The 144,179-nt window shown below is 43.5% G+C and overlaps 1 protein-coding gene across 1 annotated transcript; it reads left to right on the forward strand.

The window, feature by feature from the left end:
* The first annotated feature begins 35,330 nt into the window (after nt 1-35,330).
* Nucleotides 35,331-79,014, forward strand: JCAD (junctional cadherin 5 associated). The gene is given in 6 exon segments (XM_033106019.1): nt 35,331-35,449; nt 38,381-38,447; nt 49,961-50,293; nt 66,329-68,226; nt 68,229-70,100; nt 76,295-79,014. Coding segments are annotated over 4 exon segments (4,080 nt in total). The 5' UTR covers nt 35,331-35,449; nt 38,381-38,447; nt 49,961-50,018; the 3' UTR covers nt 76,330-79,014.
* The last annotated feature ends 65,165 nt before the right edge of the window (nt 79,015-144,179 follow it).

Consider the following 144,179-nt stretch of genomic DNA (forward strand, 5'->3'; position numbering starts at 1 on the left):
GGTTGAAATAATACGACTACCATTCCTGAGAGTTCATTCTACATCAGGTACTAAGCTAAGCACTTTGCAATCATCTCATTTTATTCTCTCAACAAACTCATTTTGCATCTGGGGAAATAGCAGCTTAGAAAGGGGCTAAGTGTCCAGCATCACGCAGCTGATGAGTGGGAGACTCAGTGCTCAAACCTCCCGTCTGGGGCCAGTGCGCGTGCTCTGGCAGGCATTAGAAAATGCACCCCAGAAGAAGTAGTCTCTGGGCTGGGACCTGAAGCATTGTTTGGCATCCAAATGGCCAGAAGAAGAGTTGTGTGGGTGATGGGCAGGGTGGAAGGGGACAGTGCAGCAATGCGTGCCCTGATGAGAAGCAGGAAGGGAGGGGCTGGGCTGAGAGAGGCAGAGGAGTTGGATGCAGAGGAGCCATTTGTGTTTCTGGGCTGAGGAGTGAAATGAGGACAGTGGAGTCAGGTCATGCTGAATACTGCTCAGAGCGAGCTGTGTGCTTTGTTTCCCCCAGCTGGAAGGCTTTCTGCCTGGCTAATTACAAGGCTCAGACCCTCCTGCCTCAGGTCTCTGCCCAAATCTCCCCTCATCTCTGAAGCTTCCTTGACCCTCCTATTCAAGGAGCAACCCCTGAACTCCCCCGCCCCCCGCATTCACTGTTTTCATTGTAAAATACACATAACATAAAATTTACCTTTTGAACCATTTTTAAAGTGCGCACAATTAAGTGGTATTTAGTGTACTTACAATGCTGTGCAACTATCACTACCATGTAGGTGCCAGAATATTTTCATCATTCCAGAAGGAAACCCTATATCCATTAAGCAGTTGTTCCCCATTCCCTCGTCCCCCCGAGCCCTGACCACCATCGGTAGGCTTTCTGTCTCTATGGGTTGGCCTATTCGCAACATTGCATGTAAATGGAATCATACGATTTATGGCCTTTTGTATCTGGCTTCTTTTACTTAGCGTAATATTTTTAAGGTTCATCCATGATGTAGCATGAATCAGTACTCCATTCCTTTTTCACGGCTGAATGATATGTCATTGTATTTACTCTACATTTTGTTTATCCATTCATCACTTGATGGACATTTGAGCTGTTCCGACCTTTTGCCTATTGTGAATGATGCTGTTTTGAACATTTATGTACAAGTTTTTGTGTGAACGCAATTCTCTTGGGTGAATATGTAGGAGTGGAATTGCTGGGTCATATGTAACTCTATGTTTAACTTTTTGAAGAACTGCCAAACTGTTTTCCAGAGCAGCTGCACCATTTCACATTCCCTTTAGCAATGTATGAGAGTTTCAGTTTCTCCACATCCTCGCCAACATTTATTTCTTTTTTTAAAATTATAGCCATCCTAGTGGGTGTGAAGTGGTATGTCATTGTGATTTTGATTTGCATTTCCCTAATGACATGGAGCATTTCTTCCTGTGTTTGTCGGCCATTGGTCCCATTCACATTTTATTCTCTTTATTTGGTTCTATTTTTCTTTACATATAAGTTTTACGATTTATTACTTCCTGTCACATTGCATCTTTACTTATCAGCAACTTCTCTTGTGACCTGATTAGTTCCATGAGGACAGGGACTCTGTCTGCTTTGTTCATTTTTGTATCTCAATACCTAGGACAGGGTTTGTTATGTTAGGGACTCAATATATATTTGCAGAATAATTGAAAATCACATTATCGTTATGCCTCCAGCCTGGGCCCAGGGCCCCCCTCCCTGAAGGTGGATGAACAGAGGGACAGCATTGTGAGGGGAAAGCCTCAGCTGGTCCTTACAATAGTCCAGACTGCACTTCCCACTCTCCCTACCCCTAGCCCATTTTGCTAAGGCAACTGGATTGTGGTGCCCTCTGCCATCCTTCTACCCCTGGATTGTAGGGAGAAAGGTGGTAGGTAATGCGAGCTGGCTAAGGCAGCAGCAAGGAGAGCAGAGTAGGAGGAATAGATATGAGGGAGATATTTAGGGAAAAATCAACTAGACTAGGTGACTGACTGAGGTGTCAATCAAGGTAATTTCAAATTTGAAATTTGGAAGGTTGGGAAAGTGGTGGCATAATTAACTATAAAATGAAGTTGGGAGAAAGAGTCTATGTGGGAGCAAAGAAAAGGGGAGGCCTATTTTATACTGAGTTTGAGAAAACGAGATCTGAGTATACACAACTAAAATAAGGAGATGTTGGAGCACAAGCGAGGACAGGAGGTGACGTATGACACAAACAAGAGAGAGAACAAAGAAGGAAAGGAGAAGACAGTGAGAAGAGGGAGAGATGGGCATAGAAAGAGAGTAAAGCAGGAAGAGGTTGTTGTCGCAGAATGCTTTCCACCTGTTCAGTAGCGAGCATGAGAGAGAGGTAGGGAACAGAGAACAAGTGAGCGCGAGAGAGATTTGGCAATTGACTTGCTGGCCTACCTTCTCTCTCTGCCTGCTCTGCCCCCTGAAACACCATAAAACTAGCTATACTCTGACTACGGATCACCCAGGACTTGCCAAGAAAAAGGCCATTAATGAATGAAGTTCAGACTTTCATTCCAGAGAGACTGTAATGATTGCTCCTAACACGGGGCGCTTCTGAAGACTAACACGGCTCCTTTTTCCCATTGCGTGAAGTTCGGTTCTGCCCATCGGTACTCTCCCCACTTTGGGGAGCCACGTTGGAGAATGACCTCCATGAATACAGGTGGGAAGTGCATAAAAATAGCTGAGTACCGGGACCTGTGAGAGAGGCAGCCTTAGGAGGAGTGCAGATGCTCAGCCCCAGAGACAGTCAATAAATAAAGATGCATTGTAGACAGCCCAGGGCTCTGTCTATAGCTGTGGCGCATGTATTTCTACTAGGCAAATTGGGCCAAGGATTCCAAGCTCTGCCACACCAAGATTCAGGATGGAAAAACATCTACAGTAGTTCCCATCTTATCCATGGTTTTACTTTCCATAGTTTCAGTAACCCGCGGTCAACCATAGTCTGAAAATATTAAATGGAACATTCCAGAAATAAACTATTTGTGTTTTAAATTGCATGCCATTCTAAGTACCTCACTTCATGTCATTCATATAGGCATTGTAACATCTCACATCATCACAAGAAGGGTGAATACAGTACAATAAGAGATTTTGAGAGAGAGAGACCATATTCACATAACGTTTATTACAGTATATTGTTATAAATGATCAATTTTTAATTAGTTGTTGTTATCTCTCACTGCGCCTAATTTATAAATTAAACTTTATCTTAGGTATGTGTATATTTAGGAAAACACATAGTATTTATAGAGTTCGGTACTATTCATGTTTTCAGGGATCTATTAGGGGATCTTGGAATGAATCCTCTGTGGAGAAGGGGGGACTACTTCTAAAATGTTCAGTGTGGAACATACTTATGGGAACTTGCCAAATGTGTGGTGAGAGTTACTTTTTTTCTTTTTTAATGCTGAGTGCATGAAGCCCTTATACTTCACTGGGAATTTTCTCTTTTATCGAAATGTAGACTGAAATGTGTTTGTGAAAAAGGCGCTTATTACCTCGGGTGAAAATCTTTGACTTGCAGCAGAGAATTTAGTGGCAGAGACCTCCTCCCACTGCCTCCAAGAAAAGTCTGGTGAGGGGATTCTTGCTGCTGTCCTTCCCTCTGGTTGAAAACGCCGAATAGGTGCTCATGTGTGCAGAACAGAATGCGGTGACGATCGGGAACCTTCTCCCAATGAACCTCTCACTTTGAGTGTATAATATTTTTCAATGCTTGAAGTATTTATCTCTGACAGCATTTTCACTGCTTTACTGCAAAGCAGTGCTCGCCAATCATAAGGCTGGAAGCCTGTACTTGTCCAGCCCTGAGCCTGAAGGAAGAGAAAACTAATGAGAGCCAAGTACACTGTACTGACACTCCCTGACACTTACCCCTGCAGGGCCACTCTTATCACAAGGTACAGCTCTTGACATTTTTCTGGAACATGACCCACTGACTAAGGTGTCCTAGGCAGAAGAAGGACATACCAAGATAGGGGACATGTTTTATTAAACCTTATGGCCAAAATTGTTTTCAAGCAGTTGTCCCTTATGCAATTAAAAAGCAAGTAAGAGTTTTGTCTTCATTCTGAAATTACGAAGTTTCAGGACTGAGTTCATTGGATGATGTGTTTTCTAATTTCATTCAATTAATGTATATATGTATTCATCTAACAAATATCTGTGTATACTCATTGTAAGCTCAGTGAGAGTCCCACTGGGAGAGAGTCACAACACCCTGTCTCTATTTTCTAGTCTTAATAAAGAATCAGGACTGCCATGGGGATGAAAAGTGATCACAGAAGAGAAGTGCACAGCAACCAGGTGCTGTGAGGACAGGTACGTGGGGCTCCTGTACACAGCTGTGGCCTCCCTACATTTGAGCTGGTGGCCACCTCTGTAGCATGGCCAGCCAGGAGGATAATAGCAGAGGCTTCAGCAGGGGCACCTTACAAGCATTCAGGCTCAAAGGTCTACAGCCCACTGTGTTCATTCACATACACCTTTCATGCTACCGTAGGCTTCGCGGTGACAAAATCCTAAGGATGCATTTGCTTTTTCATGATGCACTCGTCCCTATTGTAAAACATCTCTTCAAAATGATAGATAATGTTTAAAGCATCGTCTACAACAATGATGCTGTTGCTCTGGAATTGTGTTGGAGCTGAGGTACTGGTTGGGGTCTTAGTGCCATATGACATTTTGTCCTGAAGGGAGTGAGTGGTGAGTCCCTTCCTAGGTTTTGCCACTAGGAAACAAGTGATTGGAAGTGTTAGCATAGTTAGGTTGATGCTGGATCTGAACATTTCAGGATATAGGATACAAAATAACCACTCTGATTTCTTGCATATAAATTGTCAAATCACCCTTCGATCTTTTGTATTTAGCCAAAGCAGTAATGTCAATTAATGCCAAAGTAATTTACAATGACAGATAACAAAATGGAACAACGACCCCACTGGCGTTAGGCTTTGAGAAGTATTACACAGATTATTTTACAATAGCCTTACCCTCCTGATTCTTAATTTTCTTAAATCAACGTTGAAGTTGTACTGCACAATTTCAGCACAAACGAAGGGAAGGTGAGGAATTAATTGGGCCAGAAAATTGGCAGAAGGAGCCCATCCAGGGCCTAATTTCACTCACAATGCAGGGCTGGTGACAAGCACGGCCAAGCTCAGCTTTTGTCTTCTTCTCATCCTTTTAAATACCAGCCACAATAGGGGTGTCTAAAAATTATTTTCACCTCTCCCCTGTGTACTTTTGTAACAAAATCATTGCCAACCAGAGTTAGCAATCCAGGGCAATATAGCACTACAGGTAAGAGGGTGGGTTTAGGAATAAAATTAACCTGGTTGGTTCTCCAATCTGATTCTTTCTAGCACATAACTTCTCTAAGCTTCAGTTTCCTGATTGGTGAACTCAAAACATTAAAAGCTCCTAGCTCACAGAAATGTTATGACAATTAAGTGAGCTAATGTGTGCAAAACTTTTAGCAAATTGTCGTGCGGGAGACCCTGATCGCTGCGCCATTTGTTGTGCGGGGCGGCCTGTGGGGTCTCTGCTCCCACTCCCCACACAAGAACACAGGACACAGTGAGGCCAAAAAGGAACTCCCACGGAGCCATAGGTAGGGGAGTCATACCCCTATAGTCTCGCCGGCAGCTGGGTTGGATACACAGGAAGCAGGAGCCACACTATCTGCAACCTGCCGTCTACTTCTCTGCAATCCGCAACCCGCCGTGCAAACTGCAGTCCGATCTTGCTCGCTCAGCCACCATCTCCTTGCTAGCCCCCATTTTGTTGTTAGCATAGCCACGGCAGTTATATTAGTGGCCAAGGGCTCACTGGTTACAGCTGACAGCCAACTAGTCACAGCTGATGGCCATGCAATCACAGTTGATGGCCATTTACTACCCAAATGAGCACCTGTGCACGTGAAGCTGAGAGCCTGGAAACTGCACTCCTGGCTCTGTCCCCACACACATTCAATCAATGTTAACTGTTAGTATCCCAGGTAACATGTGAATAACAGAACTGAGCTGCCATTTTCAGGCAACCACCAACCTGCCTCTCTTCTTCCTCCTGTGAGTTTAGTCATAAAGCAGAGTTTGAATGAAAAGTCTGGTGAGGGGATTCTTGCTGATGTCCTTCCCTCTGGCTGAGAACACCAAGTAGGTGCTCATGTGTGCAGAACGGAGTGCTGGGGACAAATCAAGTCCACAGTCCTTCGGCATGGTGTGTGAAGCCCCTCAGAAAGGGGCATGTCCACCTCCAGCCCCTGTGAGGCTCCGGACAGGAAAATCATGTCCCGTTTCCTGAGTGAGCCCTATGCCCACGGCCTCTGTGCATTAGCCTCTGAGTCCCTCGTGCCCAGTGCCCTTTCCTCCCGTCTCTGCCTGCAGGCCAGTTCCCATCAGAACTAATCAAGCCGGGGGAAATTTCTTTGGGTACATTTCCATTTTTTTGCCTTTACATAGCACTTAACCACCCTCGCTTTAAATTCTTTCTCTTGTGTTATACAGCAAACTCATTGAAAGTTGGAACAAGATTTTGTTCATTTTTATCCCTCCTATAGTACCTTACAAGCTATTTTGCACATAACCAAACAAAAGAAAAGGTTGGTTGAATTGAATTGAAAAGTTGACTCTGTTTATTTTCAATAGGTCATTACAGTAACAATAGAGAAAAGGCTTGTTTGGGATCAACGGAACAGGATGTTTGCGTAAATATATGTGTGCATATGTATATGTATATGTGTGCCTATGTATATGTGTGCGTAACATGTATATACCATCATGTGCCATTTGACAATGAGGATACAGTCTAAGAAATGCGTTGTCAGGTGATTTCGTTGTTGTGGGAACATCACAGAGTACACTTACACACACCTTGATGGTGTAGCTTACCACCACCCAGGCTCTATGGTACAGCCTACTGCTCCGATAGTCTGTACAGCATGTTACTCTACCAAATGACGCGAGATTAAATCAAGCACAAGAGAAAATGACGCAATCAAGACACACAGTAAACACAGGACCATGCGGCTGCGAGAGGTGTACTGTGCCATACTGTTTTACAGCAAACTTTCTTTATAAGTAGGAAGAGTCCACTCTAAAATAACAATAAAAAGTGTAGTATAATAAATACATAAACCAGTAACATAGATGTTTATTACATTATCAAGTATTATGTGCTGTATATAACTGCATGTGCTATACTTTTGTATGACTGGCGGCACAGGAGATTTGTTTACCCAGCGTCACCACAAACACGTGAGTCATGCATTGTGTTATGACATTATGTTGGCTACAATGCCATAGTATTTCCCAGCTTTATTATAACCATCTGGGACCACCATCATATATGCGGTACGTTGCTGACCCAAAAGTCGTTATGCGGTGCATAACTGTATATATTTCACTCATCTGTGAAATAGACATATGACATATGAAGTTACTTTCAACTCTAAGTCTATTAACCTGGGTTATGGGCCTTCCTCTTCTATTATATACGTTTAAATGTTATGGTAAAAGAACAACCAGGGCGCTGCCATCCAGAACCATGGGAAGTTGACTTGGTTGGAAGTGAGTCACCAAGAGTGGTCTGAGGGTAGTGACCCAATAACCCTGTCCTGATTGGCCTTTTCCTAGGCAAAGGCCACATCTAATGAGGTGGCTCATTATTTCAGCCCTGCTTTTGAAGTCAGAATGTCACTGGCATACTGTTCTTCTTTGTAGCACTTAGCTTCTTAGCTTGTGTGTTAGTACCTTGTCCACAGTAGACATCCCATAAACATCTCTTGAATGAATGATTGGGGAATCTTCCCTTTCATTAAATAAATAATAATAATAATTCTTAATATATTTATGACAGGACTCTGCTTAAAAAACAGTCAAAATTTCCATCAAAAATAATGAACCCTCCTCTATACATTATGCATACATTAGCTCATTAATTGTCACAACATTCCTGTGAGTTAAGAGCTTTAAATTCACATTATTTCCATTGTATTTAGCATAACATATCCTATAACATTATTTGTAGAGCTTAGCACTATCTAAAATTACATGTGTTAATATGTTTATTATACCTCTTCCTGTAAAATGTAATCTCCACAAGGACAGGAATTTTTTTCATCTTATTCTGCTGTTTCCCTAGCACAGTATCTGGCACATAGTAGGTGCTCAATGAATACTTGCTAAAGAGACTTGTAATGTATATTCGAGAATTTGAGTCTATTAGACCCAAACTAAATAAGGTCTATTAGAAAGGGAAAATAAAGGAGTGAAGAAAGCTCATTCTGAAAACGAGAATGAAGCCTCAGGCATAAAAACTTGATTTGGCTTAGGGAAGAGAGGATTGGATTAATGGGAGTTTTTTACCCCTGATTTGTTTAGAAAAAAAAATGGAATGAGATGGAAAATGGGAAGTTGAGAATCCCCTGAAGGTTTGGAAAGAATTAACTGAGAACTTTCTTTTGTAAAGTTGTTATGTTTCAAAGGTAGGGGGTAAGAAGAATTAGGTATAAGCGTAGGTTTCATTTCCCACACTTTAAAACACTTGTTTTAAAGGAAAGAATAATAAATAGATTGAAAATTTAGAGGAAGTCTATAGAGGAGATAATAGAAGAAGACTGGGTGGAGGATAAACTAAAAAAAAAATATCAAGAAAATTGCATCGTTAAGGAAAGAACCACAGATGCAATTCAGCTTGCCAACATGAGAGCCAATGGTTTAAAGGAAGCAGGAAGTTTTGGGGGCAAAGATAGCAAGTAGAGCAAATAAGAGAGAAGTGGGTGGAATTTTAAGATTGAAGATTTCAGGACAAAGAGTTATTGGACAGTAGAACTTTGGAATGGCACTTAAAGAGAAGATGCATCATCCCTGAGGCTAACAAGACTTTATGAAAAGGTGTGAAAAGTGTTAGGAATTGGAAGATACTTGTCATACTGAAAATCTTAGGAACAAACCATTCATTCTCTCATTTAGCATTTATTTAGCATCAACCAGCTACTGGGGATACAAAGGTGAATGAGTCAGGCCAAACATAATCCCTGCTCTTTTATAGTTTACAAATGAATACATCAGATAATCTCATTTATGAATATCTATGTTCAAGCAGGTGTTCTGGGTGAGGGAGTTCAGATGCAGGAGTGAATAACGAAGGAGCGAGGCCTGGCTCGGGTAGGGAGGGGTGCAGGTATAAGCAGACATTCCAACGAGTAGCCTTTGACCTGGGGTCTGGAGCTGGAGAGGGATGAGTTGGGTGGAAGAATCCTTCTAGATAGAGGGAACAGCACGTGCAAACCCTATGGAGGAAGCATCATGGTACCTTCAGGAAACAGAAGGAAGTCTAGCGTAACTGGATAACAAAGAAGTGGATGAACTGAGGCACGAGTTGTGGGCAAAGCTACATCAGGCAGCCCCCAGGGTCATGGTAATTATTTGAGATTTCAGCCCAAGGGCAGGAGAACATCATAGGGAAGTATAATTTCTTGCTTATGTGAGGAATGAGATGTGCCCAGTAGCTAAACTCTCCAGATAACCCAAAGCCACCCATTTGTGTGCCAAAACTGTCTATATTTGTACCACTTCTGATGGACAGAGGGCTGAATGAGTCTCGCTCATTTTCTCTCTCTCCTTCCTGAAGCTTATGTCTCTGAACTCCACATTGTCTCTATGGTCCAAGGCATCAAATGCTATATTTTTGAGGTATAAAGGCTGTGTGTCCTTGTGCTGAGTAATCCTAGACTGTGTTTCTCTTTTGAGTCCTGGTCTGTTTCCAGTGTTTGTTTCATTTCCAGTTGCTGCCATTCTGTCTGCCTCTCTCTCCAACTGGATGTTCCCAGTCTGTTGTGGAACAAAAAATCAAAGAACCGAATCGAGAGGTTTCAGTCGAGCTTGAGTACTTGGGTTCGTGGCTCTCTGGGTGCCTGTTGGGTGTTGGTGTGCCAATAGCAGGGCAGCTGGAGTAGGTTCCAGCTGATGCTTTAGAGCTCCACAGTCCAGTACGGTGCCACTAGCCACATGCAGCTATTTAAATTTAATTAGAAACATTAAATAAAGTTAAACATTCAGTCCTTAGTCTCACTAGCTGCATTTCAAGTGCCTGATGACCGCATGTGGCTAGTTGCCACCATGTGAGATAACACAAGTCCGAACACTTCTGTTATAACAGAAAGTTCAGTTGGACGGTACTGGCTTAGAGGATTAGTGGAGAGCGAGAACCAATTCATCTGCCTCGTTGTTATTAACATTTTTAAACGTCTATCTGACAGTAGCTCTAGGCATGTACCCAATGCAGAAGTGTATGTTGCCTTTCTTGTTCCTCTAAGTTAACATAAATATATCCTGTGAATTATTCCTTTCAGAATTGTTATAATTAATGCAATGCTATTAAAGAAATGCTTAGAGATCTGCTATTTCTAGCCGAGACATGGACTCAAAGCTAATTAAAATTCCACAGTTGCTCCCTGGAAAATCTGAGCTCTTGCGTGATTCACCTTCCCACAGTGTCTTCAAATAGATACACGTCGCATACATGTCATGCAGCCTCATGTACATGAGAAATTCCGTGACACCACCTGAGCTTCATCAGTTCATACCTCAACTTCAGGAAACCAGGTACATTCAGGCACCTGAGACATTAGCACAAACAGATGTTCTTAAAAAAAAAAATCAGCTCATTGAACTGATGAGCCAGTTATCCTATGTTCTGAGCTCAGAATAGCAAATGAAGAAGGATCAGATCGAATATATTCCAGCTGAATGTTATATAAAAGTCATGTCAAGGTGTGATGAATAATGCATTAGATAGTCCCTGATTTTCATTATGTGCCAGCTTGAGAATGTGGTCTGTGCCTAGAGGTTTCCAAAATAATCACAATAATAAATTATCCATTATCACTAACCCCTGTAACAACTCTGTAAGGTAGGTAGCATTTTTCACATCTCACAGATGAAGAAAATGAGGCCCAGGGAGATGGGGTTAGTGGCAGAGCAGGAGCCCAGCTCTAGGCTGATGTGTTTGTGTGTCCCCAGGCTCAGCCTCTCACCACTCTGCTCCCACATGCACACTCCCCTGTTTCCTGGCACCTCTAGTGATGGAAAGACCGGGGAGGTAGGTTAGGAAGACGCAATAAGACAGTGACAGAGAGGAGGGCTTTGTGGTCCAGGCTGATTGCATATTTCTGGAAGCTTCTCTGCACTATAGCTCCTGTGGTGATAATGTGGCTCGTGTGCACTGAACCTTGGCTTCTACTGTCAATGGAAAAAAAAAAAGTGGAATACAGCATTTTTTTTTCTGACTGTTATGGTCAGCTGATTCAACATGACATGAGTTTCAGCGAGAAGTTCCACTATATTTAAAAACGAACAAATAGGCAAATAGAAACAAACAAACAAAACTGCAAAAATTTCTCTCCGATGAATGGGAATAGACCGTCTTTTGCTAATTTGGTCATTTTATTATTAACCGGGATAAAGGACTGTCCATGGTGAGGCTCGGGATTTAGGATTTTGTAAGGTCTCTCGCCTAGAGAACCTCACCTGTTAACCTGAGTGGTTCATAAATATTTTCTGAGCTTCTGTTGTGTGTCAGGTATTCATAATCCAGAGATGAGTGAGATGGTCCTTGCCCAGGAGAAGTTTGTAGTCTGGCCTGGGAGACCAACGGGTAACCAAATATTAAAACACAGCAGGATAAATGCTATAATACGAGGATGTATGAAGTACAAATGAGTAGATAACTAAATGCTTACTTCCATCCAAAAATTCCAAATCATGGCAGGTTGGATGGGCATGCAAACTTGACATGGGACAAAATGGGGCGCTGGCTATTGGCTATGGATAGAACTGAGGCAAAACAGATAAGGTGCCTGGGACACTGGCACCCATCGTTGAGGCCACAGGATCACTGGTAAGGCTGGCCCAGGACTTAATTTAGAACAAAAGTTTTAAAAGCCATGATTCACCCCGGGGTAGAATCCGCCTTAATAATTGACTAGGTAATAGCTATCAGCAATACTGGACTAGAAGTGAAGGAATGGGTCTGGGATCAGAAAATAACTCAAGAGATGAGAGCTATGGACTAATTCTTCAGGGGCAAAATTGGGAACTTCTGGTTCAAAGCAGGAGAGGAAAATTGGGGCCATGGACCGTGGAAGGACCCCGAGTTCTAGGGCACAGAGAATGGCCGTAAAGTTTATTCCAGGGTCCAGGGGAATATGAGGGAAAAGTATGAAATGATCAAAGGGGCTCAGAGTCACACCGTAGTTTATGGTGCATCAGCCCGAACCCATCTGGACGGAAATCTAAATCACTGGGTCCAACATCCTCCTCAGACAATCTGAGGGGACCTAACCTCTGGCGAGAACTAGATGTTCTCCTTTGCACTCCAGAACGGGGCACTTTGTATGCTTGTTTCAGAGAGTGTGGGAGGAAGAAAAGATGGGGAACTACCCCACACCTCAGGGAGTTCAGGGAGAGAGACATTCAGGCAGCAGATACGGTAATGAGAATGACAGAGAACCGGTAGGCTAAATCTGTGATGTGTGTGGGCAAGAAGAAACAAGGTAGGAGTGGGCGGCTGACCTTTCCAAAGGCAAGAATGGTGCTGCAGTTTAGAGCCGTAAGAGAACCGATTTCTTTTCATAACAACACCACCCACCTCCCCACGACTGTGTCATGGAGAACGCAGGCAGTGGGGAAGCTCCTCTGCCTTCGACAAAAAGGTGACCCTTCTCCACAGCCCCTCTGGCAGTGACGGTGACCCCACAGCACCTGGGATGCTGACTTGTTCCTTTGGATCTCCCGTATTTCACAGTTGCCTTCCAGTTCACAGGCCAGGAATTTTCATCTTGACTTCATTACGAGTAATGACAAAGCAGGAAAGCAAGGACCAAGTGACTTCCCACTCAGTAAATCCTTATGGACTTGGCAAAGTGTCATGCAAGGCAGACAAAATCTTACAAAGTACCCACTCTAGAACAGGATGCTCAAGCTCTCAGGTGAGCACCTGATTATTGAAAGCAATACTCAAGAAACCAATATTCTATACAAGCAAAGAGTTTAGAGTTGGCTTTGGAGATGCTTATTAAAGAACCTTGACCTCCAAATACCTGCTGAATCTCTAAGCTCTACTTTCTCCCCGGGCTTCCCTTGGCTTGGTGTTGCCCACTAGAGTTAAGGCTTGGACGTCAGACTGCTGCCCTGATAATACTACAGGGCTGTGCACAAGGGGCCAGAGTTCAAGAGGTCTTCGCAGGAACTCAGGGTGGCAAGGCACCGAGCAATCCCATACGCAGACATTCATCACTGGCTCAGCAAACCGCCCAGCCTCTTTCTCGGTTCCACAGCCCTGACGGGGCCAGCTGCGGCCTTATGTCTGTCTCACACTTCTCCACAGGCAGCTTTCATGCACCAACAATTTCACTGAAATGTCATTTCCAAATTATCCAAACTGACATGGGTGGCCAAATATGGAAAGCAATGGGACTATAAGTAATACTAATATGTGGACACCAAAAAGTTGTCATACAATGAGCATGTCATTGGGATCTATGTGGAAAAACTGGAATATTATCAGTAGGTGTTATCAACATGTAAACCATGCCCAGCGTAAGTCATACCGTATTTCTGGCTGAAGGTAGATCCCTTTTAGTATTTGGTCTCAGAGTCTACATGGAGAACATAGCTCTGTCACATGTCAAATCAGCAAGTACAAGTAGTAGACTCAACACCCACAACTTTGGCATATCTGCAGACTTTGATCCTTCTATAGTATATCCTTTCCATTATTATTACTGGTTTTTTAAATTTAATTTTTTAATTCTTTTTCAATTACAGTTGACTTTCAATATTACAGTGATTTCAGGTGTACAGCATAGTGGTTAGACATTTACATAATTTATGAAGTGATGCCCCCGATAAGTCCAGTACACACCTGATACCATATATAGCATTATTTTTTAAATTTATCAAAAATTTCTCTTTTCTGGCTAACACTCATGGCTTACTCAGAGCATTTTGCATTCTTTTCACGTTAAAAATCAGCATGCATGGTTGGCTTTCTTTATGGACCTTTTCCACAATAGAACATTTTATTTTTCAATCGCACCTTGCAAGAGTTGCTGAGCAGAAAATGGCAAAACCTGAGTTGAAACACAGCTGCTAAGCAGTAAGCCAAGCTCATTCACTAGCTATATGGTTCGCTCTCACCCCCGACACTGCTGTCACCATTGTAGTCTGTGCCTCATCAGAAGAACATGTCGCAGCCTTTGGGGCTTCTTCACAAGTAGTCAGAACCAGGAACATTCAAGCTGCAAATGCCCAGTGTCCGATGTGCGGGCCTGGGTACTGCTGTTAATCCTGTCCTCCACAAGAAAAATGCTTCTTTCCGGAAGCTTTGAAGCCACTCCCTGTGGGAGGCCGTGGGACATGCGGCACTGGGCTGTGTGCTGATGCTCAGCATGTGTTGTCCACAAGAGCCCAGGTTTGTTAAGCTGAAGACACTTGGACCTGCTGGCTCCCATTTGCAGCGCCTGGGGGTAGATGGGCGAATGACGGTGGTTGTGATGGTTTTGACAACTATAGAAGCTACCAGCTGCTCTGTTTCGCCTGCCACCATATGCCAGGAGCTGTGGCTCAGCACCTCCACGCAAATGTGTCTTTGGCCCTCCCTGCCGCTATGGTCCTACTTGGAACCCCCTATATGACTCTCTCCAGCCCTCTGTTTCCATTCTCCACTCTTCTTTCTCCTTTCAAAAGATCCCTACGCGTTGTAGAAAATGTACTTTTTTATTTTAGACCTAAAGTAGATTGATGTTAAAGAACTTGAATAGAGTTTGAAATACAGCTATTGTCATCATGAGGAAATTCAAATAGTTGGTAAAGTCATCTTTTCACATCTTTCTACCTTCTTAACTCCTACATCTCTCTGAGAAAATCTGACGTCAGTTACCATGTGTTAGTACCGACTTCTTTATGTCTCAGCCCTGCTTTTGACAGAGACTTCCTTTAAAGATAAATTTAAAGAGAAATTCCATTACGGTATTAAAATCTCATCCGGAATCTTCTCTATTTTTGAAAAATCTTTTCTTAGTTCAGCTTAGTGATCTTTTAATTATACCAAACAACTGTCAGAAATCATATTGTAGAGTTTCTCACAGATGTACCCATCAGTCGTCTGTAAGTCACCATATTGTTACTCCTCCAGAGTTTTCATGGTCTTATTTAGCCATGAAGATGGAGCCCGGCCTCTGCACCTGTGGTCTGAATTAGTCAGTAGGCCAGAAAGGAGACTAATGAGTGTGGCCTGGGCTTGCTGTGCGAGCAACGGCCGGTGCTCTGCGTCGTCGAAGGCTGTGTCTGCATCCAGCTGCCATGTCTAATCTTGCCGTGCGGGTTGGCTTCCATTCCCTCCCTGGCCAACCCCCCATCTTATTTATCAATAGCATGTGAATTAGAGCGGAAACTAACAGGCAATGAGATGATCGTGGCCCATCGTTTTGCCTTGTGCCTTGTGAGGACCACCGTGTCCCCAAGGCCTGGATGCACCACATCCCCTACAGTGACTCGATTATATTAGCATGTTCTAAGGTCCTGCTTGCTTCTCATGGTCTGACAGGACCTTTGCTTGAATATGGAAAGGGATTTAGGCTAGGTAAGGATAAGGTCTAGCATGTTCACATTTGTCTTCTCTTCGCTACCTCTTCTACCCACCCTGTGGCTACCTATCACTTGTGCAAATATGTGTCCTACAAAGTTCCTCAAGGAATCAGCAAGTTAAGTGAGTGTTGGACCTTAGTGTCCTCTTACGGTATTTTTAGTGTCACTAGCTTTGGAAACAAAGGAATATACAGAACACCATGAGTCACATTGCTGGGCTCAGCAGCTCTGAGTGATAAACCCTCCATTAAAGACGATAATACCTAGTTAAATAAGCACCCAGTAGGTTGAGAAAAAAACTGTCAACACAAGTCTCTAGCCGTTGGTGAAAGTTAACCAGGTTATAGATCACGGGTGTTGACTACTGGGACACAGGCATTCTTTTGACCATTTTCATAAACATAATTGGGAACAAAACAAGCCATTTTGAATTGAGTTTGAAACAACTGTGTTTTCATGTATTGTAAATAACTTTTACACAGCAGAATTGATGTGTGTGTGTGTGTGTGTGTGTGTGTGAGTGTGTGTACTGTAAAAGCCTCAAAATACAGAAAAGCCTTGCTGTTCGCTAGACAGCTGGCATCTGCTGCCCTATTCCAAGTGATTAATTCACCTACAATGACTTCTCACCCCTTTGGATAGATCAGACAGTGTCACGGGCCACAAGGATGGGGGTGGCCATCCTGTACACTATGAAGCAATTATTTGGTGAACTCTAGACATTTTTAATATTTCAGAAGACACTTTCAAAAAGGCGTCTAATATTTCTGTTTCCGAACAGCCATTAGCAGCAACTACAAAAATATGGAAGAAGCATTCACGTTTCACACCCCTCCTCACTGATGTTCCACTGGTATCCAACAGATGGAAGCCCAGCAGTAGTTCTGTAAGTGGCTGCCAAATAGGGCAGCCAGACAAAACAGGGAGAGAAGAGGTACTATTCAAGAGGCTGAGAGACGATGCTTGTCTCCGGGCCCCTGCTTTCTCCTAGGTAGCCATCGCACTTTGGTTGCTCTAGCCAGATAGAGGCAACCGGAGCCAGGAGGCCCACCTATACCCCCATGGAAGAAAGCCACCCAGCCCTTTATTTCATGGATGGGGAAACCTTGATGCAGAGAGGGAAAGTAACTTATCAATGACATGGAAAGTAGTCTCCTGACTCCCAGCCCAGTGGTCAGCCTATCACACCCTAATGTATGGTTTCCATCATGGAACCTAAAAGGGAGTTGAGGGACAAAACTTCTCCTGTCACCAATGACTTCTAAAATTTCCCCTGAAGGGGGGGAAAAAAAACAAAGCCTTCTCCATCTTGGTTAATGAGCATTACATTTTGTACATTGCCTACCTCCTTGGATAGAGACAATTGTCTGTGCGATGTCTTCTTTTCTTCCCATATCAAGGCCTGGAAACCAAATGGACTTTATCCAATTCCTCCTTTTGGATCGTTGTGTTTCTGAACCTTATTATTTTTAAAAGAAAGAAATTGAAATTGAATCAGAGTCTTTATCCTGCTACCTCCCATACTGTTCAATTTAAAACCTGAACACTGAAGTTGGCAGATTTCTCTACTTGCTCTAAGTAAGCAAAAGAACCAGGAGGCCTGCAGGGAGGATCCCTCCAGCTTTGGGGGAGACCAGCAGACTTTGAGAACAGTGGTGTGTTTTGGAACTCCAAGAGTGACCATTTATCCTGAGTTTTCCATGGGGAGAAATATTGCTGTTTTCTATTCTAATACTAATGATCTATATTTGGAAGTTTGAAGCTGGATCAACTTCTTCAAACTGTCTTCCTATTTATAATTTTCACACTCAGCCTACTTTGCTGTTTTCCACCAGATTCACTCTCTCCACCTTCATTAATTTTAAGCAAAAATTTACTAGACTCCAGTAAGTTTCCAGGTACCATTGCAAATCTTTTTGCACAGCAATGAATAAATAATACACACATACATCCCTTTTTCCTTCCTACATTCAGAATCAGTTGAGTCAGGTATTACCGATAATGTGATATTGGAGAATGTGATTTTGGTCTATTGGCCAAGTGGGCTTCGTATCATGTCCCTAAATTAGATATACTTTCCCAGTGTCACTGCTGAAGAAACACAGGCCACCCCACTTGAGGACTGACTGAGAGTGTGTGCTGAATAGTAGCTTCCGCGGGAGGAAAGAGGAAGGTGCTGGGATGAGTGTGTTCAGCTCTTCCCAAACTTGACAATGAGATACCACCTCACCTCCAGCCTGGAGTAGACTGTGTATACCACCGTGTGTGTGGTGTGTCATCAGTGTGGAATAGGGCTTCCTCCATCATACAGGTGTTTCTATTCGGAAGAGTCAGGATTCCCACTCAAAGCTCTGGGCCCCTATCCCACTGTTTCTCTGACAGGTACCAGAAGGAATTCTTTAGCAAGGAATAAAACTACCAAAACTAAGAAATTTGCTGTATACTTTTTAAAAAGAGAGGAATATATCAATATACCTTTTAAAGATTATTTTGGACTTCTCAAGGTGATCTAATTTCTTTGTTTATAAGAAGTATATGAACGTTTTCAAATCATGTGCCTCAGATTGCAAAGAGTTCAGATCTCCTGGCTGGAAACAGCTAGGTGGACATCCCCTATTTCTTCATCCAGTGTGGGAGCTATGGAAAGTACGATGGTTATAAAAGTGAAGATGCTTTTTGTCAGTTGGAGTAAATAAAGCATTGAACAACTCTTTTCAATAGTGGGATTGGATTTCCATGCAGGCAAGGTAGCAATTAATGATTTGGATTTGTAACATGGCTCTTAGCATGCAGAATTCACTGTTGAAAGTCCAAAGCTAAGATAACTAGCGAGGTCCAAACACAGACAGAACTTCCTACCTTGGGTCTACTGACATCATTCTGCAGGCAAACAAAAAGAAGTGAACTCTTGATTGAATTGTCGAATGTAGCTCATTTAAACTCAGTAGTGGATTCTATTTTCTACCCTGTCAGTAAAATGCACCATTTGGGTTAATGCCTTACACAACTGACACAGTTTACACTGATTTGTCTGCCAAAGGACAAAGCGATCCTTTGTGGAGGGGAGAAGGTCAATGCCCCAAAAGAGGCAAACAAGGCATAAGCTTTGTTTCTAATTGTTTTTCTAAGTAGTCAATCTTTGGTACACTTGGTACATGTTCATTTTTCCTTGAGAAAAATCTTTTTAAAAATAATTTAATGTACTGTTTTGTCGTTTGGTGTAATGCTAAAAAAAATTCCAAATTTCTCATTCTTCAAAAGAGTCAGTAGAGATACAGAGTTTTATAATTTTTCTCTGTACAATCCCATCCAATTTGTCATGTAATGTTGATGTTTAGCATTTCAAAGGAGTTCATTTGAACAAATAGACTTTGTAGAAAGAACTAGGTTGGTGTTAGAATTGGCTAAACTAAATTCTCTCTGATGGCATAGATTCCTGCTCTGCAGATGAGTAGGCCATGCAGTTAGAACCTCATGGATTGGACAACATCACTTTAAATCCATGGGCACTGTTAACTAGAACAGGTAAACTGAGTCATTGGTGATGCTAGAGATGAGGGCTCTTGTCCTCGTTGCCAAGTGACTGGAGGGCATGTTCAAGGTCAACCCATCACTCCCCACACAGACACACAATTTTGAACATAGAGGTAGGACAATTAAGTTTGCGAACTCATCCTAGAAAAAGTGCTACACACCTCATTGCTGAATACCGCTACAGTGACCTTCGAAATACTCCCCTTGGGAAGCTATGCACTGAGCCTAGTCCACCCTTCAAAGCAGTTTTGGAACTCTTTTCCTGGAATGGCCATCGGAGCTGTCATCATATTACCCTCGATGTCCTGAATATCATCAAACTGTCTTCATTTCAATCTTTCCTTTATCTTCAGGTAAAGAAAGAAGTCACTGGGGGCCAGACCAGGTGAGTAGGGAGGGTGTTTCAATACAGTTATTTGTTTACTGGCTAAAACTCCCTCACAGACAGTGCTGTGTGAGCTGGTGTATTGTCATGATGCAAGACATGAATTGTTGGCAAAAAGTTCAGGTCGTCTAACTTTTTCACACTGCCTGTTCAGCACTTCCAAATAGTAAACTTGGTTAACTGTTTGTCTATTTGGTACAAATTCATAATGAATCATCCCTCTGATATCAAAAAAAGTTAGCAACATCGTTGCAACAAATTCGTGAACTTAATTATCAGATCTCGTAGATCTTTGGTTCCTAAAACTAGTTCTCGCTTCTGTGGCTCATACCTCATATTGTACCTCACTTTGAAGCTCTTCCTTATTCCTTATCCCCATCCTGTAAAGGATTTAATCCCCTTCAAGTAGCCTTTTGTGATTGCACACACAGCAGGTCTCTGTCTTCTCAGACCTTTTGCAAAATCTGTGTCCTATATTACAGTCTAGCACATCTTCTCTCGAAGTTAATGGTTAATTTATTGAAAGCAAAAACCATGGCTTCTATTCATTGCAAATTTTTGAGCTAGAAGGAGTCCTAATGGACAAATGTGGAAGTGCTATTGAAATGTAAAGACCAATACCAGGTCATATAAAAATATTGGCAAATACAGCAGATGGTCACATAAAAATATTGGCAAATACAGAATAGGGCCTCAGTATGTGCTCATTTTATAGCAGATCATTTTATCTAAGCTTTGCTTTCCCCCTGATTTCACAATTTAAGGGACTGACTCTTTAACCCCAAGTATATATGTTATACAAAAAAGACAATCAAATGACTCCTCTGAAATATTGAAAATGTAAACACCGAATTTGAGTTCAAAAAGAAACCAAAAGATTAAAACAAAAAAGGTTATACAGCTGGAAGTAAGGATGCCAGTGAATAGTAGAATACCTGCTAGTATTCTAGAATCAAGATTCTAATATACTGGGTGTAGTACCAGGATTGTTACTTTATTTGACTCAAAGCTGTGAGCCCCAGGAACTGAGACAAGAGGGCCATTATTGCAACTATTTGAAAGTGGGAAGGAAACAGGAGAAAGAGAGAACAACACTGAATCTTCAAGGAGAAAGATGCAAGTGATGCTTTGAAACCTGGTGGTTTTTCTAAAACGAGAATTCCAGAAAGAAGGAAGAATTTTTTTTCAATTCAATGACTATTAGAAGAAACCATTGGACAGTAAGAGAATTAATTCCGTGTGCACTTACTCTAGGAAACAGCTAAACTACTTATTTAGGTAACTCATTAAGGAAATCCTCTTATAGATATATATTTTTTCTGCCAAGAGATTTATATGGTTATTTTTTTTCATTCATGTTCTTCTTTCTTTGGGAGGGAGGGGTTGTTTGAAAAATTAAATAAATGATGAATAATGATTAGAAATAACTGTGAAAGTAAGACCGGAGCTAAATTCTTTTTATAATTTATTCTTAGAATCTACAGAGACTGTTCTAAGTTTTAAACAAGGGAGACAAATGTGTAGTTCTAGTGTCCGGTTTTTTAAAGTGCAGAGTTAGGTATGAATGTATGAGACTCATCAACCAGAGGTGTGACTCATGGTCTCTGACTCCAGAACCTCTTTTGCCCACTGACCTCTAGTCTTGGAATAGGAGTGGCCATGTTGTGTATTATGTGACCCAACCCTCCAGCCACAGCTGATTGGCTCCTGATCAGTGAGCTGACCCAAGGGCAGCCAATTCATGGCCAGAAGACAAGGAGAAGGCTTGTCAAAAGAGCTTTGCCCAGACATAATTGTGATGAAGTAGACTAATCAGATTCTTTCTCTTGGAAAGTTTGCTCCTTAGAAACTCAAAGAACTCATCTCAAACAGTAATCTCTTCATCACTCCAAAGTTCGATTGAACCTTTCTGTACCCTGCTGCCGTGAGCCAGAAAACTCCTATAATTACTACTCTTCTTGACCCACTAACAAAGCAAGGCAGAGCACCATCGTTTCCCACAGAGGTGAGTTCCACTGATGTTGACCGGAAGAGCCTAACAAGAGTCTGACAACTAGAGTCCAGGCCCAGATTTGTGGGCCTCTTACCTCCATCTTTACGACATCAAATAGAGTTTCTCATTACAAGGACACACAAAAGAAGATAGCGATGACATCGGACCATCCATTACCAAGATTTATACAAGAACTCCAGCCACACCCCTTCTGTCCTGAATGTTGCCAGCATCTGTCCCTATATCAGGGGCTCCATCCTCCTAACTGTCACCAAGGAGAAAGGCCTGCAGCAGCCCTCATATATCTGGTTCCAAAGGGGAACATACTATTGTCCTGTGGCCTTTTTATATAGTGGTAAGTATAAAGAGCTTGCTTAGGCCAGTCACTGGAGCAGCGACTTCTCTGATTGATCATTCCAGATCCAGTTCTTTCCAATTATCAAGGGCTTAATTTACTGGTCTTGCTATCAGGTCAGAGCCATCAGCTCTTCCATCAAAAACAGCAAGCCCTGCAATGGTCGCCTTTGTCGAGGCTTCAGCTATTAGAGCATCTATTTCTACCATCTTCACAGGTTAGGTGGGTGAATTGCGTAGTTTGCACTAAATGACAGCCCTCTGACGTTACTATATTAAAAGAAAAGGAAAAGGTAAAAGAAAAGAAAAGAAAGCCTTCATATAGCCCGCTGGGAGAGCAAAGTGCCCTTCTTGATCCAGATGTTTGCCTTCCTACAGTTCCTATACAGTCTCTCTGTCTCTGCACTATGTGGTTGTGACAGTTACAAGGTGGAATCCCTGCAGAGTGGCTCTGAGATTTGTCGGGAAACAGGCTTCACAGTCACTCACACGGTTTGGTGGACCAGGGGGAGCTGCTGTGATTTCAAAGAAAAAGCCGTACCTGTTCTAGGGACTGAATTATTAAAAGTATGGAATGCAAGTGAAAAGCACCATGAGCTAGCAGTACGCACGCATTAGGATGGCTGTTTTGAAAAAGAAAATTGAAAATAACAAATGTGGGTGAATGTGTGGAGAAATGAGAAGCCTCCTTTATTGTTAGTGGGAATGTAAAATGGTGCAGCCAATGTGGAAAACAGTTTGACAGCGTCTCATAAAGTTAAACGTGGAATTACCATATGATCTGCATTTCCACTCATCGGTGTATGTGTAATCAAAAGTATTGAAAACAGAGATTCAAGCTGATATTTCTGCAGCATTATTCACAAATGCCAAAAAGTGGGAACAAGCCAAGTATCCACCGATAGACAAATGGATAAATAAAATGTGGTGTATACATACAGTGGAATATTCTTCAGCCTTAATGAAGAAGGCTATTCTGATACATGCTGGGACACGGATGAACCTTGAAGACATTATGCTGAGTGAAATAAGCCGGTCACAAAAGGACAAATATACGATTCTACCTCTAGGAGGTATCTTGGTAAATTTGTAGACAGAAAATAGAATAGAGGTGACCAGCAGCTGAAGGGAGCGAGGAATGGGGAGTGATTATTTGATGGCTACAGAGTTTCTGTTAGGGACGGTGAAAAAGTTCTGGAAATGGATAGTGGTGGTGGTTGCACAACATTGTGAACGTATACTTAACACCACTGAACTGTGCACTTAAAAGTGGTTTAAAAAAGTATGGAAAAGTAAATTCCTTTTGTTTAATTCCTTGCCAAGGGCGTAGGCAACTCAGTTCGGGATACCAGAGTTTGTGAAAGAAATGCACACCAGTGTGTTACCTTACCACAGAGAAGACTAGAAGGTCTGACTCTGGGAGGCAGGTTTCACTGGCCCACTCTGCTGGCTTGCAGCACTATAGTTAATATTCTCTTCAGTTCCAAATGTTGTCTTATATTTTTCCAAGTTCAATCAAATATATGTCCATTTTTCTGTCTGACATTCTGGGCAAGCGAGTTCTGCTGGGAAATGAGCCTTCTCTTCTCCCCAAGAAACCCTTTTAAAATGAATAAAACATGGGCCTGAGCAATTCAGCCTTCACAGTGGGTTCTCACCAGCTTATAGTATGTCTTTGTTTTCCTCTACCCTTGGCAAGCATGATGGCTTTGCTCTCATACTGACTTATTCCTGTGAAGTGGAGGACGACAGGCCGTCTGGTGGTCCCATCACACCAGAGTTTAATTTAGACTCTATCCAGGACTACACACGTGTCCTTATGTTGTCCTAGCTGCACATAGGTGGCCCTTCACCATTTCACCACAAAATGACGAGAGATCACCAGATAGCGCTGGGACGCGGTCCCTTGCTGAAACAAGCAGTCCTGTTTCTACATCTGGCTGAGCAAGACCCACAGTCTTGGAGGGCAAGGACTTTGAAGCTCAGCCCCAGCTGTGGTTTCTACAATCCACAAACACCTATACAGTGTAACTATTTTAATAAAATAAAAACATTGGCAGCCTAACTCTAGAAAGAAATAACTGTCAGATTTCTGGGTCAGAGCCAAATGGTCCAAAAGTCCTTGTTTGGACCATATTTATGAATTAGAAGTGAAAACCCATGTGCCTCAGGAAGCATCAGGCTAACTCTATTTGTCACCTCAAATGAGAAGATTCAGAACAGACAACAATGCTTGGAAATAAGTATTATAGTAAAATGAGGATACAGTAGTGGCAGGCGGTGGAAAACAGCAGACACAGCGGCATGACAGCTTCTTACCCTAATTCTTCCCAGGGACTTCTCCCTTTAGCAGATATGTTAGTAAAGCCCAACAAACTGCCCTGATTTTGAGTGCATTTTCCCCTTGCTACTCACTTCAGACGTTTCCACTGTGCTGCTCCATAATCTGATGGCATGATTCTGACAGGTTGGCATCTGCCGTTGTTTGGTGTTTGGCATTTCTGATGTGACATCAGCTTCATTTCATGCAAGAAATTTTAGCTGGAATGAACCTAATTTTTTAGAGTGGGTTAAGAGTATAGCTTCACTTCAAAATGCAACTAAATCAGAGGAAACCTTGGCCAGTCTATCTCCTTTGCTGGCCACTGGTTCATTTACTATATACCATTACTTAGTGCCATCCATACTGACAGGAATGTTAAATCAATTAGGCCATTCCATGGAGTTGGGCTAAAGCAATGTGAAATGTCACCAGACTAACGGGTTTAATGAAAAGAGCATGTTGTTCCGAAAGAATCCTACTAAAAACACACTGAAAGCCATGTGTATCAGAGTCTTGCTACGTAAGCTTTTTTGAAGTATCGGAGGGAGCTAGGATTGCATTGGATCCTCCGTTACCAAAGCACATTTGTTCCCTTCAGAGATTAGGACAACCTGGCCCCCTCCATTTTGGCTTCTAAAGCCTTTGTTCCCCACGGAAGAGTAAGATGTTTCCTTGAAGTTGATATAGATTTCCTATCTGTGAAATCAGAATTTAAATAAAATAATTGAAGCCTTTAAACGCTTGTTTGAATTGGGAAGGAGGGGCACTGCTGTGTAAGACTAAGACTAAGCAGAATTGCCGCTTGCAGGAGAAAGCATCCTGTGTTGGGATGGAGAGGATACAGGAAAGGGAACGGTGGGTGCGCCATGGGTGACTTCTGCTCTGTGATCTTCTCCACCACCCCCCGCTCTGAGGATTGTGTCATCATGACTTCTCCACCCTTTGGGGTTCCTCTTCCACGTGGGGATCACTGGCAGCTGGAGGTGAGCCCAGTTGCAGATCCTGTTGTCGCTCCCTGCAAATCATTGCCGTTGTGTGTTTGGGTAGAAGCAGAGCTGGGTACATCAGCACTACCCCAGCTCTGACCTACCCATACATGAGGTGAGATATTCTCTACCTGGGAATGTATAGAAGCCAGGCCCTGATAGCCAGGCTGGCTCTTCTGAGTGTTCAGGCCAGAGCATTTGGCTCAAGATATATAAAGAATATTTAAATGTAAAATCACTGAAACTTGCAGGGAGTTTTAATATGGTCACATTACTTTTACCTTGGCCACTTGCCTGCTTGGCGCCCTCCCATTAACTTTGGAAGAAAAGGGTAAAAGGCAGTGAGGTAATGTCCTAACCACAGGTACAATGTGTGTTAACATGCAAAGGAAGAGTCATGCAAATTTATCCTGCTCATGTATGCTTCAAAGCATATCCTTGATTTAGTGTCAGATGGCTATTTGGTCCACACTATTTTTGTTAAGAGTTCTAACACATTTTTCATCCTCTTGTTACTGGGCCAAAACTACTCTTCTAAATCCTGAAAGCTATTTCTTTTGCTACCTTCTTCACACACACACACACACCACATACACCACACACCACACACACATACCCAGGTACGTGCTCAGATTAAGTTCTGAGACGTCACATCTCACATTAAATAAGAGTCCTCTAATTGAAGTGTTCTCTTGGAATCTTGTGATATCTGGACTCCGTAGAAAAATGAGGGTATCTTTACATAGCCTGCCTGACACAGTATCTTAACTAAACCCTTTATGATATTTCAATAGCTTTAAGGAACTCTAACACTTTATTTTAATCTGAAAACGCACATGCTCTTTACAATGCCATTCTCTTGTCTGGAAAGAAGGAAGCAAAAAAGAAAGGAAGGAGAAGGGGAAGAAAGGGAGAAAAGAATGAAGGGATGAAGGAAACCACAATCTTACTTTCCAATTAAAAAGCTAAGTCGAACAGTCCTTCTTAAAATTTAAGTAGTATCTAATATCTCTGTAACATTTTTTCCTACAAAAAGCAAATGGATATAGAAATAGTTTCCTCCCTTGGTTCTCAACAAATGAGGGAACTGTGCTCATAAGTTATATTTAGACCCCAGAAATTGAAGATACTAATCGCTGTGGTTTGCAGAGTGCTGTGATGTGCCAAGTGCTTTGCATTTCTCTTGTGCATTCTCACATGAACCCCGTGGAGGGTGCAGTGTGAGAACAGCTAACCTCTATGGAATGTTGACTCTGTACTGAATGCTTTCACAAGATATCTCATTTAATCCTCATAATCAGACTGTGGCTTGTTATCAATAAGGAAACTGAGGCTCAGAGAACTGAAGTATTTGCCTAACGACACTCAATTAATCAATACCAGCATGGAGATCCAACCCAAATCTGCCTGACTCCAGAACCTAAGTGTTTCTTCCTTTAGGTTATGTTACTTCTTGACAAGCAGGGGGATTGGGAAGCACTCTGCTATGAAGGCATCAGCTCCCCAAACAGGGCAGCCAATTGCTTTGTGGTTAACGAGATCTATGGAGCCAGCAAGGAGGTATTACTGAGAGCCTGGCAGTAGCAAGCTGATACTAGGATAGGCCACGAGCTATGGCTCTTAAACTTTGGTGCTCATTAGAATTAGGGAACTTATTTGAAATGCAGATTTCTGAGCCCTCCTCTGGGTTCCTAGCTAATGACAGCAAACCACTAATTTTTTTCAAATGGTCCATAAAATTTACGATTTCTACTTTAACAGATTCAGATGATGCCATTTCTGGTCTTAATGGTTGATGATGTGAACGGCAGTTGTCATCGGGTAGCTTGCCATTGAGAAACGTATAGTCTGACGTGATGACTAAGGACTTTGTGCATGTAGGAATGCGACAGGAAGGGCTGCGCTTACTTTGAAATTAGTAGAAATAGTGTCCACTGTAGCGTGGAACACAAAATATAGCACGGAACCTAAAACATGGGAATGTTAAATAAATATACTTTACTGAGTAGCAGTGGGAGTTAACTGAATTAAAGACATTTCATGGCCTTGACTTTAATTTGATTGGCCTTTAATTTAATTTAAACTTTTGCTTTAAAAGTTTTTGTGATACTAATCTCTGGTTACCCATCTTTATGAGGAAGAGGAGAATATTTTGTTTTCCCAAAGCAATGATATATCAATGTCTGTGGGGTTCCTTCTATTATCTTTATGCCAGTGTTTCAAATCTACATCTAAGAAAATTTGCCTGTCTTTTAACTTTTAAATATATTCCCTTAAACAAACGTATCAAGACCTTAACATTTTATATCAAATGGCTGAAAATGAGATTTACCATCTTGCAATTTCTTCAACATTAGGATATTTTATCCTCACATTCCTTGGTCTGTCACCATCTCTGTTTCCCCTGTGCTAGTGCGCCGTTCCCAGGGACGCTGAGAAAAATAGAAACAACAACAACAATAATAGTATTGGAACAATCTATTGTGAGATAGCAGTCAAGAATTAATAACTAGGAAATGTTCTTTTACATTTTCAACTAATCCTTTAACATATAAAATGCATCCTAACCTCCGATGTACATTTGCCTACCGATAAACATGTGGCCCCTGATAAAATAAACTGGTGGCCCCAACCACGAATAAAGCAGTGTTCTCTGGAAAAGATATTCGTTTTGTTTATGAATAGCATCTGTTCCAAGAATGTGTAATATTATGGCTCCAGTGTATGCTGTATAGGGAGGGGAAAAACTCGGGGTGGATTTAATACTACATCTGTGACTCGTTAGGTATGGTAACTTTCAGGTATTTGGTGGTTTCAGCAAAAGTTCTACTACACATTCCAGGCATCAAGAACCATAGAGAAGACTGTACAAATATTTAGACAAAGAATTAATACATTCACTGGTTTGAGAAAATGACAAAGTACATGAAGTTTCCTGCTGACTTGAAAACTGCTCTCAATTCATCCTTTTAGGACGGAAGTTTCCCCATACACGGACAGAGGTGGTAGTGATGGCACGTGCGGAAATGGGGAGTCCTGCTGGGCCTTATCAGCTGTGACTGGGAAAACTAGACTAACTTATGGTGGGTGGGTGGGGGAATGACAAACATAGCAGCAGTTATGCAGGAACTTACTAGCCAATTGTTCCAGCTGAATGAGACACCGGATTTAGACCTTTATGGTTATTTTTTAACTACTGCTAGTGAAAAGCTAACTTTCACTAATCATTTCTTTGTGCAGACTTCTGTTTCATGTCTTAGTACAAATCACTAATAATTCTCTTTGGCCTCTCTTATATGTATTTTTAAAAATATTATTTGCTTTTAGAAAGGTTAGTTTTTGTTGGATTAAACCAAACAAATAGCACTCAATCTGTTTGAGATATATATATATATATATGTAATCACCCAGCTACTTAAGATGCTAATAAACAGAGTTTGAGGACAGTAATCTAGATTTAAGTTGGAATACGGAAAAAGCAAAAGTAAAACTCAAAACAAATTTAAAACAAAGAGATTAAAAATTTGAGAAAACCTAAACATGTTCTAAAAGCACAGGCCATTTTTCCTTTGGTAACCCTCAGCCCTCACCTAACATTTTGACCCTGTTCATATATAATAAGAATTTATAACTCAGGATTTGTACAATGTGAATTTAAATGAACATTTTTTTATTTTGAGATATTCACCAATTCAACAGACAGCTTTTCATCTATCTGTCCACAGGTATGGTGCTAGGTTGTGGTAAACAGAGGGATTGATTTGTACCTAGGTCTTAATTTATAAAGGTGACTGAGTGACAACGTGGAGAGGTCAATGTCATTGAAAGAAAACTTTGAAGTTACAGTTTCCCTAGAAACAAGAGGCATGGCATGCCATACACAGGGCCACAGGGAAGCACCAGTGTCCATCAGGAGGTAGAAAGGAATAACGGGAAAACAGAGACCACAACCTTTATTGGGGTCTCTGTGAAAAAGGCAGGGCAGGGCTGGGCTGGGAAAACAGCTTAGGACAGGCTGGTTTGAATAACTCTAGTGGGCTTGGGGCATAGGGGCTGTTCCTAGTTGTCTGGATCTTAGGGCATGGAAAATATTGGCTTGGTGTGGCAGTTAGATAAAAAGGTGATTCAGAGTTATAGGCTCTAGATCGCAGTAGAGTTGCAAATAGCTGTGGCCCGTAGAGGCCCTGTAATTAATGGGTGTCAAGTAAACAAATATAGAACCTAAGAAAACACAGTTAGGGCAGAATGAACAGTCCCTTCCATGAGGAACTCAGAATCTAGTAGCTGAACTAAATATAAGGTGTGATCAAACAATATGGTGAATGTTTAAATAATAAAAATTTATTATACTAAAAGATGCATTGCCAGCAATCCCCCTCAAAATACTCCCCCTCACTTCAAACGCATTTACCCCATTTTTCTTGCCACTTTCCAAAGCAGTTCTGGAAGTCCTCTTTCGTGAGTGTCTTTAGTTGTGCTGTCATGGCTGCCTTGATATCCTGAATCGATCCAAAACGTTTACCTTTCGTGTTCATTTTGACTTTGGGAAAGAGCCAGAAGTCACACAGTGCCAGTCCGGTGAATAAATGTGGATGAGGTCACACTGTAATGTTTCTATTTGACAGAAATTGCCGTATACCAGAAGCAATGTGTGACACGGAGCCTTTCCGTTGTGATCACAAAATATGGTGAATCCTGCTGCCGAGTGTCACCCAACAAAAAGGCAGGGATTTTCAATACGGGAAATGGTGCGTTGAACTTAATAACAGTGTGTGACAAGTTTAACCTTGTTCGGTGCAGGCAGTTGGGTGTGAGCTACGGTTGAGAGAAGGTGTATTTTAAAGTGTGCCATAAATCATCCTCCATCATGACAATGCTCCATGTCACACATCGCTTCTGGTATATGGCAATTCTGTCAAATAAAAATATTATGGTGTGTCCTCATTCATCTTATTCACCAGATCTGGCACTGGGTGACTTCTGGCTCTTCCCCAAAGTCAAAATGATTCAGGACATGGAGGTATCATGACACTGCAACTAAAGACACTCACGAAAGACGACTTCCAGAACTACTTCACAAAGTGGCAAGAACAATGGGATAAGTATGTTCGAAGATAGAGGGAGTATTTTGAGGGGGATTACTGGCAATGTGTCTTTTACTGTAATAATTTTTTTTTTATTTAGACATTCACCATATTTTCTGATCACACCTCATATGTAGGCTGATAAAGTAGATCCAAGGCATACCATGATCAATGCTGTGCTAGCATCTTAAACAAAATGCTATCAGACTTTTACACAGATAAACAAGCGAAGATATGGAAAGCTTTCTCATATAGGAGATTTTACATTCTCATCCACATTCAACCAAAAGCGCTACTTCAAAATCATGCAGCCCTGGTACTAAATGCTACCCTTTTGTACATGGAAGAACATAAGTCAAGGCCTAGCCAAGAAACATTACACATAAGAAACGTTGGCACATAAGAAACGTTAAATGTAGATGAAAGGTAGTTTTCACCTCTCCATCCCAACCTGGTATCATTTTTGTGTTGCTAGCCATCACTGACTTAATAAAACTCTGATACGTCACTCTCCCAAAATGAAAACTTCTTTTTTTTTTCTTTTCTTTTTTTTTGTACAATTTACGCTAGCAACTAATTTGTTTCAGAGTTGTTCACATATTGCCCGTTATTTAAACAAAAAGTCACACAGGGTTAAAGAAAATACTCATGTTAATTTTGTTATTTTCTTGATTAGCTGGAGAGGCAGCCCCAGGATGCCCATGTCTGGCCACATCAGTGTCTTCCTGAAGCCGCATTTGCATCACCTTTGTACCAGTGGGATACCAGCCAGCCACTGTCATTCCCTGGGGGACAGGAAAACAGGGTTTTCCTTATGAATTTGGCAAAGAATTGTAGATTGCAGGCAGGGGGATGTTTGGAATGTTCTGTCAACCACTAGTAAACAGCAACCCTTTTCTCGGGTGAGTGGTGACAGGGCTGGGGAGACAGGCAGAGAGACTGTTTTCCATTAATGTGTAGCTTTACGGAGGAAAAAGCTGACAAAGAGATAGCAAATAATTACAAATGATTTTTCTCATGCAAAAAACATGCAGATTCAGTCTCCTTAGAGTGAAGGTATATGACTGAAAGATGTTTGTTATTCTTTCCTTAATCCCCAGGGGTGTAAATTTTTCTGTTTGATAAGTGTCAAATCCTCCAAGCCACAGTTAAGAAACGCCTAATGCACTTTATTCCCTAGGGACATGGCTATGCTGTTCTTCATCTTCACCCGGTGATGTTCATGGCTACTAGTTTTTTTGTTTTGTTTTCTTTTTTAATGTTTATTATGTACCAATCCTTCTGTTAAGCTCTTGACACAATATTTCTATTTTTAATGTTGTATCCTCAACATTAGATATTTTATATAATGTTGTTTCTCAAACTTTACCATGTGTAAGAATCATTTGAGCACTTACTTCAAGTTCACACAGTCCAGGGTCTCAACTGTAGGAAGTAGAAGTTAAATTCTGATCGTGCCCCTTTTTGCTGAGGCCCAGGGATCTGGCTTTCAGTCAACTCCCCTCCCCCCACCTCCGGTTGGTCCTGAGGTAAGTGGTCCATGGAGCACACTTTGAGAAACAGAGTTCATGGTTAAAAATAATCATGTGGCATCACCTCTGAATTAATATACAGCATGTTGACATCTAACAACAAATTTTGTTAGTACCCGTTGACATAAAACTCTCTGTATTATATACAAATATAATCATTATTGTCTGACTTTCTAGAACAAGCCAATAAGAAGGACCTCAAGGTTTTATCAGGAACATTAATCTTTTTAAAACAATGAGAACTGGTAGTGTTTTTCAGACTGAGAAAAACATCAAAGACTATGTCAGCTAAAGGAAACCTTCTAGTAGGTCATCACAGAGGGGCCCTCTAGCAGGGAGGGAGGAGGTTCATGCCAGGTCCTTGAAAAGGCAGTAAGTTGAAGAAACAAGGGTTTTGTCTTTTATTTTTTTAAGAAGGCTGTTGAGCATTCTTTCTCTGGTCATTGCACATCTGCCCTGATGACTCAATAGTCCAAGTTCCTTCCTGAGTCTGTGAAATCCCTTCTCCAGGACTCAGAGAAAGGAGGGGACATTTGGGTATCCGGGGCTGGATCCTGGCACATGCTCCCAGACAGCACTAGATTTCTAACAGCATCATGCTAAAAGTTGTTTTAAAGCACATTTTATATTTTATATCACATAAGCAGTAGATATTTCTTTCCTGCGTTTAAATCTCCCCAAATCAAGAAGTAGGAGAAAGGGACTGAAGCTGCACAAAAGTGGGAGTCGGTGGTGATTAGGACAGGGAATGTGATTCTTCTAAAGGTCACGATAAAATTTACGCACGTGCTTTCTGAGTTACAAAGACCTGACTTAGGAAATAATGTCTTTTTATCTGAAAACATAATAAGAATATATGTATATTTGTATATGTGTGTATATAGAAAAAAAATACATAAGATTATATATAGCTGGTTTCTCAGACCTCATGTCCACCAACCCATGTCTATGTACTGGTGAATCATGTGGGAAATTGGCCCCGTGGATTTCCTCATCAACTTTTATCATCATTTGCGGAAGCACCGCACTGCCCCTTGCCTCTGTCTTCTTACATTATAATTCAGACAATCACCCATTCATACTCATGTAGCTTTTCAATTTTGCCCTCCTTCCTCTTCATAATTCTATTTCCATATCTTCAGAAAATCTCCCACCTTTCTTCTTGCTCACCAGCCCTACCACCTTCTTCTATCCTCAGTTTGCATTCTGCTTGTTCACTTGAAATGGCCTTAGCCATGGCTGGAAAGCACTAGAGCAGGGCTAGTGACGTATGAGTGCTAAAGAAAGAAAGAAGCCAAACATTTTGAAATCAGGTCGTCATGATAAAGAGCCAGTGTCAAGAAACCACAAAATAGGTTTAAAATTGTGAAGTTGTTCTTGTCAGAATCTGGTATCTCAATCTTGTTATCTTTGTCTTAATTAAATCTGCCCTTACCAGCCTTTCTGCTAGAACAATTTCTTATTAAGCTTTTTGGGGTTGGTTTAGCTTGTTCCTAGCATTGCTTCAATGTTGTTTTCTACTGCGATTATATAGCATTTCAGTTACATTATGAAACTTCTGTGAGGTTGACCCAGAAACCCAACAATATAACAATGTGCATCTTAATCTCAGTTCCCTGGCTGATTAATGATCTTGCGGAAACATTTGGTTCCATGTGCGTCTGCATCATGCTGGGCACTTGTAGGTATTCCACAACAACAAAAAGTTATTTCATTGAGTTGACAAATTGAGGATAAACAGAAATTGTATGTCATTGAAGCAATCTATCTCCAAATGATGCTTTTATGACAAGAATAATGTCACTACTGTTAATAACTGCATTTTCCAGAAAAGCGGCTGTGTTTCTTTTTCTTCATCCTACTCCTCCAGCTTGGGGATGACATCCTTTGTATTTGCCTAGCCACAACCCACCCGTCCGTCAAGGTGCTCCCCGCCAAGCCTTCCCTGGTGACTCCTGCCCACAGAGCGCTAATAGCAGTGGTAGGAGCTAATGTTTTCTTCATCCTCACAGTGTGCCAGCACTGTGCTGCGTGACAGAAAGGCATTACATCACCAATTCTCATGGCTTTCCTATAAGGTGAGCATCGTCATTATTCCTATTTTGTTAGAGAGGAAATGGAGGCTAACAGAAGAGAAGTAATACATCTAGAAAGCGGCAGAAGCCCGCAAGATCGGACCCAAGCCATTGGCCTTTTGAGCACCTGATCAGGCCCCCCAATCCCATCTCCTCGCCTGGTGTCCTCAAATGAACTATAGATAATGCACAACACAGCACCTGATTTTAGTTATCCTTTCGCAGCTCTAGTGCCTTTGGCTTTTGTGTCCTCTTAGATTGTACATTCCTATGGTTAGGGTTCAGAACAAGAGTCTGGGGCCAGATTCTGCAACTTGCTAACTGTGTGCCTCTCCGAGCTCCAGTTTCCAGTAGCACCCACCTCATTGGACTATGGTGAGGGTTAAAAGAAAATAATGCATAAAAAGTACTCAGACTGGGGCCACGCATGGTGACAGTGCAGACAGCCTTAGGTATTACTGGTGTTATGGCAGTGAGCACAGCCTATATCCATGTATGGCTAAATGGTTTTCTCAAAATTTGTTCTCTAAGGACTCCGGACTACTCTTTTATCCATTTTTTGCCTCTGTGGACTTGACTTAGCCAACATCCTCTCCCTCCCCAACCCATCAACAAAGTTGGACGCTTTATGTCTATGCTCTGCCCTCCAAAGTGCAAGGACTTTTGCACATGAGCAGATCTGGCAGCAGTCTAATCTCTGCTGCAGGAGGAAATTGGAGTGGGGTGGGAGACAGTAAATGCTCATTCTGGTCTGAACTCCCCACCGGTCTCCTACTCTTGGCTTTAGGTAAATCCTACTCCTGGCTTCAGTTTCCTCATCTGTCACAAAAGAAGACAAACCAGCTGACTTCTGAGGTCTCCTCCAACCTATAGCTAAGACTCTTAGATGTCTTCTTTTAAAAGAAGGAAATCCCAAGCACTAAGGTGTTGTCGCCATTGCTATTTTCTGTTCATCCTTTCAATGTGTGTGTGTTTCTGTGTGTGTGTGTGTGTGTGTGTACACAGGTGTTCGTGTGTGTCTGTTTTCTGTCTTTGTGTATGTGTATATGTATGTTTGTATATGAGTGTGTTTGTGTGCATCGATGTGTGACTACATGAGTATTGCTGTGTTTTGTGTATATCTATTCGTATGTATGTGTACATTCGCACAGGGTGAAGCTGCCCAAAGCCAAGTGACAGGGAAGTGTGGTCAGCCCACCTGTGTCTTCCGCACGAGCCATTCAGGCTGCGGTTCCTTGGCCTGGATGCAGCCTTCTCTGAGAGAAGCCAGAGCCTGGAGGCGTCCAGGCGGGCGGGGCGAGGCCGGGCGGTGGGCGGAGCGAGGCCGGGCGGTGGGCGGGGCGAGGGCAGGCGGTGGGCGGGGCGGGCGGTGGCGGTGGCGGCGGCGGCTCCGGGCATGCTCCGCCGCGGCGGGTGCAAGCGGGCTGGTGTCGCTGGTCCCCGGCCGGCCGGAGCGGCGGCGGTGGCGGCGCCGGGTAGCATGAGGGAGCCGATAGGTAAGTCTCGGCGACTCTCCCCACTCCTGACTTCCACTGTGCATTTGGCCCGCTCCCACGGCGCTTCGCGGGCCTCTCCCCCAGCCTCCCGCGCTCTAACCCCAACTTCTCCAGCAGGACGTTGCTCGGGTCCGAGCCTCACCCAGCCTGGGGTCGTCCGCACCCGGCGCGGAGCACCCCGGCGGCGACCATCCCCGCAGCGTCTGGGGGGAGGGGCGGCCCGCTTCTCCAGGAGGGCGAGTCACCACCCCGTAGGTGCCCTGCCCCGGAGCGGGGCACGGGGCTCCCTGGTGTCGCCCAAGGCCGCGGCTGGCGTTAGCGTTCGCGGAGCCCCTCGGCGCGGGGGAGAGCCGGGGAGGACAGGGGTCGCTGTGCCCCTCTCGGCGACGTCCCCGCCACCGTCCGAGTCCAGCCACCCACCTCCCTCGCCCATGCGCCCCAACTTGGACGTCTCCACGCCGGGAGCTGACAGCCGCTGCTCGGAGCCCTCCAAGGTCTCGGTTTCCCACGGTGTCCCCGGCGGCCGGACCTGCCCGCGGGACGTGGGGAGCTGGCGGCCGCGCCCCCGATCCCTGCTCAGGTCCCCGCCCTGCCTGGCGGCCCCCGCTCCACGGGTCAGGACTGGGGATTAGAAGGCTAATCGCCGCTGCTCCCAGAAAGTGCCGCGGTAGCCTGGCCCCCGGCTGCTGGTGGTCAAGCGAAAAAGAAAAGGGGGGTGGAGGTGAGAGAAAGGAAAGAGCCCCGCCTGAGAGTGCTGTAAATCTCGTCAGTTCGCTGGTTTATGGGATCTTGAGCTGCCTTCTCGCCTGGGGTCCTCGCTCTCAGGTCTCTGCGAGCACCCTCCGTTCCCCCAGCCCAGATTGCGGTCGTCACCCCAGAATGCCAGGGTTTTCCTAGATGCCCGGACCGCAAGGAGGCTCGGCACCTACAGCTGAAGGCGCCGCTCTTGCTCCTTGTCGCTGACAATACCGTAGCAGCCAGGCTCCTCGGATTCGTCGGGGGGTTTGAAAACGAAGCTAAGATTTCACTACTAAAGAAAAAAATAAAAACGGGACTTTATGCCCGCGCAACCTGGTGATGCCCTAGTCCTGCTACTCCACCCTCTCTAGGAGCAGAGGACTTTGGGGAATTAGCTTAGATCACCACTACCCGCCCCCGCCCCCCCCACACACACACATCCTATCACCCACTCTTGCATCTCTCATCCCATACATCCCCTCCCCTAACCCCCATGCCTGATTCTCCCTCCCCTGGTCTAGTTGCCTGGCCTGTTTTGGGGAGGAGGGTGAAAGAGTTCTGACCACACAACTCAGATGTTTTTCCCCCACAGCTTCCTTTCTCTGGCTTTTTGTCTCTTCTGCTTTGCAGATATCCCAATGATTTGAGGTGAGGGTTGGAAGGTGGGAGGGGGTTCGTGGGAGGGAGTGGAGCGGGACACGGGATTTGGGCAGCCAGCAGTGTTCTTTTTTAAAACATTTATTTGCTTATTTATTTTAGTTACAATTGACATTCAATATTATTTTATATTAATTTCAGGTGTACAGCATAGTGGTTAGACATGTATATAATTTATGCAGTGATCCCTTGATTAGTCTAGTATCCACCTGGCACTATACATAGTCGGTCCAACATTATTGACTATATTCTCTGTGCTGTACCCTACATCCCCGTGATTATTTTGTAACTACCAATTTGTATATTTTAATCCAGAAATTTTCTTGACAAAAAAGGCAGACTCAATAGTCTAAACTGAGTGGTCACAGGCTGTGAAGTTAAAACTTCGGGAAAATGGTGCCTTATGTCAGGTAGTTTTTGAATTTACCCTGACCAGTTTATGATCATCCAACAACACAAGTGTGTAAAGTTTTTTTGGAAATCACATTCAGATTCTTTTTTATGGGACTTGTGTTGGTTTTCATGTGAAATTGGGAGTTGGGTAAATTCATGTGGTTTTCCATGATATTCTGTGGGTTTGGACTTTATATTTATTTACCTTGATATGAAGTGTCTAATTTTTAGCCACCCACTGAACAAGCTTCCTGAAGATCCCTAAATGTTACTGGGACAGGCAGCATGTAGTGAACTGTTTCACTCCTACTGGAGCGGGTGAGCAAATATTTGTTGAACAGGCCTTAATCTGCTGGGCCTTTCTCCCGCCAAACTTCACCCTCTGCTGCAGAGACTGGAAGATCAGGCCCTTGGCAGGCCTGAGAGATTTAGGGGGATTGGGTGGGTGGAGGGAAGCGTAGGCCAAAAAAAAAAAAAAAAAAAAAAACTGTCTTTCCCCCTCCTTGGAATGTAACCTAAAATGCCTGAGTGTCCACATGCTCTGGAGAGCTTGACAAGCTAATCAGTTATCTAATAACCCATCTGAGTGGTCACAGATTTTAGGGGTTGATGGTATATTGTTCAGTAGCTATAAAATATAACTGGACATGGGAGGTACCACAAGGAGAATAAATAAGGACCATTTTTCAGTTAAAAGGAAGCAAATATGAAAAGATCCTTGGAGTCTGATTTTTAAAGTGCAATTTAAACATAAATCTGAGAAATACTATCAGGAAAGAAAGCCCAGGAGCCTGTGGTTCCGCCAAGTGTTCGGTGTCCTCGCTGGGAGAGCCTGCTAGTTTGGGAGGACAGCAAACGCCAACCGTGCTTAGGAGTCCAGAAGTTTCTCTCTTAATGAGCTTGGCGAGACTCCACGCCAATTATTCTGGAGAGAGTGTAGAACACAGAGGTAGGATGGAAACAATTGTTCTGTTGTGGTTTTTATTTTGATAAGCAAGGACAGTATCTCTGAAATCCTCTGGGCCTATTGCTGAACCCATTCCTGCAGTTTTTTTTGCTTTTTTAACAGATGTTGTTTTTTACCTTTTGAATGGGAAGGGTTATCTCACTCATTAAAACCTTGCTATTGTGCTTTGTTTCAAGGGCCTGCCAACTTAAGGAATGCTGAGGGCCACTCACTTGCCAAGGCCAGCAGCCCAGGGAGGGCGAGGTCAGTCTCCAGTACTTTGATATCTGCTTTAAACACTGAATGTCATTAAAAAAGTACAGAAACTACCCTAATGCTCAGACTTTGTCAATTACCTTGATTTGAATTTGTGGTCCCTTGTATAAAATTTGGATTATCACCTTTACTTTCTTTAATTAAATATGTTTTCCAAAAACTTTTATAGATAAAATAGTTGCGAAAAGCCTGACCAAACTGGCAAAGACGATCAGACCACTAAATATCCTTGTAGTTTACTGCTTATTGTTTATCTCTCTATAGCTAACTTATTAAGCTTGTTTCTTCTATATGTAAATGAAAGAAGTTAGATATTATGAAGAGAAACCAAGATATATTTCAAGGAGAGAGGGGAGAGAGAGAGAGAGAGAGAGAGAGAGAGAGAGAGAGAGAGAGAGAAACTGGACTCGTATGTATAGGAAGAAGAGTTACTGCTGGTTATCTCTCAGTGGGGTTATTGGGAACTTTTACTTTTTGCTTAAACACTGAATTTTGTAGTGTTTACTTCTAGAATAACTTTCTATGACTTTTGTAATTAGAAAATAAGTAAAAATGTAAGAGTTATATGAAATTATGAAATAATTTAACATTTTTATAAAACCTTGGCTCTTTTATTCTAAAGACATTTAAAAACAAAATTACCATGTCATAAACCTAATAGACTATTTTTGGAATCTTTATATGTGGAGTTGAACATACATGATGATAGTGGAATTAAATTCTAACATATTACAAGTTTCACAATTATTTTTGCAAATAGCCAAAAAAATTCCAGAAGATTAAAAAAATCTTATCTAATTTTAGTCCTTTTCTTAATGACTGATAAGCTTTCAGAAATGTTGATGAGATACTTAGGGTCTCAGAAAATGAGGTGAGGTCTCCAAAACATAATGGTGTGACATAATTTAAAGGTGAAAGAGAAGATGAGAGAGACTGAGAGAGAGAGAGAGAGGGAGGAATGTTCACTCAAGTTGAGGGGGAAAAGACAAAAAAGAGCAGTTAGAAGAGAGATATTTAAGAAAAAAATACAGTGCATAATATTTTCTTCTCTTTTCTTTCTCCTTTTGGATCAATGCCTTAACACCGACCCAACCCAGCAAGATTAGAGTTCCAGGATCCTTTTGATCTTAGACTCAAGTTCGTTCTCTCTCTCTCTCTCTCTCTCTCTCTCTCTCTCTCTCTCTTTTTCTCTGTGTGTGTTTGGTCACCTTATAAAAACAACTCAGTGATGGTTATCCTACTAAAATTATTGCTTCACAGATTAAATATGCTTTTTATGATGTAGGAGATTTTCACAAGTTGAGGGCCCTGGCAGAGCTGGCCATTGTACTACGTGGTATGGTCGTGACGTTGTGTGAGAACTTACTGTTCCAGAACTTAAACTGGAACTGTTCGCGGTCTTTATTTAATGATTAAGGCTGAGAAGGGAAATGATAATCCTATTGCTCATAATAAAATACATAGCTCTCTACAAAAACAAAAAAAAAGCTATAGAATGCTGCATTAGAAGTCCATGTATCAATTAGCAACATGCTCCATTCTGGTTTGTTTTATGTCTTAACTGTTTACCTCTTGTTTAAAGAAAGTATTTTGTTATATATTAATCATAACATTAGACAGAAAAATTGTCAGTTGAAGAAATATTTACAGTGAACTGCCAACAATTTGAGGGACTAATTACATCTTAAGTATGGAATGTTTGTGAATACAGCTAAGTTTTAGGTTTTCTAGAGGAGTAAGAATGTCTAATCAAGACCTTTAGAATGCCATTTGTAATCTTGTATTAGATTCTATCAGCAGAACATGTAATTTTAGGCTTACTGCAAATAAGTTAAGAATCTCTGTAGCAGATAAGACACATGCACCATATACTAGACCCTTAGAACCTTTTGTGATTTACTATTCATTTATTCTTAAATGTTTCTTTTATTCTCTTTGAGTCTTACAAATGTGTAATATATTTTCAAAGATGCATTTTCCTAATCCTACCTATGCAACTCCTTGTTTTTAAAAGTGTTTTTTTATGATGATGAAATAATATTAAGTTAAAGTATATGAAAGTGCCAACATTAGACCTTTTTTTTTACCTGCAAAATGGCAACTTCATGTGGTTCCACCTAATAAATTTCATGACAGAACCTCATAAAATACAGTAAAGCATAAATAAGGACATTAAAAACAAAACAAACCTGAGACTCCAATAGCACTGTTGGTATTTTGGTGTTTCTTTTTGGTGTCCTCCCAAATTGTCCTCCCCTCCCCCGATCCATGCATGTGCATATAAACGAAATTGGTATTACCCTGAATGTATGGTTTGGTATCCTGTCTTTATTATTTAACATGGTACCATGAGCATTTCCCTGTGCCCTTATATATTTGAAAACATCATTTTATTCATGTTATACATACTATAGTCTACCATGTGATGCACCAGAATTTTTCTAACCATCCCTTAAATTGACATTTAGTCTAATTTTTTATTTTCATGACTAAAACTTGGATAAATATCCTTGTATAAAATTTTGTGTGTATCTCTGATTATTTCATTAGGATGACTCCTAAGAAGTGAGATGATTAGTCCATAAGGTTTTATACTTTTAAAGATTTTATAACATATTAAGTACTTTTAGGAAAGGAAATACCCATTTACACACAGATACCCCCCCAACACACATTCATACACCCCCAAATAGGTGAACCTCCATAGCTCATCATGCCCTAACCAGCGACATGTAGTGCTTTCTAAAAGCTTCACTAATTTGATAAGTGAATAATGGCATTTTGGTTTAATTTACATGTCTTTAATTATAGGTGAGTGAACATTTGTTTCATATTTTTAAATGGGGTATTTGTGTCTTTCCTTTATTAATTTTCAGTTCATATTCCAGGCAAATTTTGAAAAGGAAGACAAGTTCTGGTTGATTTAATGAGCTTAATACTTGCCTTCATTTAACTGTCTTGGGAGCCTCATAACTGTAAATAGGAGAATAAACTTTTTTTTCAATTAAAGTCGATCGGGGTGACAATGGTTAGTGAAGTTGCATAGGTTTGAAGTGTACAATTCTGTAACGCGTCATCTACAGATCACATTTGGGGACGATGCAGTGGTACCTGTTCAGTGACATTCATTTGCGAGTCTCAGCCTCTGATGATGAGAAGACCCATGATTGAAATAACACCATTTAGACCATGCCACCCACGGGGAGGGTGCTGATGGGTCTTATGTGTCTTTGTGTTCTCTGGCACAGAGCCCAGTGCCTTGCACACTCAGTGCAGAATAAGTGTCTTCACCGATTTAACTGGAATAAGTGTGCAGCTCCTGGGATAGAGAAGTACTAGATGGTGTCCTCCCCTCGGCTGCTCCTCTGCGCCGTGTGTGGCCACGCAGCTCTGCTCTCTTGGTTGCCATTTGTATGGGTGCTGTGAGGCCAAGGTCAGAGGTTCTGTCTTCATGTCTTCTGTATCACGGCCACAAGCCGTGTTCTTTTCCCTGTGGCAGCTGACTTAGAAATGCATGCAGTTCATGACAAGGGAGAACGTGCTGGAGAGAGGGGCAGGTTTCTAGAGCCAGAAGGACCCCAAAGAACCTTTGGTTCAACCTTCTTATTTCACTGGTTTAGGAGAAGACTGAAACCTGAAGAGCTTCTCTCCTTTTCTCTTGCTCAGTGTTTCAGGGTCAGTTCAACACCACAGCAACATAGAGAGATAGAAATTCATCCCTACAGTGAGGATGTGGCTAAGTCGACTCCATGCTTAAATGCTAATGGGTTGTGGACAACACTTTCCTAATTGTATCGTCCCTTCCGTGTGAATATAAACGATATGGCTATTATTTAAAGAACTGAGAAATCTACCACACAATAAGATTAAGTGGCCTCATTCAGGTTCTTTGGAAGCAACAAATAATCTGATGAAAATCTATTTGAAAATGATTTTTGGAAAAAGAAAATTTTGTGCAAATAGGCTGGTTAAACCAAAGTCAAATTGCCTGTCATCTTCTCTAACCAATAGTTGTTTCCAATTTCTGTAATTCTCTTAGTGAAAAGACCATTATCTTAGTCACTAAGACTGAAATCCATTGTATTTCTTCCCTTGAAAATTACTCTTATGATGCCTTTTTGTCTCATCTCCTCTGCTACCACCCCTGCACATTACAATAGGAGGGACTTATAACTACTTGTCCCCACATTTATCCTTGCTCTGGCCACGCTAGTTCTTTGCCTTGCTTGCTGAAACTCTGTGGTCTCCCATTATCTGCTCAAATAAAGTCCATATTCTATCCATGTTGCAGATAAGAGTGAGTATTTCTATGTAGGTAACTTTTTTATAGAATTTACTTTTTTCTGAAAGTTACTCCTTTCCCATTTTTCATAGACATAGTTTGTCTGCTTTTCAGTTTCACACAACGGGTTTTATGATAGCTCTGTGTTACTGACAAAGAGCCTGAAACCCCAAATGATTGAAGAGGTCTGCTGAAGATCACGAAGTGATTGCATGGTGTATTTGTGAATGACTCATATTACTGAGTGTTTAGAAATTCACATTAGTATTGCCATCAAGACATTACAGTCAAATGAGGCATCAACCCTGTGTGTATGGGCATGTGTGCACACACATGCATGTGTGAATAATGTGTGTGTGTGTGGTGTGTATAGGGAAAGAAGCATTTAGAAGAGCCATCCTAATCTCAGAGAATAAAGAGAATTTTTTTCCTTTTAAATGTATAGTTTTTTATTTTACTGTCACCATGCCTTTTATCTTTTCTTGTTTATGCATTATTTTGTAAATCAGCAAACTTTTGTTGCCATTCAAAAAGGAATTATAGATGGATGAGCCTAAAACAGTAGCACAGACTTTGAAGCTAGCCTATGTTGGTTTGAACCTTGTATCTGGACTTACCAGCTGTGTAACCTTGGACTCAGTCTCAGTTTTCTTATCTCTGAAATGGAGACATCAATGTCTACAGCAGGAAGTGTGCTGTCAATGTTACGTAAAACAAAGTGTGCCAAGCAACTAAGAGTATCTGGCACGTTGTAGATCCTCAATGGACGGTTGATGTGCTGCTTCCTCTCTTGAGCTTATAGAGCAGGCTCTTCCCTCTACTTTGTATGTAGAAAGACTATTGGGGCAGAGGGGAATAAATTAACCACAAATTGGAGAGTATTCTTGATGAATTTGTTATGCATCTACTGGAGAGTATCTTGAGCATTTCACCGCCTGTCACAAGCATCCTCAAGGGGGGAAAAGTAATAGAATATAAACCTGTTGGTTTCATGAATCAATCAAAAAACCCAGTGCAGGCAAGCTTGGCTGTTCAGCACTGTTACCCCCGCACCCCATTCCCCCTAAACTGCCTAAATTAGAGACTGCATGCAATAAGCATTTCTTTTAGGGTCTCATCTCATGAATTTAATTTAATTTAAACCAGTCTCATAGAGGTGAACAAGAGAACTGTGGATTGAGTGTCTTCCCACCCAGCTCAGTGTTACTAGATTTTTATTTCCTTCACTGTTTCTTCAATTATGATTCAAAGCTTGTAAGTAGCATTTTAATAACAGAGATAAGAAGCATACGTTTATATTTATCTTATCCTTTTTCGTGTTGTACACTCAGCACAAAATCTTTCTTCTATAAAAAGAGAATTTCTGTAAATCCATTTTTTTTCGTTCTATATATAATTGACCCTTGAACAGCATGGAGGTTACAGGTGCCAACCCCTCATGCAATTGAAAATCCACATATAACTTTTTTCTCTCCCAAAACTTAACTACTAATAGCGTACTGTTGACTGGAAGCCTTACGGATAACATAAACGGTGAATGAAGACATGGTTTGTATGTTATAGGTATTATACGCTGTATTCTTACAGGAAAGTAAGCTATAGACAAAGAAAATGTGATTAAGAAAATCATAAGGAAGAGAAAATACAGTATTGATTGAAAACAGTATGTGTATAAGGGGGGCTGTGAAGTTCAAATCCATGTTGTTCACGGGTCAACCGTACTGTCCTACAAAGTTTGTGTTAATCAAATGGCTTCATTCACTCAACCCTAGTTGTGCAACTGGGTGAGAAGTTCTCTGAGCGGGTGGCTGGGGCTAGCTCTGATTTCTCTTTAGTTAAATCGAGCGATGCCACAACGTCCATAGAAATTACTATCCTAATATCCTAAAGCTCCTAGGAGCCCCATAACCTTGGGATAAAGTGACAGATCCATCTATTTTACACATGAGAAAACTGAGGCTCGGAAATTACATAACCTGAGAAAGGCCGCCTACCAAGGGAAGCCAGGATGGAAACCTAAGTCATTCTGATGTCAAAGCGTGTGCATGTTCTTCTTAATATGCTCTGCCACCCTCTCTACACTTGTGCAGGAGAAAGTCTACAAGCACCTTCCACCCGAGATGAGAAGAAATAGCTGAACCCGTGCTACCCAGAGAACTAGATCCATTAGGATACGTGTCCCTTTGACTAAGCTATTTTACTGTAGTGGTAGAATTTTTAAACGGCTTTGTAGATTTTATTTTTGAAGTGATGGACTTACTCTAGGAATACATGGGCCAGAAAATAGTAGGAGAAAGTGAGAAGAGCAATGGTGAAATCAAAAGAAACAAAAAGCTGTGTCTTGGCTTTCTCATACCAACGAGAGAGAATGAAAGTGGCAGGGGTGCAGAGCTGCCTCGTTTCCAGGGACCCGCGGCTTCCCTCGTTGCCTCTGCAGTGCTGGTTTCTCTGTCCCCAGTGACGGTGTACGCAGACCTCAGGTGCCAAGCCCCTCAAAGGTCACAGGCAGAATGAGGAAGGAAGCAGAAGACAGTACTTTCCCTTAAGGAGATGTGTTTCTTTTTCATTTACTGCCCTTCAGAATAGAAAAGTAGTTTCACTTAGTAGCTACCATGTTTCCCTGGAAAGAAGACCTAACCGGAAAATAAGCCTTAGCCTGATTTTTCAGTGTGACATCCTCTGACCGTAAGCCCTAATGCGTCTTTTGGAGCAAACCTTAATATAAAACCCGGTCTTATTTTGGGGGAAACACGGTATGTCTTTTCTTGGAAAGAACACTTTTGATAGGAGAGAAGAGTTGTATTTGCTGTTGAGAACAGAGCAATGAACTTGTTACACCGAGGGATTTCTCATAGAGTGGTAGGGTCTTTGAACTTGCCGAAATCTCAGAGGTCATTTAGTCCAGCTCCCTGATCAGTGCAGGAATGATTTCAGATTGTAGATTGTGACCTACTAAGGCGCGTGAAATTTAGTGAGCGGTGTGACCTGCATTTTAAAAAAGTGAAATAGAATAGCGCGGTTACAGTACATGTCAGGATGGGAGGGTGCCTATTTTTACTTTAAATATTTGATTGATGTGTGTACGCACACCTTCGGTAGCTGGCTATAAAAAGAAAAAAGTTTCCAAGTAAGTTGTGCTTAAGAACCTCCCCACCAGGAACTCCCAACTTTCAGAGGCAGCGGTGCCTGGATGGACTGTTCGGTTAACATGTTTGTTCTTATGTTAAATGTTCCCTCTGTATGAATGGTATTCAGACATTCATAGAATGAATACAATATTTCTAGTGGGCTCATTTGTCTCGTTATTGTGTCCTGGCTCAGCCAATGCCAGAAGGCCCTTCCTTACCCGAGACTGTACCTAGGCACATGCACTGCCTTGGCCACTCCTCCTACAAGATCCACAATGAGTATTTGAGACACAGCAACAAACAAAAGTAGTAAAGGAAAACACTTCTTAAATGACCTGGCTGGAAAAATCACCCTTCCAGGGAGATCTTAACATGCAGATCTACCCTGAAGTAGAGGATTTGTTTGGCTTAGAAGCAATCTTCCAGAAGCCTTCCTGGCCCCTTGAGATGGGGTAAGGGTCCATTCCGTATCACCATGTCCTTTTCCCTGTCACAGTGCTGTGGCGCTGTGGAGAGGTGGCTAGCTCCTGTCACTAATGCATGCATACGCCATGTTTTGATGGCTTGTTTTCCAGTTGTCTGTACAGCAAGACAGATTCTCAAGGGCAAAGAACGTGTCTTATTCATTATTACAGTTTTAGTGCCTGGTGCATTATAGGCACTCGTAAATTGTGTTACTGCTTATAACGTTTGTAAAATAACGTTGACTGTTCTACAAGAGTGACTTGGATGGGGATTGGAGCAGCCATTCACAAAGCACAAGAGACGTGGGTGCTATAAAGTGGCGAGTGACGTCCCAAATGAGACCAAAGGAATTAGGAAATGGTCTAAACTGCATGATGAACATTAATAACTAATTGAACTATTTCCATAAGGCAAATAACTCTGCCTTCACTGACAAACTAGAGCCATTGTAGCATAAACAGTCCACCATCTTATATTTGTGTGGTGGTTTCCACTTTTACATATTCTTATTTGGCCCTCAGAACAGTCTGGTGAGACAGGAAGATAGTGGCATGGCCATTTTGCAGATCAGAAAACTGAGGTTTGATGCAGTTAATGACTTGCTCTAGGACCAGAGCTGGGGCTGGATATCAGCACGAACGCTGGGATTAAAAGGATCACACCTAATACTGTTTGAACTATTTGAACTGTACCCATAGCTGCCAAGTTGTGAAATCTACTGTTATAATAACTGACATTTATTAGTGTTGGTGTGTGTTTGTCTTTCCAACAACGCTTTGAGTTTAATTAAATGCTGTTGACGTAGAATGCTGACATGTCAGGATTGGAAAGAAACTTTAGAAGGGACAGCTTTAATCCAGCAACTCATTAGATGACTGGCTCCTCCTGGTCCCCTCAGGGTCCCTTCCTGGTGGCCTCTATAATTGATGTGTTAGTGAGACAGCCCTTTCCATCTTAAGTAGATAAGGATGCTGAAGAAAGTAAGCTGAATATGCCAGGGATTAGAGAAACCATGTGACTGTTTAGTCGTGTGTATAAGGGAAGAGGTGATGGTCACTGTGGGTGTGGAGATGACGTAAAGGCCAGAGTCTGAGTTGGGATCAAGAAGGTGACGAGTGTGAGCCTAAGGGAGAGAGGGCCTGCATGGATTGAACAGTGTCTGGGAACACTCGCTTGGCTTACGGGGCCGGTGGGTCATCCCCTCCCCACTTCGCCTCTCCCACCTGGCCCCAAGTCCTGTGTGCCGAAGCTGGCACATTTCATACTCCCGCTTGCCACAAGCTCTGGCCTCAAAAGGTTAGGAATTTCCAGTGATTAATACGCTTTTGACCTCAGACCTACAAGTCAAGTTATGGCTCGTAGAGGTCTGAATCCTTCTGGAAAGATGTTCGTAGCTTGGCCTGGGTTGTGTTGCCACGTAAGGGTTTGCTAAATATAACGACCATGCAGACATAGCCATCATGGCCCAGCGTACCGAACCCCAGGAGGGACGTGAGCCACATACATGCTTGTGAGTGTCGTTTCTTAACACGCCACCAAGGGGCTGCAGCACAGCCGGCTCTGTGGCAGACACTGACCTGTCCCTCTGTGTGGTGGACAGTTGGAGTAAAGTGCACTTTTCTTTTAAAGAGCCTGACATAGTCAGAGAGAGAAACTGCATATCACAAGACCTTAACTCTAGCTTTAAGTGGGGTGCTGACTGGATGTGTGAAATTGAGCCAATGAGTCTGGGGACCCTGGTCTAGGCCACCAGGACTCTGTTGTTATTTTATTTCTTTACTTCTGGGATAATTATACCCCAAATCTATTTTAAATGTTAATTCCCTCTCTCATACACATGCACGTGCAGTTTATCTAGTGAACTCCTAATCATTCTTCAAAACTTAGCTCAAATGTCCCTTTCTCTCGTTGGTTCATTCACACAAGAGCTATTTATTGAGTGCACACTATGTGCTAGTGCTGGGGGTAGAGTGTCAAATAAAACAAAGACCCTGCCTCCTCTTCTTGTCTCTGTGCCCTTGGCCCTGTGTTTCTAATGGAATCGCTTTCCTCTGCAGTCTCCAGTCCAGTGCCTTGCTCAATTGAATCAAAGGACAAATGCTTGCCTCTCTGATCCTTCCATTTCTGTCTAAGCGAAGGACCCAGTTGTACAGCTCCCTCAAAGATACACAGCAGGAGTGTCAGGAATGGCGGAACTGCTATGGAGAGTTTTCTACTAGTGCAGTAACTACCAGAGCTTGTCAACCTCCCATAAAATGTAGGGACCTCAGGGGAAATTATAGCCTTCCAAAGTTTGATGATCTCCATGCTGACAACTGAGACTTTGCTGCTGCCGTAACCTAGCATGTGACGAAGAGGGAGGACATGCGCAGTCAGCAGAATTGTTTGATGGGCCCCAGTAAGAATTCCCACCGACAGGAAGCACATGCGTCTCCCTTTCACCTGCATACGGGCCAGCAGGCATTTCCTGGCCATTGTTCGACGGGGCTGCCACAACGCGGTTTCCGTTCACCAGTGAGGTGGGGCTGGAGCTGGCCGAGCTCTTATAGGCCTGGCTCTGGTGTACTTCTTGCCCAGACGAGCCTCATAACCTCTGGGGAGCCAGATCCATCCGACCAAACTGCCTTCCCCTCTGTTAACAATGGGAAGACAGAGGAAAGAAGATTCTCTTGTGTAAAAATAAACATGGCAGCTCGACCTATTTTCACACATGTGCTCTCTAATAGGTTCCTGTCCATTTTAATTCTTTTTTTGCTGGTATAATGGCTATAGGACAGTTTACTCGGGGAAGTAGCTGCCGGTAAATTAATGTACCGTGGCAGGATTTGGATGTGGACACCCTTGGCCCAAAGAAGTAAAACTTTTCCCCAAGATTTATTGGGAAGAAATGTGATTCTTAAAAGTTTCATATGGAAAAGAGAAGTTTGGGATTGTGTAGTGGGTTGGACATGTATGCTTGATCAGTGTGTCATGTGCTTTCCCATTATGCGCCTGAAAACTTAAGAGCTATTTTCAGCAGCTAGTTAACCTCCCTGGTGGAGGAAAGAAGATTCTTTTCTGCTCTAGCTGCTCTTGCTACGGTATGTCGTGGTGAAGCACATCATGGCTAGGTGTTGATTAAAGATCTCGCTCTGGCCTTTTAGAGCAAAAGGTATGTCTACAAGATGAAAGCAAGGAAGTATAATAAGATGAAGCCAGACACTGGTACTTTCTCTTTTTAGAAACATGAGGTAGTAATTGCAACTTTTGAGCCTGTATTTATTTTCTCCCGTCTCCTTATGCGTTTTATTTTCGGATGACTGGGGCAAGGGGATGGTGGAACTGTCAATCATTTCATTGCTTAAACTCTGTTCTGGACTCTTCTCCAAGAGGCAGCCATCAGAAGGTGGGGTCCCCAGAATTACCACCACACCCTGCAGAGTTCCTGCTGCGTGCATGCTCTCGACTTGCATAAAACAGAGTAATTTCAGGCAGAGCGATCCCCATTTCTTCACTTTCTGTGTAGGCGCCGCGCTGTGCTCGTAAGCAGGGTCTGGCGTGGTCAGGGGGAAGGGACGAGGCAGTATCAGGTAAAGCCGTAGGGAGCACGGGTGAGTCCTCATGAACACTCTCTGTTGTCCCCTCAGTGTGGGTCTTGCCACCACGACGGTCCCAGCGACGGAGCTTTGATGAGGCCAGTGCATTATGTACAGCGTAGAAGACCTCCTGATTTCTCATGGATACAAACTGTCAAGAGATCTCCCGGCACCACACGAGGATCACTCAGAGGGGCGCCAGCCCGTGCGGACGAGAGCCAGAGCGGGCCTGCTGAACGGGTGTGAGGATGGTCCTGCCGCCTTCCCACCCAGTAAGTCATCGCTGGGGACAGGACACGGGAATGACTCGGAAAATGACCGCCGCGCACTGAGAGGCCCCGGAGAGCCCCAGAGAACCTCTGCTGCCAGAACGTCTGAGGCGGGGTAAGCTTCCATGGGAACCCACCATTTTCTTCCGACTTGGGGGCTTGGCAGTGGGTCTGTAAGGAAAATCCCTTGCCGAGGGCCAGGGAGAGAGAGGGGTGAGGGCCAAGAGCGCTGCTTTCCATGGAGCCATTAGCATGTTCCAAGAGCACTGAGCACCGGCCTTGGTAGGCCGTTAGTAAATCGTGGCGAGTAAACAAATTCTCACGCTGAACACGGCGCTTCAGTACTTGGCTTCGGTGTTCCCTTGTCATGTCTTGATACTGCGTCAGCTAGGAATCATTTAAAAACTCTGCGAAAGCTAGTTTATGTCAGGCACACGTTCCTAGTACATTTGGCTCTCTTAATATATGTCGATCTTTGGTACATTACAGAGTTGAAAGAGGTCTGTGTTTCCCTCCATTTGTGAACGACACCTTTCTTCTTGTATATTCGTATAATTCCACTGGCTCCCAACTCGTGTTTCCCTTGTACACACACTGGCCCTGATGGGGGTCCCCATCTGCCTACAGCTGCATCTGTGGGTGTTCTCTTCCAACAGAGCGGGTTGGCTGGGGGAACAGGAGGGTTAAAAAAGAGAGAATTTTGGCAGCTTGCCATAGAGCCAGCATGGGAGAGGAGCCCTGTAACTCTCGTCCAAGCAGTTTTGACCTAGAGGAAACCTTTGTCATCACTTCATAAAATTGTGTTTGTCTTTAATGCTGTGTTGGGACCAGGCTCAGACTGGGGAAGGAGGGCTCTGCTTCTATCGAACATGTTACGAAACTGTGTGTAACCTGCAAAAAATGGACCTGTCCTTAAAGGAAACAAACAAGCAAACAAAAATGGGAGTGAATTAAGTCCAAAGGGAATGAACTAGCCTTTCATAGTTCAAAGTCACCTTTTCACAGGAAGGGGCTTCCTTGTTTGGTTGACAGCATTCAGGCAAAAAGTGGGAGGGATTTTGTTCTTGTAGCTCAGAGTGTCCAATACCTCGGTTTTTGAGTCAAAGCAGAGGTGATCGCCCCTCTTCATGCCCCGTGTAGTAAAAGCAGGTTTGTGTTGCCAAGTCAGAACCACTTCTTTGGAGACGGGCAGAGTCATTCATTGGCAGAGCCAGGTTCAGGGGAGAACGCAGACTGGAAAAGGACTTGAAGCTGCTTTTCTTTGACCTTGCCCCTCACAACGCGCACTGGCGTCCCTTGCTGTCTTGGGCCTCCATGGCTTTTCAGCCATGTTTCCTGAGAAACGCCCACCATAAACTTTGAAAGAAGGTGCTTATGGACAAGTTGGCTAATATTTAGGACACCTTAGTTACTACTACACAAACTTGTGCTTGATTTTATCCTGACTTCTGTTGCTTCTAGTTTTATGCCAAATATATCTGTGCTTTCCATCTTGGACTTCAGGGTCCTGAGGCTGTACCTGGGTTCCTCCTTCTTTTGTATTTCCTAGAGATTGTTACTGTGCTGGGCACAGGGTGTTTACTGTATGTTTATGGACTCGGTTCATTCCTCCCACCCTTGTTGCAGCTGTTGAGAAGCAGGAGGCTGTTTCTAAGCAGTGGCTGTAGAATTCATGCGAACGTACCATGTAGGCTGTGTGGGGTCTCCCTCAGTGTTGATGGTCTGGATCAGAGATGACAGTTGGGTCCATAGAATCCCCTTTAGAATTCCGTATGGGCATTGTGGCTCCCAACCTCTTCCACAACTTGCTGAGGACATTCTCGCCCTGCGTGATAACAGGTTCCTGTGGACCACACGGCCCATCAGCCTGGTCTCTAGGTGGGTGGGCATAATCTGGTCTGCCAGCAGTTGTTCTTTCCACCACAAGTAAAGCACTCAGATAAGCGGCTTTGTGCTACACTGGATGTCTCCGTATTGGATGACAGAGATCTCAAAAGATCTGGCCTCTTTCCCCGTTTCTGAGGTTGGCTGATGACTTGGGAGGTGTATAGTAGCTTTTGGATTGAAGGTTGCCTTGTCAGGTGGAAAGAGAAAATGCATACATGTTTGCAAAAATCTATGCCAGTGCCCAACTCCTCAGAGACCTGCTGCAGGGCTTCCTGGGATGTAATGAAAAGACATCTTTCTTCAATAGCTAATAGTGAACTGAAAACAGGAGGTGAACAGAAAGGTGGGCAGGAGGAGGATTATTTTTCCTCATTACGTATGAGGAAAATTCTTCAAGCCCGGAAAAAAAAAGTGCTGTGGGGGGAAATAAATAGGTGCTAATAGTTAACAGCTTAAAATTTTTTAAAAAGGAAAAGGAAAACCAAGAATGCTTTGGCTTATGTAACTTCTAAATCTGGGTGAATATGTGGCCCTGTGCCAGGTCTCAGCCTTCAGTCCGTCCCTGAGTGCAGCCTGGTCCTGCAGCCTGGCCTGGCCCACAGTGACCCTGCTCGGCTGGCCTCTGGGTCCGGGGGAGGGCAAGGCCCAGGACGATTCTGTGCAGCTCCAAGCCACCCAGTGACTGGGAAGCCTCACGAGGACCCCCTTTTCCTGCAGTTTCTCGGGTGGGGTGAGGTCTGCCCAAGAGTGTGTCCCTCTGCCATGGGGCCACTTAGTTTCTGGGAATGATGGCCATCAGTCACTTGGAAGGCCACAGGGGCCAAACAGGCTGTTTTATTCTTGCGGAATGGCAGAGCTGGAGGCGCGTTGGCAATGCCATTATTTTATCGCTGAGGAGAAAGTCGGCGGCTTGGCAAGGGCCACTGGAAGCCTGGCTTGGGCTACAGGCCCTGGGCTGCCAGGCGGACTGGTGGCCACTGCTCTATAGCAGCGCTGGGCCTGGCGGAGCTCTCCCATGGCCCAGTCTGAAAGCGGTGTTCAAACCTCAGAGCGCCATTTATGGTTGCTGTGTGCTGGGCTGTCCTGTCTCACTTCCTTGTCCTCTGCCCTCCCAGTGGCCCGTGTGGATGTGCTCTCTGAGCCCAGCTGCGTCCCTTTCCTGTCTGGGAGCTGCAAAAGGAATGCATCCTGTCATACTTAAATTAGGGACGTGTTTGTCATGCTGCTTCTCCGTGTACATTGCCGAGGCTCCGTGAATGAAGGTGGTGCTGCGTGGGGCGTGGTGAGAGTGGTCAGGACTCTTTCCCTGTGATACTTAACATCGTCTTAGAATCAAGTTTCTTATGTAAGGGCTGGTTATAGCCAGTAAAACTTAAAAAGAAAAGGATACACACACGGAGTCTTGACTAGACTTCCAGACATTCAGGATAGTGTTTCATAACTTGCTGAAGAGGTTGTGCGTTGAGCTTTTACTGCCGTTAGACCAAGAGGTCCTGCGCACCCACAACGGGACGAGAATGACAGCTCTGATGTGAGGAGAGATGGAAGGCCGAATTTGCTAAAACGCTCTTGTACTCAAGCCACAGACCCAGGCCCAAGAGTCAGTTCTAATTTTACACAGTTTATCCAAATTGATTAGCGAGCACTTGTCTTCCAGAGCTACGTTCAGTGCGTTGCACGGTCCGTCTCAGGGCTGCTAACTTAACGCACAGATGATGGACTCTGAACTGCTCAGGGGCCTTCCTGGACCCCCACTGCCTGTGCTGTCAACCCCCAGCTCTTTTGTGGGCCCTGCAGGCCTTCTTCAAGCCCGAACTGCCTTTCCTGTGCCCTCTCACGTTTCCAGGCTGCCAGCCTGTGTGCTCCCCACTCCCTGGCCCTGCCCGGAAGCCCCAGAACCCTCTCCCCGCAACCTCCCGCCGGAAACCCACCTTATCTGTTCAACTTCTTCAGCTTCCTCCCGTTAGTCTCTCTCGTGTGTTTTTCCAGCACTTTCTCCTAGTCCCCAGGATTGTCAGCTTCCTGAAGGCTCATTCTCATTCCTCTTGGAGTTTGCTAATTCCTATTAAAGAATTTTGCACTTATTAAACATGCAAACTTTTTTTTTTTTTTAAGTAAATTCATTGGATCAAACCTAGTACTTCTATGGCAAGGCAGCTGTGTAAGTGTTGAGTGTTTCAGATCACTGAGCTTGTGTGGGTAAGAGGGGGAGAAGGGTTCGCCAGTGAGAAGACCTGTGTGAGGCCAGTTTGGGGAGGTTCCGTTGTGAAAAGGAGGGGTGTTGGCCTTCGCGGGAGGCACTTAAGGTGGCAGTGCTGACAGCTTCCTCCATGCATGCTACCTCTGGGGGACTAGCAGGGAGGGAGGGCGGAGGAAATAACAGTCAGAGACTGAGAAAAACTCCCAGCAGGCCATCTGGTCCCTCCTCTGTGGCTTCTGTGGGGACAGGAAACTGAGCCCACCTAGGTGAACGGGGAGGTGGTTGTGTGGACGCTCCACAGGGAGGAAAAGAAGACTCGTCGGCCTCACTCGAAAGGGGGTGAGGACGCTGGCGGTCAGGATTGGCCCGTCAGGTGATGTCTGTCTGGGTTGGGGGCTCCCTGGGGGACTCTGGGTCTCTGTCCCATGTTGTCATTGTCTCTGCCTCTCCCTGCACTTCTGTTCCCTCCTCTGCCTACCAACCTCTCCCCTTCACGCACAGTTACTCTTCCCGGAACTTGGGCTCATGGTGACTTTTATTCTCCTCCTGCCTCTACGTGATGCTTTAACTCCAGAGCCCCCCAGGACCACGGCCTGTGTCTCTTAGTTAGATTTTTGAGAGAAAGCACGGATCGTGTTGGGCAGCCAGTGGATGCTGAGGCCGACCCTCTTCCAATCAGTGGGGACAGAGAAATGCGTGGGGGGTGGGAGGGAGGTTGGACGGGAGGGAAGGACCACACAGGGAGGCCTCGCTGTACCTAGTGTGGGGAAAGGGGCTATGGACGAGGGTGCTGCCAGGCCGGAGGGGTGTTGGCCACGCACTCTCAAACATGTTCTCTTCATGGACCACTCACTGGGTAACTCCAGAGACTTGGCATTTCCCCCGGAAGTCATTGACTCTACAGAGAGCTCATCTAGATGCTAACCCACTCTCAAGTGGTCTCAGTTAACAGATTGTGGTGGGGAAACTGGCTGCAGGCTTTACATGAAAGTCCCTCACATGGTACAGAAGAAACTTCACAGCCCATGTCAGGTGTCACCACAGTAATCAGAACTTCATAGCTGGAAAATCACGACTGTCTACGAAACGGCACACAGTCAGCATTCGATATGTCAAGTGATTTAATGCTAAATTTTTATTTTGTCCTAATTGTTGCCATATAACCAAAACAGATACTTACTGAGTGTGTCTTATATGTGGCATGTCTGTCCTCTCTCTGATAATATGAAAAGGATGTTTCTGAAAGCTTCTATTTACATCCGCGTTGAAAGATTATAATGGGAAGTATTCTTTTATCAGTTCATCAGTTTGCACTACGTTTAACTGTTTATGCATATACTGTCTTGTTCCAAAGCTTCCTTGCCAACACACACACACACACACACACACACACACACACACAAAGATTAAAGGGGGAACCCAGGAGACAAAGGAGAAAAGCTAGCTGTTATCTATATGTGGAGGAAACTGCTGCTTAAAATGCAAGTAGCCATAACTAAATAATACTTAGCTACCATTAAACTATGTAAAAGACTGTTATCAGGCATTCACGGTTTCCTTCATGTGTTTCCTTTGAAATATTATAATCAGAGGAAACTGTAAAATAAAGTAACATAGCAGGGCTTTGAATCTGAAAGGCACAACATAATAGGTTCTTCTCGGCTTAGCCCCAGGAATTCTGGTAAAAAATTTTGTTAGTTAACCATGAGAACAACTTGTAATTATCTCTTGTCATCAGCGGCAGTTGTAACTAATTAAAGACTTAACAATCTAAGCGAGTCTCTGATGTGGCGGTGATCTGGGAACTCGTCCTGGGAGGCTTATATTTGATCAGTAAGCATCCATTCTAGATGGTGCTACTGGATATGATAAACAGTTAATTTTCAGAGGCTTTTTAAGCTTCTCTCAAATCATATCCTGCTTATAATGGTTTTCCAAAAAAGGAATGCTTCAATTTTAACATCTGTTTCTATGTAGCTCTTTCTCTTTACAAAACCATACTTCTACAAACAATATTTGTCTATTCGCTGCTTGCTTCATATCCTAAGTGTTAGGTGTTGTTATTTTGACCTCTTCACAGAGAAAAGTCTGAATTGTTTGAGTTGGTGTGCTCATGAACACACATGAAGATTCAGACCCCTTATATTTCCCATTGTCTTTCTATAAACCCTTCTTCTGAGGTGCTTCGTTCTTGTTCAAAAGTCGTGTAACCTTCCAGAAGTGCCTGGATCCCGGTCTTCTCTCCTGTACACGCTCTCATGTTTTTCACTTTCACCAATTTCTCTCAACAAGAACCAGGTTGGACCCTTTGAACGTGAGTCTTCTGGAAGAATGGTGATAAGGAAGCACTTCTAGAATTAATGGGAAGACTTCAGCAGCACGGCCTTGTCATAACCAAGAGGAGAATTGCTAGTGTTGAGTTTCTCCTTTAGTTAGAGAATTGGATTCGTTAGTAAGCTAGGAAATACCCAGGGGAAAGACACTGGATGGTAACAATATGAAACAGAGGTCTAATAAAGACCTGAGTGGGTCCTCAGTTCCAGGCACTTTATTTCAAGGGTGACTACAGTTGACCCTTGAGCAACATGGGCTTGAATCTGCGGGTTCAGCCAAACGTGGATGGAAAGCAGTATATTCGATCTGCAGCTGGAAATATGCAGATGCAGAGGGCTGACTGTATGCATTGTTCTGCCGTTTTACATAGGGGACTTGTGTGTCTGTGGATTTTGGTATCTGTGGGGGGTCCTAGCACCAGTCCCCTGCGGATCCCAAGGGGCAACTGGGGAGTCAAAAGTGATACTCAGATTTTTGACTACACAGAGGTTGGCACCCCAACCTCTGTGTTGTTCAAGGTCAACTCTGAATTCTTGATGAAATACAAAGAGCCTAGACAGACTCTAGCTGAGACACCTCCAGGTACCAGCTGTGGAACCTGAGGGCCTTAGTTAGCTTTCCGAGGGTGCAGAGCCCTTGTCTGTCTATGGAGAGAGTGGACTCGTTCTTCACAGCTTCTCGGGCTCTCTCATTTGCTCGTCCCTGGTGGCTGCCTGCCCTACTCCTCACTGCTCTAAGCTTACCTTCCAAAGAGTAGAGGGTTCGAGGCACAGAGAGTACTCCATAAATGTTCGTTTAGTAAGTGAATGACTGCATAAAAGTGAGGGTGGTGATAGAAATGTGAAAGCTAGGGTTGTTTTTTTTCCCATTGTCCATGATGGCGGCAACGTATGGACTACACTAGTGAAGCTATTTTAACTTGGTAAAAAAATAATATATCCTTATTAAATAGGAAAATGCAGACCTAATCTGCCTTACCTATTGGGTTTATGTCAGAGTAGATGGATTGCAGCTTGCTCTTCCTGCTTTGTTTTCATAAACTAAATATTGGTTTGTTGTACATCATCATTATGGAAACGGGTGTAGCTTCTTCCTTAGAGACCAGCCAGCACCGCGGGGCAGAGTCTTGTTATGACAATCAGCTCTATCACCGTTTCCGGTGATTGTGAAGGCCTATAGAGCACGACTCAGAAAAAGACAATAGATCTAAAGTAATCGTCATGCCAAGGAGGCAAACACTCAGTTCTTCTCCTGTCCTCTGTGCCCTCACCACCTTCCTCGGATGATGTGAGGAAAAGAATTTCAAAATTATGTGCTCCACTGAGAATGTATTTTAATTGGGTTCATAATAGTAATAATAGCTACAAACAAGGGTTATTGTGTGTTAGACACTCTGCTAAACAGTTTAAATGTATTATCTCATTAGTCCCTCCAAAAAAAACTTAAAAAGAAAGGAATTACTACCATCCCCTCAGTATAAATGACGAATCAGAGGCACAGAAGGGTGAAGTATGATGCAAAGGCATCCAGTTAGAAAGTCATGGTGTTGGCATTCAAACCACACCATCTGACGGGTGCCCAGGGCAGATGCCTGCACTCTCCTGGCAGCGTTGCCACACTGCTCCCTGTTGGTGCAGTGAGAAACCCGAAGCCACCCATGGTCTCTTTAGCCCTGTGCAGGCGCCACAAGCTCTGACCACTGTGCTGACCGCTAGTAGGCCTCTTTGGGGGCTGGCTGCAGGTTCACTGGGCTTTCCCATGCCTGACCACAGGGACGGTCTTTTCATTCCACTCTTATCCATTTGAGCCTTTCCTCCCCAAAGCTAGGAGATTCGTCAGAAGGTGATTAGTGACCTGTAGTAAATGCAGGTGCAGCCACCAAGCAGTCAGATGGGGAGGCCCACATCTTGGAGGGAGGGAGGTTAGCCATCTGCCCCGACTTTATTTACCTGGGCTTTACCTGCTGCGAACTGCACATCCGCATAGTCTCCGCTGCTTCCTGCCCCTTGACACGACCCTCCCTGAGGGTCAGCTTCTCTGTAGGCTCGAGTAGGCGCCTGTACTCGCGATGGTACACAGACAGGATGATGTCTGCGATAGAGGGAGCGGGTCATCCATCGCGGGATCCTCGTGTGCCTGGGAATGTTGATGTCTGCCCTGCTAGGGAGGCTGCTGCTGGAATGAAGAGGTGTCTCCCAAGTGGCTTCCTGCCTTTCCATTCAGATTCAGCCGTGTCCCCTGGCCATTTTAATCAGGAAGGCAGGTGATCTCATTTAAATGAGAAACTAATGGAAGTCAGAAATGGGAATTTGTCAAGCAGGCTTTCTTCTCTTGTAAGCTCAGTAGTAGGAAGGCTGTTGTCCGAAGATGGCATTCGCTCTGCGATTCTAGCTCTCTCCACTGAGGGTAACAGTGCACACAGCCGGGGCCGCCCTGCCCGGGGGGGCCTGCCAGCAGTTCCCACCCGCCTGTCGTCCACATTCTTTTTCTCCTTCCAGGCAGGCCTCATGTCCTTCTTCCTTCAGTTGTATTCCTTGACTCCCTCCTACTTCGCTCATCTTTTCCTTCTCTATGTGTGCATTTGGCAGTGGTCCACATGGAGAGTGAACCTCAGAAAGATCCCCTTCATTGAGTGGTTTTCCTGGTCCCTGGATTTTTGCAGACGAGAATTCTCGCCACACTTTCTAAGATGGCTCAGTCTTTCACACCAGCACCCACTGTGCACTTACTAACTTGTAAAATGCAAGCACCACTCCCGGAGGCAGGGTCTCTGACTTACATGGCATGTCTAAAGGTCTTTACTACATTTGCAGAACCAAAGTCCATTGAATTCCTACCCCAAAGAGAATTCAGGAAATTGCTGGCAACCACAAATTAGATGTCCATTTCTAGCCATCTAATTCTTTAAATACTGTGTTTCTCCGAAAATAAGACCAGGTCTTCTCTTAATTTTGGGTCCAAAAGATGCATTAGGGCTTATATGTTCAGGGGGTGTCCTCCTGAAAAATCAGGCTAGGGCTCATTTTCCGGTTAGGTCTTATTTTCGGGGAAACACATTGTCATGGTCCTGTGGCAGAGCAGTTGGCACGGCAGCAGGGATGGCTTCCAAAGTGACTTTTTCCATGCTGAGTTCATCTTTGTGGAACCCAGACCCAAGGTCAGGCATTCAAAGTCAGGAGACTCAGGGGCTTCCATCTGCTGTGTCAGCAGGTGGTTTTCCAGGGGAATCTACTTAGTTACCACTGCGCACCCATACCCTGAGTGCTTTGAAGGTTTTTCCTGTCTTCCCTTGTTCATGTCTAAATTAAGCATCAGTTATATGTCCAACAATTTATTATGCCTCCTCTTCCAGACCCATTATAAAGTGTGTGTATTTTTAAAAAAATAACACAAAAGTTACGCCCGAAATAGTCTACCTGGAACTTTATTTTAACTGAATCTATATTATTTATCATTTATGCTCATTTATTGTGACATTCTGAAAAGCAGGCATAATAGTACATTAACAATCTGACCAGGCATTTGTGTATTTTCTAGTTACAACTGTGCCAATGCGCTTGCAATTCTTGTTCAGATTGAACTTGGCTGAAGAGTGGTATCCATCCATTATGGATCTAGCAGCTTTATCTTTTCTGACTGGTCTTTACTTGATGCTGACCTCTATACCTTAGTCTTAATCTTCTCTTGACCTCATATTTCCCCTTTCTAAAAGTAGTCTCTTTGTTACCCTGTATCAGAGGTTATTTACACAGTGTCATATGTTGAATATACCAAGACATGCTGAGAAATAAAATTACAGGCGTCTAGGCTCAAAGAGCCTTAAGAGCAAGTCCTGTAACAACAGATGGCTGAGCCCATCACAGAAGCATGTCAGACATCTAACACTGGGGCTGGTGAATAGGAGTCACTCGAGAGATGCCTCCACCTCTCTGCCCATCAAAAGGAAGAGAGCTTCTCCTTCGAAGAGTGTGAGGTTCTTTAAGGGACATGTGCTACCTTTGTGCTCAGACTGTGCATCTGGGTGAGACTGACCCATCTGGAGGAGGGAGTGGCTTCTGAAAGAATGGAAAGTGCTGCAGCTGTCCCCGTTCCAAAATGTGACTCCACATCAAGGTTTAAAGGCAGTGGGTAGCTCTGGTAGGTGCTAGGCTGGCAGACCTGCAACTGGAGGAAATCTCTGGGCCAGGGATCGCTTTAGTGGGGCCTCCCACCCTCCATCCCTACCTCACAGGGAAGCACGGCTAACTAGACTTTGGGGGCTGCCCACAGGGACCAGGTGCAGGATTTTGTTCATGGAGGAGGGAGGGCATCTCTCCCATGACCACCGGGTATCAGGCACAAAGCTGGGCTGTGGCATGCCCAGATGATAGCAAGTTGGTTCAGCAACTAAAGACCTGGGAGTCCACTGAGAGGGTAATCCTGGAGCGTGTGAAACCGTGGTTAAAAGCCATTCGAGTACTGCCATTCTAAGTAGGCTTTTACTTTTTAAAAGAAGGGCAGTATTGTGGTTGAAAATGAGCCATGTGAACTACTAACAGAAATGTTTCCTACTTTTTTCATCATTAGCTTTTATATGTTCAGTGACTAGCTTTGCCTGTTTTCCTTTAGACATGTTGTTTTTCACATGTTCGTATTTCAAATATTTTCCAAACAGCTTTTATCAGTTGTTTTGTTGGCATCGTGTCTCTTTTCTGTGATAAGGCATGGAAGCTGTTAGCAAGTGTAACTTCTGTCTCATCTCTGTTCTGTTCTCCCAGGAATTCTGTATAAAGACTCTGCTTGTCTCATTGAACTTGTCACCACAATTTATTTCGGCTATCGCATTCCACTTTGCTTTCCTTATCTTTTTCCCACCCTGTATTAATGTGTTCAGCATGTTTTGTAAAATGTCTCATTGTTAACTTTTTTAAAATGTAAATTATTAGTCTCATTTTTTAAAAAGAAGCAATGATTTCATCTTATTTCTCAACGGTGTTCAAAAATATATTCTTGGCTTTGAAGCCATCTGAGGTAGCACATATTTTAGCTGGTAATGGACGTCATATATCAAAGCCAGTAACTGTCCACACTTGATAACTTGTCTGAAGGAGAACTTTGCCAGAACTATCACCATGTGGGGTCCACTTGTGCTTGTCAGAGCCAGGCTCATACTAGGCACAAAATAGATGTTTGTTCAATAAATGCTTTAGTTTTCTGTGTCATGTGGACTGATTTTTAAATAGACTATTTAAAATTTCCCAGATGATCTATGTTTTCCTTAAATTGGGATTTTGGTGCATTGGGCAAATAGAAAAAAGTTTAATCCAGAATGCTTAGCCATTTTGATTAGTTACCACCGTTTTGACAAAGAGGGTAAGATAATAATGTAACATTTTTGGGTGGGAAGAAAACTGACCACATTACTTGCAGGTAGTTGCAGTCTGTTTATATTCTTATCCTATTTATGTCATTCTTTGTTTGTCTTCTGATTATGCTTGTGGCACACACATCACCTTGGAATCCAAGCATCACCTTGGTATTTCAGTCACTCTTGGCATTTAAGCACACCACATGTTTACCGAGAAACCAGAATATGCATTGAGAAAACGAGCAGAAGCCACACAGTATGGTTTCTTCCATAAAGTCGGGTAGTCCAAGAACATGTTTATAAGGACTAAGAATGGTCCTTATTAAAGCCGTGTGGTGTATAAGGCCCACTCACCATGAGCTCAAGAACAGGCAGGGAAGTAGACTTTGACGCAGGGCATCAACCACAGATTTCCTAATGATTTATTTCACTTTCTCATAATTGGATCTGTGACAATTGAAACTTCTTACTAAGTTGCATTTTTTAAGTCTCACCCTTAGACCTTGCATAGAGTCTAGGATCCTGTAGCCAGAAGGTGCTGAGGACTTCCACAGTGTTTTTCAGGCTATGGGTGGGGCGTCACAGAGGATTTCCTCAGGGAAGGGACTGAGGCTTCCAGAGCTCTGGACTGTGATTGGCTGACTCACCCGGGTGTGCTTTGGGGGCGGAGGTGGCTTCCATAATGACTAAGCCTCCAACCGTGTTCCCCCGAAAATAAGACCTAACTGGAAAATAAGCCCTCGCATGATTTTTCAGGGTGACATCCCCTCGACATAAGGCCTAATGCGTTTTCTGGAGCAAAAATTAATAGAAGACCCGGTCTTATTTTTGGGGCAACACGGTATTAGGTTGGTGCAAAAGTAATTGCGGTTTTTGCAATTATTTTTAACATTTTAAACCGCAATTACTTTTGCATCAACCTAAGAGAACCTGACGCAAGAAGTGCTCTGCTAAGCATTCAGAGCCTAAATGTTGAAAACCTGATTTTGATGACAACAAAAGCAACAAAGAAATTGACCTGCCACCACGCCCCGCGTTAAGACCTCTGGCACTGTGTATGAGCAGCCAGTGCAGAAGAAATTAGGCTGCTCAGAGGCAAATGGTTTACGTCAAATTGATTTTAAATATTTTCTACTTTTTCAACCCATAACTCAGCTTTGTTTTAAGTGGCTGTTTTAAGTTCTTTGAGGTGGGGGTGGAGGCAGGATTTGAAGAGCTAACCTCACTTTTTTTAAGGCAAAGAAGTAATTCCAAAATCATAATAGTAATAATAATAATATAGTAATAGATGTTTACTATTGGTTTACCATCTAGGCTCCTGCAGAACAGCAGCCTTCTGCCAGTGTGTGGGGAATGGTGTTCCTCCAGCCCAATCCCAGCAGTTGCTCCGTTCCCAGGCCTTTACATGCCGTGGTTGCACAGAAATAGGAGCCTAGGAGGCCCTCTCCGTTCTCTGCCATCTACACTCTACCGTGCTATCAGCTGAAACGTGGACTGTATTGTAGAAATCGTTTGAAACCACAAATGACATGTAGGCACATGAAAAAAATTGACCTTACGAGTGATCAAAGAAATGCAAACAAGAAAAAAAAAACTGATTGTAATAACCAGAGATGGGAAAGGTTTAGCAAGACCAGCTCTCTTCTGCACTGCAGCTGGGAGTATAAATTGGAATGGCTGATCTAAAGTCAGGTTTGATAATATGGATAACATAATGCCCCGATCTACTAAGTCCTTTTTCATGGATTTATTCTAAACAGTCTGAGACATGCTTAATGTGTGTGAACAACAGTGTTCCTCAAAGTGGTTTAGAATATAATCTACATAGATGTCCAACAGTGGTATAAATGGTTAAATAAATCATGTACATATGATAGAATACTATTCATCCATTAAAATTATGCACTTGAGGAAATTTTCATTACACTGGAAGAAGTAAAACAGAGTGGCTAACTAAATGGGCTTTATGGTCTCACTACTTGGGTTTGAATTCTTTTCCCACCACTCCTTACAAGCTGTATGACTTGAGAGAGTTGTTTAACCTCTCTGTGCCTCTTTTTTCCTTATCTGTAAAAGTGAGAAATAATGGTGGTTGTAAAGTTAATGAAAGAATTCATTTAGCATGCTTTGCACAGTGCCTTACACAGCATAGCGCCCAGTAAATGTTAGTGTTAAGCAAGTTACTGAGCTTCTGTGCCTCGGTTTTCTGCTTTGTAAAATGGGAATGACAGTAGTTCGTACCTCAGAGAGGTGCTGGTGAAGCTTAAATGAGTTCCTGTATTAAAAGCACTTAGTGTGGACCTAGCACGTGGTAACCACTATGTAAGTGTCAGCTGTTCGTACTACAAGTGTTGGGAAATGTTCATATAAATCCACACTCCTAGCAGAATACTAAGGCTATTTGAAAATACACACACACACACACACATACACACACACACTCACAGAGACTAGAAGATGTATATCAAAATAACTATCTCTGGTTAGAAAAATTATAAGTGATTTTTGATTTCTGTACTTTCCTATATTTTTCTAAATTTTCAATACCAAATACATAATATTTTTATAATTTAAAAAACAAACAATTGTTGTAGAGTTGACACTTTTTCTGTTTGGCGCATGGTTAAGCAGAACAGTTGAGTGCTCCAAGCCTCCTTCCAGTGAGTTAATGGTTTTTCTGTGATAAAGTCCTCACCTCTGGTCATTGGTAGGCAGTCGCTTAACATTTCTGCACAGTGTAAGTGTTGATTAGATTCTTTCTTTAGCAGCATTAGAACAGTGTTTCTAAACTCTGGGTGCAGCTAGACTCATTTGAGGAGATTGAAATCCACTGGTGTTGGGCTCCTCACTAAATGGATTAGATCCAAATATTTGGGGCGGGGATCCCCTGGGCATTGGTATTTTTTAAAGGCTCCCAAGGAACTTCTAAGATGCAGCTAGGTGGTGAACAGCAAGCAGGAATGAGGCCGGCATTTATACTGCTGCCTCCTTCCCGGCAGAGAGTTCTGCCCGTGGACAGTGCTCCCTATTCCTCTGGTCAGTTGCATTCAGCCCTGGAAGTATGTTCCACAGCATCTGTAGATACGATTCCCCTGGAGTGCTTGTTAAAAATACAGCCACCTGGACCCTAACCCACACCTACTGAAGCTGACTTCCAGGGGGAGAGACTTGCTAATACGTGTCTTTAGTGACCCCCTGGTGATTCTTACCATCAGGGAAGTGTGGGAACTCTGCGAGGCTGTGGTTCTGTCTCAGCCACACACTGGGAATTCCTGGGGACCTGGAAAAACTCTGAGGCCTGGTCCACCCCTGCCTCCACGATTCTCACACGGTGGAGCTAGGATACTGGCTGGGCATCGGGAGCTGTGAAGCCCCTCTGGATGCTAATGTGCAGTCAGGCTGGACAACCAGCAGTGATGGTTCTCAAAGTGGGGTGCGGGAACCGGTAGCACCAGCATCACCTGGGGACCTGTTAGAAATGCACATTATATTCCATCCGTGAGCGAAATCATATGGTATTTGTCTTTCTCTGTCTGACTTATTTCACTTAGCACAACACCCTCAAGTTGTATCCACGTTGTCACAAATGGCAAGATTTCATTCTTTTTAGTGGCTGAGTAGTAGTCCACTGTTTAAATGTACAAACAAAACAAAACAAAAACAAACTCATAGATAGAGGGAACAGATTGGTGGTTACCAGAGAGGAAAGGGGTTACCAAAGCGGGGAAAGAAATGAATTGTTTGGTGATAGATAATAATTAGACTTTTGGGGGTGATCACTTTGTAGTGTATACGGATGTCAAATTAGAATGTTGTATACCTGAAACTTACACAATAATGGAAAATGCACATTATGGAGCCCCACCCAGTCCTGCTGAATTAGAACTGGGGGTGGGTCCCCTGTCGTGAGTCCTTCATGCACTAAAGTTAAGGAATCAGTGCTATAGGGTAGGGTCGTGAAGAGCAAGTCCCCACACTCACTCCTGGAGAGCTCAGTGGTCTGCACTAAGCTGGGAATGGACGCCCAGTGTCCCGGGGCTACACTTGAGAAGCATGGCTCTCGGGTTTACCCTTGCTCCCTTGGGCATTCAAAGTTTTGAGCGCCTTGGCATCTCTCACGTATAACTGTGTCCTAATGTTGTTGTGGGCAGCCTGTTGCTGCCACTCCTAGGCCCTTGGATGGCAAAACAGTGGCTGCCTTCCAGCCATAATTAGTGGGATGTGCTTTCTTTAAAGTCGACAAGTACTCTGGTTGAGAATCTGATTTTCAAAAGTACTGACCTACGTTTGACTTGGAACACCAGTCACAGAAGCAGAGAACTGCATGTTTCTTCCGTATGCTTCCTCCCTCGGTGTAATTTCCGTGCCTCTTTGTTTTGTAGGTTTTATCATCAACCCATGCTAGCGTGGTCCTCTCAGCCCCAGAGCGGTCACAATCACGCCTATTGGAGAAGAGGACAGGAGGTCAGTGGCCTGCTGGGTCCAAGGGACCGAGAAGACCTGGAGGTCAGCGGAATGGCCCAAGCCCACAGTCTGCCAGTCTACGCAAGGGAGGGTCCATGGGAAGTTGGAGGAAGGACAGAGAATGTGACGAAGAAGGCAGTTTGGGAAGAAGAGCTAAGAATGGAGGGTCCTGCCAAGTGGCAGAATGTGAGCCTGGAAAGCTGGAACCAGCCAAAGAAATTAGGGAGACAGATGTCTGACGGTGACAGGGAAAAATTGTTTCAAGATTTGTACCCATTCATGCGAGGAGAACATGTGCTGAATTCCCAAAGCAAAGGGAAATCCCGGTCGTTGCCTAGAGTTCTCTCTCCCGAGAGTCTGAGTTGCATGGAAATTCCGTTAAGTGATGGGCGTTTACCAGGTGTCCCTAAAATGCCATTTTACCCTTCAAATGGTGCCCCCAATCTGGAATCCACAAGAAACCCTGAGAAGGGTGGCTCCTCGGTCCCTTTTTCCCGGCCAAAGTTTGGGAGACTTCTCAAGCCTCCCGCCTATGATTCCCACCAACATCCCAGGGGAGGAGTGGAAAACAGCGGCTACCTGGACAGCCAGCAGACAGACCTGAGCATCGTTTGCTTGACCAAAGCGCACGACCCCAGGCAGGAGCTCTGCCTGCCTGACTCGGGCTTGGAGCCTCCAGTGTACGTGCCTCCGCCATCGTACAGGTCGCCACCCCAGCACATCCCGAACCCCTACTTGGAGGATTTGGAGCCCAGGCCTGTGTGTGGTGATCGTCATCATCCAGCGGAAGAGGCCACGGGCAGCTGTCCGCTTCCTTCTGGCTCCCTGGGGAGTGGGAGTGAGTATGGTGCCGGCCCACGCTCTCCCCGAAGTTTCCCTCAACAGCCCCGTCCCACCACTGCTTACGACGGCTCCGTTCTGTATATTCCCTTTGACGACCCACGGATACGACATATTAAACTGGCCCAACCCCAGGGTTTCTGTGAAGAAATAAAGATGGATGAGAAATTGTACAGCTCTGGTTCGGTCTGTGCCCCAGAGCCAGCTCATGGATACATGTACCATGACGGTGCCGTTTTGCACCCACAGAGCATGATGCCCCCATCAGGGAGTGAGAAAGGCCCCGTCCTTGCCAGTCCCAGCCCCCTGTGGCCATGGGGCCAGCTCCCCAGGGATGGAGAAAATCGTGGCTTTCCTGACCAAAGAGACCACTGTGTTACGAGAGGACAGTGGCCTGAGGTGAGCAGCAGCCAGCATGGACAAGCAGAAAGCCAAGTCTCCTCCCCACACCCCCAGGGCGAGAGTACCTGCGAAACCCGAACCCAGCTCAAAAAGTTTGAAACTGGGATTCAGACCAAGAAAAGTTCAAAGAAAAAAATGAACGAGACAATATTTTGCTTGGTTTCCATCCCAGTTAAGTCAGAATCGCATCTGCCAGATACAGATACCAACAACAATGACTTAAAGCAGAGCGCGGATACAAAGCCTGGGGCTGATAAGGGTGCCGCTCTCCAGGAGCAGAGGCTGCTGAGCATGTCTTCCACCGACCTGGAACTGCAAGCCCTCACAGGAAGCATGGCTGGGAGAACAGAGTTCCAAAAACAAGGTCTGGGGGACCCAGGAGAAGGGAAACAAACAGATGACCTCAGATTCATTCACCCTGTGAAACACAGAGAACTCAAGTCCTCTGGCTCGTGGCCAGGGCACCACTACAGAGATCAGCAAACACAGACCACTTTCAGCGAGGAATCCAAAAGCCTGCAGCCCCTCCTTGATGAAACGTCGGGACGGTCACCTAATGCGGTGCTGACTTCACCGTTCTAGATCCTGCTGCCTCAGAAGCTCAGATGCCTATGGCGTTAGCTGCCAGTGACCAAAACCAGAGGCCAAATGCTCATCACCTCAAAGGTCAACTGTCCCTCACCCCTTCCAGCTACAGTGCTTTTTCAAGGACTTCCTCTTCCGTGAACCAGGCCCCTGTGCCAAAGGCGGGCCAGAGTCAGGTGTGTGTGGATGGCCCCGGACAGGGAGGCAGCCCCGTGCCTAGGGGCGAGGTGGTGAAGGGGGCGACCACAGGCCCCTGCAACAGTCAACAGCTGTTTGGTCAGTTTCTTTTAAAACCAGTTAGCCGACGTCCCTGGGATTTGATAAGTCAGTTAGAAAGTTTTAACAAGGAGCTTCAGGAAGAGGAAGAGAGCAGTCATAGCAGCACTCGCAGTGAGGACAGTGAGACAGAATGGCAGCTGCAAGACCCTGCTGACTCCACAGCCAATAATATGGGCTGCAGTGATGCCAGCCGTGAAAGGAGAACGGAGGAACCGCCAAGGCGGCCGGTGCAGGAGGAGCTCGTGTTGAGGTCGGGAAGAGTTCAGAGTAAGTCTGAGAGTTGGAGTGAGGAGCAGAAGCCTGCCATCCACCACCTGGGTGCCCGTCCTCAATCCCCGGGCCCTCCACAGGCAGAAGACAGCAGAGGTGAAGCGTTGCTGTCAGCACATGGAAGCTGGATTACAGAGAAGAGAAACCAGGAGATCAAGAAAAGAATAAAGGAGCTCGCGGTCAGCCCAGGTCCTGTGAAAAGAATGACGTCTTCTAGGTCAGGTGACACAAAACCAGTGTCTGATCCAGCTGAACTGAGGGAGCCCCAGCAAAGGCAGGAACTCCCCAGTGTTTCAAGTTCTATGGAGCTGAGCAAATCAGGAACCCCTGTGAAGGCCGGTGGTGGGCAGGACAGGGACACGGTGGTCCGTCTCTCTCTTGCCAGCAAATCCCGGGGACTCTCGGCACCCGACTTGAGGTCTGTGGGGCTGACCCTGGCACAAGAGCAGAGTGCCAATAAGTTAGATGGGTCTTCAGGTGACGCGAGTGCAATAGAAATCCCCCCAAACGAGTCCCTTCAAGCGAGGGCTGTGAGGATCCTGGGCATCGATGTGGCCGTGGAGTCCTTGCTGCCAGGCACCAGGAGAAAAGGACAGAACCATCACCCCGAGCCTGACGGCAGTGCCCGCAGGCCGGCGTCCCCCAGGGAGGAGCCAGTATCCAATCCAACACGGCCAGATAACCCCACAGTGTGCACTGATGCCTTTTATGGCAGGAGAAAGTGTGGCTGGACTGAAAGCCCTCTCTTTGTAGGGGAAAGGGACAGTGCCCGACGGGCTCCCTGGACTTCTGAGCGCTCAGGTGTGGACGGAGCCATCCCCAGCAAGGCCCCCAACCCCGATCCTCCCGCTAGGGCCCCGGAGTCCACGCCTTTCATTCACAAGGATGTGGAGACAAAACCACCCTTCAGGTCCACTCTGTTCCATTTTATAGAAAGGACTCCAAGTGTGGCAGGCTCACAGAAGCTGAGAAGCACTTCCAAAGTGATTGAAAGTTTACAAGAGAAACTGGCTTCCCCGCCTAGGAGAGCTGACGCTGACCGCTTGATGAGAATGAAAGAGGTGAGCTCTGTGTCTCGGATGAGGCTCCTGAGCTCTCGGAGCGCCGACTCCATGGAGGAAGGCAAGGGAGCCAAGGCTGAGAGGGGGCCTGGGGTGCCACCCGGAGGCCTGGTGTCTCTGACCACTGAGGACCTGGCCTGTCAGGAGGAAAATGGGCTCTCTGTCTCCAAGGGCGCCCTCTCATGGGAAGAAAACAGGCACCTGGCAGCAGGCAGGGAGAAGAGGACCGTGGATCAGGACTTCTGGTGCCCAGGTGAGGAGTCAGGCAAGCAGGCAGATGTTCACTATTAATTTGGTGTCCTTGGGACATAAGAAATACCAGGTTGATGGATAATAAAAATCTGCATATTCAGAATAGATCAGGTTCACTTTGTGAATTATTGTACCAGACAATTCATCATATTACAAGGAATTTTCTAGAAGCTTTCCTTAAAAATCAAGATCTTGTAATGTATTTTAAATGATTATATCTTTATAGAAATGATCTATGTAAACAACTATGTAAAAATACCCATATAAGCAACTTGTTGGCTCCCTTACTGTGAAGAGGTGAATCAATAAAGCATTCCATCTTTGGTGCAGGCACCTTGATAAATCTTGTAGGAGACCATAGCACTTGTGCTCTATACTCTCTCCTAAACTAGCAGGCATTCACCCAAATAACCTTCATTGCTTCTTATTAACCTAGTAATAAGGTTAAATAAACCATCTGCCCCATGATGCTATGTCTTACCTTTTCACCTTCCAAAATCCTTTGTTCCCCACCCCATTTTTATCTGTCTTCACTACCATACCATTTATGAAACTTTAGTATACAAAATTAACTTTTTTGACACCCCACCCCCAAAAAGGTCACTTATTAATTCTGTTTCTTAAAGTTCTCTTAAGTTCGGACTTCAAAATCCCAGGTGAGATGGTTTTGCCAACCGCATCCTGCAGGCCTCTGAACCTCTCCATCCTCCCACCGTAACACGTCGTCAAGATCCTTTTCTGAGTCATAAAGCTACAAGGCAGGTTCCCAATGACAGTAACAGTGAGTTTCCTCAAATGCAATTTCACTATCTTGGCTCTGATACAAACCGGCCAGGAGAACTCTCGGCATGTCTGTTTTAGCCACTTTCTTCAGGGGCTGGGGATTATCAATTATATATATATCATAGACATGGTTAAAAGGAGAGTTGAAGTAGTTACCAAAAGGTACACATCATAAATCACAGACTAAAAGAGACCTTCAATCATTAATTCAGACCTTTTTACAGTGAGGGGAAAACTGTGCCCCCACGAGGTGTTAGAGCACTGCCCTCAGACCCCGGTCTGATCTGAGCCTGGCCGGCTCTTCCATCTTCCTGTGCCATCCCAACAGGGTGGTCCCCCCACCTTGCTGCTCTGTCTCCTATTGTGAAATCCAAGGATGGATTTATTTATTTATCTATTGACTTTTTCCATGAGGACGGAAGTCCTCTAAACATCTCCATTTTCAGAGTTCAGAATGTCAATATTTCTTTCAGCTTCCTCTAACTTGTTTCCAAGTAAGTTTTGAACTTTGTGGTTATTCTTGTTTGTTTATTTATTTCACCCATTCCCATACCCCCGCCCCTTCTGTTTATTCTTTATATCTATGGCTCTGTTTCTGTTTTGTTCTGTTTATTCCTTTTTTTTTTTCCAGCTTCCACATATAAGTGAGATCATATGATATTTGTTTTTCTCTGTCAGACTCGTTTCACTTTGCATAACACCCTTGCGGTTCATCCATGTTGTCACAAGTGACAAGATTTCATTCTTTTTTATTGCTGAATAATATTCTGTGATATATATATATAAAATCACGTGTTCTTTATTCATCTATTAATGGACACCTACGTTGCATCTATATCTATATCATATGTCTGTTGGCTATTGTAAATAATGCTTTACTGAATAGGGGTGCATGTATCTTTTTGAATTAGTGTTTTTGTTTTATTGAGATAAATACCCAGAAGTGGAATTGCTGGGTCATAAGGTAGTTCTGTTTTTAATTTTTTGAGAAGCCTCCATACTGTTTTCCACAGTGCCTGCACCAATTTGCAATCCCACCAATAGTGCAAAGGGTTCGCTTTTCTCCACATCCTCACCCACACTTGTTGTTTGTTGACTTATTGATGATAACCATCCTGACAGGTGTGAGGTGATAGCTCACTGTGGTTTTAATTTGCATTTCTCTGATGATTAGTTGAATTGAGCATCTTTTCATATGTCTGTTGGCCATTTGTATCTTGTCTTTCGAGAAATGTCTATTCAGGTCCTCTGCCCATTTTTTAATTAGATTGTTTGATATCTTTTTTTTGGTTTTTTAAGTTTATATATGAGTTTATATTTAAGTTAAATATATGAGTTTCTTATATATTTTGATATTAACTCCTTATTGAATGTATCATTTGTGGATATCTGCTCCCATTCGTTAGGCTGTCTTTTCCTCTTGTTGATAGTTTCCTTGGCTGTGCAAAAAAAGTTTTAGTTTGATGTAGTCCCATCAAACTGAAAGTCCCCTTTTCTTTTGTTGCCCTTGCTCGAGGAGCCATATCCAAAAGGTGTTTCTAAAACCCATAATGTCAAAGCGTTTACTGCGTATGTTTTCTTCTAGAGTTTTATGGTTTCAGGTTTTTCATTTAAGTCTTTAATTCATTTTGAGTTTATTTTTGTACATGGTGTAAGAAGGTGACCCAGTTTCATTTTTTGCATGTTATCTGTCCAGTTTTCCTAACACCACTGGAAGAGACTGCCTTTACCCCATTGTATATTCCTGCCTCCTTTGTTGTAGATTAATTGACCATATAAGTGAGGATGAAATCCAAGGATTTAAAAGTAGATGGAAAAGATTGCTTGTTTCAGCTAGAAGAATTCAGAAATTTTTGTTAAACAAAAAAAATATACTTAGCACTTTTTAAGTTTTCCCAGAAATGCAGTATGATTCTTAGGAGTGTTAGCCAATGTTGCTCTGTTCCTTATGCAAAATACTACATTATTGAAATAACCAATGTGTCAGGGCCCTCTTGGGGATCATCTCATTTGACAAATGTGGTTTTGCTGACGATGAGCACACTAAGAAGATGGAACCTTTGCCATTATGGTGAAAGAGTGTTACAGCGCCCATGTTTGGAGCTGTGGAGAAGATATATTAGGCTTCAGCAGGATTCCTCTTCCCCTGTCCACCTCCTCCCCCAAATACGCCCTGCTAGTTAAAAAGAAATCATAGGCTTTTAAAGTGAGCTTCTTTATCTATAAAATCAAGATGATTTTATCAGTCCTACCTCATCCTGAGAATTATAAGGACTTTAAAATAAGACAAATCCTGTTAAAATAAAACACCAGTTTGTAAAGAGTTCTGTGTCTCACTCCATGGCCACATATTTTATGCAGTATTTTATAGGATAGAATTTCTAGTTCAATGAAGCAGTCCCTCAGTTATTAGCCTGACATTTGGCGTGTGAATGGGGTGGGATAGGTATCTGAAAACCCGTACATAATTAATTTTAGCCATTAAAAACACCTCCTCCATGACCTTATTATTTTTATTTTTTAAGACCATACTTACAGGGAGAAATTTTTTTCTCCTTTCCTTCTGCTGTGTTTGTTAATACACAATACAATGATCAAAAAGCTGAAGGCAGGGAGCTAGTCATGATGACAGACGGCTCCCTCGGGCATTCTTAAGTTAATGCCCGGTAGGGCGCTGTGAGGGAAGATTTCTTACACATGCAGCGGCCCAGATGAACCTCCACTGGCCTTTCATGTGACCCACCAGACCTTAGTATTCAAACGAGTCCTTTAGAGAGGTCACATGCCTGAGGTAGTAAAACTTCTAACATATGTTAAATTTTCTACTCACTGTTGCTTCACAAATTAGAATAAAGCCTTGTAGCTTTGTTGCTGACATACTTTTGGACTTTGGTTTTCTTTTGATATATTTTACCATTTTAAACACAAAAATCTTCATCTCCATCCCCACCATGATCACTCCTGCTTTTGTCCCCCCAAAGTGCCAGAACCACTTCACTGCTCCTGAATGCACAGCCCACTTAAATTCAGATTTTGTGCTGGAATTTTAAGACAAGAATATACCATGTTTATCTATAACCACTCCCCCCTACCCTTCCATAACTTTATTATCTTTGTTGTTTGGTAGCATCGTATCATAAAGTGTCCTCATTTCAGTTTAAAGATGGGCATTCAAGCTAACATCTTTTCAGGTTCTGGCTAGGAAATCAGCTCAAAAGTAATTCAGGTGACAGAGTCCCATCTCCACTGGATGGATTATGTTCCAGTTCAGAATGTAATCCCAGGCGCTGTCAGTGTTCAGAACCTGCTGGTGCCATCAACTTCCATTGTCCACTCTCGCAATGTGAGTGCAGGAGGAGAACAAGGAGCGACCACAGCCTCAAGGCCACAGTGGGGGAATTCTGGGGAGGTTTCACGATGCCACATAATGCCATTAGAAGGCTAGACATTAGCACATCTTCAAGGGCAGTAGCTTTCGGGGGTATTCATACACGAACTATCCGCCAGAGCAGGCCTTAGTGATTTGTCTTCACCTGAAATGTTGCGCACAGGAGCCAGGATTCCAAATACTCGGTAACTTCTCTGTTCCCTAGACCCAGGCTGGTCAGTGTAGTCGCCCCCTGTCACTTCTTCATGGCTCCTGAGCACTTGAAATGTGGCTCATCCAAATCGAGATAGCTGTAAGTGTAAACTACACACCTGAGTTCAAAGGCTTAGTACAAAAAAATAAAATCCAAAATTTCTCAGTAATTTTGATATTGATTACCTGTTGAAATTATAATATTTTGCGTATATTTGGTGAAATAAAATACATCATTAAAATTAATTTCACCTGTTTCCTTTTATTTGCTTTAACATGGCTACTAGAAAGTTTAAAATAACATTATGTGGCTCATATTATATTTTTATTGGACCTAGACCCCGCCCCCCATGATCTGAAGAAGACCCATTGTTCTACGGGATTCGTTTCCCCGCCCTGTCTCTGGGCCTTCAGCTTCAACAGTGGGGCTCTAGGGTGCAGTCACATTCTGTGGCGGTGTCCCCATGTCCTTGGCTCTGAGGGAGCTGGTCAATGCCCAGTGTCTATGTAACTTGAAGCTTAATAGAAGATAGACCTTTTCCAGGCCTCTCACTAGCCGAAAGTGTGTCCTTTCCGCAGTGTCATCTGTTAGCGACCATCCATCTCATTCTCAGTGGAGAAAAGGACATCTTTGCTCACAGGCAGTCCCTCTCAGAAGCAGCTCGTGGGGAGGCTGATGGAGCACAAAAATGTGGCGCTCAACTGTTAACATCCTGTGTTGTCCCATTGGGTGGTGTTGCTTGTAAGATATCAGAAGGCGCCCACTCATGTGAACTCTTGCTTGCTTTATAGCCAGATGGGCACTTGGGTAGCAAATCACATTTTAGGAGCAGCAGGCTCATTTTCCCAAATATGGAGACTGTCCTATCTGGTTTGTAATGAATGAGTCAGAGTGCTGGAAATCCCATCTTGGTAGTATTGGATTGTAAGTGTATCGTGCCTAAGTTGAGAAGGTGTGAGGAGGACACACTGCTAGAGAAATTTGAATCTGTGTGGCCTTCATGCACGTGCCCAGATGACTTGAGAAGAGATTGTTTGTGATAGTTTTTATAACTATCAAATTGTACCATTCCAGATTTCTTACGTGTTTTGTTTAAAAAGTCCGGAGCTGCTGTTGCAGGCAATTCTGACCACAGGTGGCACATGTGTGAGCTTCAGGTTGGCCTGGAACCAGAGATCTGTGAATCCCTGACTTAGCATCACTAGGCTGCAGCATTAATGGCAGTTTGGGACTGTTGTTCTTTGTATGGTGCCCCATTTGGGAAACGCAGGACATCTGGGCCCAGTTGGGGATTTTCCAGTGTGGGCTATAAAATGGATCTGTGTGGCAACCCTGCCTGCTGGCTGGTGAAGGTGGGAGACAGGGGGCCTCTTATTAAGGCCAAGCAGTCAGGATTTCAGTGTCTTCAAGCCTTCCAGGGACAGCGTTTGATCACAAAGATGCACATTGTAAAGCTGCTTTCATTAGAGTTGAAATTTATAAAAAAAGAATTAAACAGTTCTTAGCATCAGCCACTGCTGGTTAACAAGCACTGCATTTAAAGTTAATTATGTTTCACTATGAACAGCAGGAAGGGACCATCAACATATTAAGCAACTCACATTTTTCCATCTGTCACTTTAAAACAGCCTTTTGATGATAGTTTTTTTACTCCTTAGTGAAAACAAGATTGTTGAAATGTCTAAAAATTATGTAGCTTTCATACACTTGTGGATTTTGCTCCCTAAACATACTTATTTATGGTCTAAGAATTAAACCATTAAAATTATGGTCTAAGAAAGACCAGTTGAATATCCCACTAATTTTCTTTTCTGTCTTTTCTTTGTTACAGATTCCTATGACCCTAGCAGAGTGGAGAGGGTGTGATGAGATGCCAGTGAAGTGTGGGCTAATCGAAGTATTTGCTAATTGACTGTTCTCTGATTTTATCTGCCAGCCAGCTTGCCGGGCGGGCTATCAGCTGGAAACGGCCGGCTTTCAGTGCACTACGACATCCATTACCACTACCACCAGGAAACTCCTCATCCCTACAGAATAGCTTTGTGGAAATAAAGCAGCAGTTCATTGAGACCATCTGTTTTTACAGCATGAAGAGTTAATACCTATATTTAGAAAAGAGTCGCTTAGACTCTCCTGAATGTCGGGGTTAGCCATCATGGTTCAGTTGACAATTTGGACATGGACGATACAGTGAATGGTTTTGAAAGTACTGTGAATGTCATAAATTCCCCTTTGCATTTCCAGGGCCTGCTGTCCGTGCTCATTTTAAGGAGCTTGGGACATAGGCTGTTGCCTAGTGTTTCTGCACTTTGAGTTTAGGGAAATGTGAATGACTATATCTGATCCATTTCTAATCAATTTGGCCTTCTGCAGCTGGAAGGAACTTTACTTACAAGTAACTTGCTATCAGAGAATAAAAGCAATATCTTTTAAGTTCCGAAAAGATTAAAACTCGTACTATGATGTACTAAGAGTATTATTTATCTGGTAATGAAATGCTTTGATCGTTTGCAAACATACCATTGTCTGCTTTGCACTCAGTATTATCTATCTATTTTTATTTCCTGTATGGATGTTTAGAAATTCTTTGTATGAAAAATAATTACTGGTTTAAAATAGACCATTTTAACAAAGTAACTATATTTCTTTTTACAAAAATGCTATTTTTCTATGATGTAAACAGTTGTTAGGCGGCAGATTTTTAAGGAAGTATTATTTTATTTAAGAGTCTGTATCCCTTTGTATGAGAGGGACCCAGATAGAGTTCACGTCTGCTTTAAAGCATCTATCCCTTACCCATTCACACTTCTGCTCCTTCTATTTTATCTTAGAAAGGGATGTCAATGTAGACATTTTACAGGGTTAATCAAACTGTCAGAAATAATTTTTTTACAAATGTAACTGTAGAGTTATTTGTGAAAATAACCCTCTCAAAACCAGCCAATGTCTTTATAGCAATTTTTACTGCCATATCTGTAAGATTTACCAAAAAGTGTAGTTTCATCTTTGTATATCTGTGGGGATCTGCCCTGAGATCATACTTTCCTCCCAACCCCACCCCCTGCCCCTTTGAGAAATATGTATTTTTATCTAGAATGATCCTTAATTGGTCTCTGCATATTTTTAAAAGTGCTAGAGACATTATATATATGCCAGTACAAAAGCATTATGAGGCCTATGTATTCTACTGTGTTTACTATTGCATTAACCTGCACAAAGTTTATGCATTTTTTATGCATTTGTCCCTCCTTTCTAAGTGAGGTATTCTTATTAGCTAACATATTTCCTGAGTGGTTCTTGTCTCCTTCCACCCTTCCTTCTTCCCTCCCTTTCTTTCCTTTCCTTCCTTCCCTATTTCTTTAATTATCTTCCTCTTTTTTTCTTTTTCTTTTCTTTGTTTAAAATTTTTTTGAGAAACCACCTGAGCTATTTTTAGACATTTCAAATTCCTAAAATGTGAACTGTTGGGTGGTCTACAATTTGGTCCCAAAACGACTCTGACCAGGCTTTTATTTTTATCTGCGCCATATGATTTTATTTCATAAGAACTTAATGTATTTGGACTGTAATAAACAACACAGAATCTAAGTAATTCTGAAAAATCTTTTCAGATACACTTATCTACAGTCTTGTTTCTTACCTATAACTCACAGTCACTTCTTTCCAGATTTTGGCTCATGAAAAGTTATAATAGGCGCTCGCTTTCACAACACAATGAGATGGGCCAAGTTTCTGTTAGGAATGGCTGAAACTGTTTTTCCCAGGAAAAATTTAGTGGGAAAGAGGTCGCTTACTCTGTTATAGTTGGTGACTCACTTAAGTCATCTCTCTGGTAGAACTAAACGAGGGTGGTTACCTGGAGGCGTTGTGGGCGTCCTGCTTCCCTATTTAACTGCAAATGAAAGAAGGTGTACGTGTGTATGTATACATACGCAGATACATATATATGCACATATAAGGTAGACACACATATATATAGATATATTTTAACTCTGTTCTGACTCTCTTTGAAATTTTGTTGATCCCGTCTAAAGACTCTTTTCATCAAAAGAATCAAATTTTAGTTTACTCTTCAAGAGAAATAGAAGGATCCTAAAGGGAAAAAAAAAACATTGTATTATACCTTGTGTGTATCACAAAACAAAATATGATAGTCTTCTATTTTGGTTTATTCTAAATTGTTGCATCATAGCTTTCTGAAATGATTCTGAATTTAGTTGAAATTATCAATATTTTAATCTTAATTTCTAGATTTCAGCCTGTACAGGAAGCGTTTGGGGGAGGGGGAACTTTGAAAATTGGACTTTTAAACTTGCATATTCTGAGGTAAATAACAGCCTCTAATCAAAAATAGCTTTCCCAGAGGTTTTGAACTTAATTACTCTTATATTATTTCTATTTCTCATACATACAAAGCTCTTCATTATTATTTTGTGACTGGAAAAAATCTTTTCATATTTTGTGTTTGTCATTGTTTTTCTCATGTGTATGACTTACTTTTGGTATTTAATCATTTGGGGCTTATAAAATTAAAAGTTCTAATTTTGACTATTTGGACCGAAAATTATATGAGCAATCATATGTTAAATGTATTTGTATTTCTTAATTTGCAAAAGAAGGGGGAAATGTTGGTAATATAGCTCTAATGACCTCTTTGAAGAAAATTTCTGAATAATTGAAAACCACATATCTTTATTATGATTTTAAACCTTACATTTCTGCAAACGACAGAAAACTCCTCCCTGAGATGCACAGCCCCTGACTGCATCTTCAGAATTTTTTTGCCTTGTTGTTTGTGACAATTTGGATTTCCTTCTGAAAAGTCCCTTAAAACTGTATCTACTCTCTGAGATCACAGTGTCCATACTAGAATTACAGGTTGAGGTTTTGAATCATGTGGAAATTCTAAGTGGAACTTTTCTTATTCCACTTGACGGTTAGTGAAGTGTTGTTGTTAATGGAAGTTCAAGTGCTTCAATGCCAGTCACTCTGAATCTAGACTCTAACCACTTTTTGCAGCAGCAAAATGACTTACCCTGACAGCAGCTTGGTTTAGGGCTTCTGAGGAAAAGTGATGAGCTCGTCTGCTGTTGACACAGGTACTTCCCAGTTCTGAACAAACAGGACTGATGGAAGCTCGGATTAACCTGCCATTTCACGTGTGACTCCCCAAAGGTTAGGTTTGTGCGCTTGCACTGTTTTTGTTGTTATTTTGTTTAAAACGGTTAAGTAATACACAATTAAATGTCAGGTTAGCATCTCTTAGAAAGTGACCAGTGTAGCAGAATTCTCTGTCTAAATATGTGAGCTTAGAGGAACACTTCCAATTTTCTAAATCCTTGTAAGCAGTTACTTGATAGTGTTTGGGCCATTGTTCTGCCGATCCATCTGTGCAGGGGAGATGCGGCGTAAGGGGTAGAGTGAGGGGTGGGAGCCTTCTTCATCTGAAAAGCCATTATAGCAGGCCTGGGGGAGTTGTGCATTTTCTTTCTGTTTTGTTCTTCACTTCAGATTCTGTACATCTGTGTGGGGGAGGAGAGTTCTACTCAGGACAGGATTTAAGAGACACATTTCAAGTGACCTTTAAGAGTCAGCATGGTGGGAGGTCCTTCCCCCTTCCCGCCCCCCAGTGTGGGTTGGTGTACTCTGGGACCCACAAGGGAAGAAGGGGGAGATGATAAAAGAACATTGAAAACAGAATGGTCCCAAGTCTGCACGTTAAGGGGTGGTTAAGACTGTAATTCGGATTGAGGCCTCTTGGAAAGGTCGGTGTAGTTGAGCAAGCTGCCCGTGGAAACAGTCCTCGGGTTCATCAGCAGTGTGGCGAGGCAGACAGAGCGCCTGCAGATTCCTGCTTTGACTTTTGAGAGCCCCCTGTCACAGCTGTATTCACTACGGAGGACAGGGAGGTCCCTGTGCTGTGGCCACTCACTGCAACGTGAACCCAAAGGCAAGTCCTGCCGTTCATCCCAATCCCCTGATTGGGGGTGAGGAGGAGTCTCCCTAGAAGAGGAGCTCCTTCCCCGTGTGGAAGTCAGGCCCGCTGGGGCTAACAGCTGGACCCGAGGGTCCGCAGTTTGTCTCCTGCTTCCCTTCTCACCGCCCCATGGCAGGGCCGAGATGTGCCTTTCACTGTCACAGAGCAAGAGGGAGGATGACAAAGGCAAGTTCAGGTTGAGAAGTATATGGCAGGAAGTAGAAGTGAAAACCGTCTGTCCTGGCCAGGGGGAAAAGCAGTAACCTACAGATTTTAAAATCCATGAGGTACTTACTCTCCACTTGAGTCAGCTGAAATTGGATCCCTCACACTCAGGCCTGACAGGAAAGCTAAGGTCAAGCAACTCAAAACAACAACAACAACAAACACAAGAACTTCTAAAATCTGGTGAAGACAAAGCCCTGTAACCCCACAGAAACTTCCTGCTCAGCGTTTCTTTGGGCACCATTAATACTTAAGGCAGGTAGAGAGGGTCCCAGGAAAAGACAACTGGTAATGGCCGGTAGCCAGCTGTGGTCATCGCCCCCAGAACAGGCAGTACCTTAAGGTGATGAGAGGTGAAGGTGGGTGAAGACAAATAACACCAGCAAAGCAAAGATGAATGTCATCAAGGAGCTCTTGTATTTCTCTGCACAATGTAAATAAAGACTCTTGCAATTTCAGGATGGCTGACCTGCTCAGTAACACACATGTTCCAAATAAAGATTTTGCATGAAAGTCTGTGTCAACTGTCTTTGGCTGTGGGTGCAAGAGCTGCCCTGTAAGCCTTAAGGCTTGTGCCGGAGGGCAGCAGACTCCACGGGATGCAGCTCAGATGGTGTCAGTAATACAGGGACTGGTGGCCCAAGGAATTCCAGCACCTGTGGTCTCCAGCAAGTGTTTCCTGAGCGGTAAAGCTCCTCTCTGCATTTCCCACAAAGCCTTGCTGATATGGAAAGAGACCTGGGGTCACTTTGGGGAGTAGGCTTGAGTTTGGGCTCCATCACTAACCATGTGGTCTTCCACATGTCTCTTCTCCAGCTTCTGTTTCCCCAGCTGCTTCTCTGACTCCTTGAATATAAGAATCAAATACATAGAAAAGCCCCTGCCACACTGGAAAGTGAATGTCTTTCAGGGAACAGGCAGCTTGTAGGTTTTACTTCCAAGCCTTGGTCTTCGTTTAAAGATTTATCTCTTTTGTTTCTAGTGTCACAGTTCTGGAAGCAGAGGCACATTCGATAGTCATCATGCTCTCAGTGTGTTTCTGGCGGTCCAATAAATGTGTAAGCTGTGGTTCCTGAGTTTTAAAATGTTTGCTCCTTCTTTCCAACTTAAGCTCCTTCTCTTTCCCATTAGCTTTTGCAGACTTGTCCTTGTTCCTTCCTTGGCTCCACATGTGTAGGTGTCAAAGCTCCAGGGTTCTAGGGCCCTCTCAGTAGTCTAGAATTTCAGATCATGTTGAGATGTGGGGTTTACAGTAATAGCTATTCCTGGTTGGTTGATAATTGAATCCACATATTAAACTATAACTGGAAAAGAAGTCCCTTGACCAAATTAATATTGTAAGATGAAATATGCCACCTAGGAATTAGGGGATCCAGTCCTGGGCCTGTCTCTGCATTAATGAGCTGTGACCATGGCCTCCTCCCCTGTTCTCTCTAGACATTTCATAAGTAGAGAAGAAAGATTGAAATAAACTAGCTGGTTTCTTCCAACTCTAAAATTCCATTTTTTTTTTTTTTTTTTGGAAAAAATTGGAAGTCCATAGCGTCTTTTGCCCTGCCAGAAGGGTCCAGGAGAAAAATGATTTGAAAACTCTGGCTGTACGTGGCTGAGTACTGGGTTATCGCAAGGGTAGGGAGCCCTGCCATTATTTCTTTCACCAGGGTGGTCCACTTCCCCATTCCAGTAATTTATCATGCTTTTCTCCCCCTCGTGATAGTTGTGGACCAGCCAAGAGACTGACAGTATTGAATTCTCCCAAACATATTTTCCTTAGGTTAGAGTAGGGCACGGGTGTTCGTGAGCCTGGCAGGCAGCCCAAGGCATTCATCCACACTGTCTCTACACACTGTTTGTCTCACAATTTGGCGGCTTGGGGTCCTTTTAAACGCACTTAGGTTCGAAGATGTTTGGGTCTGGCCAGCTGAGCTTCTACCCCACACATAAATCTTCGCCCAGGTGGTCAACTTGTATTTCACAGGCAGGGAATGCTGTCAGTTACCCCATTGCTCAGCATTTTGGGGACAACACCTCCATGGAAAATAGCGCCAGCCCTCCCAGGCCCAATGGGCCCCTGGTTTGGATTCAACTGGAGAACACAAATCTTTGAGCTATAGGAGATTTGTTCCGGATCACATAGAAGTTCCCTTTACAGTTTTGTTTGTTTGTTTGTTTTTCTCTTGGCTACCTCCCTCTGTCCTATGCTTCCTGCTGTGTTAAGTTGGGGGGGGGTGTTACCCCACTGGTGTATTTCTAAGGTTATGATAGCAGGGTCTGTTTGTGGAGAAATAAACTCAAATGTGCATTTACCTAGAGTTTCTTTGGAGTATTTAAAACAAATGCTCAACACGATGGTGAAGTGAAGATTAGGAAACTAATGTTGTTAGGTCCCTACTATGTGCCAGGTGTGTTATATGCATCGATTAATCTGGTGAACACCATTTTACAAAAGACAAATAGGTATAGAAAAGATAAATAATTGCTTGCAGATGAAGCTGGCAACAGAGCAGGGATTCAAACTTATTTCTACACCCCCAAAGTCCATGCCGTTCATCTTAGCTTGCTGTTCCCCAGAAGGACAAGAGAATGATACTCTGGTGAATCAGGAAAATCAAAGGTAACAGATTACAGTACTAAATGCGTTTGTTAGGATTAGGTTCAGCTGCTTATGTCAGAAAATTGTAAACAATCATGGCTTAAAGAAGATGAAAGAGATGAAAGCTTATTTCTCTCACATTTCAAAGGAATCTAGAGGCAGGAAGTGTAGGGCTAGCATGGTAGCTCTATGGTAATTGGGGGGCTAGGTGCCTAGCATCTTTCTGTTCCAGCATCTTCACATGGTGGCTTCCCTCCTCAAGGTAACCTCATGGTCCAAAATGGCTGCTAGAGCGCCAGCCATCTTGGACACTTTCCAGGTAGCTGACAGGAGGAAGAATTCTTCACTCAGATGAGTTAGTTCCCTTTGAAGAGACTTCCAGGAAGCCCTAAACTCTTCTACTTATATTCCATTTGCTGGAACTTAATCACATGGTCAAATGAAGTGCAAGGGAGGCTGGGAAATGCAGTCTTTTTTTAACTGAGCACCATTGTGGGTCTGAATAAAATAAATACTCAGTTACTAATAAAGAGGGTGACGACAGTTACTGACTAGCAACCAGCAGTCTCTGTCACACTTAAACTACCTCAAGGCATTAGCCCCAGGGTGGATAGATGCTTACTAGCCAGCAATACAGAAAAATTATTGTGCCTCTCAAGTCTCTGTGCAAGGCTTTGTGATGTGAACCTTGTAGGCAGCACTGAAGATTTTGTGTCACCAAAGTCTAAGCATGTTGTCCCAAATGTTTAGAGTTTTTAATAGTGCCTTCCATCCAATGAGGGAGCAACTATGAGGCCGAAAAGGCCAGCTCTAAGCCACCACCTTTGCACACCAATCTTAGGGTCTGTCAAATGCAAACCCTTGCTTTCCTGGGAGATGCACCTTCAGGGGAAGGAAATGATGTTACCACATCGGTGCCCGTGATATTCACAACAGGAAAGTGGGAGGTGATGGCAAACGCAGGAGTCTAGATGCCAAGTTTCTGGATCTTGGGGACAACAGACTTTGTTCAGCCTTCTCCACTCCCCTGTGGACACTCATCACACCTTCTATAGAGGCAGAGGCTGTGGATTCTGGGCTGTCTACATTGAAGGTCCCAACAGTCTTCAGAAGCCCCCAGGGTGGAAGGGGAAAGGGCCACTGGTGGGCGAGACTGGGGCAGAGGGAGGGTAGAGCCAGTGGCCCTGGAGGTGGATGGAGCGGCATCCTTGCTGGAAAAGTCCCCAAGAAGGGCTATGCCAGTGCCTTCTTGTCTGAGACGGACCCCTTCAGCCTTGGAAACCCAGCAGTTTACCAAGGGAACCAGAACTAACTCTGAGCAGTTCAGACAGCAGGTGTTACCACTGAGTGAGTACTGTATTCTGCTTTTCTAATTGTTTCAGTTCATATGGTTGCAGAGTAAAATTTATGAACCTCTTCTCTGGTTATTGAGATTTTTATTTGTTTCTCTAATACAGAAGATGGAGCCTAGAGACACTTTTTTTTTTTTGGTCAGACTTCATGACTAAAGGCAAAAATGAAACAGAAATCACAAGAAAACATTTAAAGATGCCAGGAAAAAATGTGGTGGGCGGCAATGTTCATGCAATATAAATTAGCTTGACATCGGATATTCTGAAGGGTATAGACTATGCCCCCTCGTAGGTCTCTCTCTGAGAGGAAGCAGAAGAGTTCTGTCATGATTGGGTGGTCATGCAGTGCTAAGCAAGGGAGGAGAGGCTGGGGGAAGTGGGGAAAGACAACTACCGTATTTCAATAAACCCAGAAGACACACCATTATTTATTTCATCCTAAAAATGATAGAAAATGCTGTTGATTGAATTATTTCTTGCTTTGGATTACAAGTGCATCCCAATATCAGAGATGCTAAAATATGGAAGAGAGATGCGCCCATATTGCAACCAACCTTTATTCCTCAGTCTGTCAGGCTCTACAGCACACCAATACCCGGTGGGGCCCCTGGTTGGCTGGCTCTGGAAGGACCTGTGAGCCAGGACTTCCCAGCCATCTGCACAGGCAGTGGGATTTCAGTGTGATGGCTTCCATATTTGGGTGTGTACCCCAATGCCTGGAACTTGTTAAAAGAGAAAAGAGGCTGATTTAGTCTGTCTGGCATGGGAACTAAGACACATCTTCTTAAACTAGTACATCATATGATTTTAATGCACTGAGTCCCATAGACATTTGGAGAAACTCTCTGGAGTCTTCAGAAGTGGTTCAACAGACCAGACACCAGAGTTTCTCTCAGTCCATCCTGGCTCGGAGTGCCTGCCTGTGCTCATGTCTGTCACTGGCCGGCCTTAGCTTTCTCTTCTCTTGACAACGGCCATTCAACCTTCACATCTCAGTGTAAACCTTAGGTTCTGCAGCAGCTTCCCTCACCTGCCCAGGTGAGCCTGGAGCTGAGGTCTGAATGTGATCCCCCCAAATTCATGTGTTGAAACTTAATGCTCAAGGTGATGGTATTAAGAGACGACACCTTTGGGAAGTGGTGAGATCAGGACGGTGGAGCACCCATGAATGAGATTAGTGCCCTTATAAAAGACACCCCAGGGAGCTCCCTTGCCCCTTCCACCAGGGGAGGACACAACAAGAAGTCTACAAACCAGAGAGGGCCCTCACCCCACCGTGTTGGCACCCTGACCTCAGACTTCCAGTCTCCAGAACTATGAGAAATCGATTTCTGTGGTTTATAAACCACTCAGTCTGTGGTGTTTTGTTACAGCAGCCCAAATGTACTAAGACACGTCAAGAAGCTCTGAGACGTGCTTCCCCATGCCACGCAGTGACTGCAATGCAGCATATTCTAAGTGTTGATTTTCACTGTCCCCTCCTCCTAAGCAACCAGCATCTTGAGGGTTGTGTCTATCTTATGAATCCATTGGGCCTAACACAGTGCCTGGTACATACTGACATTATAGGTTATCAGTAAACATGTTGTTTTGAAGCACGAGCACAGCTGTTCAGATGTTAAACAAAAGGAGGAAGTAGTGGCCACCAGGTCCTCTATTTTACTTTGGAAGAGCAGGAAATCAGCACCATAGTACAACAAAAATGTCCAAGTCTGGAACTGTTTATACCAAATTGTTAACAATCGTTACCTCTGGAATTAGGATTATGGGTATGTATGTACTGTTTATCTGTATTTTCTATAAGAAACAGCTATCGCACGAAGAAAAGAAAAAAGAAGAAGGAAAGATTAAAAGAGAGAGGAAAAATGGACGGTGAACTGAACTGCGGTGGTAGATGGGATAGTAGTTGCATGGGTTAAGGTGAAGTAGTTGAGGTTCTACCTGGGAAAGGGGTCTGGTGGGGAGGGAGACTCAGGGTTATCTTAGCAAAGCAGACAGAATCCAGTATCCGGTGTTCAGGGATGGTGGTCAGAGGGCTTGAGCAAGCATGGGCAGGAGGAGGGTGGTCCGCACCCTCTGGCATCACGGGGCTGCAGAGGCTCTCCTCCCTCACACGGACTGGGCTGAGCCATCATGGTCTTGACATGTGGGCCGTGTGGACTGATCATAGCAACGACCCCACCACTAAAGGGAGCCAGCAAAGCACACACAGCCTCTTCTATTCATTCTCATAAGGTCCAGTCCAGTTTCACACTTAAATCTGACCTTATGTAGGTCAGCAGGAAGTGAATTCAGGGGTCTCCATTCCTCTTGGCTCATGCCTACCATCCTTTCAGTATGGGACAATGCCTTTTATTACAGCTAGGGATAAAATCCGATGTGACTCTTGACTGAAATTCACTCTGCAAGCTAACCACGCAATGAACCTGCATTTCCTTTTTAATAGGAGACAGGAGTTTCTTTTTAAAAAGTCCTCTGAAAGTGAGCTGGAGGTGTGATGGCCAGCGTCCAAAATGGACCAATAATCCTTGCTAATATATTCATACCTGGGAAATCTCCTCCCATATTAAATAAGCCGAAACTCTGTAACAAACTAGCATACTGCAACAATTATAGCATGTAAATTCTGAAGCTAGGTCATGAAAAACACTGTGGCTTCCAACTTGCTCTCTAGGATTCCTCCCTTTGAGGGAAGCCAACAGCCATGTCAGGAGGATTCTCAAGCAGCCCTGTGGAGAAGTCCACGTGGTGGGGAGCTGAGGTCTCTCACCAACAGCCAGCAGCAGCTTGCCTGCCATGGGAGTGAGCCACCTTGGAAGTGAACCTTCTAGCCCCAGCTAAGCTGCTCCTTCATGCTGACAGAAATGATGTGAAATGATAAATATTTGTTTTACTTTTAAAGGTGTGGTTTGTTTTGCAGAAATAGAAAACTTATAATGAATGTTTGACTTTGACTCTAAGAAAGGAAGTTAGAAAGCAAAAGGTATCTGTGATTGCTATTGGGAGAAGAGGAAGAAATGTAAGACTGGGGGCTGGGAGGATTCATTTTGACAGCTTCATCATTTTGCTACAGGGTCTGCCCTTTTTGTCTTCAACTCTGGAAGAACAAGTGGAAGGTGCCAGGAGAGTTGTTTCTACATTTGGGGAGCCCTACATGCATGAACTTGGACAGAACACGGTGTCTGAGTCATGCCAATGCTGCAGTTTATACCACTATTTTTAAATGACTGTCTTTATTATAAAGGTCTATTACTCTCAGAGGATTTCCTTTGAGAGCTGTAATTGTACTCATATATTATATCTGGTTAGATCCATTCCACATACACAAGACTGTGCCATGAAGAAAAATGAGCTAAAGCTTGTAGAATTTGTTATTTTGTTTACAATATTTCATCTTTATTAAGTTTGGGTATCTCCAATGGATGATGTGAAGGGTATTGCTTTTTTCTGAATCCAGAGAAGTTTCAAGTCACAGAATCTTTGCGTAGATCCTGGTACTACACATAATAAAGAGAAACCATCTTACAAAAATAAAAGTGGTTGCTCAGGGCTTCAGTGTGTCATGATTGTGGCACATTGCAAAAGCTCTGCTGGGTCCCCCATTTCAAAGATCACAAGCTCTGGGATCACAAGGATACGGAGAGTTGCCATTCCCACAAGCAGCCCCCCAGTGACAACACTGGAACCTCCTGCTGGGAGAATTCTCAGCTCCAGGAAACTGGACCATCCTGGAACCTTTGCTAATTTGACCTGCATAGTTTTGTCTGTTCGTGAGGCATCTTTAGGAAAAGTAGCAGTGGTCCTTTTTCTGAGGCATGCACGTAACTCCTTCAGTTTGAAGCTGGGGTGTAGCATCAAGTCGCTCACCAAAGGTAGCACAGCATCTGTCTCCGCATGGCTGTGTGTCCCGTCCATTGAGTAGTCAAAGCCACACTGGGGTCTGGAGGGATGGGATTGGATTACTGTGGACCAAATGTGTATTCTCTGACCCCCCACTCTTTCCTCCCCAGTGCACACACCCTGCTTTTCTATTTGGAGCTTGGCCATGTGGCTCGCGTTGGCCAGTGATATGTTAGTAGATGTGATCTGACCAAAGGCTTGAAATGTGCTCACGTGGATGGGCTTTCCCTCTTGTGTTTCTCCTATTGCCAAAAGAATATGCTCCAGGGAGCCCCTCACTGTGGAAAAGTGGGAGACCCTAAGAGGCGCGCCACCTCAGTCAACCTGAAGAACTGTAGCTTAACGCCTAGGGTGACCCACAGACGTAAGGGGGAAAAAATGCTATAATTCTATGTCCTTGAAATGTTTGTGGTCGCATCTCACAGAGCACCCCACTGATAGCAGCTGTTGACTAGGACATGGGCTAATTACATTTTTAAAATTTATCTGCTATTGTGCTTAGGGGGAGAATTGTGCGCTCTCAAGGTATCTGTGAATGGTATGCCTTGCAAACGCCTCAGGTCAGTGCGTTCAGGAATGTCAAGATTCCCCTGGAAAGGGTATGTGCTCAGGAGAGTGTCTCTCTCTGACCCTGATTCTGTCCAGAAAACATGGGTGCCAGTTTGATCCTGGTGGGTGCACTGGGAGTCTCCCCACTCAGCCCCCCTTTATACCTGAGGGTCAAGTTGAACTCAGATTTCTTTATGCTACATTTCTTCTTCAAGGGCTAAGAATCATTGGAGGGCTCCAGTTTTTTGCACATTCCAACCTTTTTTCTAAAATCCTGACTTGAGGAGTGGTTTTGTTCCTTAGTATACAGATTCACTTCTTTGGAAATGCACCCGTTTTCTAAAAGGGATGGTGACATGGGAGAGACTAGGAAAGATATTTGAGGTTTGTGAAATCCAAGTGGAAAATCCAGTCAAATATCAGCACTTGCCATTAGCCATTGGGATGAATGGCTCCAGGATGACGACTACAGCTAATAATGTACAAACGTCCCTGTCAGAGAAAACAAATCCCCTCGCAAGGTGGAGCCTGCCAAAGGTTGCCGGCAGCCCCACGTGGGGATTTTCAGGCAGGGCCCTTGCGGTCTGTGTGGGAGAGTGGCCCAGAGTGCTGGGAAGTGGCCCATTCTTCAGAGTGGGAAAATGTGGCTCTGTTCTGTCTGCGCTGGAAGAGAAGGGGTGGCATCCTGAGAAAAAGAGCGTCCTGCTGGTGTTTGAACATTAGAGGGCAGTGTACGCTCATGCCAAGGAAAGTGTGGACCAGAACGCACCCGGTCCTGCCTGGTGGCAGCAAGGCTCGCAGTTTTTCCTGCAGACAGAACCCACAGACCTGCTGCTCTGAAGAGCTAGGTTGAGGTATTTTGCTGCAACGGGTTGGCATGAAAGAAAGGCTTTTAAGGGATTCTGCTCATGGACCTCTACTTTATTTGTGAACGTGTGCCGATCACTCACAAGCAAGCATACGTGGGCCTTAGAGCAAGTTGGGCCTTTGAAGAATTAGAGTTTTGTCACTTACTGTGAACGTAAGCCTGTCACTATAGAAATGGTTCTTCTGAGGATTTTATTTAAAAATAAGGTAATGCCTATGAAGAGCTTAGCAAAATGCCCGTTCACATCAATGTTAATCAGCAGTCATACTGGTGGACCAGAAAACAGGCCTACACTGGGCACGAGCCCTGTGCGGAGACAGTGCAGGCCCTGTGGCTCCTGAACAACGTCCCCCACCCCGAAGGGGCACAGCAAGAGCCCCTCCAGGGCAAGAGACCCTCATTGACATTTGCCGAAGCACCAAGAGAGACCTCAGTCCCCAGGCCACACGGCCTCTTGAGCCCGGGCACCTTCATTGCATAGAAAGAAGCCCTGAGATATGGATCCTGTGGAGGAAAGAGCAGCAACAGGCAGATCCCGTGTGAGGGCTGCGGGCTGACCATCGTCACCTGTGTCCGCAGTCCTGCTTGTCCTCTCCTCCCAGGCAGCTCCGGATTCTCCTGCTCCGGAAGCTCCCAACAGCAGACCTTCGGAGGGTCCTGACCGCTCCTGGGCGTCTGTGAGCTCCCTGGTCATCCTCTGACACCCAAGTTGGCAGGTCGGAGCAGCCCCTGGGAGCATTATGACAACCTGGAACAAAGCCTAAGTATTTAACGCCCATATCACCTGTTTGCAAATGTGCTCAGCCTTAGAACCTTCATAAGTTTCTAGAGGCAGTGATTACTGAGTGTTCCTGGGTGTTTCCATTTGTGATTATAGTGGGGATGAATGAAGCTTGAGTGACGTTAGAGATCCTCTTGCCAGTAGCCAGTAGCCTGGAGTCTAGATTTCTCAGTGTTAGACATGGCGAGTCACCAAGTAGCTGGATACCTGTGCCAGGAGGTAACAGTGGCCTCCAGAAGTCCCCTCAGGAAAGTTCTACTTGGCACCCCTCAGCAGGACACTCCCCACTACAGAAACACCTGCAGGCAAGGAGCACTAAGGTCCTCATCACACCTCACATGGCAGGGCCTGAGTCCTGTGGGTGCGGGAAGAGAGAGCGGAGGCCAAGCTCTCCCTGCTACTCAAGAGCGCAGGGCTGCAGCTGCGCGGGTGTGCAGCCGGCTCATCACAGGCGGGATGCAGTGGGAAGAGGCAGCCAGAGGAGGAGCAGAGGGGCCCTCCCTGGCCTTGGCCTCTGCTGGAGCAGGGAGGACAGCGTGGTGGAGCTGCTTCCGAGGGACGTTAGCAAAGTCAGGCGACCCACAGAGCATGCGTGAGAGTCCAGCAATGAAGAAATGCAGGTGAGTCTGATCTCCCTTTCATCCCTGTGTGTTTTGTGTTTTTTAGTAGAAGGGACCTCTGAGGAAACTCTAACTTCAGGTTCCAAGCATTTGTGTGTGTGTGTGATTGTGTATGTATTTGTGCATGTGTGTGTGTGGTTGTGTGTACTTCTCTACATGTGTGTATTTGTGTGTGTGTGTGTGTGTGTCTGTGTGTGTAGAGAAGGATAGAGGGGCCTGAAAAGGCCAAAGCAATGGCTCGCTGGCATTTGGTATTACGGTGAAAACCTTAGGCTTTCGACAGACTCGAATTAATAGTGTGGGGCCAGGGCACCGTATTTGTTGCTTGTCTTTTGTTTCAGGCACGGGTGATGTTTTAACAGCTCCCAGCTGATTCTGACATACTCAAGGTCTCATTCTATGACCACTGGCCCATATGGCAACTGAACCGCTGGAATGTGGCCGGTCCAAACTGAGAAATGCTGTAAACTACACCCCAGATTTGAAGATTTCATAGAAAAAAAATGAATGTACAATAGCTCAGTATTTTACATTACACATTGAAATAGTATTTTAATATACTGGGTTAAATAAAACACTTTATTAAATTAACTTCACCTGTTTCTTTTACGTTTTTAAAAGAGTGCTACTAGAGAATCTAGTCACCAATGTGGCTTCCATTTGCGGCTCACATTATATTTCTATTGCATGATGCCGCTCTCTCAGCCCTTGCATGTTCCAGAAAAGGGACAGAGATTAAGTGGCTTGTCTAACATCACAGGCCTAGTTAGTGGCAGGGTTGGCAACTCCCCTCCCCAAGCCTTGCTGAGTCAGGGAACACACGCTGGCTCTGGATGAAGCCCCGCACATAAGAGATTTGGGAGGAAGCTGAGTCTTCAAGGAGACATTCCTGTTTTCTTTGTTGCTGGCCCCGGAAGCACCTAGCACAACACCTGGCACACAGTAGGCACTTGATGCAAGTTGTAAAGTTAGCGCATCCTTTATGCTTGTTGCCTCTGGAAGCAAAACCCACGTCCTCCAAAGTCTCTGTAGGGCTGTTGTCTGCTGGCTGCTTATTGGAAGTGCTCTGTGAGGCCCCCCAGAAGCTACTTGGGTGCATGTTGTGTGTGTGTTGCATGAGTGTGTTACATGTGCGTGTGTCACATGTGTATGTATATATACTGCCTGTTACATGAGCATGTGTTGCCGGTGCATGCACTGTGCGTCACACGTGTGCATTGTGTGGGTTGTGAGCGAGTGGGTCTTGCTTGTGTGTCGGGGTGGGGATAACACGTGTGCACAACACTTGCTCTTGCTTTAACATTCAATAGCTGAGTGTCCTTTAGCTCTTAGCTTACTTTTCTCCCCATCCCTGTAGCAGCAGTTGTCGGGTCTAAACATCTTCAGGCAATTGTGGGAAGAGTCCATTTTTCACAAATTGGGGTCTTGTTGCAGTGTTGGGTCTTCTTTCTTCAACACAAAATTATTTCCATAATAACACACAGTGTATTCTGAGGGCCACAAGAAATCTCAAGTAGGAAATTCTAGTTCAAGTCTATTTTGTGGTTTAGTACTCTTCTTTGTACTAAATGTTTGTTTTCAGGCCTTGGGGTGATATTTCTTGGGGAAGGTGGCAGTAAAGGGTTGAAGGCACCGGGCAAGAGATGGATTTTCCATGGTGGAGGGGGGCCCTTATCTTGTGCCAGACAAGAAAAAAATGTGACGTGAATGCCTAATGGTTGAGCTTCCTGCAGAGCCCCAAAACATGTAGTACAAATGTTCACACCTTTGAAACACGTGCAAACCAGTGACTGAATGTCCTTACTCTCCAGCATGCAGGCTCACCTGAGTATGAAACATGGACAATGCAGGTGGGGCCCAGGGACTCAGATGGCTTTCCTTCATTCACTTTTGTAACAGTGAATTTAAATCGCATTACCTCTAGAAACCGCACAGACAGGAACAATCTATGACTCCACTCTATAAAATATTCTCTTTTTCCTCCAAGGGGCAATTAAATTGTGGTTTCTGGATAAGAATCCAATGACTAATCTGCTGGTGATCTTAAGCAAATTGTCTCACTTTCAAGACTTTTTTTTAATCCACAACATGTCCCACTTTCCTCAGTGGGATGACTTAGAAGGTTGCTTGTGATCCTGTATGTCTGCGGTTCTCAGTCCTGGTTGCACATTTAGAAACATTGCTGCCTGCATCCCCATCCAGAGACATTATACCAAACTTTCTCGGTGTTTGGATTAGTGATTACATTTTTTACCCAAACTCTCCCAGGTGATTGTGCTGAGTGGCCAGAGCTGCTACACGTGAAAGCCTGTCCTAGAACAGGGCAAACTCTGTTCGCATGAGAAATTCTGCGTATCATTTGCACATGTGAACTGGGTTCTCTGCAGATAAAAACAGCAAAAGACCAAAACCTTCAGACCCAGGGATGCGCTGGCTCTGCCAGGCTTGTGTCTGTCCCATGAAGAACATACCTTTCGTTCTACTGTCCTTGGACACTTCCAACAGCAAGCGATGGGGCTAAGGGATGTCTTTGTGATAATGGTGCACAGGTTGACCTTACCCTGGGCGAGGGAGTCTTGGCTGTGGGTTGAACTGGGACCAGCTCTCCCCATAGGAATACAAGATTCAGGGCTGGGGCATGTAGCTTCAGTTACTCTGACTTTCTAGGCTCTGCTCCCTCTGTTTGCGTCACTTCTGATCTGTTCTCTGTCCCCTCACAGTCCCCTTCCTGCAGTGGCCCAACATGTGAGTAATGGGAGGGCTTGTTTCTGTCCCCTTTTCCAGCCCAGCTGGGCAAAAGGAAGGTCCTTTTGTGTTTTAAATTATTTTCAATGGGCAAGGGAAGGTCCTTTTGTGTTTTAAATTATTTTCAATGGGCCTTTCAGTTACACACAGTTAGCTCTGACTAACTGTCAGAGATGGAAGATACGTTGGGAAGACCATTCCCTCAGCAGAAGAATTCTTCAGGGAAGTAGAACACGTGTCAGTGTGCCCACTGTCAGCATTCCCGCGACCCTAGCTCCATGGTGACTTCAGCAATGTCCCCAGGGTTCCTTAAGCCTACCAACAAGGACAAACGCTCCCCAACTCCTCTCAAGCAACTCATACCTTCAAGTGGCGTACTGTCTCTTCCCTCCAGAATGTGTTTTGGGAAAGGTAGATACCTGTCTTTAAACAGCCTGTGGTGAAAATTCAAGTAACATGTGGAAAATTTGAGGAGAAGAAACGAGAGAGATTACAGAAAACACATTAGTCTTTTTGCGCAGGGAGAGTCACTTCAGAACTTGAACTTGAATTCCTCTTTTGGTAGACACTAGGTCCTGCTCCTTATCCCCACCGCCCACCTGTCCTCCCCTCTTCCTGGGTTCAAGACCAAGTAGCTAAAGTCTTCCTCACAGCCTTCCTCGTATCTGGGTGTGACCACACAACTAGTTCTCGCTGATGGAATGTGAAAAGGAAAGGCATGTGCCCCTCCTGCCTCACTTGCATAAGAAGGAATTTGCTGCCCTGGGCTTTCTTTCTCTTTCCTTTTCAGTGATGTCTCCTGATCTAGCCTCAGCCTTGCAGCCAAGGGCAACACCCTAGGAGATGGCAGGGTCACAAGACCGAAGTCTGGGTCCTGGCCAGTCAGGGTCAAAGCTCTGATTTAGCAGAGCGGGTCCCTAATGTGGGGACTGTGACATACATGAGAAATAAATGTCTAATTTTCTGAAGGCACCAATTTTGGGTCTATTTGTTACAGCAGCTTAGCCTTCACCCAAATGCATCCACTCACAGTATAAGTTCCTCCTGTAGATCATGGTTTCAGTTCAGACCATTAACTCCTATCTTCTCAAGAAAGGCAACTTGCATGACTCTATTTTCAAAATACTTTGACTTCCACCAGCCTCTCTTCTAATCCCAGGAGCGGGAGAGGCTTATTACAGTGGAGTAACATTTTACCTAGAGGTTTGGGTCTACAGTTAGAACGTAAGGTAAAAATCCTACAGAGTCAAAGTGATCTTTGAAAAGTCCTCTAGGATGTCTCCATGGTAAGAACATCTCTCAATAAATCAACGTGGCCAGCTTTTCATCCACCCCAGATAAAATGGTTAGGTTGCATTCACAAGCCACAAAGTATTAATAGAAGACATGCCTTAGAATCATGTTCAGTATGGTAAGATGCTTACAACATGAGAAGGGCTTGGGTTCTGAGCTGGACAGAGCTAAGAGCAAATTCTCCTGTTCAGCTCACTCTAGGGCTCTGCTTCTCAACCAGAGGTCACTGTGCCCCCCAGGGGGACATTGGCAATATATGGAGACTTGTGTGGTGGCTGAAACTGAGAAAGGGGGCTACTAGCATCTGATGGGTAGAGGCAGAAAAGCTACTAAACTTCCTACAGTACACAGAACTGTCCCCACAACAGAATCATCCAGCCCAAAATGTGAATAGTTCTGAGGGTGAAAAACTGTGCTCTAAGGAATAGGCTTGTTGAGAGGAATGGCAGGGCAAATTGTTGTACATGTACCTTCCAGAACTCTCCCCAGCTCCTTCGCTGACTTGCACACGTTTATTTTCATATTAGTTTAAGTTAGATATACTGCTCCTTCTTCTTCTTGGAGCCAGACAGCAAGATCCTTGGAAATTCCTTTATATCCCAGTGTCATAGAGACAAAAGATGTCCTATTTGGGTCAATCCCAGGCTGGTTCAGGAAGTTTCATCAATAATAATTAACAGTGTTTTATCTTGCCTAATTTTTTGTTTTCTAAGTGACATAGGCGCCTATTCTCATGTTGAAAAAAAGATCTGCTGACCTGCTGCTTTTTGTCAGGGATACCCTACAACAACCAGTCCCAAAGCTTCTCAGTTTTATCCTGAAGTGTTTCAAGAAACACCCACCTCACGCCAGTATCACACCACATTAAATAGTTACTCTCTTGGAGACAACTTCTGCTCTTTGTGATCTTCCCTCCAGCCTCACCTTGTAAACCAGCGTGTCAGCTGTAGTTCTTCTCCAGTGAGCCTGTACCATCCTGGGAACCAGATGTGCCAGATGTAAATGGACAGCACCTGGCTTGTCTGGGGGCGTCTTCCTGGCCCTGTTTTTGGGCAGCAGATGGTATAGGGGCAAGAAGGAAGATTTCAGAGAACTTTAGTGTCTGAGAGCGCACATCGATATTTCATTTCACAATTCTGTGGGTGCCTTGATGGTGGACAAACCCAGGCATGCCTCTGGATGGAATGTGAGCCACAGACAAGTCACCTGCCACCATTACACAGTCAGAACAATGAAGACAAAAAAGCTACCATTCCTGAAGTTCTCTTGTGCTTGGGTTACTGTGCCTGCTGCTTTACATACATTATCTTACTTAACCCTACAACCTCAAGAGCCTTACTCCAGGTATCTATTCTAGGCACTGGAGAAACTACAGAGAACAAAACAGACAAATGTTCCTGCTCTCAGAGGGGCTGTGATCTAGTGAAGAAAATAGACAAACCAAATAAGTGAAATATATAGTACTTTTATTCAACATCTATCTGTGATAAATAAAAATTAGGAATAGGAGCTTACTTTTTTAATATGTTGAAGGATTAACTCAAAAAATCCTCCAGAAAACATCCCACTCAATGATCAAATATTGAAGCCTTTCCCTCTGAAATGAGGAAGAAATAAACTTGTATTTATTATGGTATTAGTGGTCCTGGCCTGTGCAATAAGGGAAGAAAAATAAGTTGATAAATAAATAATAAAATTGATAAGAAGTGATGCTGTTATTATTGTCAGGTCTTATGATTTTGAACCTAGAGATTAAAATATTAGAATAAATAAGTGAATTGCTCAAGGTTTCAAAGGTCAATTTTTTAAAAACTTGATTTTATTTAAAGAAACAATTAAAAGATTAAATTCAAAATGCCATTTAGAATAGCATTAAGCAGCCACATATCTAAGAATAAAAAGTGCTCAGTATCTCTACCTTGACAACTACAAAATATTGAGAGAAATTCAAGAAAACCTAAATAAATGGAGGTGTAGCTCCTGCTCATGTTTTGGAAGATTAAATATCATAAACATTTCAATTCTCCCACAGCTTCTCCCGAAATTGAATCTGTAGATTCAATGGAATTCCTTAAACACTATCAGGCATTTTTGTGGAAATTAGCTGATTGTAAATTTTCTAGGGAAGTGCAAAGGGCCAAGAATAGTAAAGACAGTCCTGGAGAATAACAGCTGGGAGGTGCACACCACAAAATGTCAAGGTTTTTAGGTACCTATGCTAGGTAATTAAGAAAATGTGGTATTGGCCCAAGAACAAAATATAGGCCAGAGGAAAAGAATGGAAATTCAGAAACAGATCACTGCATAAATTGTCACTTGATTTATGATGGTGCAGTGGGAAAAGATGTTCTTTACAATCAATGGTGCCTGAGGGTGTTGGAAATTCATGTGAGTGAGAGGTGAACTTTTATCCCTCCTTTGTACTATTAACAAAATTAATTCCAGTTGGCCTTTAGGTTTAATTGTAATAGGAAATTATAAAGTTCTATGAGCTAATATAGTAGAATATCTTCATGACTTTGGGTAGGCCAATTATTCTTACGCCTACACAAAAAACTCACTTAAAAATAAATAAATTGGACCACATTAAAATTGAGAATTCTGTTGATCAAAAGTTACCACTAAGAAAATGAAAAGGCAAGCCACGTGTGATAGAAGATATTTGCAATACAAATCCCCCAAAGAGATCCAGATCTAAAATATATAAAGAATTTTTACAAATCAATAAGAACAAAAGCAGATGGCCCAAAAGAAATACTACAAAAAATCTTGAAACCATAGTAGAAGAAAATATCCAAATGGCCATTAACATATGAAAAAGTGTTCAATCTCATTCGTCATTAAGGAAATGCAAATTAAAACCATAATGTACACACATACCAGAATGACTCAAATTTTTTAAAAAAACTGACAATATGAAACATTGGTGAGATGGGGAGCGGTGGAACAACCTCCATTGTCTGTGGTCGTGGAAATTGGTGCAATCACTTTGAAATACTAGCTGAAGTATCTATTAAAACTGAACATACTTGAATCCCATGATCCAGTAATTCCAATCTTCAGTTTTTACTCAATATATTCAATAAAAGACATGTGCAAGAATAGCCCCAAACTGAAACCAATACAAATGAATAGCTAAATTATGGTATATCCATGCAATGAAATATACATAACAATGAAAAAGAATAAGCATCTACATCCTGTGACAAAATACGAGTAAGTGAATCTCACAAACAATAATATGTGATAAAAGCCAGACACAAAGAGGACATATTTTACAATTCCATTTACATAAATTTCAAAAACAGGCAGTTAATCCACAGTGATAGAAATCAAAATGGTGGTTACTTTGGGGTGAGAGCTAGTAAGTGTGGAAGGCTTCTGGGGTGCTGGCATTGTCCTGTGTCTAGATCTGGTGATGGTTATAGAGCGATCACATATGTAAAATACTTGGAGTTGTGCTCTTAAGCATAGGGCACTTTACATACTTGACTATAAGCATGTAGTCCCTCACTTTTAAGAATTAATCTATTAGGAAATTTATGGGATTAAAAAAAAAGCTCCATTAATTTATTCCTTCTGCAAGTGGCATGTGGGGTGCAGGGGTGTAAAAGTGGGGGGCTGACAGTATGGAGCTAGCACTATGGTCTTCTTTAAACATGCACACAACCTCCTCCTCTACAACCTCCTGGAGAGAAGGGAGAAAAGGCTGGTGATGACTCAAAATTGCTCTGCTAATCAAAAATTCTACAACTGACCACATCCAGAGTTATTTCTGAGGGAAAATTGATATTGTCGTGCACAGCTGGTGAGAGCATTAATTGGAGGACAACTTGGTGGTTATTGATTACAGCTTTTAAGTTGCATAACTTCTGCCAGCAATTACAGTTCTAGGAGTCTGTGTGTGTGCACACAAGCCCTTTACAAGGATGGAGGGTGCTTATTAAAAATCATAAGAGGAAAGAAATCAACAATCTAAATGTTAACAGGAAATGATTAAAAAAATACAGAGCATATACACCATGAAATTTTATGCATTATGCAGCCATTAAAAAGATAAACTAATGAGATAAACTAATACAGATATATGTCTATGAACGACATTTTTGAATTATAAAAGAAAAAAAATAAGTTATAGAACTTTTGTAGTGGGAAAGATGGTCTGACGTGGTTACGAGCAGGAATTTTACAATCAAAAAGCTATGGCTCAAACTCTGTCGCTGCCACTTCCCAGCTACGTGACTTTGGACAAACCACTTAACCTCTGTGTTCTTCAGTTTCTTATCTGTATGAGGATACAAATAATGCTTCAGAGGGTTATTGTGAGACTAAAATGAGTTACTGCATGTTAAAGATTTACAACAGTACCGGTGCCAAACAAACACCCTCAAAATGTTAGCTGTTGCTATAAATACAGTATGATCCCATGTATGAAAATCAAGACAATAGAAAATGATATGTATCCCCATAATTATGTGTGGATACATTTAAAGGGGAGCTATTTAATATTTCACTATATATATATATATATATATATATATATATATATATATATATATGTTTTATTGATGTAATTATTTTTAACGGTGCATTTTAAAGGGCCTTTCTCTCAATTATTCATGCTGTGTAAAGTAAAGGAATAGCTCAAAGGGCTGTCTACCTGGCTTTGGGATACAGTCTACCTTACCCATGGAGTATCTCTCACATTTCTGAAGACACTCCACCCTAGCTCCACGTTCAGCAGCCCCAACTCCAGCTGGTCTGTGATTAGAAAAAAACAGAGGACAATCCATACAGAGTCATCCAAACACAGTGAAGGACCAGCACAATTATGAAGCTGAGTTTTGCCTCCCCCCTTCCTAGCCTCCTCTTCCTGTAGTCTGTCTCTCTCTGTGTCTCATTGCCCTCTGTAAGAAACGTTCCTTCCTTTTCCTCTAGAAAACCTCCCATAGTAAAGTTTTGAATACATTCATCCATAATGAAAACTACATAATTGACAAGTTGCATATTTGTTCTCGAGGAGTGTTTACCTTTTTCCATGAATAAAAGGGAAGACTTAATGACTCCCAAGCAAAGACTCTGTAATTGTAGATCAGCAGAGAGCCACAGTATGAGTCTTTCTCATAAAGGGTGGAAAAACATGCTTCCATGTATAGGTTAATTTCTCCCTCCATCACTAGAGCTGTGTGCTCTATAATGACCAGAGCCTGTTCCAATATTTATGTTACTATATCAAGTGTCTGGTTGTAAGCCCGAAAGTCATGGGATTTGGAAGTGAGGCCTGGATTCTATCTTGATTCTCTCTGGGATATCTGGAAATGCGGTTTTAACTCTAGACCCTAGAAAATGGGGATTATAATAACTCTTACTTATATGGATATATTATAGGAATTTATGACATTTTTATTTAGAAAGTAATTGAACTTAAGGAAAAATCTCAATGTATTAATATCTTCAGTGTTTTCCCTTTCATGTACAATTATTTAATCATTTAATATTTATTGCTCATATAATTCTTTTTCTCTTATTTTTTCTTTCTTCTTTCTACCTCTGATCAAAAAATATTTATTGAATGCTGTGAGAGAGCATCATAAAGAAGCAGAACTGATTTTAAAAATAAAATTATCAGTTCTTAACTAATACAATCAAACAAATGTTATGCTGAAAAGGAACCATGCACTTACTCCAATACTGCTGGAATTTTCTGGAAGTCTTGGGTATTGGAGAGTGTAAACTAATACTGAAGGCATTTTTCAAAGAGGACCATCAAAGTACCTCCCTTAGAGATAAATAATTCTCATTTAAACGTTTATCTTTTGCACATACTTATGGGAACATTCATTACTTGAGTTTTGAATCACTGGTACAAGGCTGTCTTGTAAGAAAGTTGTTAAGGAGCTTAACAATCTGGATGCCCACAAAAACTTTAAATAGGGTACCATGAATATGGCAGGAGATGCTGGCATTTAGATGGACAGAAGAGAGAGCGATTAGGGAAATCCAGGAGAAAATGGTACCTTAGCTTTGTCTTGAAAGATAAATAACATTAGGTAAACAAAAAGCTGTTAAGCAATGTGAGGAAACATGGAAAGAAGAAATGCTCAGTGCCTGTGGGCAGCTGCTCTCCATGGATTGTGTTTCTATTGTCCATGTCCAATGGAATAGCCCATTGGATTACGGGGAGATTTTGGAGCCTAGGTTATGGAAGGAGGATGTGGCCAAAATATGTTGTCATCTAGATACTGTGCTGTGATCTGTTCCCAGTACATCAGGGTTTTATAGTGAAATAGCAAATAGCCACAGGACAATTTTGAACAAATGAAGGACTAGATCAAAGTACCATTTAAAACATACTAGTTCAGCAACAGGAACTCTGATTCATTGCTGGTGGAATGCAAAATGGTACATACACCCACTTTGAAAGATAGTTTAGCAGTTTCTTACAAAACTAAGCATACGCTTCCCATACAATCCAGTCATTTTGCTCCTTGGTATTTGAACTCTTTGGTATTTTCAACACACTTTGTATTTACCCAAATGAGTTGAAAACTTATGTCTACACAAAAACCTGCAAATGAATTCATAATTGCCAATACTTGGAAGCAACCAAGATGTCCTCCAGTTTGCGAATGGACAAACAAACAGTGGTACATTCATACAATGAATACTATTCAGCAATAATAATAAAAAAAGAGCTATCAAGCCAGGAAAAGACATGGAAGAACTTTAAAAGCATATTGCTAAGTGAAAGAAGCCAATCTGAAAGGTTATATAGTGTATGATTCCAACAACATGACATTCTAGAAAAGTCAAAACTATGGAGACAATAAGAAGATCAATGGTCGCCAGGGGTGAAGAGGAGGGAGGGATGAAGAGGTGGAGCACAGAGGATTTTTAGGCAGTAAAACTATTCTGTATGATAATGTAATGGTGGATACCTGCCATTACACATTTGTCAACACCCATAGAATGTAAAATACAAAAAGTGAATCCTAATGTAATGTAAACTATGGACTTGAATGATATATCAATATTGACCCATTAAAAAATGAATATATATATGTATATATGTGTGTGTGTGTGTGTGTGTGTGTGTGTGTGTGTGTGTGTGTGTGATATATCAGATTGGATGGAGGAGAGCAAGAGAGCTTGGAGACAAGGGAGAGCTATGGTACCAGGATATGTTGATGCTTGGCAGTGAGGTTGGCGGGGTTGAAATGGAAGAATGATATAAAAATAATCTCGTGAGCTTTTAGTAGATTGAAATTCTCTTGGGAGTGGGTCATGGGTCCCATGTTTTTATGAAATGATTCCAGATGATTAAATGACCATCCAATGTAGGAGTTCCTGCTCTTGGGGTTCTTAAGATGCCCCTGATTCGTGATACTTGGATTGTGCTATTCAGCTCCAAGATTAATCACTGGATGGGGTAACATTTCTTCTTTTGGACTTTTAAAAGCACTTGCAAGCATTCTCCCATTTCAAGTCGATTTCTCCAATTTTTAGATAAGAAAATTGAGTAGATAAAAAAACTTAACCTAATCACTCTATGAATTCATGGCCAATGGGGTTCACCCTCTTTTCTCACTCAAGTTTCTGCCTCCAGCCTTTTCTTCCTCAGGCTTGGGACCCACAGTGCTCTGTGTTGGGCTATGAGAATATGAAGTTTCTGGCCTGAGGTTGGCAAACACTGTTTCCAATTCTTTTGTTACAGGTGCCTGGGTGTAATGCAGGATCTCTGGTCCCGCTCCCCACACAAGAATGCAGGATATGGTAAGGCCAAAAAGGAACACCCACGGAGCCATGGATAGGGGGTTCATACCACTATACTCTCTCTGATGGTTGGGTTGGAGATACAGGAAGCAGGAGCCGCAATCTGCCATCTGCTTCTCTGCCAACCCACCAACAAACCAACCCTTGCCGGCATAGCCACGACAGTTATATTAGTGGCTAATGGCTAACTGGTTACAGCTGATGGCCAACTAGTCACAGCTGATGGCTATCTACTACCTAAGCCAGCGCCTTTCCATGTGAGGCCGAGAGCCTGGAAACTGCTCTCTGGGACTCTGTCCTTACACTGGGTTTAATGCCAAGACTTATCACCTGTGCCATCTTAACTCTTGCTACCGAAAATGTGGTCTAGTGACCAGCAGTTTCAATGTCTCCTGGGAACTTGGCAGAAACTTTCTCAGCCCCACCCCAGCTCTAACGGATCTGCGTTGTGGCAGCGTTCCCCAGATGATTCATCTGCATTCTAGAACTCTGTGATCTCCCCTCCACTGGCCAGACTCACCTGCCTTTCTTTCCATTCTTTACCTTGGTTTCCCTTCCTGCCCTGGAAAGCCGTTGCTATCTCCCAGGCTTGGCCTGGGCCACTGGACATCCATCTCTGTGACACCAAACCCATCACCATCAGTGTTTTTCTGATTATCTGCCTGTGGAGACCCACATGGTTGGCAAGTTGCTACAGGACAAGAAAAAAGCCAAGAATCATCACAAGAGAGAACAGGTCTGCCATTTGAGGCTTCTGGCTTATTAAATTCTCTCTTTTTCTCTCTCTTCTTTTTTCTTTTTCAGTATTTCTCTAAGGGTGTTCTCTGAACCAGCAGCATCAGCATCATGTGAGAACCTGTTAGAAATGCAAATTCTCAGGCCCCAGCCCAGTCTTACTGAAGCAGAAATTCTGGGGTTGGGGCCCAGCAGTCTGTGTTTCAACCAGCAAATTCTTTTTCCTTGCTCTTCAAGAGCAGCTTCTTATGTGATTCCTTTCATTTAGCAAGGCAAGCCATTGCAGGTGAAGGAAGTCACCAGGTTTCTTAAAGTAGTACAGTCATTATATTGATTCCCATCTGTACCCGTGTATTTATCGATTTGGGAAATAACCTAAAAGATCTATGATTGACTATTAAACCTGCAGATCATAATGTCTCACGTAGACTGTTGGTCCTTTGGTATTAAAATACAGGGGAAGGCATCTTCAACATCTGATTATCGATCTGAGAGGCTGAGGAGCAATTTCAGCCCATTGTACAAACCCAGCTCCCTTTGCCTAAGTAGGAGGCAATTCTGTCCTTTAGATAATTACAGACCCTCTTCCCCACGCAACCCTCACTTCATAGGGTGGGAAAATGATCATCAAGCTGAAAATTTTAAAGAAAAGAAGTATCACGTTCAGAAGCAATCTTTATGTGCAAAAAAATTTCAGTTTCAAAAAAATGCATTTCTTTCTAATAGCCAAAGGCATCATTTTTGTAAGTCAGAGATGAGTAATGAATGAAAGGGTTTAAAAAGTGACAGTACTTAAATTACATAAAACGAAGCAGGGGTTCAAAGATTCAAAGCATAGATGCAATTGTAAATGTATTTCAAAAACTTACTTTTCACCTTGGTAGTGCAGTCCAAGTTCATTGTCATGTGTCACGGGGAGACAGGGTAGGGCCTCTGAAGTGAATCCCAGCCCTCAGGGATAGTGAAGACCTCCTTTTGCAGATAGAAATCTGTGCCTATGTTCTGGGTCCTGGAGGTCGGGCTCTTTCCTCTGAAACCAGGGAGCCCCCGTGGCTCCACCTGCCTCACACCCTATGGCCGTTAAATCACTTGATCTATCTCTGGGCCCCGTAGCGCTTGTCACCCCAATATGCTTTCCTCCATCCGGAGGCTAATTCCTACTCATCCTTCAAGCTTCAGTTTACATGTCACCTCATAGAACTCTGACCACTACACCAGTTTCTATTCCTTTGCTTGGCTTCCCCAGTACCCTGTTCCCCATTTCCTAATAAGAGCATATTGCAGGGTCAGTGATGTACTTCAAAATCCAGCAGCAGAGACAGTGTGAAATTATTTGTGTCAGTTACTTGGAAGGTTGCCACCTAAGCAGGTATGCCAATCTAACATATCAGAAATAAATAACCCAATTGAAAAATGGGCAAAAGGCTCGAATAGATATTTTATTTCCAAAGAAGACATACAAATGTCCAAAAGTCCAGGAAAAGGTACTCAACATCACTAATAATCAGGGAAATGCAACTCAAAACCACAATAAGACATCATCTCACACCTGTTAGAATGACTATTATGAAAAAGATAAGAGACAAATGCTGGTGAGGACATGGAGAAAACAGACCCCTTGTGCACTGTTGGTGGGAATGTAAATTGGTGCAGCCACTATGGAAACCAGTATGGAGGTTCCTCTAAAAATTAAAACTAGAACTACCATATGATCCATGAATCCCACATCTGGATATTTATCCAAAGGATGAGGAATCAGTATCTCAAAGAGATAGCTGGATGCTCATGTTCACCGAAACATTAGTCACAATAGCTAAGTATGGAAACAACCTAGATGTCCATCAATGGATGAATGGATGAGGGAGATGCGATATATACGCACAATGGAATATTATTCAGCCATAAAAAGAGAAATCCTGCCATTCGAGACAACATGAATGAAACCGGAGAGATTATACTTAGTGAAATAAACCAGAAATAGAACGATAAACACTGCATGAACTCATTTATATAGGGAATCTATAGAAGTCAAACTCATAGAAACAGAGACTAGTATGGTGGTTGCCAGGGGCTGGAGCTGTGTGTGAGGAAAATTGGGAGATGTTGGTCGGAGTATAAACTTTCAGTTAGTGATGAGTAAGTGCTGAGGATCTAATACGCAGCATGGTTACTATACTTAATAATACTGTACTGTACACTTGAAATTTTCTAGGAAAGTAGCTCTTACATGTTCTCTCCACACACACACATAATGGTAACTATGTGACTGATGGATGTGTTAATTAACTTGATTATGGTAACCTTTTATAATATATATATGTATATATTATATATCAACTCATCATTTTGTACACCATAAATATACACATTTTTTATTATATTTGTCAATCATACGTCATAAAACTGGGAAGAAAAAAAAAAAGCCAATGTCCAAAAGTGGCCACTATAAGCACTTGTTATCTGTTCTTGATCAATTCTCCATTCTTTTAATCAACGTACAACCACCAGGAATGGGGTTGTTGAAAACAATGGATTGTTGACTAGTGTGTTGAATGTTAGTAATACGGCATCATTAGTGAAATTAACGACAGTCAAGATAGGTGGACAGGAGAAAACATTTGAAAAACACTCCTCATTCTTGTATAAAGGAGCCCTGCAGCCCTCACCTTAGGGCTGGTCCTGGGACTTGGCCACAGTGGTCTTGTTTCTGATTGATTGTTCAAGGACATTTTTATTGCCTGATGCCAACAGATTCTGTCCATCGAATGTGCTCTTTTCTGAAGTAAACTTGTCATGCAAGGGGGCATTTACTTTGACATCTAAACAGATAGCGAACTGCGCCTTCATCAAGCTCTCAAGTTAGTTATCTAAACTATGGTGGGCCTGCATGTGAATAAACATTTGTTTAATCAAAGTCTCTGTGTGGGGTAAAATTTGGGCTAATGCTTGCTGTTGTGAGCACCTAGTGGACAGGCGGAAGGGGTAGCCGACTCTCAATCACTCTGAATTTCTTCAAGACTATAGTGGCCTCCCGGAAAGAACCCAGGTGCCAGGCAAGACCTGATTATAACTATAGCCTTAAGTCTGGTTGTTCCTGGTCGATTGTCAGCTCTAAGTGGAAGGACCACTTATTGAACAAATCGTAGGAGCAAAATACATTTTGGAATGGACGGCCAAGATGTTCAGACTTGTCAGGACAGCCACACGAAGGTAGCCCAGGAGCGCGCTGAAGAAAATATTAACAGATGTGTGAAAAATACAAGAAAACACTGGCCAAGAACTATTGTGTCTTATATAATTTCACATGAAAAGAAGACTGGCAAGTAGCAAAACAGCAAGAATTTTCATATGCTGACATATATTTTAATTGGAATAGTTTTTCTTTCGAGTTTGAGTTTTGGCCCTTTTTTTCTGTAATTTAAAATCCTCTGCTTCCATAATGATTGGAAATTATGTACAAATATGGAAAGGGGACATTATCTCCAATAGTTTTACATTATTGAGTTCATTATAAAGTTATCCTAAAGTTACCTCACTTTCTGTCATTTTCTTATGCTTCCATGTCAGCAGGGGTACAACATACAGCATGTGTAAGGAATTAAAAAAAAAAGGGAATAAATGCTTCAAGTACAGATGTGTGATGATTGCCTGTTCAATTGAACTGAGAGAAGCCCTGAATTCCTTCCTTCTGGTGCGTGTTGTCTTTCATCAGCTTGAACCTCTGTCATAGCCAAAAGCTCCTCAGACTGACTACTGATGACGCCAGGAGAATGACGTGTTCCATCCTGTGGCTTGCTTGCTTTTGCTCAACCAGGAGTTGAGGGCTAATCAGTGTTGCTATAGATTCTGCTCTCAAGCTCCTCTGCACACAGTTCAGTCGTCACTGGCCACATGTGGCACTTGAGCCCTTGAAATGTGGTTAGTCCGAATTGAGATGTGGTCTAAGTATAAACACACTCTGGGTTTCGAAGATTTAGTATGAAAAAAGAATGTAAAAATCTACGTTATGTTTACATTGATTACATGTTAAAATAGTATTTTGGAAATAACTAGACTCTGGATGGTGAGCACACAAGGCAATATAGGGATGATGTATCATAGAATTGTACACTTGAAACTTATATAATATTATTAACCAATATCACCCTAATAAAACTAATTTTTAAAAAGTTCACCCATTTCTTTTGACTTTTTAATGTAGATGCTACAAAGTTTTAAATCACATATGGGGTTTCATTGTATTTTTATTAGACAGTGTTGCTATAAAGAAAGTCTGTTGAAAAAGTAGCTGAGGAGATGAGGCTGGGGATTGTCTGTGCTTTGGCAGCCTTTGCTGGCTCTGGGCCCTGGCCATCCGGGGTTTCTGCTGAAGCATGCCTTCTGGACCCATCTAACTCAGGCCAGGTCTAAAGCCCTTCCTTTCTGCTTAAGCCCTAGTTTTTCAGGCCTTTGTTCTGTGCCAGGTGACAGCAGCTAACCTGATATATTAATCCTTATGAGTGAGTGGTAGAAGCTGGTGGATTAGTAAGTTATCCTTTCTTATGGCTCACTTCTACAATTCCACATGATCCTTCTGGATATGCGTGATGATTTCCCACTCATTCATTCAATAGATACCTACTGAGTACCAACTCTGTGCCAAACACGCGATTATTCCCCAGGCCAGAGTTCCCTTCAGAGTTGAGAGAGAGAGAGAGAGAGAGAGAGAGAGAGAGAGAGAGAGAGAGAGAGAGAGAGAAGAGCAAGATTCTAGAGTAGCAGAGTCAAAGTATATACAAATAAATGGATTTGGAATCAGGGAAGATGATAAGACTTGACTCTCAGAAAGGCCCAATAAGCCATCACAAAAGAGCTAGAGATTGAGAAGCATTTTGAACAGTGAGCAAATGATCTCTAGGGGGACAAGTAAGGAGACGTTCTCTCCTTCTGCACGAGGGAACAGTACAGACACAGAAGCACATTGCCTGGAATATTTTGACTCATTGTCTGGTGGGAATTGCACGTCCCCCAAAGCAGGGTAGGTCCCTTGGCATCCCCAACTAGGGGCTTATCTAAAGGAATTCTTCCAATTCTTGCTGTTAGGGACAAAAAAGAAAGAAGTCACATCATTAATAACTGTTCAAGTTTATTTCTGACCCAGCATTAGAATTAGAATAGGGAGTGAATCATTGCTGAACAAAAGTTTCAAGGACTTCTTAACTTCCATGGTAATTAAATCAGGAAACTCCAGGAGGAGTGTTGACCAATTTCACATGAGGTAGTTCAAACACCTGAATTAGAATATTTCTTTATATTTGATTACTAGATGATAAAAAGGTGTGGATGGGGAGAAAACCCCATTCGTCCTATTAGGCAAATAGTCTCTTGCCTCATACGGAATCAGCTATGGTGTAGAGGTGTGACCCCACAGTTGTATCTGGGGCCACTCATAATTTTGCGTCCAGGTCTAGAGCTGTTGGCAGTTGCAGTGAGTGGATTGGTAGTTGGCACTCATGCCCAGGGATGTGGGAGCCCCGTGGTCTCCCCACCGTGGATTTCCTGGCCAGTGCCCTCCCTTCTGCTGGCTGCTGCTTGCTTGGTTGGATTGACGTTCTTTGGAGGGCTCCAGGACTGGGCCTGATCTGGCCATGATTCCTGCTTTTTTAGAACTAAAAAGTTTCTTAGAAAACAGTATAGTTGATACCCTCCAACTTTTCATTTGGAAAATTTCAATCTTATAGAAAATTCGAAATAATTGCATAATGAATACCAGTCGGTATACCCTTCCGCCATTGCTAACATTATGCATACGTCTTCTCTCTCCCTCTTTCTCTCTCCTCTCCCTCCCTTTCTCTCATTTTCTCCCTCCTCCCTCTTTCTCTCTCCCATTTGAAAAATCAGAGACACTGCTCTTTATTACTAAGTATTATAGCCTGTATCTCCTAAGAACAAGGATTTCTTCTGCATAATCAAAATAACATGATTACACCCAAGAAATGTAATGTCAATGTTATCAAACATGGAGACCATATTGTAAGTTCCCCAACAGCCTAAGTAATCGCCTGTAGAACTGTTTCATCAAAGTTCCCACACTGCATTTGTCTGAATGCTTTTTAAGTCTTTATTATGCATCAAGCTCTGGCCTTTTTTGTTGCTTTTGTTGTTGTTATTGTTGTCTGTTTGTTTTGATCTCTGATGACGTTGGATGTCACGACATGACGTTTCTTTGAAAGACCCAGGCCAGTGTTGTTGTGGCATGTCTGCATTCTGGATTTGTCTGATGAGCTCTGATTATCAGACCAGGTTAAACATTTTGGCAAGAACATCATCTCTGCGACGTTCTTCCCACTGCATCTCATGAGGAGACACACAGGGTCAGATTGTGAGGCGTGTAGACTTTTATGAGTTATGTGCTTGAACTTGTCCAGATGGGGGATAACCCTGAATAGTTTCACCTGCACAGCCCAGATGTACTGAATAAGACACATGAGACGTCTGCATTGGTACCCTTATTTATTAATAAAGCATAGAAAATGAAAGGACATGTTCTTTGGTGATCCTTTCAGGGATGGAACAGGGTTCGTCTCTCTCTGTCTGTCTGTCTGTCTGTCTCTCTCTCTCCCTCCCCACTTCTCCCTCCCTCAGTTCCCTTGGTTACCACTTTGATGTGAATATTATGTTAATTGCTCTCTTGCTGCCTCACTAGCTCATATTAATGAAATATTCCACCTGGCACACAGCTCTGCCTGCACAGTGCTGGCCAGGACTTCCTCGCTGCCCTGGGGAACCATCTGCTTCCCCTGCACATGTGGAGTTGAACTTTTCTTCTCCCTTTTCATTCTGCTTAGTAAGCAGACCCTGAGCAGCAACACCTGCATCCTATTCACTCTGCAACTGGAGCCAAAGGGTAAAGCTGGTCTTGCAGGGGGGATGGGACGGGTGCTGAATGCTGGTGGCTGATTTCTCTGTTCCTCTTTTTTCCTATCAAGGGACACAACGGGGAAGTTTCACAGAGACTCTTGTAGCAGCTCAATTGGTAATAATGGTCATTGTTTATTGATTGACACACGTATTCTGGCTAATGCTCACTGACGGTCAGCTCATTAGTAGCCCCTGCTTCCTTGCTATATCCCTTTTTAGTCAAACAAAAATTTAACTCTTTATTAGGGTCCTAATAAGGCAGCCTTTGGAACAAAGAAGGAAGCAAAAACACAGTGTTTCCTTCCCAAATTCAGCACACTGAACATGTATATCCTATAAGCATGTGTGCACCACTTATATATAAGAGTAGCTATTGCTTAAGTAAACAGACCACTCGTTTGAGAATAGAATAATCGACGTTGACACCAACTACCTCTCAGTGGACACAAGCTCAGTGTGCGCTCATAAACATTTGTCAGATAGGTCTGCACCACGGAGTCACTATTTCTGCTATTTTAAAATGCTTTGCTGGGAGTCTTCTAACATACGAGTTAACATCAACAGTCACATTGCCCTGATCACATTTGTTTTTCCTACAAATGCACATTTAGGCCACATTTTCCACCCCTTTCTCAAGCTGGGCATGAGCAGTGATGTCAGCTAGCCTGCTGACTACCAGGTCAGCTCGCCTGCTGACTACCAGCCTGGGGTAATGACTCCCCATCCAGCGGCTGACCAATTAGGCCAGGGGGCTGTGCATCCATGTATGAACATGCCTTTCTCACTCAAGAGTTACTAAATAATGCTAATGTTTATTTACGGAGCACATACTGAGTTCTGGGCCCTGTGCTGAGTATTCTACAGATACCTCATTTCTTCTCTGCCTTTTGAGGTAAGATTGAAAGTAAAAACACTGTCCATCATTGGGTGAGTGGATAAACAAGATGTGGTATGTACATACAACAGACGCCTAATAGGCCTTGCAAAGGAAGGACATTCTGACAGCCCCTAAAACATGGAAGTTGGAGATCTCATACTAAGTGAAGTAAGCCAGTCACAAAAAGACAAGTATTGTATGGTTCCTTTTATACGGGGTTCTTAAAGTCATCAAATTCATCAACACAGAAAGTAAAATGGTGGTTTCCAGGGGTCAGGGGAAGGGGAAATGGGAGTTAGTGTTCAATGGGTACAGATTTCAGTCGGGAAACATAGAAAAGTTCTGGAGCTGGACGGCGGTGATGGTTGCATAGCCATGTAAATGTGCTTAGTACCGCTGAGTGTACACTTACAGTGGTTACAGTGATAAATTGTGTTACGTATGTTTTGCCACAATAATAAAGTAAAAATACTGTCATGTGAGAAATTGATATTACGAAGAGAATTTCTTATTTGACCAGTTTGAGAATTTCTGTCCTAATACTCCTTTTTTAGTACTCACTGTCTGTAGGGTTTTTTTTTTTTTAGATAATAGAGTTAGTCTCTTATAAACGACCTATGTAATCTTTTTCTCAGTGTCCTACAAAAAGAAAGTTTCTTCTATTTGCCACTGTATATTTAATTTCCCTCCAAAGTGATTAGAGTAAGTTTCCTAAGCCCTCCTGAATGGTTCTCTCCTGGGTTCACTTCACTACCACTCCCTTCTTAGGAACTCTGAAGGAAAAGGTTCCCAACTGCCTGGCCTGAAGTCACCTGGCCTGGTGCCCATACCTGCTGGGCCTGTGTCTCTGAAGATGTGGACTCCTTTCTACTCCAGATGCTGCAGATGCTCAGTGACTGAATCCACCCTGCTGAGGAGGAATGATGAGTTTTATCATATGAGTATTTAAAATATGGACTCGTATGGAAGATACATCTTGGCCATTTGTCACGAATACCATTCCTGAAATAGAACAACCTAATCCTTGCCAAAAGTTGCTGATCTCCTTCAGAGATGTGTTATGCTTTGCATTGGGGATAATTAATTGTTATTCATTGATCGTTTGTTAATGTCCTTTACTATCTATCAAGTGCCTTGATTAGCTTATTTGATCCCAGCAACACAATAGGCTGTACTGTGACATACCATTTTTACCATTTGGGGGGGAGGCATGAGGAAAATAATACCAGAGAGATAAAGAGATTTACCGATGGCCATGGTTCTCAAATTTGAGCACGCTTCAGAATCACCTGGAAGGCTGGTTAAAACAGTTGGCCGGACCCCTAGCGCTTCTGATTCAATAGGTCTATGTGGGGGCCTGAGCGTTGGCTGTTCTCACAAGCTCCCAGGTGCTGATGGTACTGGCCAGGGGTCACACTGAGAAGCACTGCCCCAAGGTCACCGGGTTATTAGGTGGCCGAACCAAGCCCGGGCTGCTTCCACTGCAAGTCCTGTCTCCCAACTGGTGAAAATATGTACAGAAGGGACGACGCCGATCCATAAAATTGATTCCACAAACCACTCCTCAAAACAGTGCCGTTATTTCATAATCAGGCAACTATTAGCCCCTGGGAGGCAGGAATCATGCCGTTCATCCCTTTCCCTCAAAGCTTCCCGCATAGGAAAGCCCCAGTGGCTGCTGGTTCATAATGAACATACAATTTCCTACAATAAATAATTCACCCAGGCCCTCTATTGTTGCTAAGGTGGACTTTTCAATCCCTGGGAAAACCGATGGGCCACGTGTACCTTCCCTGCTCCCTCACCCGCCTGAACGCTCTTCATCGTCACGTAACTCCGCCTGGACTTGATAAATTGAAGGCCTCCCGTCTGCCGCCCGCAGCCCAGAAGGCTCCTCTCCTGGAAACACAGCCTGTAGCAAAACGCTGTAACACTCATAAATCTCCTTCTAATGAATTGAGCCTGCAGACTGAGTTAAATATGAAGCCGAGCGGCGTCTGCTGCTGTTAGCAATGCCAACGACAATATGGAGGCCGCTCACTGTCATCAGGGCGTCCGGGGCGGCGGAGAGCGGAGCACGTCGCTGGGCCAGACGAGCGGCCACATGTGCCCTGCGTTAAAGTCCGCCAAATGCCTTCATCCCGGTGGGCAGTGCCCTGCGAGGCCGCGCGCGCGCTCTCCCTGTAACACACACACACATACACACACACAGAGGCACAAATTTATTTGTGCAGTCTTCTGCATGAATATATATATATACATATATATACACGTATATATACACTCAATGTGACAAATAATTTTGACTTTTGTTATTTTAACTGCCTAAAAGGGTGTGTTTCAGTTATTTGGTAAACACAAATAATTAAATACTCAGCGTGTGTGTATGTGTTAGAGTGAGGAAGAGACCCACCGGGGCCCCTGGATCTGAAAGGAGGAGGGTCTGCTGCTTTAGGTCTGAACTCTAGGTTAATTTCACTTGGCTGGTGAGCTCTGTGAGTTTACCCTGCCCAGGCCACAGGCCTCCGGGGCTGCATGTCTAGATGGATGGGGTGCCATTTTAATTATTTATATGTTTTTACTTTCTTAGGCACTGCCAATAACAGTTGGAAGCTCTCTGGATTACGTTCTGGCAAGTGTCAAAAAAATAACATAAATAAAAAACACAGCAAAAATTACATGTTTGAGGCATCTGAAGAGGGAAGAGGAAAAAGGGAGTTTCTGAACTTATGCTTAGCAATTAAAGTTCTCTCTAATAGTTATGCTTCAGAGAAAAGAGAGAAAATGTATCTGTGCCTTAGGACCATGTAATGTATGCCCAAGAACAGAGCAAGTAGACTTGGACTTCTGCATATGAGTTTGTGCAGCTCTGTGCCAAGCCATCTTGGATCCTCAGGCAAAAGGAAAATTCAGTCATGGTGATTCCGTCTTTATTTAACCTTTTAATATTTTTGTTTATCATGGATTCTTTTGCACAAATTTTTGTATTAGAGTTCTTTGGTGCCCCCTTAAAATTTTGCACCTTAGATCAGTGCCTCACTTTTTTCACCCTGGTTTGGCTTTGAATTTGTGTACAGGTCTTGAGGGCCGAAAGCCTTAAGACTCGAGTTACTGAAGGTCCAATGTAATGATTTGGTGAGATGAGTAATATTTATTTGAACATACCAGTTTAACTTATTGAGTGCTTTGTAGCTGCTGGACACTTCTTATGTCTTCTTTCAGTCTGTGGGCTCCATGAGAGTGGACACCATTTGATTTATTCACACTGTATTCTCCCAAACAAGGTCTGTCCCTAGTACTTGGTAGATGTTCAATAAATATTAATATTTGTTAGAACAACCCTATGAGTCTAGCATTGTTATTCTTCTCATTTTATGAATGAGGAAACTGAGATTTTGGAGGAATTTGATAATGATCCAAATTCACATATTTGATGAGTGGTGCAGCCCAGTCTGTCTACTCTAAATACAGGTGACCTCTCTACTCCCTTCTATTGTCACATAATACCTGTAGGCATTGATGGTTGTTACTTTTTGGAAAATCAAATAAAATAACCCTGATTGGATTTTTTTTCTTGCTCAAGCCTTGTGGGATACGAGCATTTTTAAATTCTTGGTAGCTGTCAATCCGCCATTTTCTTTTTTTCTTCTATTTTTATTGGGGAATATTGGGGAACAGTGTGTTTTTACAGGGCCCATCAGCTCCAAGTCATTGTCCCTTCGATCTAGCTGTGGAGGGTGCAGCCCAGCTCCAAGTCCAGTTGCCACCCTCAGTCTTTAGTTGCAGGGGGTGCAGCCCACCATCCCATGTGGGAATTGAACCAGCAACCTTGTTGCTGAGAGCTCGGGCTCCATCCGAGCCACCCGGCCACCCCTCCGGAAGCTCAACGGCCGCTCGTTGTCTTCAATCTAGTTGTGGAGGGTGCAGCCCACTGGCCCACGTGGGAATCGAACTGGCAACCCCGTCGCCAAGAGCTCTCACCCCAGCCAACTGAGCTACCCAGCCGCCCCCTGCCATTTTCTTTTTAAGAAATGTTTTCAAGCCTGTGTTATTCAGTCTGCATGTTATTAGGGGCAAAGATGTTAAGACACCACCTCAACAGACACAGGTATGCTGCTGCTCCCTCCTGTCAGGCAGCTGGAAAATTCTGAGAGCAGCCATGGGGCAGCAGCCAAAACCAATATGGACACAAGTGGGTGTGGCTGTGTTCCAATAAAGCTTTATTTACACAAGAAGGCAGTGGGCCAGCTTTGACCCACATGATGAGCTGTGGTTTGCCAACTCTTAATGTAGAATGCTGTTTGTAGTGCAGGGGATCCTGCTGACTTCGCCATGTGTCGTGCGGGGCAGCCTGCGGGGTCTCTGGTCCCACTCCCCACACAAGAACGCAGGACATGGTGAGGCCAAAAAGGAACACCCACGGAGCCATAGGTAGGGGAGTCATACCACTATACTCTCACCACTATACTCTCACTGGCAGCTGGGTTGGAGACACAGGAACCAGGAGCAACACAATTCTCAACCCTCACTGTGCCGCTTGCAGACTCAGCCACCATCTCCTTGCTAGCCCCCATTTGCTGCTAGCATAGCCACGGCAGTTATATTAGTGGCCAATGGCTCACTGGTTACAGCTGACGGCCAACTAGCCACAGCTGATGGCCATTTGATCACAGTCGATGGCCATTTACTACCTGAGCCAGCACCTTTCTATGTGAGGCCTAGAGCCTGGAAACTGCTTTTTGGGGCTCTGTCCCCACACTGTTTCCCTTTACTTAATAATGATATGTTAATGTATCTGTGTATTTCCAAACAAACTACATGGACCAATAACAACAATGATGATGGCTGACATTTATAGGACAATTATTATTGACCCAGCACAATGCAAACATTCTCTCTAACATCTATCCAGACCCCTCCACCTTGTCTGACACCCCTAATCCAACACATGCTCTCCCACCCGGACTGTTACAATGGAATCCTAATGCACACGCATTCTTCCACTCCTTCCCTGTGCAGTCTATTTCTACAAGAAGCCAGAGTGATATTTTAAAAATGTAAACTCGACAAAATCCTCCTCCTATTTAAAACCTTTTGATGACTTGTTGCAGCACTTGGGATTAAAATCCAAGTCTGCTCTATGACCTACAGAACACTGCAGGGCCTAGTCCAGCCTGCCTTCCCTCTGTCCCACTGCCACTTCACTCTCTGGCTCCTGGCCACATCGGCCTTTTTAAAGTCCTCTGACTTGCTGGCTCTGAGCCACCTCAGGGCTTTCCACTGCATTTCCCTCTTCCTGGAATCTACCCTTTTCCCCACCCTTCTTTACTCTTGGTTAATTTCTCAGCATCCATCTCAAACATCCCCTTCTCAAGAGAGTCTTTCCCAATTCCCAGATGAGGTCAAGACACCCCATTGTTCACTCAGGTCCCTAGAATTTTCATTCATGGTGCTCATTTCCATTGATAAATTATTATTCATGCATTTATTGAATGCTTGGCTCTTGTTACACCCGAGCTCTGTGAAGGCAGTGACAGTGACTGTTGTATTCATGCTATGTCCCCAGCATTTAGCAAGGAACCTGGCACAGAATGGGTGTTCCAGAAATAATTTGTTTAGGTACGTGGAAATCAATCAAGGCATGATGTATCTGACAGAATCAGCCCCCTCACCCAAGGTGCCATCATTATGTTAGGTCAATAGAAAAGAAGGCGTCATAAGGAGGCAGGAGTGACTCAAAAGCTGAAAGTGTCATTCAGCCCAGAGAGAGGTGTGGAAAGGGTGACAGCTGCATGGAGAAGGGAAGAGGACGGCTATAAAGCCAGGATAGCCCTGAAGAGAAGGAGCAAGGCCTGCTCAGGACGAGGAAGCAGATGTCTGGGGTGGGACAAGCAGAGACTGAAAAGACACATTTACCAGAGACTAGTTAAGTGCTTTCTTCTTTTCCCTTCCTGACCTACCGTGTTTCCCTGAAAATACTACCGGGTCTTATACTGTGTGGAGACAGTCCCAGAGAGCAGGTTCCAGGCTCTCGGCCTCACGTGGAAAGGTACTGGCTCAGGTGGTAGATGGCCATCAGCTGTGACTAGTTAGCCATCAGCTGTTACCAGTTAGCCATTAGCCACTGATATAAGTGCCATGGCTGAACTAGCAAGCGCGGATTGCAGCTAGCAAGGGAGGTTGGTTGGTTGGCAGAGAAGCAGACGACAGGCTGCGATCATGTGGCTCCTGCTTCCTGTGTCTCCAAACCAGCCACCAACGAGACGATAGTGGTATGACTCCCTCATCTATGGCTCCGTGGGTGTTCCTTTTTGGCCTCACCATGTCCTGCATTCTTATGTGGGGAGCGGGACCAGAGACCCTGCATGACACCCCACATGACATACTGCATTTCCCTGAAAATAAGACCGGGTCTCATATTAATTTTTGCTCCAAAAGATGCATTAGGGTGTGTTTTCAGAGGATATCTTTTTTTTAATGTACAACAATCTACATTTATTCAAATACAGAACATGTCATCTTCTGGAACATATCGTCATAACATACTAAATGCATCTGTCTGGCTGATGATCTTTACTGGGGCTTATTTTTGGGGTAGGTCTTATTTTCAGGGAAACATGGTAACAAGCTTACATCAACAGCCTGCTTCTCAACTCCCTTTGATCCTGGATTGTAAGGTACCCAGAGCCCCGTATGATGGCATAATAATAGAAAATAGCCTATGGTTGATGTTCTCAAAGAAGCTTAATGTATACAAAATAATGAAGTTTAAGAACTTGAATTTCCTTTCTCTGCCATATGGCGGCAACATGGTTCAGGGTTAATAGGGTGAGATCTGGAGGTTGCCTGCTGGAGAATGAATCTTAACTTCAATGCCGATAGCTGTTGATCTCGTGGAAGTTACTCCACCACACTATGTCCCACCAGCTCCAACTATAACACAGGGAAAATCAGAATGCCTGCCTCTGGTGGTTGTGCAGGGTGGTTGTGCAGATTCCATGGCACAACCCATACAAAGGGTAACACAGGCTGAGCACATTAGCTGTCAGTCACTAGAATCACTGTTGTGATATGAGGTTCAGACTATGGGTCCAAGGAGACTAAACTCATAGAGAGGCCATGTCAGGATCCAAAAATTATTTTCTTTTTTGCCCTTCAGGGGCACCATGTTTCCCCAAAAATAAAACCTAGTCGGACAATCAGTTCTAATGCTGATTTTGGAGCGAACATTAATATAAGACTCGGTCTTATTTTACTATAATATAGACCCGGTCTTATAATGTAAGACCGGGTCTTATATTAATGTTTGCTCCAAAAGACTTATTAGAGCTGATTGTCCGGCTAGGTCTTATTTTGGGGGAAACATGGTACCTTGGGACCTTGGTGCACAGCATTTCTCTTGGTTCCCCCAGTTCTAGGACCATAACCACATAAGGCTAGGGAAATGGGATTTGCTAAAAATGGGTACCACCTTTCTCCCTGCCATTGAATTGTTAGCTTCCACTGTCCAGAAGAAAGCGTCCCCCAAGGCAGAATCACAGGCTTCCTTTTAGGCTCCAAAGGGACACATGAACAAAGCGTGGGGAGGAGAGGGACGCTTCTTTGATCTCTGTCCCATCCACTCTTCTCAAAATCACAGACCCGGGACCTCCCGCCAATTTCTGATTTTTTGTTCCAAGTTAATTCATGAACACTCATAAATTGCTTTGAAGATAAAAGCACCACATCAGTGCACCACGATGCCACTATTATTTTAATAAGTGGAGACTGCACATGTCTTCTTGACATATGAGCTGTTCAAAATGTTTGTCTTGTTTTTGAATTCAGCTGCATGGGAAAAGAACTTGCATCGTCTCTTGTGCATACACTTAACATCTACCACTATGTGGAATGAACATTGTTTTCATAAAGATGTTTGTCTTTTCTCCAACAAAAGAAATTGATGTTTCTCTTGGGGATACCTCTCTCTTAGCCAAAACTCAAGTAATTATTTTTAGAGATATGTATTTTTAAAATGTCTAATTTATTGCTATTCTTACAAATACCAATAAAATGTACTATGATATTCACAAGGCCAGCAAAGTTCAATGCTCCCTGTGAACATAATAACAGATTCGTAAATGAACATATGAATGAATTCTACTTAAAGAGGGGAAAGAGAATGAAGGATTTTATTCTCTAGATCCATTCCTGAAGGCTATTCTCTACCAGGGCTCAAAAGGACCTTTTCAAGGAATTTCTCTGGGAAGTATACTCTACCATGCCACGGCACATTGCTTTGCTAACCCCTCTGCAAGCATTGCTAACATCAAATGTGTTTTCATTAGCTCAGCTTCACTGGCAGTGACCCAATGAGGCACTAGAGCTGGCCTGTGTGATGACAGCTGGGACCGGGAAGAGAATGAGGAAAGCTGCAGGAGAGGGTTGATAATTGGCCACCAGCTGGGGCTTGGAAGAACAGAGTGGGCTTATACATCCTGGACCTATGACTGGAGCCTGGAAGCATCCTTCACACCTTCCAGAGGCTGCAGACTTCGTCACTTGGTTTGCATTTCAAGCCTGGGCATGGCATTTGGTTTAGCCTGGTTTGTCCCCTCAGCTGTGATGAAGGGAGTCCACCACGTGGTCTGTTGGCCATGCCTCAGGGAAGAGAATACTCTGTGAAGGGGAATAGGCCTGTTCTGTGGGATGAAGCCAGAGCCTACCCGCAGCTAGGACTTCTCTGTCTGGGCTGAAAGTCTTGGGGTTCTGACTGCTACCATTTCCTGATTCCTGCTTCTTTCAAATGTTTCCTCAGAAGTCAATCTGACCTGCCACAGACCTGGCTCTCTGTGGTTAGCCAGGGGCCCTGACTGGACTGGAAGCCCAGAAACCCCAGAAATTGCCCACTGACTCCACTGCAGGCCTCCCCTTCCCTGAAGTCCCCAAGAACCCATAGCCTGTTTCCTCTCTGGGATCTGTTGCCCACTGTCTCATGGCATCTCGGGCATTGTTCAGTCTGTATTGTAATGAAACTTTTTGTAGATGCCTTGTTTTCTGGACTAGTACAGAGCAGGGAGGGAAGGAGCAATCTGGTTAGATCCATCCCTAAGAATTCCAACCCAGGATGCCTGCCCAGGACTGGCATCCACTCCTCGTCAGTCAGCATCCCACTGGGCTCAGTCTCTCTGACATGTTACCACATGTCAGACTAGACACATCCTAGAATAGTATAACACTCCCAAAGCAAGAATATGTTCCAGAACACTCACTCAGAAACCTAAGGGAGACCGTCTCCACTTGTAGAAAAATAAATGAATGTATTCAAAAGTCTTTGATCTTTTGTAAGAGCAAATAGTCCCTGGCTGTCACAGGGGTGCCCCCCTCCTGCCACACTCCCCCCCACCACTTGCAATGGGGGCTGCTGTAGAAAACCAAGGGTCTTAATTCAGGATGTGGGCATCCTTGAACTCCGTTGCAGCCAGGGCATTTCTGTGAGCAGTTCCAGGGAGTGACAGAAACTGTCTTACCCAGAACCAAGGGAGTGCTTTGGCTTATTAGTGATTTCCCGAAATTGCCAACCTCACTTTGGGCAGGGCTTACCTTTCAGTGTGGCCAGTTTTATTGAGTCTGCAAGTAGTTCTCCCTCTCGCCCGCCTCTCGGGCCTGTCTGTCTGGGCAGCCTGCTGCAGACGGTATTTAAAGCTGTAAAGCTGCCAACCTTGCCTTTTGTTTTGATCTTCAAGCGATCAGCCTGTTTCTTCATCGCCAAAACTTACGGAAGCTGGATGCCTTTTTCTCGGGGCAAATTCAGCTCCATGCAGCTGGCTTTTCTGGCAATTTTGAACACGGGTCAGGAAATCTATAACATTCCCAAGTTCAACCAAGCAATGGGCATGTCTCTGGGTCCCTACAGGCCACAGCCTGAGAACACTGTTTCTCCTCCTCCAGGTAGCCCGGCTCTCGGCTGGGGGAGCCCAGGAGCACAGATGTTCATCCATGTATAATTGATGACATAATAAAAGCTGCGCTGGCTGCAGGAGGAAATATGATATGGCATAAATCACTCTGCCAGGGTGAGAATGAAACTGAGATCCAAAATGGAAAAATAAGGACTGCACTTTTGCTTATGAAATCATCATCAGATAAGGAACTCTTCGCATATCACAAAACCGCTGCATGAGGAGAGGAAAGGCACCTTCTTGTGCCTAGGGGATTTGGAGAATGGGGAAGATGGAAGGAAATGGCTGTTTGTGGGGTAGCTTTGTGATATGTGAAGCATCCGGCTCGCGAATCTCCTTGTTTAATTCTCCCAACAAGCTGACTAGGATGGCCCTCATTTGACACATTGGGAAACAGACTCAGAGAATTCAGAAATTTGTCTGAGGTCAAACTACGAACAGTTCTGTGCATGGAATTCTAATTTAAATCTTAAATTCTGGACCCCCTTCCAATATCACATGGTGGAGATGAGACTGGGAAAACGGAGGGCCACCTGCCGAGAGACACCAGAGTGTAAAGGTTTGGGGCAGCCTCATGAGAGCAGAGAGGGACTGAGAAGGAAGTAGAGACAGAACAGACAGAACCTACAAAGTCTGTCGGGCAGGTGGGGGCTCTGGGAGAGAGGAGAATCTGGGAACTTTATACTTTCTGAGTAAAACGTGTAACTGCATCCCCAAATTTGAAAGCATTCTCTCTGATATGGCAACATGCATGTTATGATGCCTAGAGATGGTCTTTTTTGTCTCTTTCTCATCCCCAGGTACCTAATAGAAGGCTTTGCACGTAGTAGGAGCTCCATAAATATTTGTGAATGTCTTTATTGAGTCCAGGAATTCCATGTTCCTTTCCTCTGCCCTCCATGACACTTTCCCTCCCTCATTTCAGTGTGCTTGCTGTGTGCAAATTGACAGCTCATTTTACACTGATAATATCTAGGAGACAATGTCTTGGAACGTCTCTAAATCCCTTCTCTGAGTGTTACTTCTGAGAAGTGTCTCTAGGGTGCTTCCAGACTCGAAAGACATCCAGACTGTGTGCGTTGCACAAAGAATGCTCGTTCTTCTGCAGATCTTCTCCCCCTTCAGATACCTTCCTTACTTGGCCTGTGCTCACCTCCTGTGAGATAAATTGCTGAGACAAAGGAACAAGTTGGGCAAACAAAGCCGGCTGGCTTGCAGAAAGTGAGAGAGGATGGATGCCTGTTTTGCAAGGATAAAGACAAGAGACATCCTCTGGGACCAGGGTTTGTGTCCCTGGAGGGCAGCCTATTGGCGATTCCCCCACCACTCTGACAGTCTGAGCCCTGCCTGGCGCTGGCCTGCCTTGAGGGCTCAGTGACCCTAGCATGGACTATCTGAGCAGCAACATCCTGTCTTCTCTGAGAATGATGAATCACAGAGCCAAGCAAAGAAGGAGTACACGAGAAGGGTCTTGGCTCCAAAGACATGGACAAAGGGGCCAAGTTGTGGGGAAGAGGAAGAGAAATAGCCCCATAAGATGTAACTTCAGCAGGATCATGCCAGAAATCCTAAGGCATTCAAAAGAAAATTTTCCAATTCGAACCAAATGATTTTCTCTTGCTAACTATGCTCAGATAGTCATGCCTCATTTCCAGTCTTAGCAGCAGCTAGTGAGGCCAACAGAAGAGAGGCCTGAGGTTGGAGTCTCACCAGGTTCTATGTCTGGAGGTTTCTCCGTGAACCCTTCCCTGGAAGCTGCGAGAAAGGGAAGGCTGACAGAAGAAGAGAAAAGAACCTTAATAAAAAGAGACTGGGTAAAAGAGTAGTAGCAGTACTGCTGCTACAGCTGCTGGCACTATTAGTATACGCCGTGCTTTCATGTGCAGGGAGAAGAAACAGGATCCAGGCATTGGAGCCTGAATCAAAGGACTCTCAGTGACCAAGAACCTTCTAAGTGCCAGGCCTGTGTGAGTTGCTCAAACGAGCGAGATGGGACAGTTTAAGCCTCTTAAAAGGGACATCAAATTGCTAACGACCGTTATGTGTGGACTGAAGGATTTTAGATGAGTTTTTCTTTTTGTCATTTTCTAAAATGAACATAAATTACTTATACCACATAAAGCTATTTAAACTATTTTATAACTATTTTTAATTTTATTTTAATTTTTGTTTCTTAGTTTAAGACATAATCCCTGCTCTAAAAGAACTTAGCTCAAATCTATAGAGGAAGACATCGTGGATACGTAGGAAACTAGGGTAAACCGTCAAAGCCAGTACATGACCAAGTTTTGAGGGGTATAGTACACAGCCTGTGCTTCCAGAAGTCTGAGATGTGGGCCACAGAGTGGCTGAGGTCTGATCACTAAGATGGCTTCCCAGAACAGGGTCACATTCTCTTCTTATTGCCCACTCCCCTCTTGTCCAACTCCTGGGTCAGTATTTACAAGACAGCAGCTGTTTCATAGGTCCCTGTCAGATCACAATTTTAGTTAGGCTGGCTAACGTGGAGGAGGGTGCACCCTAGTAGCCGGAGGCAGGACAAAAGTGTCAGGAGGGCAGCTCCTGACCCTCCCTGTGGGCACCCCTGTGGCCCTTGTGGGCCACCCCTGTGGGCATTGAGTCTGGCTGCTCCTTCCAACATGGGTGTAGGACTCTCTTGTGCAGAATTCTGAATGGCTCAGGCCTTATAGCTTTCTTCAAACTGGACTGACCACCAACCTCTGGGAATTCAGAGGCTTCCCAAGGGGTATATGGGTATTCTAGATGGAGAGGAATCAATTTCCAGAGTCTCAACCTCCAAATGTACTCTTTTCTAAAATATTTGCAGGAGAATACTTTCATGGCAGAAACATCATGCCAATTCTACCTTATTCCTAATTTCACAAACACCTTTTTCTCACTTTGTAAGAGGTGGTCATGGCCTTCCCTTATCTCAATAAGTACGACAGTGCTAGTCTGGGGTGTATTCATCATTTATGGTTGCATATAAATTATCCCAAACTTAGCAGCTTAACACGCATGCACACACACACACACCACACTTATGATCCCATGGTTTCTATGGGTCAGGGGACCAGGCATGGCTTAGCTGAGTTCTCTGCTCAGGCTCTCTCACAAAGCTGTATGCAAGGTGTCTTCTGGGGTTTGGGTCTCATCTGAGGCTCAAATGGGGAAGGATCCACTTCCATGCTCATGTGAGCTTTGGCAAGATTCAGTTCCTTGCAGGTCACGAGAATGAGGCCTCGGCTCCCAGCTGGCTGTCAGTGGCAGGCAGCCCTGAGTTCCCTGTGACGCGGGCTTCTCCACATGGTGAATTACTTTATAAAAGCCAGCAAGGGGAAAAGTCAAGATTGTTGGTTAGGAAGATGGAGGTTACAAGTTTATGTAACATGGTCACAAAAGTGACATCCCGATCCCCTTGTCATGTTTTATGGCTTAGAAGCAAGTCAGTTTCCACCCATATTTAGGGGAAGGAATTACAAAGTGTGTAGACACCAGGAAGTGGCCATAAGTGGGGACCATCTTAGAGTCTATCTGCCATACTCGGGTACCAAAGAAAGGTACAATTAGAAACATTGGCATCAGCAAGACATCCTTTAATAAGGGTACCATGACACCCCTAACCATCTCATTAAACTCATATTTCTAACAAAATTTGCTTTTTATATTTAGTAATTATTTTAATCCCAATTTATTATAACGTATTTATTTTGATCAAATGTGTACTAATACTAAACTAACTAAATCTGGAAGAAATAATTTTTAATTTGTATTTTTATTCATATTTCTGTGGCAAAAAAGTACGATGGAGAACCAATGAAAAATTTTCAATCATAAACATATATTTTCTTGGAATAAAATTCTGTGTGAAAGAGGAATGCAAATACAAATTAAAGGTACTAAATTTCCAATAGCTACAGAAGAGACTATTGAATATTTTTAATGGATGATAGTGGATATCAAATCACTATAGTGTTTACCTTCCATTACCTATATTTTAAAGAGTGATGAAACCATTTTATTTTAGGATGCCCAAATTCAATTATTTTAGAAATTCTATCTTTTGCAGCTATTTAAACTAATAAAGAAAAAAATGTAGATGTCAGCTTAAAAACGTGCAAGGGGGACGATAGTTTTTCAAAAGTCTCTTAGGGTGTAGGTTAGCAAAAAGATTGGAAGACAACAGTTGTTTTAGACAATTCACGGTTAGTGGATCCAAGGTAACCCTGAAGAGTGCAAACTCATCATTGCCACGGTATCTTATTAAGAAAAACTTCTAAGATTTTATTTCAAATTAGCATCTAGTTTTACATAGTCTTAAATTTACACGTTGCATGTGCTCTTCCAAAACAAGATGAACCCCTTCATTCTTTTCACTTCCGCAACATTTTTTCATTGTTTTACAATATTTTTATAAAATATAGCTAACATACAATATTATATTAGTTTCAGGTGTACACCATAGTTATTCAACGTTTATATGTCTAAGGAAGTGATCACCATGGTAAGTCCAGGAACTATCTGACACTGTTCCACGCTATCACAGTATTACTGACTATATTCCCTATGTTGTACATTACATTCCCATTACTTATTTGTTTTATACCTGAAAATTTGAAACTCTTATTCCCCTTCACCATTCTCCCCCTTCTTCAATTTTTCAATTACAGTTGACATTCAATATTATTTTATATTAATTTCAGGTGTACAGTGATCCCCCTGACTAGTTCAGTACCCATCTGTCACTATATATAGTTATTACCATATTGTTAACTACATTCCCTGTTTGCTCTATATCCCCATGACTACTTTGTAACTCCCAATTTGTATTATACTTCTTAATCCCTTCCCCTTTTCCATCCACCTCCAAGCCCCCTCCCCATCTGGCAACCATCAAAATGTTCTTTGTCTCTATGAGTTTGTTTATGTTTTGTTTGCTTGTTTGTTTTGTTCTTTAGATTCCACATATATTGCATGTGTCTTTCTCTGTCTGACATACTCCACTCAGCATACTACCCTCCAGGTCCATCCACGCCGCTGCAGATGGCAAGAACCCATTCCCTTCCATGATCAAGCAATATTTCATTATATATATGTATCACCTCCGCTTTACCCATCCATCCATTGACAGATACATCTTAGCCATTGTAAACATTGTTTTAATGAACATATGGATGCACACATCCCCTCATAGTAGCGTTTGGGGTTTCTTTGAATAAATGCCCATAAGTGGGATTACTGGGTCCTTCTTTGTTTCTTGTTATAGCATTTGTTTTAAAGTCTATTTTGTCTGGTATAAGTATTGTTACCCCAGCTTTTTTGGTTTATTTCCATTTTCATGAAATATCAATTTCTCATCCTTTTACTTTCAGTCTGTGTGTCTTTTGATCTGAAATGAGTCTCCTATAGGCAGCATATGTAAGGTCTTGTTTTCTTATCCATTCAGTGCCATTTTATTATTCATATTTTTTATCTTTTTTTTTTTTTTCATGTTAAAGAAGTCCCTGAAAGATTCCTTGTAATACTGGTTTGGTGGGTAATGAACTCCTTTAGTTTTTTTCTTATCTGGGAAGCTCGTCTGTCCTTCAATTCTAAATGATAGCTTTGCTGGATAGAGTAATCCTGGTTGTAGGTCCTTTTTTTCATCAGTGAATATTTCATGTCAATCCCTCTGGCCTGCAAAGTTTTTGTTGAGATATCTGCAGATAGTCTTATAGGAGCTAACTGCTTTTCTTTTGCTCCTTTTAACATTCTTTCTTTGTCTTTAACCTTTGGCATTTTAATTATGATGTGTCTTGGTGTGGGCCTCTTTGGGTGCATCTTTTTTGAGACTCTCTGTGCTTCCTGGGCTTGTATATCTATTGCCTGCGCCAGGTTAGGGAAGTTTTCTGTAATTTTTTCAAATTGGTTTTCAATTCCTTGCTCTGTCTCTTCTCTTTCTGGTACTCCTATGATACAAATGTTGGTACACTTGATGTTGTTCTAGAGGCCCCTTAAACTATATCATTTTTTTTCTCGCTTTTCTGATTTAGTGTTTTCTACTACCTTATCTTCCACATCACTGATTTTATTCTCTCCTTCATCTAATCTACTGTTAATTGCCTCTAATACAGTCTTCATTTCAGTTATTGTAGTCTTTATTTCTGGCTGGTTCTTTTTTATGTTTTCTATCTCCATTTTTATCTTTCCTATCTATTTATTGAAGTTCTCCATCATCCTTATAATCAGTGTTTTGAACTTTACATCTGGTAGATTGCTCATCTTCATTTTGTTTAGTACTTTTTCTGGAGCTTTGTTCTTTCACTTGAGACATGTTTCTTTGTCTCCCCAATTTGGCTGTCTTTCTGTGATTGTTTCTAGGTATAAGGGAGGGTTGCTATGCCTCCCAGTCTTAGGAGAGTGGCCTTATGTAGTAGGTGTTCTGTGGGGTCCAGTGGTGTAGTCTCCCTGCTTACCAGAGGCAAGTGTTCCAGGCATGTCCCTTGTGTGAGTTGTGTGTGTCCTCCTGTTATAGTTGAGCCATGGTTGATATCTGTACATCAATGGGAGGGACTGACCCTTGGGCTGATTAGTTGTGAGGACTGGCCATGACTACAGTGGAGGAGCTGTGGTGCAGAGGCTTACTGTACAGAGTAGAATTAGATTTAGCAGGGCTCTGGTGTCTGCCTAGTCTGCCATTTGAGTGTGTCATCCTTGGAGGTGGCTAGGTGATGCTCTGGCTCTGTCCAAAGCTGGCCACCAGGCATGTCAGGCCAGCGTCCTCCTGGGAGAGGACCTGCTGCAGGCCAAGTTCATCCACAGTCTGTGCCCTGCCCGTGACCTTTTGTCATGAGCCACAAAGCAATCTGCCAGTGGTTGTTGCCCACATTGGGCTTGGAAGTGCCTTGAGAGCCCAAGCTTTGAACCGAGGCTGGCTGTCATTAGTATTGTGCTTAGCACTGCTCAGCCAGAGATACAGGACATGTCAAAGCCAGATGCTGCTTGTTTGGGTTTTGTGAATCTTTGAGAGATTTTAAGAAAGTCTGCAGCATGAGCCAAATCAGGCCATTTGTATGGAAAAGCCACTAGACGAGGCTTGTGTGCGCCCGAAGTTTGGGTGGGGATCTCAGGTAATCACCAAGGGAGGGGTGAATTAAGGGTGTTAACTAGCATGATGGAGTCTCAGCTATGACAACCACCTGCCTCTGCATGCCGGGAAGGGGGAGGTCTCAACAAAGAAACAGTGGCTTCTACCAGCTCCTCCATTGGGAAGAAAGCTGCCCCTTCAGTCCTTGCCCTGAAGGCAGACAATTCAGTTCCTTCCCATATGTCCCTTGTGCCTTTTGAGCTGCTGTCCCAGCACTGGAGCTCAGAGAGAGTAAGTCCATCAGCAAGTAAATTCATGCATGGGCCTTTTAGGAGCCCCTAGGACTCCAGCCACCCTCAGCTCACTCAGACACAATCTCCACTGTTTTTCACAGTCAGAAGTTGTTGGGACTTCTCTCCCTAGTACTGGAACCCTGAGCTGGGGAGCCTGATATAGGGCTGGGACCCCTTGCTCTTTGAGGGGGTGGGGGAACCAACACAGCTGAGATATCCCTCCCGATTTTTAAAGGTCACTTGAGAGTATGGAACCAGCCCAATCCATATCTCCACTCCTCCTACCACTCTTGAGGTGGCTTCTTCTGTATGTCCTTAGTTGTCGTCGGGCTTTGGTTCAGCTAGACTTTGGTGATTTTCCATGATTGTTGTTCTGTAATTTAGTTGTAATTTTGATGTGGTCATGAAAGGAGATGAGCACAGCATTTACCTACTCCGCCATCTTGACTGGAAAGTCCTCCCTCAACCTTTTTGATCTCCTTCTGCTGTTTGGGATTCAGGTAGCCTGGGTGGGGCCATTAGCAGGGCTCTTTTAATTCAACCACAACTGAATATATACAATTGAAAAACTACATATGAATATCAACGAATATAACATATATCTATTTATGGACAAACACAAGTGTTTGGCTGGCTCCTTTGGAAATATTTGCTATAATCTTTATTGACCTGAAAGCTGTATGGAGTAAAATGTTAGTTCAGGGCTCGATGCCCTGCCCATGCCCTGTTTGTGTTTTAAATCAAGTGGACAGGGGTTTGTGAAAAAGAAATTTGGAGGCTCTGGTTTCCTCTTGCCCCCCACGCCTCATTCCTGGGCTCTTATCAAAGAGAGGAGGGACAAGGAGGCCCTCGTGACAGAGCGCAAGCCTGCTGGCCCTCCAGCCGCGCTCATGTTTGTTATGTGAGAGCTCCAACAGCTGCAGAGTTGGGACTTGTCCACACCCACCCAGGGCATGTGACACAGCTTTGGTCTAGACTGTGCTCTGATCTGCCCCCAGGCATTTACAAGGCTGGTAAGTGGAGTCACCGCCAGGTGAATACCCTCTAAACAAAGGACTGCGGAAGGCAAACCTTTGTGCCTGCACTGCACATGCATTGAAACATTGTCAGGGATCGGAAAATCCCACACAGTACTAATGTTTAACATTTTGAATTCTCATCTTTTTAATAAAGCAACTGGCTGGCAGCCAAGTTCCTTTGTACTCATCACCTTTCAATATATTCATCTGCTAACAGTACTCAGTAAGGGATGGCTCTAGGCTCACATTTCCAAGAGAAAAGAAAAAAAAAAGGAAATCATACTATACACCAAGTGGGACAAATACTGATGAAATTTCAGTGCAGAAAGCCTCAGAGAATAGATTTCTATGCTCTAGAAAACAAACAAACAAACCATCAAAATTCACAGAACACGGGTCTATTTGTCTCTACCATGGAAATTGTAATACTCCTTAACTTCTCAAGGACAAAGCCTGTAATAATTTCACACGTTGGAGATGAATTAGAAAAAACTTTGGAAGGTGCTAAGATTTGATATGTACTGTTAAGATGTCGTGAAATATTACTGTGAAAATCAACCTTACACAGAACTTTCAAATATCCTGAGCTATTGTGACTATTTTACCTTAAAAGTGGGTAACAGCACCTTTCTAGCCAAATTACTCCTCTGCTCCCAACTGTTCCCCCTTTACCTCTACTCGCCTCCCAAGAAAGTGTGTGTGTGTGTGTGTGTGTGTGTGTGTGTGTGTGTATACATGTGTGTGTATGCGCACATGCATGTGTTGCCATCTCCTGTTCCAATCAGTCTAATTTTTGATTCTTCCTAGAAGGGTCCTGATCTCTATAAAAGCTTGGGCTGTGGGAGAACATTCCTGGCCACAACCACTTGCCAGGATTTTTGCATATGATATGTAGCCTGTCTTCTCTGGCCTTTTCCTCATGGGGTTAAGATGACTTCCCCAGCACTATATTGCTTCCCTGGAGAAAAGTCACAAAGCCCCATGGGCCACTGTCGAAAAGGAACATGGCCCACTGATTGGACTGAATACTTTTCATCCAGCGCCGTGTTGGCCTCGGTCATAGGAGTTTGTACCTATTGTATCATAGGCAGGCCCCAAACCACCAGGACATGGAACATCAAACCTTAAGAGGAATTTTTGTTTGGCTTCGTTGCTCTGCCTAATGGCTTGATGAGGTTTCAAGCTACTGTCACTAAAATTTCTCAAGAAACAGAAACCACAAATCTTTTTGAATGATCAAGTCTCGGGCATTTATCCTAAACTGGACATAAACCTGATGCCTCAGCCAAGTTTCTCTGTAAAACCAACAATGTGTCATGTGGGGAAAAAAGTTCCTTTTGTGAGTGGGGCAAAGGCTCAATAGCGTGGTTTGTAATAAAGGTCAAAGGTCTGGGATAGATGTTGGTGAAATCTGCTGAGTTTCTTTATTCAGCTTGAACCTGGAACTGGTTGAGATTTCAGATCTCAAAAAGAAATTGCTGTCCGGCAGCACGGTATTATGTGTCATTTAGAAACTGGTCTTCAAACGCCAAGGCCTCTTCAGCATGGCTGTTCCTTGAAAATGCTCTAAAAACCACAGGGAACAATTTCCCAATGAATAATCTGTCTGGGAAGTACGAGAAATCAGTTAAATGAGCCTCAACTATTTTCTGTTTTCCTCAGACCATTTGGACAATTTAGATAACAACGTGCAGTGGCGACAGTCCACATTTGTTCAGACCTAAACATGAATTTATTTGAATGTGTGATTGAGGCAGGAAGTGAATGTATGCAAAGGTAAATGAAAAGAGGAATGATTTTAGCAAACAGTCCAGGCCTATATTTTTCTAAGTGATTTTCCTAAGATTCACTGATCCCTTGTCCAAATCCTAGTGAGTGAGAAATGTCCAAGTTCCTTTGCCAAATAGTGCCTGGATTTGATCTACAGGTGCCAGAGGCAGAAGTTAATTAGACCAGGAGTACCTTTCAGGCTGAAAATCAAAACAGCTCAGGGCCCAGAACTGTAAACAAATACTGTGAATCACATACAGGCTTCCACTCTCAAAGCTAGATTGTGGCCTATGGAATTCATGTTCCTGACACCTCATCAAAGCTAGATCAACAGTAGCTGCCATTCAGACAGAGTCTTGTTTTCACAGAGCCCGCCTGTGGCTGGTTTCGTTTGGCCCAACTCAAGAAACCTAAACAACTGTTACCGTACTTAGAATTTCCTGTATGTGGAAAGCTATTGTCTTCCAACTGGAGAGAAATCAGAGCACAGCAATCCCAGTAGTAATGGTTTGGGGTAGCCGCTGGAGTGACATTCCACTTTATGCAATGACAGAATGAATTATAAAGCATCTTCAGAAGATGAACACAGTTTGAGGGTTAGGTGTCCTTTCTTACGCTCAAGCATGTACACTTTTCCAGCATTTTTTTAAATACCTATGTACGTAGCAAAAAATGCTAAAGAGTAGTGATTCTTCTCTATGTACTAAATCAGGTCTATTTTATTATACCTGTATCCTGGCCAAGGCCGGGGGCATTCAAAGAAGGATTTGGAACAACTAGGAAGGATTTCCTGCAAGAGGTTTGAGAGGGGCCTAATCACTTGGAGGTCTTTCAAAAAGGATTTAACATGGTTATGAGCTGCATGCTATAAAACGAGAGAAGGTACGTTTTACAGTAAGTACTAAAATAAGGCAAATAGCAACTGAAGAGAGGACAAAGATTAACATGCTCAATGCATTGAACGAATGTCTATATATCTGTTAGGGAAAGGTTACAAATTAGATAGACGGAAATTTCTAGGAAAACACAGTTAGTGCCTTAAGCCAGAATGTTTCCAGGTAGAGGTTGACTCATCAGTTCAGGACAAGCACAATTATTTGGGTAGGTATGCAGGGAGAGAGGAGCAGCACACAGCCCAGAAAGCTTGGGAAGAGGGTGATCAACGTCCCCATTTGCCTAGGATGGAGGGGCTTCCCGGGATGCTCAACTGTCAGTCTAAAACATGAAAGCCCTGGCAAACCAGGACAGGCTGGTCAGCCTCCCATCCTGGCATGAAGCACTCTGCCTCCACCCAGCAGATGTCAGGCCTGGGGCCTCACATTTGTTCAAAGACCCACAGCTGCCGGTGGTGAGAGTTTCCACAGGCATTGACCTTGGGGTACTGGGTACCTGTTGGCTCGATGGTTGTAAAATACAGTCAAAGCCACAGGGTGTAGGAGACTGAAAGGACAACAAGCAGAAGGAAAGGGGCATAATTTCCTGTGGAAATCCCAGCAGAAACTGTGGCTTTGACCTTGGTCAGGCTGCAGCTGCAAGAAGAGAAGTCAGTAAGGGAAAATGTCCATAAAGAGCCTTGTGAAACACAGGCTCAGGTCTGCTACTTCAAATAGGCCTGGTGACTCATGGGCATGGACGAGGTGGCAACAGCTGGCGTCCTCTCAGCAGAGCAGCCTGTATCACAGGAGTCAGGCTTCTATCCCCGGCCAGCTTGCCTTGGAACCTTCCTGTTTAGCTCACAAGAAAAAATCCTCAGGCTGATCATTAGTAATGAAAGCACGAGGTGTGAAACCTCAGACTCAAGCAGGCAGCTTTCATGGTAGCCTTTTCCCTAGTGCTGTGGGTAAGAACTGGGCTGCTCCTTATAGAAGACACTCGCTCCCCTTTATAACCTGTGCTCTAAAAAAGATATCCCTGTGCTGGAACATTCTGTCCTGTGTCAACAGGGTGCTCCATCTCAGCACAGTGACTTTTGCTCAACAGAGGGACTTTCGCTACCTTATTCTAGGAATATGACATAATTCTACCCGCCCCCACAGACTCATCCTCCTTGGAAGGCTGACAATCACTGAGGCTTCCCAAGCAAAAGAATGCTGCCTTCTTCCTGCTAGAAATTTCTTTCCCGGACCCTCTATGGGGGGTGATTGCTCTTCTTTCCACCACATTGAGAAGGAGGCCGAAGGACCTTACTCCACCTTTACTTGTAAATTTGTTCTTGTAACTTTCCCACTAAGAGAATTTTCTGGACATCTTTAGAAAAGGTAAAAGACTTCACAACACTGCCTTGCTTCAGTTGGCACACACCTCAGGCTGTGAGATGAATTAAGGTAAATGTGTTTTAAAAAGAATCTTTGAGGATTTTTTATATATGAGCTTTTCAAAAACAAAAATTTGAACTGCAGTCTTTCTTGAAATAAACCACTTACCGAATTAAAAAAAATATTTTTAGGGAACGTCTACAAGTGGTCGACTATGTCCCAATCAACATTTGCATGGATATTTCTAAATGCCGTAATCTGACTATTCCACAGTGTGCACTGCATACTGAAGGTAAAGACACAGTCTCTGCCTTTGAGGAATTCAAAACTTATTAGGTGAGGAAGATAAACGGTCACATAATTGTGATCAATGCTATGACAGACACCCTCATGGGAATGCAGAAACCAGAGCATGGCATACTCCCAGGTTGAGGGCAGAGGGTGCACAGTGAGGGGACGCTTTTTAGAAAATGAAGGCCGGCCACAATTTCTAAGGACGAGTGAAATTAGGCATCTAGAAGGAGGGAAAAACCATTTGAGACAAGTGGTTTGTGCTTCAAATGGCAGGACCTAAGGTTGCAAAAGAAAATCAAGGCCAGATCTGAAAGGGCCTTGTGTGCCAGGTTGAGGAATTTAGGCTTTATCCTTTGGCTGTAGGGGATTTACAGTAATCCACTCAAGGTCACCCAGCCTCAGTGGCAGAGTGGGATTTGAACCCAGGCCATACAGAGTACTTCCATATATGCGCGTTCATTTGATCCCGTGAATGATCGTGAGGGCTGTTTTCTTTTTTTTTTATTTTGCCTGTGAGGAAACTGATCCTTAGAGACATTAAGTGATTTTCTCAAAGTCACTCAGCCAGTGAACCCAGGCTTCCTTCTATCGTCACGTGGACTTTGTAAACTATACAACACAGCAGAGCAGAGCAAAGGCTTTGAGTATGGGATGGTGATTGTGGGAAGCACCCAGCATTTTACTTGGAAATTTGGGAGAAAGAAAATCAAAAGCACTAACGTCTAGAGCTCACTAGATGTCCACAGGCTGCTTTGGAAGAGCCATAGACTGCCACTCAGCTTTGGCACCCTGAAGGCCAAGGTGGAGAAGAGCTGTGTCCCCCAGAAAAGCAGCCCTGACGTGTGAGAAGCTGCTGCTGTAGTAGAAGGGCTGTAGACTGTGAAACTCTGGGGCCACCAGGGGGAGCTGCGGAGCCCAGGGCACAGCGACAGAGGACAGAGCCCCAAGGAGCATCAGATACTTGGGCTGCAGACATGTGTTTGCCCTCTTGTGAGATGCCTCCTAGATATTCTTGGGGACAAAGAGAGAGGAGACACTGCATGGAGCTGAAAACCCTACATCAGCAAATTGGGGACATGAGCCTCCAAAATGTGGTGATTAATACATTGTGAATTCACTTAAACCCCAAACCTGATGAGCTCTAGGGACAGTGTGTTTGTTACGTGTGTACAATACAGGGAAACTGTATTATTACTTCTATTGTAGCACCCAGAGGTATAAATAAGCCAGAGAGATTCTGATGGTGGACAGAGGAGAGCATCGTAGAAATTCTCAGAGGGGAGACATAAGGTTATCAGAGGAGCTGAATCTTAGAAGAATTAGCACTCTCAAGGCTTGGAGAAGAAAAGCGGCAGTATAGGCAGAGGGGAGAGTTGATGCATTAGAACAGAAAATAAAAATAATATAATTTGGGAAAGATTAAGGCATGTGGAGGAAAGCACAGGTGGTGTGGTGGGAGACAGGAAGTATGGTGGGAAACAGGGCAATGCTCCATGGGAGTGCTGACTGAGTTCACACTATGAAAGCTTCTGAATGACGTATAAAGGCACTCAGCTTCCCAAGGCTAAAGGATCAACCCCTGCTGAATGTGGTCAAGTAACATGATCAGATCCTTTAGTCACCTTGTGGGGACAGAGCCAGGAGTGCAGTTTCCAGGCTCTCACCCTCACATGGAAAGGTGCTCACTCAGGTAGTAAATGGCCATCAGCTGTGGCTAGTTGGCCGTCAGCTGTAACCAGTGAGCCATTGGCCACTAATATAACTGCCGTGACTAGGCTAGCAGAAAATGAGGGCTAGCAAGAAGATGGTGGCTGAGCGAGCAAGCGCGGATTGCAGCTAGCACCGTGGATTGCAGCTAGCGAGTGAGGTTGGTTGGCAGGGAGAAGTGGATGGCAGGTTGCGGATAGTGTGGCTCCTGCTTCCTGTGTCTCCAACCCAGCCGCCAGCGAGAATATAGTGGTATGACTCCCCTACCTATGGCTCCGTGGGTGTTCCTTTTTGGCCTCACCATGTCCTGTGTTCTTATGTGGGGAGCGGGAACTGAGATCCCGCATGACGCCCTGCATGACAGACAGTTTGAAGATGACTCTGAAGTTAGCACCTAATTGATGAGTTGGATGTTGAACCCATGACTTGACACGTGGAGTACAAGAAGAGGAGTCATTTTAAGGAGGGATTTAAAGCAGTAGTGAGGTGGGAGGGATGAGGGACAAGGTGAGGCACCAACCAAGTTCAGTCTGAACATGTTGAGTGTCAGGTAGGGGTGTCCAGAGAAATATTCAATAGGAAATTAGATATTCAATGGGAATATTCAATGGGAATTCAAAATATTCTGTGGAAAACTAGGATGGTGCTATAGATTAAGAATCAGCCCGATAGAGAGGGTATTTGAAGCCATGGCAACGGTTGGGGTTTTGAGGGATGTCTTTTGCAGTGCCAAAGGGCCATGGATAGATCCTTGGGGAATGTTTTAGGTTGAATTGTGCTCCCCCCAAAAAAGATACTTTAAGTCCTATTCCTAAGAATCTGCGAATGTGACTTTATTTGGAGAAGGGATCTTGGTAATCAAATTCAGACAAGGTCATACGGGATTAGGGTGGGCCCTAATGTCTTTATGAGAGGAAGAGGAGGGAGATTTAGACATAGACCCAAAGAAGAGGACCCTGTGAGCACTGGGAGGCAGAGATGGGAGTGAGACAGCTACAAGCCAGGACGGTCAAGCATTGCCAGGGGACACGAGAAGCTGGGACAGAGGCACTGAACAGATTTTCCTTCAGCACTGCCCTGCTGACACCTTCATTTAGGGCTTTTAGCTTGCAGAACTGTAAGAGAATTAAATTCCTACTGTTTTAAGCCGCCCAGTTTGTGGTACTTTGTTACAGCAGCCCCAGAGAGCAGGAGTGTTTCCGAGGTGGAGGAAGAGAAGCTGTGGAAAGGATGAGACGGGAGAGCAGCAGAATCAAGTGGGACAAAGAGTCTATTGAGTTTGGCAAGTAGATTTTCCAGTGGAGAGGTGGGAGAGTAACCAGACTCTATGAGTTGGAGAATCCCTAAACGATGCAGAAGTTGGGAAAATGCAGACTAGTCATCAAAAAATCTTGAAAGGAAAAAATGGAGTCCTCTCAATGGGGGAAAAGAAAACATCTCCAACCAGGACACCAACACTATTTGAGCATTTCAGGGAACTTACTAGACTAAAATTACCTCCCCAAATAAAAACAGTTTAGACAGGAGCGGTCCTATATTTATTTTTGAAAATGTCATGAAATTATGCAGTAAATTAGTACCTAAAATTGCTATAATATTCTATGTGTCTTCCTCCTGTTCTTCCCATGTTTCCATTCAGAAGTTTCTCTGTGAAAACTTCCCAAAGTCTTCAAATGAATGCTTTGTTTTGTTTTGTTTTGTTTTCCACCAAGAACTTAACTTGAATCCTGTCTCATGAAGAAAGGCTGTCCTAAGTCACATTCCCCCGCTTGCTTCCCTTTCAGAAAGGATCTCCTTCCTGTCAACTGAGTCAGAAACATTAGGACAACTTGAGCATAACTTACTGTGTTTCTCTGAAAATAAGACCTAGCCGGACCATCAGCTCTAATGTGTCTTCTGGAGCAAAAATTAATATAAGACTCGGTCTTATTTTAATATAAGATAAGACCGGGTGTTTATAATATGATATGATATGATATGATATGATATGATATGATACCAGGTCTTATATTAATTTTTGCTCCAAAAGACGCATTAGAGCTGATTGTCCGGCTAGGTCTTATTTTCGGGGAAACATGGTACGTGAGCCACGTGGGGACTCCTTGCCGGAGTTCAGGCCCCAGGAAGACCTTATCAGGGGGGACCATTTAGTAAGAAGGGCCTTTTCTGGTGCGTGTGTTCCACTGACCCTGCAGAGTCTGCATCCAGGTGTTTCCATGTCGCCAGTCACATACTCCGCATCACAATCTATCACCACCTATTATGTTCTCAGTCCTCTTGTTGCTGCGGCTATGGTGTGCTTTCGTGTCAGGAAAAAAAAAATCTTAAGAAGGAAGAGAGCCATTAATGGTGAAGAACTGGCACATATAAGGGGTACACGCTCAGAGGGTCCAATATAGAATTCAGCCTTGCCAAACACTAAACTATTATTGGTGGGGGGGGGACGGGGGGTCGTTTCTAACGGAAAGACTGAAGCTGTGGCTTTTAACTGCCGGATGCTGTTTATTCTCCCTACCCCTGCCTCATCTGTTCTGTAGCTTTTAGTAGCTGCTGCCTTTTATCCCCTGAGGAGAAGTAAGCTGACACTTGCCCTCATTACTGAGTGGCATCTTAGGCTCCTAAAAAAGCTTGTACAAACTCCAGGGCCCTATGCAAGCCAGCTAAGTTTCAACTCTGGCCACCCTTGTTACCAGAGCTGGTGGGATTAACCCATGTCTTTTCAAATAAACTTGCTATGAAGCTGTGAAAATTCACATTGTTTTTTATCTGCAGTTGGTTTATTCTGCACATGTGAAACTCAGTGATATGGATGGCTGATTGCATATTTTCTGAGAAAAAATCCCCATATAAGTGGACCCATGCAGTTCAAATCCCTGTTGTTCAAGGGTCAACTGTAGTTGCTAAATTACACTTTATTTGGCCTGTACTGACTTCCTTTGCTCTCTGCTCTTTTTAAAAACATTAAAAACAAGACCAATCCGTCAGTCAAACAAACAAAACCCTTCATCCTATCTGTAGGTACTCTAGGAAATTCTATGAATTCTGAGCAGTTGTAATTGTTATACTACCAGAGAGGCAACTACTTCAACTGATTCTTTCAGCAATGCATCAAATGCCTTATTGACCTTATCTCATTAAGTCCTCAAAATAGTCTGATGAGGTAGCACCTGACAAGAGCCCAGTGGATTTCTTTCTGTTTCCCCAAATCTGTTCTAGTTTCTGAAAAGGTCTCCAAGTCACATTCGCATAAGTAAATAACAGTTTTGAAGGACACCTAGCATTTGCATATGTGAAATTAATGAATTTGATTTTCCAAATAGGTATTTATTAAACAGTAAATGTTGGCGATGGGACTTCAGGTAGAAAACGTACATCACAGAAAATAGTCAAAGGTGGCAGTGAGAGGTGATGTGAGCAGAGGAAAGAAGAAGGCAGGTCTACAACAAGAAGGGGAGTGAGTCTATTAAGAACAGCAGATGTGTGTGAGATACCTGGATCCAGAACCTTCAGTCCTGACCTACCAAGTCTCGGCTTGTCCCTGGAAGACCCAGCTGGACCAGATAGCCTGCCTTTGGAGGGTCGTGAGGTGGTCTCTTTGACTTTACAACACATTCTGCCCCCCTTTTTTTTAAAAAAATGTTTATGGGTTTTTTGATTCCTTAAAATCAGTAGACCTTAACAAAAACATGTAAAGTATCATAAAATCTGGGGGGAAAAAAATGTCTGGACTCTTCAAGATTATCCATTCCAGTCTCTTTATTTTAAGACAAGACCTGAGGCCCAGAGATGGTCAGTGACGTCCCCAGGCTCCAGAGTTGGGGTTCAGCCTACCCTCCTCCAGTGTAGCATTCTTTCTAAGATGTCACACTGCCTCTCACTGGAAAAGTATTTGTAAACACATAGAAAGACCAAGGGTTGTGAAACTGCACTGGAATTACTTTTCTAGATTATAGAGCAGCTCTTTCCTTCTATATTTTATTTGGACATCAATAATTATAAATTAATGATAATTTCCCATTGTCCTGAACAGTATTTTTTTAAATGCAAGGCTGGCTAAGGAAAAACAAATTGTTTTCTACCACTTTGTATCTATTTTTATATAAACAAAAAAATGTGCTAATTACCTATAATCTTAGTCTGTTTATTCAAATAGAATCTCTATTCCATATATTGTGTTAACAAATATATACTGTTAGTAACTGTATATAAGAGAAAGGAATGAAATTCTAGCCTAAAGTTAAGATTTCACAAGTGTGAGTGTATGTGTGTGGTATTTTTTGTTTAATGTTTATTGTTGGTTTAATTTTTTTGCTATTTCAACTTGGTCTTGAACTGGAAACAATAGAAGAATGGTTAAATAAGCAGACGCATATTCATGCAAAATAATACAACTGAGCGATGGAAAAGAAAGGAAAACATGGATGGATCTTACAATCATTGTGCTGAGAGAAAGAAGCTTTACATGAAAGAGTACAAATGGTGTTAGTCCACTTATATGACTTTCTAGAAGAGAAAAACACTAATCTATGGTGGAAAAATCAGAAAAGAGGGTCTTCTAGGGGTAGAATAGGGCCATGAATTGACCAGGAAGAGGCACAGAGCAACCTGTGGTATGAAGATAAAGTTCTCTATGTTGCTAGGGGATGAGGTTATAAGGGTACATACACGTCCCCAAACTAGCCAGTTTTGGGGACGTGTATGTACCTTATAACGTGGAAGTTTTGTGCATTTCATTGTATGTAAATTTTACATTAAAAGAACTGCAAACAAATGTTGAACTCTCATTAATGAAATGCATGCTGCAATATTTAGGGGAGAGTATACTGATGACTGTTATTTTTCCTATGCAGTGCAGCATTAAAAAATAAGGAAGTTTGGAGATAGGGAGATGGACAGATATGTCATAAAGCAAGTACAGTAAATGGTAATTGTAGGTGTCCATTATAAGATTGTTTCAACCTTGCTGTATATTTGAACATTTTCATAAAACGTTGGGGAAAAGCCATGTAAGAACAGAGCAGAAGAGAACCGTTAATCTGTTTTCCTTTCAGAACTCCCTGGGCATTGGTAAGAAGCAAGGCCACTGGGCTTCTTGTGGACCTTGTTTTGATGCCCAAGAATATATCTGTGGCAACAACAGATAGAAAGTCTACTGGAAACAAAAGTCAATTTCCCGCTTTGGAGGAAATAAAACAAAACAAAATAAACACCTGAAGAAAAAGGCAGCAAGGAAAGTACAAATGGATCCCCAACACCACAGGAGATTAGCCTTCATTATCAGTAGAGACAAGCATGTGAAGGAAAGACAGTGCCTGAGCCAGGCTTGCAGGCTCATCTCCCCAGGAATTACAGCTTCATTAACTTGTTGTCAGCATTTCTTGGAAAGAATTAACAGAATTTGAAATCTGACCATTTGAATATTATTTCTCCTTATCTCTAAGGAAAACACACACACACACAATTTACCTATAGACAGTGACAATACTGACTGATACTTGGTTCTTGTCATTTACTGGCGACTTCCTTTTGTATCTACTTCAAGTCCATTCCTATCCACTCTTCGGGCAGACACAATTTTCTCTATTCTACTTCCACCCACAACGTTCCCTTTTCCCCCTTTATTTGCTCTTTAAAGGGATCACTGGTGAAGAAAGGGTCACTAGGAAGCACCCCTTTTTCTCCTCTCTGATTCTCTTGTCTGGCTCCCAGCATTCCAGGGACAGGGCTATTGCTGCCACCTCTGGAGATGGGACTGTTCTGGGGGCTCACCCTTGATGACGGTGCCATAGGAAGGAAAGCAGAGGCTGGAGGATTCTCAGGAACCTCAAAGCCCTTTCCAAAGCAAAAGTGAATTTCCTGGACCGTGTGTGTGTGTGTGTGTGTGTGTGTGTGTGTTGATCTGGGGAGGAATGAGGTCAGGTAAGGATCACAAGAGAAGCGGAAACCACACTTTCCACATTCACCTTCCACAGAGCCTCCCTTAGGCAAGGTCCCTTAGCCCAGGGCTTTCAGTTTGTAATTTCAGGAACTCCCCCTTTCTAACCCTCTTTTTGTACGCTTAGAATTTCCAGCTTTTGAAAATGTCTAAAATCTGACAGTGCACAGAGTGGAAAGAGCATGGAATTTGGGATTGGGCACTAGGTTCCTCTACCCATGCTCCTTCTGTGGATGTTAAGAGCTTCGGTGAGGGGATCACCTGTAGCGCAGCGTCAGGGAGCCTTGGACCCACGGGCAGGATCATTGTAAGGGGTCCAGAACTCCTGGTGTACAGGGGTATGCACTGAATGCTTGGGGTTTTGGAGAGGGGTGAAGATGCAAAGAGGAGAAGACTGAAGGCATTTCCCCATTCAAAAGCAGGTAGGTACCCTGGGGAAAAATACTGTTATCCATCCCTGAGATTGTTTGATTGGCACTTTCCTCCTCCCAACACGCTGAGAGCTGAGAAGAAGGGGAGGAAGGAATATACTCATTTTCTAGAGCTGAGTAACAAATTCCCACAAGCAGTGACTTAAAACAACACACAGTTTTTATCTCACAGTCTCTGTGGGTCACAGATACTGGACACAGCTTATCTAGTCCTCTGCTCAGGGTCGCCCTAGACTGAAATCCAGGTGTCCACAGGGGCCGTGATCTTATCTGGGCTCACTGTCCTCTTCCAGACCCACCTGTTGTTGGCAGAAACCAGTTCCTTGCAGTGGTAGGACTGAGGTCCTATTTTCTTCTTGGCTGTCGGTGGGGGTCACTCTCAGCTTTTAGTGGTGACCCTGAGGTTCTAGCCACTGATCTTCTCGCAACATGGATGCTTAAAGCCAGCAGGAGAATGGCGCTCTCTTCCAATCTCCTGTCAGTCAGCTACGAAGGGTATTTATACACTGTAACCAAAGTGACCTATCACTTTGCCAGTACAATGTAACCTGCTCCAGACCATGGCTATCCATCATAGTCACTGCCCCCACCCCCACACTCAGGGATGAAGGTTACACAGGGTGTGAACACCAGGGGCGGGACTCTTGGTGCCATCTTAGAATTCTTAGAATTCAGCTAACCCCTGGGAGAAATCAGGTCTGCAAGGGGGAAAAGGGGAGGGAGGCCCACACTCAGCATGAGGTATTGATGCCTCCCAGCTTCTACATGTTCCTTTAAAATGAGAAGGAACTTAGAAGGGGATTGGGCCTTCTAAGTTCAGAGTGGGCCCAGCCAGGTTTATTCCCTGAATTTCCTTTAGAATCACGAATGTTTTCGTGATTTTCAAAGAAAGACTACATTGAAGAGGTATTGGGGAGAGCTGTTGTTTTGTTGGTTCTTCTCTGAATAATGTGGGCCCAGGCCTATCTCTGAGACATGTGGCATTATCTGTCAGTCAGGAATGAAGAAGCTGGACACATACCAAAATCCTACCAGCCCGCAGAGAAGTTATCCCTTCCTTAAAGATCTCCTTATCCTTAAAAACCTCCTTAGGAAGAGACTCCTCAAGTTGCTGCGGGCACCTGTTGCATGGGTTGGCATCTCAAACCGGCAGTACAGACTCTTGTGTTTGACTGAAATCCTTCAAGCTGAAGTTTCTTCTTTTTGTACCCTTGGTGAAGGCAGGGAAAATGAGTCATAAAACTACAGAGGGAGAGAGAGAAAGAGACAGAAAGAGATGAAGAAGCAGAGAGAGACAGACTTGTAAACCATCCAGCCCTCATTCTAAAGGCTGAGAAAGTCTCTGGCTTGGGGTTGGACATGTCCAGAGACAAAGATTCAAGCCAGGCTTCTTTTCCTAGTGCCAGGGGACAATTGAAGCAGGGAAGCAGAAATTAAGGTTGGTGGTGAGGCTTCCAGGCAAAGGCTCACCCCGTCCGAACAGCAGTGCACTCAGCCCTCGTGAAACTTGCCGTCCTGTCCTGGGCTGTTCAAAGCCTTTCTCATCCACATATTGGTAGGGTTGCTTGGAGTAAAACTATTCTGTGGGAGCTATTATCTGCATGCTTAAAATGTGCTAGACTCTGTGGGAATCCAATAAAAGGCCGGACATAAACCTGTGAAAAATTAAATGGCCGGACCAAATGCAAAGAAGATTAGACAGGAGATACCAGAGGGAAGCTAGTGATTAATTGCCAGATGGTGAAGATTAAACCTTTTATACAGTTCAGAAGAAGCAGCGATAGCCTCCTGCTGGGATGCTGAGTCAGAGGCCAACT

The sequence above is a fragment of the Rhinolophus ferrumequinum genome, chromosome 5, assembly GCF_004115265.2.
Source record: "Rhinolophus ferrumequinum isolate MPI-CBG mRhiFer1 chromosome 5, mRhiFer1_v1.p, whole genome shotgun sequence".
NCBI lineage: Eukaryota > Metazoa > Chordata > Mammalia > Chiroptera > Rhinolophidae > Rhinolophus > Rhinolophus ferrumequinum.